Source organism: Salvia miltiorrhiza, chromosome 2, assembly GCF_028751815.1.
Source record: "Salvia miltiorrhiza cultivar Shanhuang (shh) chromosome 2, IMPLAD_Smil_shh, whole genome shotgun sequence".
NCBI classification, from domain to species: domain Eukaryota; kingdom Viridiplantae; phylum Streptophyta; class Magnoliopsida; order Lamiales; family Lamiaceae; genus Salvia; species Salvia miltiorrhiza.
In genome coordinates, this window is record NC_080388.1 from 1,011,427 (window position 1) to 1,155,605 (window position 144,179).

Below are 144,179 nucleotides of genomic sequence, written 5' to 3' on the forward strand. Positions count from 1 at the left end.
TATCCACAGTCTCCATTTTACTCACTATATTACCATAAAAAATAATTATAGATTTATTATTTTATCCTTGTCATGTAGAAATTTTGGATCTGTAATAACCCATCAAGGTTTGCTAATTAAAATACTCGTGTAAATATTCTTAAGAATTTAAATAATTAAATTTATAAAATGTTTTGCAAGTCATGTGTTCGAATTATAAGAAATTCATTTTGTTGGAATTAAAATGAATAAATTTTCTACTACAAAATTTTGTTTCTACTCTCTCCTCTTTTGATAAAAAAAATAAATATCATTGAAACATTATATTTATATGTTGAATTATTTTATTAAGCATAACGGGTTTTAATGAGGCTCGGCCCTTAGTTTGCTCTTTGTGCTCTCAAGGGTTTTCTTTGTTTTTTTGTTTTCTCTTTTTAATAAAATTTTAATTTAATTTTAAATTTTATTAAGCATAACATAAAGATACCTTTAATTCTTTTGCGGAAATATCACATCTCGTTAATACTCCCTCCGTCCCACGAATCTTGACACGTTTTCCTTTTTGGGCCGTCCCACGAATCTTGACACGTTTCCTTTTTTGGTAATAATTATTACCTTCTCTCTCTTACTTTATCACCTTTATTATATTCTCTCTCCTACTTTATCATTTTTATTACCTTCTCTCTCATACTTTATCAATTTTATACTTTATTAATTACACACTTAAAACACTAATCTACAACTCCTTAATTCCCGTGCCGAACCCAAACGTGTCAAGACTCGCGGGACGGAGGGAGTACTAAACAAATGTTTACTTTTTCTCTTTGGTTTACTACTGTATAAATTTAGTGGCCTTTGCACATCAATTTTGAAATATATATTAAAATTATTCAATTATTATATATTTTTTATTTTGCATATTCACTTATTTTTTGGTCAAATTTTGTGCGGAAATACTATATGAAATCCTACGCACCATATTTGTCGATTACTAATACAATATCAATTTGGGCATATTAAAACAATGTCATTTACGTTTAAAATTAGCATCTAACTAAATAAATTAAGAATCGAAGTATTAAATTGAGAGAAAGTGAGATGAATGAAGCTGATAAGAGAAAATGACAAAAAGTAATCCAAGAAATCAAAGTAATAGGTAGAAATTATTTTTGCTGCAACAAATTTGATTATATATAAGGATTAGGAGAAAACAAAAATAGGAATGAAAATAATTTTAGGGTTTTTAATTGTCTAACAGCTTGAAATGACGTTGTTTCCATCTAACTGACGTTATATCTATTTTATGACACGATCATATTTATGTCAAGGTGGGATTATATGAAAAATAAAATTTCATTTTTTTTTTATGATTGTGAATGAAGGTATTTAATTACTATATAATAATAATGTGTGATGTCAATTTCCATTATGAGTAATTTAAATAGTTTACAAATAATTATAATTATACGTTTATATACCATGTTCAAAATTATAATCAATAAAATTTTATAAACTTTGAAACTATACATTTTTAGCAAAAAATTGATGTTATAAATGTATTTAAATAAGTATGTTTGAAGGAGAAAGTTAAAGCAAAATGATATATTTCATTTTTATTGGGATTTACAAATAATTATTCAATTCTTTTGTTTGTATTCTAAAAAAAATTTAATAATATAATTTATTTTCCTACTGACCAATTGAAGCTTTTATAATAAGATGACACAGGTAATGAGCTAAATTAGAAAAAATAATTTTATGCATGATTAGTTCATGTTTTAAAAATATATATTGTGATGTGAATATTTTTTTTATTATTATTTCTTCATTTCTTTTAATTTGAATGATGTGTTTATTCTATAATTTTAGGGAAGAAAACAAAGTTTTCCATCAAACAGGTGGAAATTAAAAATGATAATTTTGAAAATTATAAAATAAAATTAAGGATCTTTACTGAATAATTGATGCATATTATTTTATTTTTTTAAGAAAAAATAATTTACATTTACATATATTCTAACTATATTTAATATTTATTTTTTTATTTATTTGATACATCATTTAATTTTTTTTATAAATTAACGTGATTAAATAAAAAAATTTAAAGGCCGCGTCACAGGGGGCTCGAACCCAAGACCTTCGATTTTAGACATTAATCTGATACGCAGACTACATCGTTTAATTTTGATGCAAAACTATATTCGCCGTGCATCGCAGGGAGTGTAATAGTTATCCTAAAAATAATCCAATTCGATGGTTTGGTCCAATTTCGGACCCAACTGGCCATATAGCTTTTTGTTATCGAATTTTTATCGGCCCAACATAGATTGGTATTTTTATGCATAAAAGTATTTTTGGGTTAGGCCAGGCCTAATCTCTTTGACAATTTTTAATTGAATCTACGTGCGATGTAAGTACAAAAGTATTAATTCAATAATAAATGTATATTTGAAAAATACATAGATTTTTATCATAATTTTTTGATATTTTAGATGTAAGAATGATTCTTATATCATCTCAAAATAAATAAAAGTGTTAATTACGCCAAAAACCATGAACTATGCCCCAATTTCCAACTCTTCCATGAACTCTTTTTTTTTTTTTTTTTATTATCAAAAATTCCCTAAACTTATGTGTTGAACAATTTTCCATACTTTTTTCTCTGGTGAAGCTCCGGGTTGACTTGTCGCCTACGTGGTAATATCGAGCTGGTGTGGCGTCTATTTGGACTAAAAATTGACACTTGGAAAAAAAAAACAAAAACAAAAAATCATTCTCTTTCTCTTCCCCCCCTTCCATGTCCGGCGAACACCACCGCCCCACCAGATCCGTCGCCCCCTCTCTATCCACCGCCCACCGCCTTCCCTCCTCCATGTCCGGCGAACTCCTCCTCCATGTCAGAAACAGTTACACATGTAATCACTTCGTTTGCACGCTGGTGGTCAGGTTGTTGTCCAATCGAAGCACAGAGGAGACGTAAGAAGGTGGGGGATCTGGAGCTCTGCGGCGACAGCCCTATGGTTGTGCAGTCGTCGGACTTCGAGGAGAGGGGGTAGGGTTTACAGCAGGGCAGAGCAGAACAGAGTAGAGCAGAACAGAGTATATCAGAGTAGAGTAAAGTAGAGCAGAGTATAGAAGAGTAGAGCAGAATAGAGCATAGTAGAGCAGAGCAGAGCAAAATAGAGCATAGTAAAGCAGAGCAGAGCATAATAGAGCATAGTAAAGCAGAGCAGAGCAGAATAGAGCGACGTTGAGTAGAGCAGAGCAGAATAGAGCGGCGTTGGCTCTTCGCCGATGGTCGTCCGACCGAGAGAGCGAGAAAGGAGGGAAGAGAGAGGGCGAAAGTAGATCCGGCACCCCAACCTTAATTTCGTCTCCCCCGTTTCCCCCACCCCCAAACCATAATTTCACCTCCTTCCACCCGCCGCCGCACCAGATCCGGCGCCCCTGCCGCCGCCTACCCCCTCAGATCCACCCCTCTATCCAAAATCGAAGAGACATCAATTGTTGCGATAAGGTTAGTGTCCGGCGCCGCACGAGAACGGGCAATAGCAAACCAGCACCGCGCGAGGTCACTGCTGCAAACCAGCACGCTGCTGCACTGCATCTCCGGCACTGATCCTCCGCCTTCGCCTCCGTCGAAATTAGGGCTCAGAAAGGGGGGTTGATGTTGAATGACGTCGTTTACCTCCAATTAAACGACGTCGTTTCAATTCTCTGCCGGCGATGCCATATCATATATCCGGTCACTTAAAACATGCCATGTCAGCTATGAATTTGGGGATTCTTGAAAGTTATGGAAAAATTGTTCAACACATTAAGTTCAGGGAATTTTGATAAAAAAAAAAGTTCATGGAAAAGTTGAAAATTGGGGTATAGTTCATGGTTTTTGGCGATAAATAAAATCATAATATATGTATACACACATTAGCAAGACAAATTTTAAATAGTGGATTTTTAAAATGGCCACTTTCATATTGTAAAATTAAAAATTGTCCACTAAAATAAAAAAAATTAAAAAATAGTCAGTGTTACCAAAATACCCTTCACATTAAAAATAAAAAAAAATGTCCACTTCATTTTATCCTTTAAACATCACCCCTTTAAAAATTCTCGCAATTCACAACCAGTGTTAATTCACAACCAAATTTTTTTGGTTGTGAATTCACAACCAGTCGAATTCACAACCAGAATTTTTTGTTTGTGAATTCACAACCAGTCGAATTCACAATCAAAATTTAACTCACAACCAGATTTTTTTGGTTATGAATTCACAACCAGTCGAATTCACAACCTAAATTTAATTCACAATAAGAATTTTTTGGTTGTGAATTCAAAACCTGTCGAGTTCACAACGAAAATTTAATTCACAACCGTAAACCCTAAACCCTAAACCCACTCTAAACCATAAACCCTAAACCCTGAACCTTAAACAGTCGAATTCACAACAAGAATTTTTTGATTGTGAATTCACAAGCCTAAGCCCACTCTAAACCCTAAACCCTAAAACCTAAACCCTAATGTTCGCTATTTTATTAACACGCCGCAAGTGTACGGGTGCAATTGTGTACAATAGCAAGCAAGGTCGTATTCCACAGAGACTGAATTTACCAATTCATATCCTAAATTATTCTACTCTATCTGGATAACCGGAATTAAGAGTTTTTATTATAAAGAACAAAATAAGTAAACAACAGGAAAGAAAACAAATCAAGCTGTGAAACAGAGAAACAGAAAAGAGAAGATTTCCCAAGGCAAAGGTTTCAACAGATTCTCCTAACTAATATGTTCAATTCAATTATTAAGATGATTCCTAAGACAATCTCTAAGCTAGTTCATACCCACTCCCGTGGCATACAAACTGTTGATTACATGCAAGGCTACCGTCCCCGGATCGCACTTCTAACATGCAACTCCTAAAAGATCATAGGATTAACGCCCTCACAAATATCAATTCCCTTTAGAATTAAATATATGTGTTCTATGTTCTTAGTTCAGGTAATAATTATCATCTCCCGATATCAAATTAAAACCTATGATTATGCTAAATTGGTGGCCAATCAATAAAGCAAACAATTATAACAAGAACATAAAAAGAAAAAATAATCTCAATTAATTGAACCAAACAGTCAGAAATTCAAATCATGTCTACTCCCTAAACCCTGGGAAAAAAGGATTCTAGCCACACATAGACATATGAACTAGAATATAATTCTCAAATAAACCAATGAACATTCAACAATAAAACCGTAGGAAAGTTGAGAATCTTCAATCTTGCTCTGGCTCCGTTCTCCGTCTCTCTCAGCTCTCAGGAAAAGTAAAATATGATAAAAGATGATAAAAGGTCTTTAGAAATAAGTTCTTGGGGAGTATTTATATGCCCTAGGTCAAGTAGGACTCAAAAATACCAAAAAATCGTGTAAAAGGCTGAAAAACGGACTTTTGGGCGAAAACTCGGCGACTCGCGCGGCCGCGCGCTTGGACCGCGCGGTTTTCCAGCAAAATCTGCCCCGTCGCGCGGCCGGGTCGCGCGGCCGCGCGTCTGGACCGCGCGACCTCGAGCGGCATTGCGCAGTGATTTTGTTTTGGCTCGTTCTCCCTCGTCCGAACTCTGATTTACGAACCGTTTGCGCTCTCGAACTCCTATCGAGACGAACTACAACTTGTATTTCAGCCACTTTTTCCAAATTCTGCTTCATTATTTCTGAAAATTCGTTCAAACACAAGCAAGTAACAAGTTCTTGACCATAAACGAATATAAACTCAAATAAATCAAGAAACACACAAAATCCTCATAACTAAACATCAAAAATGACACACCAAGAGGTAAAAATGCATGTTTATCAACCCCCCAAACTTGAACTATTGTCCGTCCTCGGACAAAACAAAGATGAACTAAGAATGAATAAACAAGAGCGTAGAGAAAAGTGGATAACATTGTGGCTTCAGATTTGTCAAGAAAAATACCAACATGCATTTGTATCTCCTATCATCAAGACATTACACTCATGACAAACTCAAATTATGGTCTCAATAAATTGCAATCCTCACCAAAAAGATAAAGAATGTAAGAACTCTCAACTCTCAAGTGTATCAATTAACAAGGACGTGTATACGCTCAGTTCAAGCAAAACAAGTACTCAACCATAAGCTTGTCAATCGTCTCACCTCTCCACCACTACATGTGTGCCCCTATAACCAAGATCAAAAAGGTCTTTATTGAGGGTTGTAATGTAGACTCTTTGGTAGGGTAGGATATATTTGGCTAAGTGACTAAAAGATACAGCTTAATGTAGCACAATCACCGACCTTATAGCATTCTTACTCAATTCTATCCTCCACCTTCCACAAAACCAAATTTTTCACTGTATAATCCACCACAACACAACAAATATTTCTCATGACATTATGACTTTCTAATGCATCCTATGTACCCATTTTTTTTCAATTTTCTCACTTTTCTTTTCTTTTTTCTTTTTTTTTTCTTTCCTCTTTTCTCTTTTTTTTTTCTTTCAACAACTTGTAGGGTACTAGGATTTTCAATTTAAAACCACAAAACATGATCATTTAACTTCACAACCCAATTATCTCCTATCAAATAATCTCCAAGCTCCCACCCATAGCTAAATCAAACAATATGGAAAAATAAGGCTCAAAGTGGGTGAACTAGGATCATATAAAGATATAGGACAAATAAGGGATAAATAGGCTAGCAAAGATGGCCTTCTATCATCTCACAGTTATTAAGCACACTATGTGACCTCGAGGGAGAAACCAAGACAAGTTCTAGTGAGAAACATGCATGCTTGAACAATCACTCAAGAATAAGAAATAAGACTGTAAAATAATGACAGTCAAGGCTCAAATCCTCACAGCTTATTTCATTGATTGCAAACACATAGAGACCACGCTTATCATTCATCACTCATGCTCAATCACAACAATATCAACACAAATGCATGCAATTTCACAATTTTAAAGCAGAAATCATCATAAGCCAATTATCCAACAAAACTCTACACATCTCACATCATCATCAAGGTACATCACAAAGAAACCAACAACGCAAGACTAAACATCTCAATGACAAAACAAACAAGAACAACCAAAGCAAACAGTGCACCCACAAAGACACATCCCCCCAAACTTATTCACCACCAAGGAGAATAAGTTTGAAAAGGATTTGTGGGGCACGAAAACAAACAAACAAACAAACGAAAAGGAACAAACTAACCAGAAATTGGGTTGCCTCCCAATAAGCGCTATTTTTAACGTCGTTAGCTCGACAGAATAACAATCTCTTCAAGGTGGCTGATGCAAGCAGTGTTGCGACCAGCTGCTCCCTGCTTCATGCTTCTCAACCAACACTCCTCCTTTAAACTTCCGATCACCTGGGTCCTGCCAAGAAAAAGGATTCGCATCACATGTATTAAAAACATCAACACTTACCTTGCCCGGATCTTTTGTTTTCTTTGGCGCTTCATCTTTGTGGATGTGGCATGGTTCATAGACATGGAAAGTGTGGCTCTCGTCATGAACTCGTAGTGTGAGCTCTCCTTTTTCCACATCAATCAAAGCTCTTCCCGTTGCAAGGAACGGGTGCCCCAAAATCAGCGGAATTTTGTTCTCATCCTCAATGTCTAGAACCACAAAATCTGCAGGGAAAATAAAATCCCCCACCTTCACGAGTACGTTCTCCACAATCCCACGAGGGTAGGTGACCGACCTGTCCGCCATCTGCAGCCTCATAGATGTCGGCTTTAACTCCCCAATCGCCAGCTGCTTGAAAACAGATAACGGCATGAGATTTATGCTCGCCCCCAGGTCGCAGAGTGACCTTCCAAAATGTTGGCCTCCAATATTGCAGGAAAGTGTGAAGCTTCCCGGATCTTTGACCTTCGCCGGCAGCTTCCTCTGCAAGATTGCGCTGCATTCTTCATTGAGATTCACCGTCTCAAACTCTCCCAACTTCTTCTTTCGTGAGACTATGTCCTTGAGAAATTTGGCATATTGCGGCATCTCTAGTAACATCTCCACCAACGGAATATTGATGTTCACCTTCTTAAAGATCTCTAAAAACTTAGAGAGCCGCTCTTTCATCCTCTCTTTCTTCTGCCGCTGAGGGAATGGTATAGTCACAGTTGCTGGCGAAGTAGCTTTCTACTTTTCCTCCTTCTTTCTGCCAGAAACCTCAACAGTGACCTCCTCAGCTTTTTTCTCAATCAGCCGTGCACTCTCATCTTTTGTCGTCATGGCCCCTTCCTGTGTAGTCCCGGTCGGCAGATCAACCATCTTGAAATGACGCTGGGGAAACGGCAACCACCCAGGAGGACGCAGATGAGGTGGAAGTCGTCGGCCTTCCTCCCAGACTCTCCACGATAGCTCTCCTATCTCCATCTCACGAGATCCATGGTTACCTTCAGAGGTAGCCTCACTCTTCACTCCGATGGCCATGCATTGCTCATTTGCATTCACCTTAGCATTGTTCATGAGATTGCCCGACTGTTGGAGTTTGTTGACGGCGGTGGCTATTTGACCCAATTGGGTCTCGAACATCTTCATTTGAGTCCCCACAGCAACGGCATTGGACTCTAGCTTTTCCATCCTCTCATCTGCCTTGGAGATGAACTTCATCATCAGCTCCTCTATATTTGGCTTCTTCTCTTCATTAATGATTCCATTCGTAACAGAGAAGCCTGGTGGAGATTGGATTGCATTGTTCGGATTCCCATAAGCCAAATTGGGATGTGAACGCCCTCCATGATGAAATTGTTGTCCAGTAATGTATCCACCCTGTGGTCCATGCTGATAGTTCCCATAGTTTCTGCCATTGATGTAGTTGGCGTCTTCTACGCCTGTTGGGATCTCTATAGCTGGCTCAGAATTGCCAACAGTCATAGCATTGATTTTCGAGTTCATCTCTGCCAGCTGAGTCAAAATCAATGCCACGGGATCTAAACTGGAGGTAGCAGCAACTTTCTTCAAGTGAACTCTCTCGGATGGCCATTGATAGCTCGTGGTGGCCATGCTTTCAATGATCTCCATGGCTTCAGAACTCCCCTTCTTGAGCAATGAGCCCCCTGCAACTGTATCCATGAACATCCTGGTGCGCTCTCCACAAGCGTTATAGAACATGACCACCAGAGTCCCCTCATCGAAGCCATGGGATGGGCACTTCCTCAACTTCTCCTGGTATCTCTCCCATGTCTCTGCTAGTGTCTCTCCATCGAACTGTTGGAATTGGAGAATCTCCATCTTTAACTTCAATGTGAGCCCGGGAGGATGGAACTTCCGCAGGAAAAGATCAGCCAAATCCCCCCATACAGGATTAGCTCCCAGCTGCAAAGTATGATACCATGACTTTGCCTTATCCCGGAGTGAGAATGGGAAAAGGCGGAGTCGTATGATGTCATCTGGGACTCCGTTCATCTTGACAGTGCTGCACAACTCCAAGAATTGCGCCAGATGCGCATTTGGGTCCTCCACGGCTTTACCTCCATATTGGTTTTGCTGCACCATGGTAATCAGCCCAGTCCTTAGCTCGAAGTTATTCGCGTTGACTCTGGGCGGCTCTTGGTACTGGTACAGTGGAGTAAATGCCTCATCAATAGGCGGCTGTTTCTGCTCAGCAGCATTTTTCTGAGCATCCAACACCGCCTGCAACTGCTCTCTCAACGCACGGACTTCTTCCGCAGTGGCCATCGTCTTGAGTGTGGCTTTAGTTTTCTGGCGGAGTGAAGCTTCAATCTCAGGATCAAAATCATCAAGAGGAAGATTCTGAGATCGTGTGTTCATTCACTACCTGGAAAGCTCCAAACACAAGAATTAGAGCCACAGGTAAAACAAAGAATAGAAATAAAAAAAATATATATAAATAAAAATCCAAATTAATATCAAACAATTAACAGAATAGTACTAATAAAAATCAGTCCCCGGTAACGGCGCCAAAAACTTGTTCGCTATTTTATTAACACGCCGCAAGTGTACGGGTTGTGTACAGTAGCAAGTAAGGTCGTATTCCACAGAGACTGAATTTATCAATTCCTATCCTAAATTATTCTACTCTATCTGGATAACCGGAATTAAGAGTTTTTATTATAAAGAACAAAATAAGTAAACAACAGGAAAGAAAACAAATCAAGCTGTGAAACAGAGAAACAGAAAAGAGAAGATTTCCCAAGGCAAAGGTTTCAACAGATTCTCCTAACTAATATGTTCAATTCAATTATTAAGATGATTCCTAAGACAATCTCTAAGCTAGTTCATACCCACTCCCGTGGCATACAAACTGTTGATTACATGCAAGGCTACCGTCCCCGGATCGCACTTGTAACATGCAACTCCTAAAAGATCATAGGATTAACGCCCTCACAAATATCAATTCCCTTTAGAATTAAATATATGTGTTCTATGTTCTTAGTTCAGGTAATAATTATCATCTCCCGATATCAAATTAAAACCTATGATTATGCTAAATTGGTGGCCAATCAATAAAGCAAACAATTATAACAAGAACATAAAAAGGAAAAACAATCTCAATTAATTGAACCAAACAGTCAGAAATTCAAATCATGTCTACTCCCTAAACCCTGGGAAAAAAGGATTCTAGCCACACATAGACATATGAACTAGAATATAATTCTCAAATAAACCAATGAACATTCAACAATAAAACCGTAGGAAAGTTGAGAATCTTCAATCTTGCTCTGGCTCCGTTCTCCGTCTCTCTCAGCTCTCAGGAAAAGTAAAATATGATAAAAGATGATAAAAGGTCTTTAGAAATAAGTTCTTGGGGAGTATTTATATGCCCTAGGTCAAGTAGGACTCAAAAATACCCAAAAATCGTGTAAAAGGCTGAAAAACGGACTTTTGGGCGAAAACTCGGCGACTCGCGCGGCCTCTCCCGCGGCCGCGCGCCTGGACCGCGCGGTTTTCCAGCAAAATCTGCCCCGTCGCGCGGCCGGGTCGCGCGGCCGCGCGTCTGGACCGCGCGACCTCGCGCGGCATTGCACAGTGATTTTGTTTTGGCTCGTTCTCCCTCGTCCGAACTCCGATTTACGAACCGTTTGCGCTCACGAACTCCTATCGAGACGAACTACAACTTGTATTTCAGCCACTTCTTCCAAATTCGGCTTCATTATTTCTGAAAATTCGTTCAAATACAAGCAAGTAACAAGTTCTTGACCATAAACGAATATAAACTCAAATAAATCAACAAACACACAAAATCCTCATAACTAAACATCAAAAATGACACACCAAGAGGTAAATATGCATGTTTATCACCTAAACCGTAAACCCACTCTAAACCCTAAACCCTAAATCCTAAATCCACTCTAAAACCTAAACCTTAAACCCTTCCCAGTTGAATTCACAACAAGATTTTTTTGGTTGTGAATTTACAACCAAAATTTAATTCACAGCCAGAATTTTTTGGTTGTGAATTCACAACCAGTCGAATTCACAATCAAAATTTAATTCACAATCAGATTTTTTTGGTTGTGAATTCACAATCAGTCAAATTCACAACCTAAATTTAATTCATAATAAGAATTTTTTTGTTGTGAATTCACAACCAGTCGAATTCACAATCAGAATTTATTTTGGTTGTGAATTTGAGTTTTTAAAGTTTGAATTCACAACTAAAACTAGAATTTATTTTGGTTGTGAATTCGAATTTTAGTTGTAAATTCATAGATTTGATTGTGAATTCAAGAATATATTAAGTTGTGAATTCATCAAGTTTGTTGTGAATTGAAGAACATTAAGTTGTGAATTCATCGAGGTGGTTGTGAATTCAAGAACATTAAATTGTAAATTCATAGATCACACCTCTATTCAAATCCAACATCAAACTCAACTCTGCCATGGCCGACTCCGGCGACGGCGGCGTCGCTATGAGCCCTTGCCCCTAAACTCTCTCATCTTCCATCTCTCTCCTCGGAATTTACAACTCCAGATTATACAAAATCGAGCCCTAATTTTTTCGTTTGAAATCGCCGACACCTCTCAATTCACACGTCATCTTCTTCCACAATTTCCCCAATTTCCAGCCCTTTTCCCCAATTTCCAGTCTTTGCAATTCTCATCAACATTTTCTTTGCTGTCGAGTTTGCAGAAGAGGACGAGGATGATCTAGGCGAGTCGACTTGATACTCCGGAATCGGGGCTAGGGCTCGCACTGTCGAAATATGATTCAGGAAAAGGCGATCGAGTGCCATCGGCGACGCCGTCCTTGGCGAGAATGTCGAAGAGCGCCGCAAGCAAAATGACGTAGTCCATTACTTTGTAGGTCAGCGGATGGATCCAGCCGGCGAGGAGAGGCGCTTTGGACAGGTGATTTTTCTGAATCGACGAAACGAAATCAGCGAGAATCGCCTGAGCCGACTCGCTGAGCTACTAGATTGAGGCTAGCACCTGCGATTTTATCGGCGAGAGCGGTTCGCACTTCGCACGCAAAAATTGACTCGATTTCTGGTCAGAGATCAAAGACGGTCTCGAACAGATTCATGAGGAGAAAAATCTTCTCCAGCGATAACTTGCTCTTTGAGAACGGGCCGAGAAAGAGATGGAGCAGATCTCGTCGGCCGCTGAGCGGAGGAGCTGGTGGTGGCGCGGATTTCCGGCGTGAACAGAGTAGAGAGAGAGAAGATAGATAGAGAGAGAGAGAGATATCGAGAGAGTAGAGAGAAAGAGAGAGAGAAGAGAGAGGGGGAGAGAGAGTATTTTTGACTGGCCATTTTTTAATATTTTAAAGGGAGGGGTATTTTTGACTTTTATTCAAAAACTGGTCACTTTTTATTATTTTTATTTGATAGGCTAGATTTTAATTTTACAATATGAAAGTGGATAGTTTTATATTATTAAAATGCGATTTTATTAAAAAGAAAAAGAAAAAACCTAAAAAAAACCCTTGAAAGCACAAGAAAAGCAGACTAAGGGCCGAGCCTCGTTAAAACCTTTTTACGGAAAACCCAGAGGGAAAAACCGTAGAAAGGAAAAAGAGTACCCGTCTAAAAAACGAAAAGAAGGGGGGAGAGAGCGGATGGGTAAGTTTCCGGAACTCCGGCCTAACCATCGTCCCCAAACCAACCCGGCTCTCACCCCGCAAAAAAGACAGAACAGGAGCAACTGGCCGGTGAGACGCCGTCGCTAAGTAGCCCGGAAAGGAGAGCTATACGGCCGGTTAGACTCCGTCGCTGTTAGCTCGAACAAAGAAGACAAACAAAAGTAAGCAACACAGCCGGTTAGATGCCGTCGCCGTGAGCTTACCACAAAACCAAGATCAGAGCCAAAATGGTAAAACAACGGCCGGTTATACTCCGTCGCCGAGATTACCACCCAAGCAAAAACCGAAGAAATAAAACTAATAGTTTCGGCCGGAGTGATGCCGTCACCGGAAACTAAAACGCCGTGAAAACGCCGATAGTTTTATATATTAGCTCTATACTAAATGGCAATTATTAATTTTGTTTAGTGATAAGATCATAAGAATGACTTAAATAATTTGTTTTACAATCAATAAATTCCATTTATTATTATATGTATTTAATTATTATTATTCAATACTTCTTGATAAGTTGATAATATATTTATTATAAACTATTTTAAATAAAATACTAATACTTATATTAACATAATTTTTTTTTATTATTAATTGATTTAACTCATAAATAATACTCCTTCCGTCCCTGAAATAAGTTCATCTTTCTTTCCATTTTTGAACAACCACCCCACCACTAATAATATACTTATTTATTCTTACTTTTCACTTTTTCACCACTCCCAATACCCTTTCACAACTTCCAATAATAATTATAATACTTTTTCTCCACTATTAATACACTTTACAACATTTTCTTAAAACTCGTGCCGTTTTCAAAGAGGAACTTATTTTAGAGACGGAGGGAGTAATATTTTATCATTTTACAAAATTTAAAATTTTAAAAATAAATAAATATATCGATGTCCGTGCATCGCACGAGAGGGCGTACTAGTTTTGTAGTTATAATAAAGTTGAAGGTATATATGTATCTTTTTTTTTTATTTTCTTATTTATTTTTATTTTATTTCTTTCTAAAATTATGAAATTCGATTAATTATAAAATATTTAATATGTATATTAAATTAAAGATCATGATAAGAACTTTAATTTGATATTATATTTTATGTAAATATTTGATTAAAATATAAAAATTATATTATTAAAGATTAAAATTAAAAAAAATTATCCTCTTTCATTTTTTCTGAATAAATATGTGTTTAAATTTTATTATTATTTTTTTTAATTTGAATTTTTATTATTGTAATTTTTTTTTCAATATACAGTTTAAATACATTCAATTAAAATTTATTTTGTTACGCCGTCTACCAAAAATAGTCTCTTTTTGTCATTTTAGCATGTCCACGAAAATCAATCTCTTTCCATTTTTGCATACAATATATTTTTTTTTTTTTGTCATTTTGGGATGTCCACAAAAATCAGTCTCTTTCCATTTTTGCAAACAATCTATCACATAGTGGGCCCTATTCTCCACTCACAATACAATTAATTATCATTATAAACACTACTTTTTAAATGAATCTCTTTCTCCACTCACAATACAATAACTATTTTTATTAAAACTCGTGTCGTTCCACCTTTGGGACTATTTTTGGTGAACGGGGAGAATATTATATTTATAAATATGATAATTAAATTAGTATCAACTTGTATAAAAGTATAAAAACGTTTTCTTTCATTACACAAGTGCAAATACTACTAGTATGTACGAAGATTTGCATGATCTTGTGGCAGATTTGGAAAGATCGGAATGTGGTGATTTGGCAGAACAAATTCCCGTCTCCTTCTCATTCTATTCAAGCTGCAACTAGTAGCAGACTGGATTGGCTCCTTGCTCGATTCAAAGCTTCCCCTCAACGCAATACTGCTGCTCCGCCGGTGTGTTTAGGCTGGCACCCACTCCCCGCTGGTTTTGTGAAAGTTGGAGTTGACGCTGCCTTTTTCCAGGAGGACCAATCTATGGGAGTAGGCATTGTTATTCGTAATCATGAGGGTGGGTTTATCACCGAAAAATCCATAAAACTGCCGGGACGTTGCAGCGTGGAGGAGGGAGAATTGATTGAAATTGAGGAGGCATTGTCATGGTTGAATGGGGTATGAGCATGGCCATGTGGAGACGGATAGTAAACGAGCGTGTGATGCGATTCATTCAACAGAGAGAAACATTACGGAGTCGGGCATCATCGCTCGTTTTTGCCGTAGTATTTTATCATCAATTCCGAGTTTCCATGTCCGTCATGTTAAGAGAGAGTTTAATATTATTGCTCATTGTCTAGCAAAAATTGCGAAAGGTATTACTACACATCATGTTTGGAATGAACCCCCGTCCTTTGTGGTGGGTCATCTCCACGTCCCATGTTCTTGTGTGCAATAAATTTATCCTCGCCTTCTCAAAAAAAAAAAAAAAAAATTCTACTCTATGACTGACATTTCCAATCTATATAATATATAAAAAATGAGTTTAACGTAAACTTTTTCCCACCAAAATTTCTCTCTCCCCACTTTTCTTTTTTATTTTGATTCTCTTTAAAAATCATCAATTTTGATTCATAAAAAAATATATTCAATATGGATGTTAAATTAAAGATGATGACAAGATCTTTAATTTGATGTAAAAATTATAAAAAATAAATTTAAAATAAATAAGTTGTTATCGTTTAAAGTCACAAAATTATTTTTTTTTCTCTCCCCTGTCTCATCTATCCTCTCCTGTCTCATATCTTCTTTCTTTAGATGCCACGGCTCTTCATTTTTTTTTTCTATATCATTCCTTTTTCTATTTTTATTTTATTGTTAGAAATTATTTTTAATATTTTCTATTTATATTTTTTCTATTATAACAATTTAATGCAACTAAAAATATTAAACTTATATTTGTTCATTTTTATCAATTATAAATAATTAATTGGTATTTCAAAAATTGAAAATTTCAATATTTTCAAATTCATGTGTTTATTGAGAATATGCCGTTCATAACTTCGACTTTTTTTTTATTGAGATTTATGTTTACATTTACTTATAATATCGTTCAATTTCAACATTGGTCGTGCATCGCTTGAGCGGGCATACTAGTGTTAACTCAAAATGTCTTGAGAAATAGAAGGAAGTTCCATTAATTAGATGAGAAATTGAGAAACACTGGCAAAAGCCACAAGGATTCACAACAGCATATTTCGCCTACTGATTTACCAAAAAAAAAATCATATTCACTCCTCCAAACTCAGCTGAATCCAGTCACCTCCAACTCTACTGCAATTGCTTCAAAAATGCATCCAATATAAGAAAGTTTAGAATATAAACTTACAATCCATTTGAATCACCATGGTTCCTTTAGCTAGCTCAAGGCCTTCCCCAACTGCATCAACCCTCCGACGCCGCATCATCACAGTATGCTTTCAAACTCACAGCAGGACAGGGACCAAAACTTTGACCTTCCGATTGCAAAGGCGAAAATCGTTGCTTACAAAGCTTCATCGCTTTCTGTCTTCGACATATATCTTTGTGATGTGTTCTTTGCCAAGCTCATCACAATAAGGCTTAACGAGTCTGTCAAAAAATCTATCCTCCGTTAATATAGCAACAGTTGAAAGTGCTGGCCACTTTTCAATCAGACTCCTACTTTCCAAGAGTCGAAGTATTTGCAGACGCGGCTCAAGCCTCTTCTTCGTACTGCACATGAGTGCTACTGGACAAGTGACAATGCTGGATGCATCGTACTTACCGGTAGCAAGCAGAAGCTCTGTGACATTCTTCATTTTCTTCCCAGATTGCGAGAAAACCAATGGTTGCTTCCAAAATATTGTGAGTATATCATCATCAGAAAGTCCCAAATCGCGGAGCGTTTGCACCTTGACTTCCCACATCCCTTCACTCATATAAGTGAAAAGATTCAAAGCTTGGATAAAAACGCCTGAAGTCCAAGGGACCCCAAATTCTATAGCCCTGACTACAGATTTCCGCATAATATCCGGCTTGACCAAGAAACATCTCGGGCGAAGATGAAGAAAATGAAGGATACGCTCCATTGGTATGCTACAGCTCTTCAAGATTTCCATATTTGGCATTAAGGTTTTCTCCAAATCGACTAACAGAAACCAGCTGCATCGTTTCAAAAGTCTGGCCAGATCATGATCGGATCCCAGCAAGCACTTTAGCGTCGATAATTTGGGAATGATCCTATTCTCATAACTTGAATGTAAAATAACCGGATTTTCGGATACTACCTTGGCAATCTCCTTGGGGGAGAGGCCTAAATTTTGGAATACATTGAATTTGAAATTCATGCTCTCAATAGTAAACCCTAGAATTCGAGAATGATGACATGTGACGACTTTCTGCAGCTGAGTAACCGTAAAGCTATTCTCTTTGAGGAATGACACTACTGAATCAGCTGTTATGGGGCTACAAGATTTAGGTAAACACGATGAAGCTAGTGAAGCTAAATCAGGAGGAAATTGGTGTTTGTTGAGCAATAGATCGTAGATTTCAGGGTTAGGGATTAGTTTTTTCACCGTCCAAGTGGAGAAGAAATGGAATGACGGGAAGAAATGAGCATTGGAGTTGCAGATAAATGAATTAGGGTTTATCCATAAACAGGAGAGATTCCTGCGTGCAATTGCAATCATGTTTGATAGAAATAGAAGTTGTGTTGGGAAATGATAAACGACTTGCCTGGAAATGGACGGATTCAAAGCTTCTGGATTGAGGGTTTCTGAAGCAGCGGCGTCGCCATAGCAGTTTTCTCCCGAAGCTCCACTTTTTATTTTTTATTTTTGTTGACAACTTCAACTAGTTCGTGTATTGGGCCTTTTGGTACCAGAACTAGTCACAAGAGTAAGTATTGGGCCTCACATTTCTGTTTTGGGCTCGATTGAGCTGACCTATTTTTACTCTCTCTATCCTTCATAAATAGTACTCCCTCCGTCCGCCAAAATTATGTAAAATTGATTGGGCACGGGATTTAATAAAATTAGTGATGATTTTGATGTAATGGAGAAAGGGTCCCACCACTTTATGAGATGTGTGGTTGAGATTGAGTTTTGAGTGGGTTTTTTGTAAATAAAGAGTGTTAGTAAGGATAAAATATTAAAGAAGATGGTGGGACCATTGCCATAAAAGAAAAGTGACATAATCTTGGCGGACGCCAAATATAGTAATTTTTACATAATTTTGGCAGACGGAGGGAGTATTTCATTTGGCCAAAAAAAAAAGAGTTTCAAAAATATTTGGTAAATAATGTGTTGAGCAGATAAATAAATCTATTACTTCCTCTGTCTCATTTTTTTGGACACAGTTATTAAGGAGAATTAAATTATTGTTATAAAAGTGTGTCAAAGTGTGGGACCATATTGTTTGTAATGTAAAATCATTGCAAAACAAGATCAATGGGACGGAGAGAGTACTTTTTTAAGTGTAGTGTTTTTAATTGTAATTATTTTAAGACAAAAAGCCTTTAATCTTACACTTATATTATCAATTACTCCCTCCGTCCGCCAAGATTATGTAAAATTCCTTGTGCACAAGATTTAATAAAATTGGTGATGATTTAGATGTAGTGGAGAAAGGGTCCCACCACTTTATGAGATGTGTGGTTGAGATTGAATTTGGGATGAGTTTTTTGTAAATAAAGAGTGTTAGTAACGATAAAATATTAAAGAGAATGGTGGGACCATTGCTTTAAAAGAAAAGTGACATAATCTTACGGACGCCCGATATAGTAATTTTTACATAATTTTGCGAACAGAGGGAGTATATTATATTGTACATGACTGAAAATTATTGTTATTGATAGGGGCACCTTCGACGGACAGCCAATACTAAAGCTTTGATGAAAAAAAAACATACACTGTTAAGACGACGCATGAACTTGCTAGATTTGCAGTTAATAACATACACTGTTAAGACGACGCATGAACTTGCTAGATTTGCAGTTAATTTAATGATCTGGAAGTTCGATTTTTCGATTGACTTTTTCATGTTGTTCAATTAGATTTGAATATATAATGCACTTTTTTTCGCCCCCAAAAAAAAACGAAAGTAAAATTTATAATTTATTTGAAAAATTAGAAACGTGTAAAAGTTCTTACTCTAATGTAAAGTCTGCCATAAAACTGAGTAAGAAAGAAATGTGGAGGTTATGGTCTCCCATCTATATCTATATATTATATAAAAGATGAGTTTTTTTACCTCCAATTTTTCTCTCTTCTCATAATTTTTCCCTCCAAATTTTATATCTTCTTTTTCTTTTTTCTATTTTAATTATTTTTGAAAAATTATTAATTTTGATTTATAAAAAAAATATTCAATATGAATGTTAAATTAAAGATTATGAAATGATTTTTAAGTTGATGTAAAAATTATAAAAAATAAGTAAATAAAAAGTTAGTTATGTATCTTAATATTAAAATTAAAATATGTAACACCCCGCATTTTTCCTCATTATAATTATTGAGAGATTTATTATTAAGAGCACTGAGATATAAACAATAGCATATGACGAGATGAGATATCCCGATAGATTGAGTTATTATATTTTGATGATGGAACTAGTGAATGAAGTACTTTGAGATATTAAGGATTTATAGACATGCTGGTTGAATAAGGATGAAGTTATAGTTTCTTTTCTTTTGTTAGTTTTTAGTAGCTCTGGCAACCGAGCAGTCTCTGCTTTGGCCCTGAGCTGATGGATACTCAGGCCACCGTGCTGAAGCTGCTCTGGTCTCCAGCTGCTCTGCCCTCTGAGTGATTCTGCTCTGACGTCCGAGCTATCTCTGCTCTGGACCCAGAGCTGAATCAGAGTCGAGTCTGCTCTGGCATCATAGTTGTCTCTGCTCTAGTAGCAGAGCTGAAGTCGAGCTGTGCTCTGCTCTGGTAGCAGAGCTGAAACCGAGCTCTGCTCTGGTAGCAGAGCTGAAGTCGAGGTGTGCTCTGCTCTGGTAGCAGAGCTGAAATCCAGCTCTGCTAAGTCGAGTTGTGCTCTGCTCTGGTAGCAGAGCTGAAATCGAGCTCTGCTCTGCTCTGGTAGCAGAGCTGAAGTCGAGTTGTCTCTGCTCTGGACCCAGAGCTGAACCGAGCTAAAGCAGCTCTGTCTGCCGAGCTTTCACAGCTCTAGCCACCCAGATTAGTGTGCAAGACTGACTTTAGAGAAGGGAGTCAAAGCAAGTGGATAAGATATTTTGTGCAAGTGGATGATTTAAGCATGTGAGTTATTGATTAAATAAATATATTCTATACTTGGTGGCTAAGTTAATGAGATTAAATAAAACATATCATTTCTCTTTCATCCCCCATAGTAGCCGTCCCCTCCCTCTCTCTTCTCTGCCAACTTTCTTCATCCACCGCCATTAATGAGTAAGTAAAAAAAACTGCACAAGCTAATTCTACACCTTAATCAACTACCAAATCAAGCTCAAAATCTACATATATATTTTTTATATCAAAAGCGTGATTGAGGTTGAAAGCTTGGTTCAAGAAGGAGGAGCTATACTTTCCTCTTCAAAAATCATAGAGTAAGCTTCTAATCACATGAATCTACTTATAATTAAGCTTGATAAACATGTAGATGGAGTGTTAAAGCATGAAAACATCATCTTTTCTTCTCTTCAAAATTTTCAAAAAAAAATAGGGTTGGAAGTCTTCTAAAATTTTTTCATCTTCTAACCTTAAGTGGAGAGTGTATTCATGCTATTGAGATGTTATTTATTTATCTTTTGCATGAAAAGCATGGATTTATTTTGGTATATGGATTATTGAAGGTGTTAGTTTGTGTGATGTTTGGAAATTTGAAATTCATGAAGTAAGTGAGGATTTGAGTATGAAGGTGTTAATTTACTCCGCTTGATTATTTTCTATGTGATCTCAATTAGTTGGAGATAAAGATCTTATCAAAGAAATGTCTAAACGTTGTATTTGTACAATTCAACTTACATGCATAATTCAGATATCTGCATCGCATATCTACAAACAAAGAACATAATTAAAGAAGGAATCACTAATTTAAGATAATAAACATAATTTTTAGGTCATTAACTCTTATACATGCCATTCAATCTCATGTTTAGTTTCACTAATTAATGTTGGAAGCAAGGATACAAACAATGCCTACTAAATGTAAACAAAAAAGCACAACCTAATCGAATAATCATACAGATTCTAGTCCAAGAATACTATGATCAAATTAAATCAACTAAACTATACAAAACTGCCCTACTAAAAAGAGTTACTTCTAAAACAGCTCAGAAAATCAATCTAACTTCATTTTAATCATTCACTTCTTCTCAAGATTTGCTCTTTTGAGCTCCATGAACTTCGCTGCCAGCTCATCGTAGTCCGGTAGCTTCGGATGGATATGGCGACAAGGCGAGTAGACGTCGTGGGATTGACTAAAAGGACATGAGTTCGATCTATCAATATTCGCCGTCGTATCACTCTCTCTAGGCCTTTCACAAGGCATAGTGATAGCCCTTAGGGCAGTGGGAGGCAGAGCCAGTCTTCCTGCAGAGGAAAACTCCCTTGCCTCCACGGCCCCATTCACTTCTCCTACAGAGAAGTAACGGGGCCCACCTAAGACCGGCCCTCGGCACCTATCTCTGATCAGATGATGCGACTTACGCCTAATCTCGGGCGACGACCCATCCGACTCCCCGTAATACGCGGCAAATTCATTGTAAAGCGCACTTAGGGTTCCTCGAACGAGCGATCTCCTCCTCGACCTCTTCCTCTGCGACCGCCTCGAATTTCTCGACTCTGTTTCGTCGCGGTCACGATCCGTTTTCTCCCCGAACGATTTGAACACGAACAATCTCTGATCTTGGAGGTTCCCATCCTTGATCACCGGTGAAATAAACTCCTCAATATCATCAAGATAGATCACTTCCTCGCCCAATTTGGCTGAATTTTCTGAACTAGTCTCCATTTCATGATTGCCAAAATCGACTTCTTTTCTCAATCCAAAACATGATTTTTTCCAAAATTTCTTCTCCTCATTAATTTTCAACAAATCCTCGTACATGATCTTGCCGTCTCTCTCTCTATCTCCCCTAACGATGTCGTTTTGATCACCCATCTGATGCACACAATCACATAATGTGTGATTAATTAATTTCACTTCAAATTTTTTCCAAAACGAAATTCAAACAAATTTGCAATGAATTTTACCTCATTTTCTTGCAAATGCGGTTTGTATTCAAGAAACAAAGGCCCTGCCTCAATGCAACTTCGAGAAATTTCGTCCAAGAATTTGTACTTCACATTATCGGGCACGCTTTTCATGTCAAGATTTTCTATAATCTGCAATTTTAAATAAAAATAATAATTAATAAGTAAAAAATATTAGTATTAGTACCCTGTCTCGAATTATTTCGAGTGCACCTATAAGTAACAACTGCGAGTAGCTAGAAAAGACGAGCTAACCTGAGTGCTGACGAGGTTCCCGGGGAGTAGTTCAAGGGCGGTTGTGACGAATTTTTGGCCGTAACGGCTATCGAAGAGCTTCCGGAGCGAGAGGAGTTCCGGAAGCTCTCCGAATCTTGCTGATGAGAAAATCAAAGTTGATGCTGCTTCATTGATGTCATTAGGGCAGTCCCTAAAATTGATATTCGAATTGAAAAAGTGGACTTAATTAGTATATTCGTTACGAGAAAATATACAATTCTAGTCTTTTTCATATAGCAAAACAAAATTTTATTCATACAGATAAAAATGTGAAAATAATAACCATTTGTTACTATAATGCCCTTACATAATTTACAAGAATTTTTTGTGTAACCAAAATTAGTGTTACAGTACCTGTTACATGAATTTATATGAAATTTTTCGTGTGAGTATATTAACGTAAAACATGACTACTATTTCCATATTTTTATCTAAATAGTTACAATTTTCTATTAATTAGGTGTCGTTTGTATTCGTTATGTTGTATATATGGTACTCATTTTACAAGTGTCCGTTGATATAATTTTATATTTTAATTAATCAACATACAAATTCATCAAATTGTTGAAAGTATAAAGGACGCATTATATGTTCTACGTGAGTATTATATATGTGACACTGTTACATTATCACAAACATTAATATTTTTATTAGAAGATAAGTAATCGTCACACTAAATAAATATTAATTATATACCAATACAAAAGAAAAATATTGAACATGTTACATGCTTTAAACATTGGCGGATCACAAAAATATCCAAATAAATTTTGATGGATTCAAATTTTAATAGTTTAAATGAAACATGCATAATCCCATAATTTTTTTGTTAAATTTCATAGTTAAAGAAGAAATTAGATACCTGTGCTTGCGAATGTAGGGAAGATTAATGATTATAAATTCACAAAACTGGTACAGCAGATCATATACTTGAACCATATTTTCATCAATCACAACTTGCTCTACCTGAAATAAAATAAAATCAACATCAAAAAAATAATGAAAATAGGTAGAAATATTTCGAAAACTTTAAACATGAGACAGATTAACATAAAATACGAGATTGAAACACTGATGCAAACATATACATATTAAAATAGTACATAACAACTAGCAAGAAAAGGAATGCGAGTACTTCTCTAGTATTTTATTTTATGATCATATGGGACTATCGAAACATAATAAAATACGAGATTTAAACATGAATACAAGCATATATTTAAAGTAGTATATATAGCAAGATTGAAAATGAATGTAACAGTACTTCTACACCAAAGCACCAGCAAGATGTTTTAATCTCGTATTTTATTTTAGAGACGCGTCGAGCAATCGAGATAGAATAAGAAACATGATTGAAACACGACTTATAACAACTACCAAGAAAATGAACGTAATTAATGGTTTCAATCTCGTATTTTATTTTCTTCGAACAGAATAAAACACGAGATTGAAACACGAAACGAAACATTATAAATACCGTACCCTATCAAAAGCGGCTTGATCGTGGCCGTGCTTGAGAAGCTCGGCGACGTCGTTTCTCAGCTGCTTCACAATGCAACTCCTCTTGCTCTTGAGCAGTTTCAGCCGACACTGCACCCTCTTTATCAGTTTCTTACTGTGAAAAGAAACACAAATTAACATCATCAATTCAGACATCGAATTGATGTACACACCAAAAAAAACAGAACTAATTTTGTCAAAATATTATATGTACCATTTCGAAGCCTTTGTCCATCCAAACAGAATATTAAACATTTTTGGAGATGAGTTTGGGCTGATTTAATTTGGGAAAAGAAAAAAAAATTCAGTGTTGGTGAAGTTGGGAGGAAATGAAAATGAGCTCTTTGGCTGCAGAGATAGGGGAGAAAAAAAATAGGAAGAATGTGGGCGTGATGATTGAAGCTGCAGGAGGTGAAGGTGGAGTGAATCCACCAATGGGAGTTGAGGGTTTTACATTTTCCCGGCAGTTATTTTTAGGAGGGGAGTGGGTGGGGTGGGGTGCAGGAGAGAGAGAGATTTTGAATATATAAATAAATATTTAGATAAAAATATTAAAAATTAGATGACAGAGAAAAGAATAGCGTGCTTCACCACTCTATGGAAACTAACTCCACTACTTTTTTTTTTTTCTCTCTCTCTCTAGGTCGAAAACTAAAACTAAAATAAGAAGATAGGAGTCAAAGAATAGTTGAGCAAACTACACAAACTATGTAGATGAAGATATAATGAGTAGGCCAACAACCATGACATTGCACACGATCATGGAAATATAAGAGTGGACGTAATTTCCATTTTTTATGAACCTAAATGCCAAAATTGATTAATTATATATAGGATCGTTACTAAAAAAAAAAATAGCTTTAATTTTGATTTTATGGCCATTTTAAGTTCAAATTTATAAAAAGTATAAAAAAAATCTAAACGTATCTATGTTATTCAGTTTATTGTTTGAACAAAAAATCAGACTAATTGAGGGGTGATGTAGCTCGCCATAAGTTAACTTTACAATTAAATATATATATATATATATTGAATTTTTTTTTTTAATCTCAACATCAGCTTCCAAACGTCATTGTTTTACTCAGAGCTCAAACTTCTTAAAATCTAACGTTTGAGAGCTGATTTTTAATTGTCAAGTCAGTTTTTGGCGAGTCACGTCATCTCTCAATTGGCCGGATTTTTTGCTCATGTTATAAATTGAACAACATACATAATTTTTGTAAATTTTGGTTAAAAATCACGGGATCAAACGTCCGAGCTATTTTTAATAATAATTTTATTATATACTCCACCCGTTCACCAATTCGTGTATTAATTTGTCATTTTGGTCCGTCCACCAATTCGTATCTTACTCATTTTTAGTAATTATTTCCTTAACAAATAAATCATATTTTTCTTAAAAGTCGTGTTCCCTTCTCTACTCAACAAATAAATAAGGGCAAAGGTGCAGATTCCCCCCTGTAGTACACCCCCCTAGAGCTTTTAGCCCCCCAAAGTCGGTCAAAGCGCGTTGACCTCCCCAAAGTCCCGGAAGAAGGGTGCAATTAAGCCCCCATGTAGTACACCCCCCTAAATTTTTTTATTTTTATTTTTATTTTTATTAAGGCCTTCGGACTTAATTGCACCCTTCTTCCGGGACTTTGGGGAGGTCAACGCGCTTTGACCGACTTTGGGGGGCTAAAAGCTCTAGGGGGTGTACTACAGGGGGGAATCTGCACCTTTTCCCAATAAATAATACATTTTTTCTTAAAATTCGTGCCCCCTCTTCCCCTAGGACATGAATTGGTGGCCGAAGGGAGTATAAGATTCAAATGAGAATAGAGTTGTAGACGAATCGAATCAAAGCGAATATCACTGTATTCGATTTGTATTCATGAAATTATTCAAGATTCGAATCAATATTCGAATACCTTTCGAATAATAAATCTGATTCGTATTCGATTCGAATTAATATTCGAACTATTCGTATTTGATTCGAATATTCGATTCAATTCAAAATTTTATTAAAAATATGTAAAATAATATTCTAAACAATGTAAGATTCTATATTCAACCTAGAGACATGAAAGTGAAAGAAAGGCGGGCGCTTGCTCTTTAATTTAGGGCTTAGAAATATTAAAATTTAGTTTTAATCATTTTTGTTTTTTATTTAATTCATTTAATTATAAGTTGTTAGCTTATCTATTTAATAATAAGGTTTAGGTTGGTTGTTGTTATACATTTCTTTCATTAATTATCTCTATACAATTATAATTAGATTAGATAATTATAAATAAAATATTGTATATATATATATATATATTATAAATATTTAATCGAATCGAATACTTACGAATATCGAATCGAATATCAAAATTTTCAATTTGTATTTGGTAATTAATCGAATCAAAAATATTATTTGTATTTGGATTTGATTCGTAAATTTTCGAATACGAATCTCAAAATTCAAACACGAATACCGAATCGAACAAAATTATTTGATTCGTATACAACCCTAAATGAGAACCTTCTTATTCGGAGAACGTAGAATTAATCCTATTCGTATATTGGTGTAATTTGAAAGTGCTAATTAAAGTTCATTTTCACATATTTTAGATATGTTTAATTGCATATAAATTACTGAACATTTTCAATATATTCTCATTTTGTACATAAACTTAAAATCTTTATTAAAATTATTTAACTATTCATTTTTTTTTCCTTCTCATTTTGCATATTTGCTCATTTTTCGACCAAATTTTGGACCTAAAACGGCGTCGTTTCCATCTAACTAGACAATAAGACGTCCGTTCTATTTTTTTCACATAATAATATATGTCACGCAAGCATATTCATACTAAGCGAGTATATTTATGCTATATTACCACAACGAAAAATGAGCGAATATGTCAAATGAAAAAAAATTAATAGTTGAGTAATTTTAATAAAAATTTTAAAATTCGTGTGCAAAATGAGAATTTGTTAAAAGTTCAATAATTTATATGCAGTTAACCTTTTTAGATATAATTAGTTTTAGCTGCTTTAAGGAATTTTTAGTATATTCAGAGTTTTTTGTTCGGAGTTTTTTTTCCTAATTCTCGTTGAGCTTCAATATTATCGTAGTGTATCAACTTATACTTTCAGTGCAATAAATTGTGCGCGCCATACTCCTTCCGTCCCATTGATAATTACTCACTTTTTTTTAGTCTATTTTATTGATAATGGTCTGTGCCATAAAAAGAAACCATCTTCTCTCACAAAAAGTTATAGGTTGCACCACTTTTATCCTTAAATCATTCTTCTTCTTAATAATCATATCCAAAAGTAATGATTCATTATCAATGAGAGTCATGAGACGAAGGGAGTACATCGTAAGTGTATGTCTAAACTTTATAATATTGCCACTAATATTGTTATAGTGCAATAAATTATACTCCCTCCATCCTGTAAAGATTGAGTAATTTTTTTTCGGCACGGATTTTAAGGAGTTACTAGTATTTTGTGTGTTAAATGTGATATGTAAAAAAGTGAAAAGATGAATAAAGGAAAAAAAAATATTTGCTATATAAAGAAAATGCTCAAGCTTCATTGGACAATTCAAAAAGTAATACTGGTAAAGCTTCGTGAGACGGAGAGAGTATATCAAGTCATCAACTTATTAATTTTTATTTTATAGAATAATTTTCAGGCTAACCACACCCTAAAGAAAACATATTTATGTCACGTGGCATTGGCAAAACATGTAAAATGTGGATTGGGGGGGGGGGGGGTGAAACTAATCATGCATCTAATCATAGTGGTCACACGACCCCAACCCCAGCTGCCAACTTCCTTTGCCTATCTCCTTTATTTAAATGAATAATTATTTGTGTTTATTTTGATTTTTTTTTTAATGCTAGTTTGTTAAAAACATACTGTGTTAGAGAAAATTATACTTGTTCATAAAAAATAAAATGAAAATAAAAGAAAAGTTGCAACAATCTTAATAAGGATTAGGCCATATAAGAGCATCCGCAACGCTCCTACTCGAACGCTTACTCGAGTAGAGCGTTGCACTCGAGTAGGGCGTTGCGGGGGGGCCTTACTCGAGGCCTGCTCGATCCTTCGAGTATACACGAGCGAGAGAGAGACTTGGCGCGTGTTTTGCACTCGCCTTAATTAAAAAATAATAATGAATTTTCGAATTTTGAAATTTTTTGGGCTGTTCATTTTCTTGGAATTCGGTCCCTTGACCGTTCAAATTTTTTTTCCCTTCTCCTCTTTAAAAATCCTTCTTTTCCCTTTCTCCCTACCACATTTTCTTCCTCTACAATTTTCTTCCTCTTTCAATTTCTTTCTTCCTCTACAATTTCCATGGATCCACACAACCCCTACTACTATGATCCTAATTGGTGCCCCGATCTCTCCACCGATTATCACCCCGATATGGGGGAAATCAACTTGGAGGAGACCCCAGCAAGTGCTGAGGATGCCCCAGCAAGTGCCAAGGAAAGTGCCTCCAAACCAAAGAAAGGCGGCCGGAGGAAAGAAATCGCCCACAAAATCAAGCACGACAAGCCGGCGGCGGAAAGAAGGCTCTGTCATACTTATCTTCCCGAGCATACTGATCTCATCGTCCAAGTTTGGGCAGAGGAGACGAACGATGTCATCCGTGGGACGGATCAAAAGAGGGGGGCATATTGGGGACGGATCCGCGACCGTGTCAACCCCATCATCGGTGCTGAGCTTAAAATTCGGCAAATTCAAGGCCACTGGGCCCGAGTGAGCGCGGATGTGCGTCTCTGAGAATCTATTTGGGTGGAGACGTGCAATAATTGACCTTCCGGCCATTCTAACGACATGCTCCGGGACAAGGCCCAAATCCTCTTCAAGGCTCGAAGCTCATAAAAGGCCGCATTCAACTATTGGAACGCGTGGAAAGTTCTCTGGAACAATCCAAAGATCAAGTCGATGTACCTCGCCGGAGACGTGCATTCCTCCAAGAGGACAAAGACTACGGAAGAGGGCGGCTTTACCACCTCGGCGTCGGGCGAGGAGATCTCCTCTTCCCAGCCTATTGGCAACAAGGCGGCGAAGGCGGCGGTGAAAGCGGCGAAGGGGAAGGGGAAGGTGTCGGCGTCGCAGATGAGCTCGGAGCCTCCACCCGAAATAGTGGAGAGGTTGGACAGGTCTGACCAACAGATGAGGGCATTCACCGCCCAGTACACCAGGAGGAACGATATCAAGGAGATGGAGCTCGATATACAGCTCCTCAATACGGATATGACGCACATGTCGAACGCACAAAGGGCATTGCACGCGTCCATGGTCGCTGACGTGCTCAAGCGTCGTGGTCTAGACTAGGATTTTAATTATGTAATTTTACTAATGTTTTAGGTGTTTTTTATTTTTATGTAATTTTTAGGATTTTTAATTTAATGGAATTTTTAATTATTAGAAAAATATGTTATTTAAATTTGAGTAAAATTAATTTAAATGAAAAGCATAAAAATCGAAACTAAAAAAAATCAAGTAGGCTATCAAGTAAGCCCAATGCAGCACTATTTACTCAATGTGGTCCCCCACTATCAAGTAGGCTATCAAGTAAGCCCATTGCGGATGGGTGATTCTATTCATAGCCCCCATTTTATTCCTTACAGCCTTTTATCTAAAATAATAATAAAAATTAATTATAAATTTACATTTATACCCTATGCCTCATAGCCTCCTAAACAAAAACTTGCAGAATGCGGACACGAACATGATGGATTTCAACTTTCAATTTTTAGTGCAAGCTTGTGGTGATTCGTCATTGAAGGTTATATATATATACAATGATTTCCGCAAATGATGGATTAGCGGCATCAGCCATGGGCGATCACCAGATTTCCTCTTCACGCCTCTATGATAAATCATAAAAAAATATGCATTGCTCACTCAAATTCCAAAATTTCTTCCCAGAAAAATTGAATACCCAAATTAACAAGAATCACACCCACACAAATTAATTGATAAAACTGAATAAAAAGAAAAATTAAGTAGTAATAACCACATCGACAATTGATCATCGCTCGCAATTCAATGATACAGTTCATAGATAACCATCAATTATATCCAGAAATTTCATAAAAATAGATTAGAAAAAAAATAACAACGAGAGAAAGAGACTATCAAATTCCATCAATTGAACTAGTTTATGAACTTGAATAGTCAGACACAATCTCTTGCCAAAAACGATTCCGTTATCAAACTAGAAAGTAGAAATGCTCATCCCAGACCCACTCGTGTTTTGGCCAAGATTCTTAGTAAAAACAACTTTCCAACAGAGAAGAAAATCAAATCATTGGGATTCTTTATAATATTTCTTCAAAAATTGAAATAAGTTGATATGCGATTTAGGAAATAGGAATTATAGGGTATAATTGTAAATTTACAGTAATTATTTATTATTGATTTAAATAGGAGGCTATGAGGATGGAGGGCTATGAATAGAATCACCCATTTCGGATGCTCTAAGGTCTATTAATTTGTGATTAAGAAGTCCATGCTTTTGTGAATGCATATTGATTTAGTGATAAAGTAATTATTGCTAATTGAGATCAAATATCTCGGGTTCGTCTTTAAAAATTTATGTTTATCTAATTTAAAAAAGGGAAGGCCATGCCTTATGGGCCCAAATAAGAAAGAGCCCAAATAATAATAGCCCTTTGATCAAATGAGACCAATAAGGAGCCCAAATAATAATAGTCCTTTGTGATTAAGAAGTCCATGCTTTTATTTTATGTTTTATTTTTTTAATATAAGATACAAGATCAGAAAGATTTGAAACATACAATCTCATTAAATCAATACAAATTAATTATTTCATCAACAAATAACAATTTCTACCTCGCTTATACAATTGGATTTTCTATTTTTTCTTTCTTTCTCGAAACTATATTAAACAACATCATAAAATTAGTGAAGTTGACTTATCTCTTACATAGCAATATGAATTAATTATGTTTTCCCCTTCACTATAATGCTGATCTTTTTTTCCGTAGCTAACTTTTCAAGAAACATAATGAAACGAGGATTCACACGTTAATTTGTCGAACTTTTTTTTTTGACCAATTAAAGCTCTTATGATAAGAACATGATTCTCTATTCATATCCTAAAATTCATTTTCCCCCACCGCTGAAGTGCCACTAGTCCATTTAATGTAATTGAAGCGTCTCTAAACCACATTAGATTGTGGATTCAATTATTAGTTTCTCATCCCCTATTTCACTTTTTTATTTTTTTATTTAGTTTAATCAATTTTAATTGAGTTAATTGTCTGTAAATTATTGAACTTTCATTAAAGTATAATTTCGTATACAAACTTTAAAATAATTACTGAATTATTGATTTAATCTAATTTTGCTATCAACTGAGATTCGGTCTAAATTTATTACTGATATGATTTACCCAATAATTGACGTGAGATAATCGCTGAGGGAGTAAGATGACGTTTGTGATGGCACATCGCAACCAAGTATACAAAATTATATAATTCAACTAGCCCCGTGAGCAGTAAAGTTAATTGGTTGACGAAATCTCAATATTTGATAGCAAAAAACAGGTTAAATTAATAGTACAATCACCACATTTTAAAGTTTGTATATATATGCAAAACTAAATTTGATAAAAGTTCAATAATTTATAGGCAATTAACCTTTTTAGTTTATTATATTTTGGTATAATTTAACATAATTAATTAACTAGGGTTAAATAATTCAATTAGGATTTATAATTATTTTATTAAAATTAATTAACCCAAACTTAAGCCATACTGTGTTTTTATTTTTAAAATAAATAATTATAAAATAATAAAATTAATAGTTGTACGCGGTGAGATAAAGAATCCCAATTGTCTCTAAAACACCCTAAACCAAATTAATTTCTCGTTTTCACTTTTATATATAATCTCTCTCTCACACACACACATTATTCATCCTCATCTCTCTATCTGCAAAACTGGTTTCTTCTTACAACACGAGCTTTATTATAAAGCCAACAAATTAAAGTTTATTGAACTTGAGACACATATTCTAAAATTGATCCTATTTAGGAAGTCGTGTCATAGATTGGCATCTAACGGTCTAAGACTACATCCACTAATATATAATAATTACATTCCTTTTTATTTTTCACGAATCGATTTGGGAAAAAAATGGGTGATGAGAGAGAAGCTCTTAAAGGAAAGATGAGTAATGAGAGAGAAGCTTTGAGCAACAGAAAACGCTACCATCGTCACTCTCAACAACAGATCCAACAAATGGAAGCGTATGTTTCTTGTCTTAATTAATGTATTTATTTATTTTTATTTTATTTGGAGGGTTTGAACCTAAAATACCTCTTTGTTCACAAAAATCTCTATTATTTTCTTGAACCACCCTAGTTACCTCTTTGTTTAATTACAAAGAAGGTCTTCATCGTCTAGATGTTTTCGAACGGATCGTTTCTTGTCTTAATTATTTTTAAAGATGATCAATATAGTCTCATTTATGTTTGATCTTGTCTTTGATTTTTGTTATCTTATTGAATAATTTTCGGTCATGATATATATCGTCACACTATGTTGCATAGGTACGGGGGTGCGGATGCGGGGGCGATACGATACGAGTATGGGGATACGAGTTTTTAAAAATTATAGGGTGCGATTCGGCAATGATACATCTAATTATTAAAATTTTATGATATATAATGCTTATAAAATATATATAATTTAAATTTTCTTAAATTAATTATATGTAATTTACATTTTATTTTACCCAAAAGTTAAGCATTTTCAATTATATAAGTTAATTGAGCAACAATATAACGATTCAAATATTATTAGTCCAATATATAAGTCATAACTGAAAATAAAATTATCAAAACCTTGTGTAGGCCTTTCGTGTACAAGATACGTGAATTTTGCCTATGAAATTTGCGAATCCGGTTTATTTTTATAAATTGTTTTAAAAGATACGCCACGTGGCGAATCGGGTGCGAATCCGACGAGAATCCGAGAGAATCGCACCCTAAAAGAATCCGATTCGCCGTACATGCTAATTTTTGAAGAATCCGTGCATCATAGTCGTCACATCAATTTAAATAATATACATAACATGCATTGATAGTAATATTAATATGAGATATCACTCGAAAATATTTTCATGTAGGTTTTATAAAGAATGTCCACATCCGGACGAGAAGCAAAGGAAAGAACTGAGTATTCAACTTGGGATAGAACCAATTCAAGTCAAATTTTGGTTCCAAAACAAGAGAACACAAATGAAGGTATCATATATATCTCGGAATATTCTCTTTCGTGTTTCAGTCTCGTACTTTCCGTATTATTTAATTATGTCTTGTTTCGGTCTCATACTTTCTGTATTAATTAATTATGTCGTGTTTCGGTCTCGTACTTTTGTATTATTTAATTATGTCGTGTCTCGGTCTCGTACTTTTCATTTTGAGAATGTAATTGGTTTTTTTTTTTTTAAATATTATTACGTAAAGAGAGGGAAAACACACTATTATCCAAAGAAAGGAAAAACACACTTACACTCTAGCCCTGTAGGTGATTCGAACCTCCGACCTATTGGTTGGAGAAGAAGCATCTTATCAATAGACTGCGCTTCATCCTCTTAGAATGCAATTGGAGTAAACCTTCACTTTAATTTGTTGGTTTGGATGTGATCACCTTCATTGACATTAAGATTAGAGAAACTTATTCTAATATAAATCCAAGATTAAACGACCTAATTTTAGTAAAAATAAGTTATAGCTAGAGAGTCGAATTTTAAACAAGGATCAATTAACTACAACAAAAATGAATTCACTTTTAACAACTAAGAATAAATACCCAATTAAAAAAATACTACATTTTATTCCTCTATTATTTTCCATACTAAGCTTAAGTATCGTCTCACCAGGAAGTGAGTCTAATTAAGACCGGGATCAAAATACATATCCAATGACACATTATTTGCAATTATAAGTTATGCCTTCTAACAAAATATAGGGTTTGAAATATGAATTTTGACCCGTCTCACGATGAGATGATCTCACACAAATTTCCATATATTATATGAAAGTGGATTGATTTATGTACAGACGCAGCACGAGCACAACGAGAACGCCCAGCTCCGAACCGAAAACGAACGACTCCGGGCTGAGAATTTAAGGTTTCGAGAAGCTCTCATCAATATTTCTTGCCCTAATTGTGGTGTTCCAAATTTTCAAGAAAGCCAACTAATGGAAAATTATTCCTTAAATCAGGTTAATTATTTCCACTACATACATCTTCAATTATCATAGTTCATTAATTGCAATAATAAAATAAATAAATAAATAATATTCCGTGTCATGATATATTATTTCCATCGTTAGCACGCGAGCAAACCCTCTTCTTGGGCCCCACATTTAGCCATCGGTCCCATTAATAATGAAGTTGAGAGCGAAGATTATCGGGCGGCTGTGATGGAGGCGGCGAGCTCCGCCATGGAGGAGCTCGTGAGAGTAGCTCAATTGGGTGAACCGTTGTGGGTGGCGAGCGCAGACCGCCACACTTTTGTGTTGAATGAAGAGGAATATTTTCGGGCTTTTCCCAAGGTTTTCGGGCCTAGGAGAGATGGGTTCAAATCCGAGGCGTCGCGGGAAGCCATTGTTGTTCCCGCCACGGCTGCGGATGTCGTTGGGATCCTAATGGATGTGGTAAGTAGAACTTCATGTATGCATGATATATATGTGTAGATTTATATAATATCTTGATTAAGTGCATTGTGTTTTGGTAATATAAGAAAATATTATGTGATTTAAAATTAATCATTTTATCATTTAATTAACAGTACAAAAAATTGAAGTTGAAGAAAATGAATAAAAAATTTAACAAGTGGTTAGAACTTAGAAGTACATAAGTGGGCTTTGGGCCCTAAGCATCAGCAAGTGACACAGAGGTTGTTGTATCGAAAATGAAACTCTTGCAAAATATAGATACTATCTTATCAAATCGGAACATATAAATCTCACATTTTAAAAAATAAAATAAAAAATGTTCATAAATAATAAATTCCAACTAATATATTTATCGTTATAAATTGAAATTAAAAAAATACCCTAGCTTTGAAATAATTAATTAATCCTAACAATCCATTATTTATTCTATATATATATATATATATATAGTTATATATATATATATATATAGTTATAATTTTTAATGTGGAAATAGTTTTAACTACATAATTTTAGAAAAAAATGTTACACTAGGTATCCATTTTAATATTGCTACACTACATACCCAAGAACATTAAAATATTATTCTCATTGTACAAGAATCTAATTTTTGTCTTATTAGTCATAAAAGTACAACAAAATTAATTATTCCCTTCGTCTCACTTTAAATGGCCCAAAATTATTGGACAATCCTATAGTTTTGGGCCATTTGAAGTGGAAGGAGGGAGTACATAAGATATTCACCAACCCCACCACCCTACATAAATTTTGCCTCCCAACAACTTGCATAACTCTCTCTCTCTCTCTCTCTCTCTCTCGTAAAAGAAATCAATCTCTCTCTGAGCGACTAGAAAGTTTAAATAAAGAAAAGTAGAAATTTAAAATGAGTGAGTGAAAAATATAAAACGACAACATAACATAATGTTTAAGGTGGAAACTTCAAATATATATAGGCGGAAACTTCGATTAAGGCAATAAAATGAAAACAATAAAGAAAATCGAAAACTTCAACTTTATATAGGCAGGAATTTAAAAGGCGAAAACATATATAGGCGGAAACATTAACGGCGGAAACTTCAAATTAATTTCATATGCATCCACTATCTAACAAAAGGAAAATGAATCATAGTACCAATCATAACCTCAAACTAAAAAGTAATCGAAATATCAATGATGGTCTTCCATGTCACGGTCAAGTCATCTTTTTCGACAAAGAATTATTACTGAACATCAGAATGGGTATGAGGTATATTAAAATAGAAACAATAATGCTATTTGGACAAAATTTGTCCGGACAAAATATAGTTAAATACTTTATAAAATAAATTTATTTAAAAGTTTTGATTCAAAATAAAATAGGATTTAGTTAGTTTTATTGTTTTCTTTATATTGTAATTTTTTTGTAATTTTTTAATAATCATTTTAATTATTATTATTTTTAAAGTACACAAACTACAAATAAAATAACAAAAAATAAAAAAAATGTTAAAAAATTATGAAAAAATTACAATATAGAAAAAACAATAAAACTAATTAAATCATTTCAAACTTGAATCAAAATTTATAAATAAATTGATTTTTAAAAAAGTTTAACCTTATTTTTGTCCGGACAAATTTTGTCCAAATAGCACTACCCAAATAGAAAAGTAGGTATTTTGAGAACACATTATTGAAAACTTGTGTATTAAAGCAAACCTCTCAATTTTAATTGGATTAGTGAATCCTAATTAATTATCTTAAGATTATACTTAAACATTATTAATTACAATTAAAGAAAAAAATTAGTAAGAACTATAACAAATTGAAAATGAATACGAAATGAGACGCTTTGGATGGATTGTGGGATAGAGAATTGAAAGTGAAATACATAATGGGATACTTCAAGTTAAAAGTGAGACAGAATCCCATGTTATATATATAGGAGTATTTTCATTATTTGTGTTTGGTACACTATATAGGCTAAGATTGTTAAATAATCTTGGCTTATATGGGCGTTTGGTAGCTTATACTATTATTTAACAAGCTGGCTTGTGATAGTTAAAGAGCCCGATCTTATTCTACTATTTCACCTTAAGTAATACCACATCCATGCATCCTCATATTACTTATCTAGGCTAGATAAATAACTAATATCATCTTTTCTATATTATTTATCTTGGTTTTATTAATTACATAGTAATTTCTAACCATGACTACCAAAATGACTACCAAACACATAACACACCTTCTTTGATCTCATAGGAGCAATGGACAAATGTGTTTTCAGGAGTAGTTTCACAAGCAACGAACTTGCAAGTCGTGTCGTCTGGATTGGAGGGAACGTATAATGAAGTTGTGCAAGTGGTACAAATTAATATACATGTATATATATAGGAAAAAAATATATATATGTGATCAAATATTCATACGTATATATATGAATTGTAACAAATTTAATTATTTGTATATGTTGAAGATGACTGCGGAGTTTCACGTCCCATCGCCGGTGGTTCCGACTCGCGAAAGCTACTTTGTGCGACATTGTAGACGACACGTGGATGCCACGTGGGCCGTGGTCGATGTCTCTTTAGATCACTTACATTCTACTCCGTCCAACACATGTCGGAGAAGACCTTCCGGTTGTCTCATTCAAGACATGCCTAACGGTTACTCCAAGGTAAATCACGAAGCTAGCTTTTCAGTTGTGAATTAAGGGTAAAATAATACTTTAAGTCAAAATTGACTATTTTTTAATCTATATAATAGCAACATGAATTTATTGATTCAATGTGTATATTTATGATGTCATCTATAGTATGACAATCAATGTAGTATGTATAGATGATAGTATAATATTAAGGGTTAGTGTTTTATGTCTCGAACTTCCAGCGTTTTCCATAAAATGTCCCGAACTTTCATTTTCTCTCAAAAAATCCTGAACTTTCAATTTTTTCCATAAAATGTCCTGCTATACAAAATTTGATGACGAAAAAATGATATAAAAAATCCCAAACTTTCAGCGTTTTCCAACAATAGTGGTTTCCAATATGATTTTCCAACAATGGCAATCCCCAAAATATTTCTTTCGGCGAGATAATTCATCTTTTTGTTACCAAATTTTGTATAGTGGGACATTTTATAGAAAAACTAAAAGTTTAGAGTTTTTTAGGAGAAAGTGAAAGTTTGGAATATTTTGTGGAAAACGCTCAAAGTTTGGGACATAAAACTAAATTAACCCTAATATTAATATACCTTAGTCATTATAAGGAAAAATTTATCTAAGTTTAGTATATACATATATTTTACCTATAATTATAGTAATAAATATTATAGGTGATATGGGTCGAGCATGTTGAAGTGGAAGGCGGAGGCGTCCACAGCATTTATAAACCACTAATTACGGCCGGTCTAGCTTTTGGGGCACGGCGGTGGATTGCGATTCTCAACGGATATTGCCAACGTGTTGTGATCGGATTGGTTCCTTCGGATATCGATTTTTTAGGTAAATATGAATTTTAGTCGTCGTTATGTTTTTCTGCCTTGTTGATTTTCCGTCACACAACCAAGTTATGTTTTACTATTAGGGGTTTTGGCAAATGAAATCACGAACTATTTTGAAAATAAAATTTTATAGTGATTTTTAAAGTGCGAAGAATTAAATCGCCACACCTTTTTAACTTTTGCAATTCCATCTCCCCAATTATTTTCGATCGTCGGATTATTGAGTTGGAGCTTACGTGGTTTAGTTCGCCACGTAATATTCATGTTACAACGTCATTTACAGTAAAATTGTTAAATATTGAAAATTAAGGTGCAGATACATGATACATTTCCTCTATATAATTTTAGAAAAAATTTAATTGAAAGTGTACGAAATGACGCCGTTTAGACCTCACAAAAACAATGTTGTCTTTACTGATCTGCGTAACTTCCAGCTCCGCACTCCGGCGACTGAAAAAATTTGGGAGGACGAAATTGTAAAAATTTAAAAGGTGGTGATTTAATTTGTCACGCTTCAAAAATCACATTAAAATTACATCAAAATAGTTCGTGATTTTACCTAACTTGATTGTGTGACAGAAAATCAACAAGGTAGGAAAAGCATGCTGAAGCTAGCAGAAAGAATGGTAGCAAGATTTTGCCGCGGAGTAAACACCTCAATTGCAAATATATGGACAACCATATCTGGGTTTGGGAACTCAAGCGACTGTGTCAAAATCATGACTCGGAAAAATGTGGATGATCTGAGCATGCCGTTAGGGTTTCACCTCAACGTCGCCACTTCATTTTGGTTGCCCATCCCGCCCAAGAGGGTCTTCGATTTCCTCCGCGATCACAATAATCGGAAAGAGGTGGTAACCGTCTTGAACACTACATGATTGCACGAATTGAGATACTTCCTCCGTTCACGAAAAGTGAGACAAATTTATTATTTTTTGCGTCCACGAAAAGTGGGGAATTTTCCCTTTTAGTATATATATGGGCTAATATATATATATTTTTAATTTTTTATACTTACAAATATTCAATATTTACAAAAAAAAAATCACTAATAATTCAATCTTAACCACCCATTTCATACAATAGTGAGACTTATTCTCTACTACATAAAAATTTACCAATCATTTTATTAAAATATGTGTCCAAAATTTGCCCTACTTTTTGTGGACGGAGGGAGTATTATACTTGTATTGGACGTCCCCACAAGTGAATGTGTGTGTGTGTGTGTGTTTTTTTTTCTTTATGTTTTTTCCGTTTTTAATTTTGCTAAAATATCAAGTTAATTACTTGCAATATTTTCTCACACTTCAATACTTTATTTACAAATTAATTCTTCCAATTCTAGTGGGACATGCTTTTAAACGGAGGTGATGTTGAAGAAATGGCCCACATTGCGAGTGGCAAAGAAGATGGAAACCGTGTTACAATGTACCAAGTAAAGGTTACTCACTTTCTTCCATCAATCACTTATTCAAATTTCTAATCGAAAATTATGTAAACATTATTGAATTAATTTTTTTTTTACAATTATTAATAATAAGAGACAACATCATATTCTAGTCAAAATTATATTGATTTTTTTTTTTATTTATAAGGATAAAATTGTGAAAATAATAGCCTTTGTGATCAAAATACCCTTATATCGTATAATAATGCAAAATACATTGTTAAACATATTTTTCAATTTACACGATATTGCATCGCGAAAAATGTATAATAGTGTATTTTACATTGTTACACACTTTTTTAATATTGTTACGCACTTTTGTGAAAATCATGTAACAATATATTTTACACTGCTGCACACACTATTTTCGCAAAAGTGTGTAACAATCGCGATCTTTTGAATTTTTTTGAATTTTTAAAAAATCATTAAGGCTATATTGATATATTTTCATTAAAAAGATCTAGTATTTCCAAAAAATAATGATCTTAATAGGTAAAAATAGTAATTCTAATCTCTTTTTTACTTAGGATTTGTTCTCTTTGGTTGTAAATTTATCATGAGAAAATGAAGGATAAACAAAATTTCACCATTTAAATCCATCCTTTCTTTTCCCACATATTCTACTTGACCCTTACTCATTCCTCATTTACACTACAAAGAAGAGATAATATTATCCCTCCAAAAATGATGTAATAATATTATCCCTCCTTTGTAGTGTAAATGAGAAATGAGTAAGGGCCAAGTAAGAAATGTAGAAAAAGAAAGGAATGATTTAAAGGGTGAAATTTTGTTTATCCTTCTTATTCTCATGATAAATTTACAACCAAAGAGAACGCACCCTTAGATGAATATCTCAATGCCCTTGACTATTTCAATTCTTTGAGCTAATTTTACTTGATTTTTTATCCCATTAAAATAGTGGGATTGGATAAATCATTCTCTCGAGGATAAAAATATTTTATCTTACATCTTATCAATCATGCAAAGTAAACGTCCCCTAAATAAAAATGGATAGATTGGCCTATATTAAGCGTTTACTTTAGAGGATTATCATTGATAGATTAAAATAAGTAAGACTAAACTCTTGTTTACTTTAATGGATTGAAACTTTTGGATATTTTAAGGCTCTTGATTAATTCTATCATTTGAGCTCGTTTTAATTGACTCATATATATCCCATTGAAAGAGTGAGATTAGAAAAATCATATTTTTACAAATAAAAATATTTAATCATGTATCTTATCAATTACGCAAAGTAAACGCTCTTCAACGTACATCAATATATCCTTTCTCTTTTGTTAGGCTATGGGTGGAAGCTCGAGTGAAACGATAATGCTGCAAGAAAGTCGCAAAGACCCCACGGCCTCCTACGTCGTTTACGCCCCAATCGACATGATCTGTGCAGAGACGATTTTAGGTGGCGGCGATCCCATTTCCGTACCCTTACTTCCGTCGGGATTCGCCATTCTCCCCGATGGCCCGACTCGCGGCGGCCGAACCACGGCGGAAGGGGAAACCGGAGGATCGCTTTTGACGGTGGCCCTTCAGGTGACTAAAATTACATGATCATGCAATTCTAATTTTATAATTAGAGCTCAAACTAAAAAATTTCGATGTATTTATTAATTATAGGTTTTGGTAGATTCAACTCCTGATGCAAACCTTAATTCGGGATCGCTTGCAGTAGCTAACAAAATAATTTGTGGCATTATGGATAAAATTAAACAAGCTCTCATCACCTGATCTTCATTATAAGGTAAGGTGCATTGTTTCTTATACTATATTTAAATATTAGCTCGAATTTTAATTTCCACCGTTCTTCTTCTTCTTCTTCTTCTTCTTCTTCTTCTATTCTAGGGGTTTTGGCAAATAAAATCATGAATTATTTCGAATTTACAAATTTAACGTGATTTTTGAAGTGCGGCGAATTAAGCCACCATCTTTTCAATTTTTGCAATTCAATCTCCCCAGGTTTTTGCGGTCGTCGGATTGTTGAATTAGAGTTTACGGCGACTAGTTCTTCATGTAATATTTATGTTACGACATCATTTGTAATAAAATTGTTGAATATTAGAAATTATGGTGCAAATACAGGGTACAATTCAATCATTTAATTTGGAGAAATTTTTAATTGAAACTGTATGAAACAACATCGTTTAAGCCTTACAAAAACAATATTGTCTTTACTAATATCCACATAAGCTCCAATTCAACACTTCGGCGACGAAAAAAAAATTGGGGGAACAAAATTACAAAAATTAAAAAGATGGTGATTTAATTTGCCTCACTTCAAAAGTCACGTTAAAATTACAATATCGAAATAGTTCATGAATTTATTTGCCAAAACTCCTTTATTTTTAAAATATTAGCTTGAATTAGGTCTATTAATTGGCATTAACTAATGCTACTTTACGATTTTTTGTATTGAGACTTATTAATCTTTCTTCTTATTCTTTTTTTGAGAACGGGCTTAATTTTTCTTTGGGCCCATTAGTAATGAAATCATAATTGTATTTATTGCGAAACTCAACTATACAAAATTCTCTCTAGTCCACATATTATGACATAAGTATATTTTTTGGCAAAATTAACCGGTTAATTGTTACTAATAATTAGTGCATGTAAGCAGTTTGCGTGTTAATAAATTAAATACTTCCATTATAATTATCTCGCATTAATGTTAGATGTTGGTCAAGATCGGCGGCATACATGGAGTGGTCTGTATATAATCTATTTTGACCACTGGGGGCCATATAACTTTGAGTCTTTGACCAAGATATAACAATATTCCAAAATATTATTTATACTACTATTTAAATCATAGAATTTCTAACAAACGTACGTGACTTAATTTTGTTGACATATATATATATATAGGGTGCGGTTATAGTGAGAACACACTTATCGTGAGAACATAAGAACCATTAAAATCAATGCATCTACTATATAAATTAATGCATTCGCTATTAAATTTAATGCATCCGAAAATAATAAATTTTTTGCTCCCTTCAGGATTCGAACCCAGGATCTGCATTCATCCACCAAGATGATGCATCCACCGTAGATCTTGATGATCGAATGGTTTAAAATGGTTCTATGTTCTAATTTTATTTAGTGGTTCTTATTTGAACCTCTCCCTCTCTCTCTCTCTATATATATATATATATATATATATATATAGGATAAAATAAAAGATTAGTTAACATAAAATTATGAATCTTGCAATTTATTTATAAAATAATTATATTTAACTTATAAAGGTAAGTGATTTTATTAGTGATCATGAGTTCGAATCAGTTACTTTATAAGTTAAGACCAATTTACTTTATAGGTTAAGTAAATATTTGATAGATCTTATAAGCTTGGATAGCTAAATTGTCTCAAGAGGGCCCAAGATAAAACTAAGACCCTATCTTATTTCACTGTTTTTCTTATAAAAAAAAATATTACTTCACCTTTGAGATAAATTAATCTTACCAATATAGTAACTATTCACTATTTTTGAGTAATCGATTTACACTATACTAAATAGTAGTATACTATAAGTCTACATATTTTACACTATAATTTTACTCGATTTCAAGTGAAGTGAGACAGAGTGAGTACTGTTCAATTAACATTAATAAAATAAATATTCTGAATAAAATTCATAATTACATACACTCTTTGAAGTTTACCTAGAGCGCGCCCTTATTTAATATATTTCGTCATTGAAAAAAAACATCTACTATTCTAAAAAAAATATATCTATATATATATATATATATATATATATAATAAAATAAAATAAAATAAAATACAAGTATTTGATCAACAAAACTTAGCTACTCGCGCAGGAGACGCCGCCGGGATGGCCGATCGGGAATTGCACGTTCTCAACGCGCCGCCGCGCATGAAGGCCAAAGCCGAGACCGCCGCCGACTTCACCCTCGCCGCCATCTTCTTCAGCTTCCGACTCCTCAGCAGCTTGTCGCCGTCGGAGTTAACAAACCCCAACTTGTAAGTCTGCAGAAAAATCTGCCTCTTTCTCGCCCTATCGCGGCGGTAGCTCCACGAACTCATCAGATTCTGGCCGCTCCGCCGCGTCGAGAAAATCCTCCAGCCGCCACCGCCGCTTCTTGCTCCGCCGCTGTAGCTGTAGTCCTCGTTCATTCTGCTGAAACGAACTGTGGGGTTTCTCGAAACTGCGTTCATGGCTGCTTCTTCCGATTAAATTTTAGATGAAAAATGTTTAGTTATTTATATAAATTGGAAGACTTTTTGACTCTATTATTTATGGTTTTTCTAAGTTGGCGGGCGGAATGAAAAAATTACTATTAAACTAGAGGTTCAAAAGTATTTTAATTATTGATGATGTGATCATATTTCGTATTTTACTAAAATTGGTCAAAAAATTGAACATTCCGAGAAGAAGCATTTGGATAGATTAGTAGAGAAGTCTTGATTTCTTGACTATTGTGGATTAATTGTACTAGATTTGGCCTTTATTTGATGCACACAAAATATTTGAAAGGGAAATTATGTAATACGGTCATATATTTTGATATAACTAACATGATAAAAATATTTAAGATATAAAAAATTAAATTATATTTTGATTGAGGCAATAGAAAAAATTATAATAAATAAATATTTGTATGGTCTGGAGGAGATAAAATGAAGTACAATTAAAAAAATGTAATAGACTGAAATCATGACACACATTTAGGAAAAAATAAATAAAGGATATTGTACTTTCATTATGATTCATTGATTTTGAAGATGACGAAATGTGGTGAAATTGAAAAAATTATAATAAATAAATATTTGTATGATCTGGAGTAGATGAAATGAGATGAAATATATTGAAATCATGGCACACATTTAGGAAAAGATAAATAAAGGATATCGTACTTTTATTATGATTCATTGATTTGAAGATGATGAATGGTGAAATTAATATATATATATATATATATATATATATATATATATATATATATATATAATAAACAAATATTTGTATGATCTAGAGTGGATGAAATGAAGAACAATTAAAAAAATGCAATAGATCTGAAATCATGGCTCACATTTAGTAAAAAAAAAAGAATTAAAGGATACTGTACTTTCATTATGATTCATTGATTTGAAGATGGCGAAATGTGGTGAAATTAAAAAAATTGTGATTTTTATTTATTTATTTGTAAATTATTTCCAGAAATGGAAAAGTAATTTGAATAGGTAAACACACGTTATTAAATCTAGCAAGTATTCCCCGTTTTTTTTTTTTTTTGATTTGGGGGAGTTGGGGAGGGGGAGCAGTGGGGTTTGAACCCGAGACCTCACTGTTCACACACAGGAGGTCGCACCGCTTGGTGTTCCCTTGGGGATATAGTAAAAAAAATCATATTATGATGGTCGTCTAATCATAAATTCATATATTATGTTGGTCTAATCATGTGTGTAATTAATGTTGATATTTATATAATGTATAGTATTAATATTAGTATAAAATAGGGGGTGAGTTTATTTTCTTAAAGAAGCTATTTGTGGACCCTTAGCAGCAATGGTTAAATATCAAGTTGGTCAATTTTGTCATGGTATTAATATTTAATACAAATGGTAATTTAGCCATGTTGAGTATTAAAAACTTAAAAACAAAACTATTTTTATATCCTTTTTGGGGGGACGAAGAAACGTGACGATAAGCAATATTTTCGAATATTAAACCCATATATTGTCATTAAAGAACGATTAACCATATAGTTATATAACTTTAGTTACCATTTCAGAAATGACGAAGCTGAGTAAAATTAATGGACTAATTGTCTATAAATTCACGAATTTCCGTCATTTTCTTACTTTTCCTATGATATTTAAATTTGACAAATTAAACCATCAATTGAAAATTTATTCTTAATAGGGTTAAGGTACAGATACCCCCTGAACATGACCCCCCTAGAACGTATACCCCCCATTCTCCAACTTGGTACAAATTGCCCCCCAAAATCGACGGAAAGTGTACAACTACCCACGGCACAAACGGCCGTTAGACACCGTCCAAATTTTTTTTTTATTTAGTATTACATTCGGGGCCCACCAAGCAACGACAATCAACGGCTTTCAAATTACAAATTAGGGTTCCCTCATTTACTATCTCATTTCAGATTCTTGGAGAGAAATTGAAGGAAATTTCTCGAATTAGCTTAGGGTTTAGCTTGGTTTATTGAAATCGAGCAAGTACACATGAGTGTTAACTCTGGATTCGGGTGTAGCTCGTCGCGAGCTCGACGACAGATGCGAACTGAGAATGGAGTGATTACGTTTGTTGTCTTTGCCAATTTGAAGGCAAGCGACTTAAACAACACAGGGAGAAGGTTCTATGGGTGTATAAATTGGAAGGTATTTCACTAAATTTTGAACTTTGTATTGGCGGCACTATTTTTTAGATTTATGTACATTTTTTACCCCCTCGTAGACAAAGAACTGTGGTTTCTTCGATTGGTACGACGAGCCAATGTGCGAGAGGGCAAGAGATGTTATAAACATGTTGAAGAATGAAAATATGAAGCTCTTGAAGATCCATCAAAGTTCGGCCCCATCCATGGACGTGAAAACTGAAATTGATGATCTTTGGAGTGTATTGGAAGTGTTGAAGGAAGAATGCAGAAGGGTTAGAAGGAAAAATACACTTGTGATTTTGATTTTGATTTTCTCTTGGTTGTTGCTAGTGTATGTAGTTGTAGCATGAAGAAAAAGCTTTTTGTGTTGCTCTTTTTTATGCTCATTGATGTTGGAACTATCCATGAAGCAATGAAGGAAATTAGCAACCCTCAAGTTCTTGTATCTGTGTTTGTTACAATGATTTGATGGAATGAATTTGCAAATTTTAGTGCTATCTCCATTTGTGCATAGTGGCAGAGCAGATCGGCAGTGCTGAGCTCTGCGAATGGGGGCAAAGCAGAGCTGGGCTGCCGATCACAACTTCACAAGTTTATACAAATTACAACTAAAATATAACTTCAAATGTAAAAGATAACTTAGAATGTAAATCACAACTGAAATTCATACAAATTCATAACTGCCTTCAAGAGTTGAGATGTAAATTCATACAAATTCATAACTGAAGTTCATAACAATTGAGGCTCCCAAAAAACATCAGAAATTGTTTTCAAATTCACAAGTTTGTACCAACAGAAATCATAACACCTTGTTCAATCACAAAAACAAAAGAAGTATATCATGTCAACTCGTAGTGGTGGATCCAAGAGTTGAGATGACATTCTTCCCCCTAGGTGATCTCCTTAGTATCTGTGCTTGCTTATCATCTGCCTTCTTCCCTCTGGGTGGCTTGAATGGCTTGATTTTTTCCTTCTTCACTTGTGCTGGGCCAGGTTCTTCAGTGCATTGTCTCTGCCTCTTTTATTTCCTTATCTCAGATTCATTTGGTATAGGGAATCTGGTCTGTGGATCAGTTCCTCTTGGGGTCCCTTCATCTATGATAATAGATGAGGATCTTCCACTCTGTGTTAAGATGCAATTGCTTTACAGTTAAGTCAATCGAACTATTATTTTTGATAGACAATAAATAGAGCCAACTTACAAATAGAACTTGTTTTCCAGTCTTCTCATTCACATACAAACCTACTCCTGAGTTTGACCTTTTTCTTCCACTCTTCTTTGTTGGCTTGGATGATGTTGAAGCTTGTGATTCATTGATCAACTGCAAAAGAATCACAGAATGTTAGTTAATGCACAAATAAATAATGTTAAGCAGTTTAGATTGATACATGTGAAGGCTTTTGAGGGCAGCTATCTTTCTTGTGTAGGTTACTTCTACAAAGACTGCAGTGCTGCACTTTACCCTTTCTTGAGAGCTTGTGCTTCAGTTTAGGCTCATTTGTAGCTCTAACCCTGTTTTTCTTGGGCCTTCCAACCTTCTTCTCCACAGGTGGAGGCTCAATTGCATCATCCTCATTCACATTCCAGAATTTAACTCCAGGTATAGGTTGTATGGTATGTTCATAACACTTCAAATAGGTGTCCCTACTATACCAGTGGCTCAGGACAGACAGTGGGTCCATGGAGCTTGAATAGAAGGCTGCAATTGCATGAGGGCATGGAATACCTGTTAATTCCCATGCCCTGCATGTACACATCCTCCTATCAACAAACACAATGTGCTTGTCCTCTCCATCACTAACCTCATACCCACTGTCTCCATTCCAAAGCACATTGCATTCAATTGAAAGTTGTTTGTTTTCTTCATATTGCTTCATTGCATTTGGACACCAATTCTTTTTCCAACCATTAACAGCTGACCTTCTATCTCTAATCCTAGACATAACCATCACTCTAATATCTTCAAGCATAGAGATTATGGGTTTGTGCCTAGCTTCAGATATGCTTGCATTAAAGGATTCTGAAATATTGTTATCAACCATAAAAGTAGAGCACCTGGGGGATTGGAAGGCTCTGCACCAGTTTTCAGCAGGATACTGCATGAGATCAGTTGCTGCTTTTTTGTTGATAGCACTGATTTTAGCAAGGTTCAGTTTGAACTCTTCATGGTAAGAGCTCCACACAGCTATCCAGAATCTCTTCTTGAGCTCTTCCCCCCCTTCACTTCTTGCTCCAGTTTGCATAAATATGGCGAGCACACCATCGATGCTCAGCTTGTGGAGTAATTTCTTTGACAGCTTCCATCAGCCCCTGTGAGAAAGTATGAAGTTAAATTACACACAATCAATGAATCACCAAAATGATACTATAAAGAATGCATCATACCTTCTGCATGTCAGACATGATTGTCACCTCATCTCCCTCACCTAATTCCAGCCCTTGCTTCAACCAATTCATGAACCATCTCCAATTATTTTTGTTTTCCTTGTTCACCACAGCCCATGCAATGGGAACAATTCCCTCGTTGCCATCCTTTCCAACTGCTGTTAAAAGACAGCCAAAGGTGACTCCTTTCAAATGGCAACCATCCAATGATATCAATTTTCTACAACCTCCCAACCAGTTCAATCTACACGGCTCAAGCATGACAAAGAGTCTTTTAAAAACTCTCTTTCCAGCTTGCAAATGCTCTGTAGATAACTGGAGCTCTAACCTACTTCCTGGCATACACTCATTCACCTTCTCAATGTAGCCACAAAGCCTACTGAACTCTTCCTTGTAGCTCCCCTCCAGTTTGCATATGATTTCCTTCTTTGCCCTCTTGCATTTGGCCAAACTAACATGCAATTTCAGATGGTCTTTCACATGACCTTGCATGTCCTTCGAGGTGTATTTTGGGTTCCTATAAACTGCTTGCTTGAAATACTTAGCCAAGTATCCCTGAGTAGCACTAGGTACCTCCCTCTGTTTGCAACATGTATGCTCTAGAATAAGAGTCTTAATCACCAAACCATCAGCATCACCATCCTTGGACACATGCATGACAAAGGGACACTCTTTCTCATTCATACATATGACCCTTACCCTAGTTTTCTCATTTTTTACAAATTTTATTTTGTAACCAAACTTCACACCATATGAATTGATGGCCTCTCTAGCTTCCTTTGCCCCAGCAAAGGTCTGCCCCAACTGAAATCTACCCTCCTCCCCATCCTCTACAGTAGCCATCACTTGCTCTACTTCTTGCTCATCAACCTCACTCTCACTTAAATGAGCACTGTAAACACTAGAGTCATCATCACTAATCACACCCTCATCTATGTCATTATCCCTGCCCTCTTCTATTTCACTGTCACTCTCATCCACCTCTGCTTCCATGTCAACTGCCTCATCTCTTACTTCATCACTAATCACCCTCTCATCTCTGTCATTATCCCTGCCCTCATCTCTGCACTCATCTCTATCATTATCCCTGCCCTCATTGTCAATTACTAAGCTATCAAGAACCCTATCCCCTACTGTAGTATCAGTACCAGATGCCCCAAGATCTACCCCATCCTTTGTCTGTTTTAAACCCTCTGGCCCAGTCCCATATAGAGTATCGAGCTCTTCTTCTGTAAACAAGCTCAATGGAGTGAAACTAGGCATAGGAATCTTTTCAAAGTCAGCAAAAAATTGAATTTCACCTTGGCCTAATATCTCTAGATAATCTAACACCTTCGCACAATGCCTTTGATCCCTAATGAGAATTAGGCCTTTATCTAATCTGTAATCATCATCATACGCATAAACTGCCCTAGGTTTAGACATGAAGCAAGACTCAGATGACTCAAACTCAGACATTATTCGCTCAAAAGTCATATTGCCTAAGTTGTCTTGTATTTCAGAGGAATCGTAACAATCATATTTGATTTCACCACTATTTTCAACTTTAGACCAAACACCAAAAAGATTGAGCACAAAGGTGACCATAGGATTTTCCATTCTGCACAACGAAACAACACATTCTTGTATTAACACCACAGTTCAATCCTAGTTCAATCTATTAACATTCATTGATTAGGGATTAACTGCATGCAATCAAAAACCATCCCCCACGATTCGAGTTTAAGCAAAACTTACCTGTTTTTTGGAAGTAGCAATCTGTGGTCGCCGGTGGAGACTTATTGCCTGAGAAATCGCGCGCTGCTTCCAACTTCGTCGTCTTGAAAATCTTCGGCGACTCTTGAGTTTTGAATGTGGGAGACTCTTCGTATGCATCAGTTGTTAGAGAAACCCGCGTAAACATTCTTGGTGGGCCCCGCATGTAATACTAAATAAAAAAAAAATCTGGACGGTGTCTAACGGCCGTTTATGCCGTGGGGTTAGTTGTACACTTTCCGTCAATTTTGGGGGGCAATTTGTACCAAGTTGGAGGATTTGGGGGGGGGGGGTATACGTTCTAGGGGGGTCATGTTCAGGGGGGTATCTGTACCTTAACCCTTCTTAATATTGTTCCCACTAAAGAACAATTATCTTCAAATCAAAGATCACTTGGACATCGAAATTGCCAGTATGACACTATTGTATTAGACTATGGTCGTTTCATTCTTCAGACTATTGTGCCACGTTTATTTCGATGTCCAGCACAACTTTAATTTGGGGATAATTATACCCCCTAGAAACATTAAGAATGAATTTTTAATTAGAGAATAAATTTGTTAATTTTAAATAACGAAAGTTCGTTAATTCATAGGCAAAATTAACCCAAAATTAAAAAGTCAAAATGTGCAATAAAACGTACATCTCTTTGATTTCACTAAAAAAAAAGGAGTAACTATTTTACTTTCTACAATCATCAAATTAAAATCATAATAAAAATAAGGGTTAATTGCCATAAAATCAACGACCTTTTGCTAAAATCGGTTATTTCACATGACTCTTAAAATTGGAATCAAAATACAATGTTGAGATGCATAATACATGGCAAACTTACATTGACTAGGATACGGCGTCGTTCTATTATTATAGGAGAGAAACGGCTCCGTCTAATGATAAAACAATGTCGTTTTATCCTTAACCCGCACATTCGATGATGATATGACGATTGGGAGTTTGGGGACTTTCGGTGCTGCAAATAGGGATAGAGATTTCTAGAGAAAGAGGTTGCGGCTCCTCCATTAGGCGTGTCCCATTTCTTTTGGGCATGGTTATTAAGGAAGGTATAATTAGTGTAGTAAAAATGTGTAAAGGAGTGAGACCATATTATTTGTAGTGTAAAATCATTACCAAATAAGGAAACATGACAAGATCAATGGGACAACCCACAAAAAAAAGCAAGACAAGATCAATGGGACAGAGGGAGTAAAATTGAATGTTCATGTATTTTGATTCCAATTTTATAAATCATGGGAAATAGCCAATTTTAGTGAAAATCGTAGATTTTACGACAATCAGCCCTAAAAAATAATAATATATGTATAATTTTATCCATATAACCTCCAATTTAAAATGTTAATAGCAAAAATACTTTTATTGCTTATTTGCCACAACAACAATATCTCCATCTTCTTCCAACTAGGGATGGTAATGGATCCGAGACCCGATCCAAATCCGCGAATCCACACCCTTTTTTTTTTTTCGAATTTGGACCTTGTGAAAATTGGACCTGACGGATTTGGACCTCTCTTTAAATTTCCAGATCCAGATATGGAGTAATAGATTTAAAACCCAGAGCCGGTCTAGATCTGACCCCCGGTCTAAATCCCAATGTGTAATGTCATTCCTAAACTACTAAAATTTCCTTTTCCGCCACACCACGTCGTCGCTTCCTCCAGATTCCAGACTTCCAGTGCAGACCATCACCGCTGACTGACCCACTCCCCGACCCGGTATCCCGTCGGTGAAACCCATAGTCGCCCGCAGGCCGCAGTGTGAAGCTCTACGACGCGGCAACCCCGACCACCGTGTCCTAAAGCCGCGCAGCATGAAGGTCTTCCTTTCCAGCACATCTATTGCAACTTTAGTACTAATTCTCTATGAGGCCGTTTCCATCTTGGACATTTACTGTGATAGTATGTATAGTGATAAAGATAAACAAATACTCCTATATTATAATTCATGGTTGGTACATTTGGCTGAGTTGTTCTCCAATCCACTCATATTTTAGAATCGTTGATGAAACTTTAGACAATTATTATGACTCTTATTTTGATGTTTAATCAATTTAGAATTTATTTTTGAAAAAAAAAGATAAGAATTCGGGTCTGGACCCGAGACCATGCGGATATGGATCTGGACCTGGATTCCATTTTTTGGATCCAATGGATCTGGACCGAATCCGAATCTAAGTGAAAAATTATGGATCCGGATTTGGACCAAGCAGGATCTGGTCCAGATCAGGCCCATTGTCATCCTTACTTCCAACACTACAAGAAATAGTAATATTTGTGTCAAAATCAAACTTTGTTATATTTATATATTTTAAATTTCAATAAAAGCTGCCTGTTGGGATTCGAAATTTATGAAGCTAAGCTTGGGAGAATGGCAGCGAAGCTGAATAGCCAAGTCGGGAACTATCCGTTCAAGTACTTAGGTGTTAAAGTTGGTGGCAGTGATAGGAGTGTGGTGGAGTGGAATTATCTCGTTGAAAAAGTTAGAAAGAGGATCGACGGCTGGAAGAAACGGAAACTATCCTTGGCAGGTCGCATCACCTTGGTGAAAGCGGTATTGCAGGCTATTCCAACCTATCAACTCTCCTATTCTCTTATTCCAAAAGCAACTGTGAGATCTCTAGACTCTTTATTCTGCAAATTTCTTTGGGGTGGGCGTGCGGATTCTGGATCAATATCTTGGGTGAAATGGAGTGATCTGTGCTCTAATAAAAAAAGAAGGGGGGCTAGGTCTTAGGAACGTTGAGTGGTTCAATGAGGCGTTGGTGTCCAAATGGGTTTGGAGTTACCTTAATGGTGGAGGGAAGCTGTGGGTAAGAGTTGTTAACTCTATCTACGGGGAGGCTGAATGGGGGGATGGGGGGCTGTGCTTGTCGGGGGTCAATAGAACTAGGGCTGGGTGGTGGTCTAAAATTTTATGTCTAGGAGGAGGTCAGCTGGGAAAGTGGTTTTGGGACAACATCTGTCGTAAGGTTGGGAACGGTAATGGCACGAAATTTTGGGCACACCGGTGGGTAGGCTCCAACCCCTTAAATTAGTTTTCCCCAGATTATTTCACCTTAGTGTGAACAAAGAGGCCTGTATTGGTGACTTTGGTAGATGGGAGGACGGTGGATGGGTCTGGGAGCTTAAGTGGAAGCGGCAGCCCCGAGAGTGGGAAATTGAGTCTATTAACGAGCTTTTATCTACTATTTCTGGTGTTGTGTTAAATGCAGGAAGTGTTGACGGGTGGTCGTGGTGTGCGGCAAAGGACAGTCAGTTCTCAACAAAATTCGCTTATAAGACCCTCAACAAAGAGCTGATCGCCGAAGTGTGGGACGCACCTGCTCCTCCAGAAAGCAAAGGTGACGGCATGGAGAATTCTTAGGAACAGATTACCAACTTGTGATAACTTGTGCAAAAGGAATATTAATCTGGCTATTAAGGAGTTCTCATGCAATGCGTGTTGCCATAATCTCGAAACGGCTAACCACACTTTTCTTCTTTGCCCAAAAGTGGGGATGGTTTGGGACGGAATCCAAAGATGGATCGGAGTGTTTGCAGCGCAGCTGAACTGTACCGTATCTCATGTGCAATCTTTCATTCACCAAGGCCGAGGGAGAAAGAGCCAGCAACTGTTGACGGCGATCTGGATTTGCACTATGTGGCTCCTATGGTAGAGGCGCAATGATAGTAGGTTCGAAGGCAAAGTTTGGGACGTCAAGAAACTGATTGGTAAGGTGAAGACAAGAGTTTGGAGTTGGAATAAGACTTTTAGAGTGGTAGACATTGATGTTAGCTTCAAATCTTGGTTCTCTTCGAATATTGTTGCTTTCATTATGTAAAGCTCCTGTTTGTAAATGTTCGGTACCTCTGGTACCTAAGTTTGGCTATAAAATTTTATTTTTCTGATAAAAAAAAAGTATCATTACATTAAGTCCACGTTTGGTTGAGTGTCTTTAGAGATTGAAAATGAATTCAATTAATTGAATCCATTACTTGTTATTTGGTTTGGGTAATGACTTAACCATTACCCTTACTTGAGGGTAACCCAATCAACCCACCCAATTTGTTACCCCTCAAAATAAAGGGGAAACAAATGAAAGGGAATCCCTTATTAATGATTCATTTCCATTGTTAAACTAACACTCAATAAAAGTAATAATTATTGTTACCATTCCACTCCTTTATTTGATTCCATTCCATTTTCATTCCTTTACTTGAACCAAACGAGCACTAAATTCTCACATTTCAAAACAAAAGTAAAAAATGGGGTCATTTTTGCAATTATCTTAAAATTTTATCCTCGTAAACAAAAATTGAAACTCATTCTTTTCTTCTAATCCCATTCTACTTTATCAATGTTTCTGTCTCGATCATCTCTGAAAATCCAATCATCTCTTGATCACAATTATTCGAAATACTACCATCAGCTCTCAATCCTCTTCTATCTCAAACATTTTTTCGACTGATTTGCTTAATTCTTCAAAATTTCCTATGGATTTTTGATTTGGTTGGTGATGCCCAGAATATTTGAAATTTTGTTGTTAATCATAGCATGGTATTAGCTATTTTTAATAACTATTCTCATCTAAGTTTTACTAAGGGTGGCTAAAACTAAATTTGCATCTAGTATTGTCATATAACTAAAAGACTTATGAAAGTCAAGAGTGCATTAGAAAAAATAATTATGGATTCAGATTGGAGAATTTATAGGGAAGGGAGTAATGAAGGTAAAGCACAAGAGGTTACACAATGCATTTGAATGATAATTGGTGGCATAACTTGGATTATTTTTTGAAATTTACTGAGCATATTGTTGATATGCTAAGAAAAGCTTATACGGATACTCCAATCTTGCATTTGATATATAATATTTGGGATACAATGATTGAAAATGTGAAGAAGGATATTTTTGAACATGAACAAAATAATGTAATTTCTACTTCATCGATTATTTTTGATGTCGTCCATCGAGTGTTGGAGAGTAGATGGAATAAAAGCAATACGTCATTGCATTGCATGACGCATTATTTGGTTCCTAAATATTACCATGAATTGTGGTCTCAAAGTGGAAATAATGAAATTCTACGGATTGCGCCTCATGAGGGCAACAAGGTATCATTGAATAGAAGTAAGTCTTTCAAAAAGTTATTTCCAAATGCAAGTGATTTGCGAAAAGTTTATTCTGAATTTGGGGCATTTTCTACTGGGTTCGACTATTCCAATGAGCCACATGTGATTGATGCATGATTCCATGAAGAACCAGTGTCGTGGTGGGCAAATCATGGTGCATCGACACCTCTTGCAAAATTTAACTTTTAAGTTACTAGTGCAACCAACCTCTTCGTCATGTTGTGAACGAAATTGGAGCACATACTCTTACATTCAAAATATTAAAATGAACAAATTGGCACCAAGTAGGGCCGACGATCATGTGTTCGTGCACGATTGTTGTCACAAAAGGAAAATGATTATAAAGAACAACAAACAAAATACTGGGATTTGGGTATATAATTTTTAATATTTAATTGTTGGTATTTTATGTTATTACTCCATCCGTCCACAAAAATGTGCATCACTTTTGGTAGCACGAGTTTTAATAAAATTGTAGATGAGTGTATTGGAAGTTGAAAAAGTGATTCACTTTATTATAGAATAAGAGTAAGAAATAAGGAGTTAGTGGTGGGATAATGTCCAAAAATGGCAAATGTTAACTCTTATAAGATGTCCCAAAATAAAAATAAAGGCACACTCTTGTGGGATGGAGGGAGTATTATTTAGGTTAATTTCTAATATTTGATCTTGAATTTTACAGGTGCAGTGCAGATAAAGCTAAGTTGGAAGAACTATCACTTGATGATCCAGAATTAAAGAGTTATTTTGTAGCTTGATGTATTTTAATGTACTTTTTGCAAATTATTATTTATAAATTGTTTTTCTATTGTCTATTAAAGAATTATCTTTTTATATATCAAGCGTATCCCCGCACCAGTGTCCTAATATCGGATCCTTTTTAGCCGTGTCCACGTATCCTAAATTTAGAAAGCTTAAGAGTCGGACACATCCCCGCACCTATGTCCGACACCCACACCCGACTCTGAGCAACATAGACTATAAGAACATATCTGAACCATCCAATCTAACTAAAGATGAGCAGTATAGATTGATTTGCTAACCTCAACCATGGATCGACTCCTGCTGATGACGAAATGTAGCTGCCTGCCTCGCATCCCTTGCATGCTCCTTTACATACATATACAGATATACTAGACAGGGAAAATCGTTATAAATTGAGAATTTAGCTCCCTTTTATTTTAAATAGCCATATTCATTTTCTCATGTAGTCAAACTCCATCAACAATCAAGTTTAGAAAGCCATGGAAACAAATGAAAGTGCAATACATTATATCAAAGAACCAAGAGTAGTCATTTCAATTATCGAAATATCATTCATCTGCTAAACATCACTTTGCACTTTGCAGTAATTTCTAATCTAATCGCCAATTTCATAAAGATGTACCTCTTGCAACAGATAGAGCAAGAGCACATTCCAAATCCCTTGCAAACTTCATCTAAGATGCAGCGATAACAATAGGAAGCTTTTGCTCATGCACTAACCTTCTGATACCTTTGGCTGGAATTCATCTCTTGGAAGAAGCAACAAATTGGCTTGTGATAACAATAGCGTCGCCATAAAGTGCACAACAGATAATACTTCATACCAAGCACAATATATATGTATTGATAATGAGATAAGATCAATCTTCAAAATTCAAAGAAAAGATTGTATGATTTAAAGGTACAAATGGACCTCCTCTTGATTAACCCAGGAAAATTGTACTGTGTTGCAACGGACTGCCTGCACAGTTCAACAAACTACGCTAAGAAATACTACAAGTTTGCCAAGAGGAGATCGATAACAGATGCATGTGATTACCAACTTTAACCAACCCCAAAAGGACCGACAGATATTCTGCAAGAGCCTTACGAAGATCGCGTAATATGGATGTCCCTGCAAGCAACATTAACTTAGGGAATAGTAAACAAGAAATTAAATATGACAAAAAATCGAACAAGACCAACCGTGCTGGCTGGCCGTTCTTCTAGTTCGTGTAATAGATCATGCCCCAACATAACTACTATTCTGTTTCTAAGAGCTGAAAGGCGTTCCATGGAACTTTTAGTTACATTATTTCCCAGTGACTGAGCAAAATTGACCGGTTTAGGGATCCATAGGCATGGAACAAACACAAAAACCTCCCCAATGTTTGCTGGCCGCCTCCTGTTCTCGCCTGTGTCTTTTGGAGTTGATACAAAGCATCCCATTTCCTAAATCTACAGATTATAATTGCAAAGCTGGGATAGTGACCGCAAGAAATTATATCACAAGATCGTGATTTATAATAGTGAGAATGAATAGTTGAGCAGATTCCCCTAAAGTTTATTGCATAAAATGATAAAATACAGCAAACACATCATGTATGGCTCAAAAATAGTCACATGGGAAACATCAAAATGCAAGCAGAGGTCAAAAAGAGAGCCTAACTCAATAAATGAATACAACAAAGCAAAGCAAAGCAGTTGGAAATTCACGTGTATGTAGCTAGATAATGCCAACGGTAAAATTAATTGAAGAGAGATAAACGCGATTAATGATCATACAATACACACCCAAATAGCTTAGTCAACTACATTCTACATCATTATGAAATTTGAACCTTTGACACAAATAATTGAGGCTAAATTACAAAGCAGGAAAAAAGTACTGACAGGAAAAGCATGAACTCTTGTACTTACTTTTTGATTATCTTCAATGCATTAGTCATTTGCTTACAACATTAGCTCTTATACAGCATGATTCTTACCCCCCCCCCCCCCCCCCCTTTTTTGCAATTTTCTTCATCAGAGAAGCTTTATGATACAAGTTAACAATAATTTGAAGTGGAAAACGAAAATCTGATGTTACCTGGGAGCAAAATAGAGCTGAAACATTCATCAATGAGCACAGCAGAATTTTAATCATAGATAGGAAGAGAAAGCCACTGGATAGCTCAGATAATTAAGAAACGACAAAATGGAATGAGACTGAGAGAGCTTATTTTTGTTTTGTGTTTCTTACTGCTTATCTGAAATATTACATTCAAGCTTCAAACCATTTTGTAATGTTTTTGCGCAGAATACTATAAATCCAAAAAACAAAAGTTTTGATCTTGAATTTATACATAAAATGAGGAATTACTTAAGCTTAATTAATTTTATATGTGTGTCAGTGTTGCAGCTCAGCCCATGGACAGAATCTGCAAGATACCAATGATGTAAGAGTTTGGATTCCTATTCCATACATTAAATTTAAATCCCACCATTCAGTCATGTACAGTAAACGCCCCCTTAAAGTACTATTTTATCCTTAATTCATGTGAATTAGCATTATTTCACGGTTAAAAAAGTTTTGTGATTATAAATAGTAGGCAAAACATGCTACAATCCTCGATTATGAAGAGTCGTAGATCATCCTAGAGAGAAGATGGTAGCCAGTCGAGTACTTGACCGGCAAACATGGGAACAATCTCACCCCACTTGAAAGAAAAGGATGGTGGTACTGTCCACGGGGTCTTGCTCAATGTTAGCTTCGAGTTGTTTCTGGGTAGACCATAGAAGTCTGGTCCGTTGAAGCTCATAAAGGCTTCCAACTTGTCCAGCGCACCGGCCTGTAGTATGTATTCACTCTCAAGGATCATTCGTTATGGGAAGACAAAGATAGTAGGAGGTCGTTTACTTTGAGTGATATGATAAAATGATAAGAATAATCCATCATTTACTTTGATGGATTGATTAATTTTGAACTTACTAGACCATCTTATCCTTCAAATACTCAATCCTATGTTTTATCAATCTATCACATCACTCAAAGTAAACAACCTCTAAAAAAATACTAAATTTACCTCTTCAAAAACCTTTGCATACACTGACAAGGCCACAGGAGAATTGTAGATTCCAGCACACCCACAAGGACACTCCTTGTTCCTTCTATCATGAGGAGCACTATCAGTTCCAAGGAAAAACCTTTTGCTTCCACTTGTAACAGCTGATGCTATTGCCTGCCCTGACAATGTCAAATTTATTCACTACTATTGTTTTGTTTTGGCTTAGACAACAGGTCACATCAGTAGAAATATATAACATCTGCTAATCAAGCACGATAATAGAGAACGATGGATAGCTACAACAGTTTATTGTATCAATACATGACTTGCGACATACGTACTATGTATCTCTCTCTTTAGTACTGGAAGACAATAGTTGTGAGGCTGCAGTCCTCCTTGGAAAAGGGAATTCCTGTTAAGGACAATATGTTGCGGAGTGACTGTTGCTGCTACAAATCCTAGAAAGTATAAAAGAAATTAGAGAATGACAAAGAAATGAGGATAGCATGTCATCTTGCTTGATCAAACATAATGGAACTTCTGCATTTAAAGTGTGACGCAAAAAGGGCTTACTTTCATCACTAGACAAAACAAAATCTACAGCATCCTTAGTGGTAATGTGTTCCATGACAACCTTCAATCGGGGGAGCTTCTGAATTAAGGGGATGAGAACTGTATCGATGAAGACCTTTTCACGGTCAAAAACATCAACATCTGCACTTGTTACCTCCCCATGGACCTGCAGAGATTTCATTTGCACGAGATGTTGCTAATTATTTATGCACCAATTCATATTAAATCTTGTTTTTATTTTTCAATTGGCTTACACAGGTCAAGCTAACACCCTGTCTTTAATATTATTTATAATATGTATATAGTTCAATTTCAAATAATCCATCAGTAGACCGATTTCTCAAGTTAGATGGTGAAATAACTCTTAAAAGATTCTGCAAAATTCTCTTATGAGAACTATTAGAGCACATGTACCTATTTATTTTTATCGAAAGTGTGATTAGGCTTCACGAACGAAATATATTCACACTTGAGCAAAAATCGTTATGAAGAAACAAAGATAAGCTCACCAACAAAGGCATATTTTGCTGAACCATTTCCTCGAGTACAGGCAAACACTTCCCGAATAGATCGGTCACACCATCTTGAGAATTTGTAGTAGCACCAGCAGGATACAATTTCACGGCATATACAACTCCACTCTCTCCTGCGATAGCAACTATTTATATCAAACACCGGAGCCATTAACTTCTACAACAGCATCTTTCATGTGAAACAATACATGAACTTGAATTAGCCAATGCATTCCCTATTTCCATGAAGCAGGTCAAGCACAATAATAATAAAACATGAGGTTGTCAAAGATAACATCATATGAGCTCCCTCTAGTTACTTTTTGCCACATAAATATGGAGTTCAACTCACTTGCTAACTTAATCTCATCAGGGCTCGTAGTGTCTGTCAAATAAAGTGTCATCAAAGGAGTGAAGTCACTGTCTTTCGGCAGAGCATTCAAAATTGATTGTCGGTAGGCTATAGCTGCAGCAGTGGTGGTGACTGGAGGTCTCAGATTCGGCATGACTATGGCTCTCCCAAAGTGTTGTGAACTGTATGCAAATAGTTCTTAAGACATATTTAGCACATAAATAAGAGAAAAATAAATAAATTCAGCAAGAGAATAAATTATAATCTACGTAAAATTGAGTTTATAATGAATGAATGTGTAGTTATTCAACCTGTGGGGGGCAACTGCTTCAAGAAGCTCCCCATCACGAAGATGGAGATGCCAGTCATCAGGTTGTGTGATCAAAAGCTCCATTCTTACCCCGAATGCTTTCAGATGGATTGGTCTTGTAGCTCTCACAAGTGCAGATGACAACTGTGTTGTGGAAAAAAGTCTTTAAAATTAAAACAAACTAATCTAATCAGCTAGAAAAAGATATCGAGTCATTGACTATCATGCCAAGAGATGAATAACAAAGATATTCCTTCTGGTGGAATGTATACATGCATTGATTCCATAACTAAGGATGATTGGATTGCAATAGGAACCAGCTTATGAAGATTCTACAAACATTGGTTTCTGAAAATGCACCTTGACAGAGAACTCTGAAGGCACAGCAAGAGCACTTCCCTATAACAAAAAAGAGAACATCAACCATCAAATACATAAGGCGCATTGGGATAGATTGTTCTCTAAGATAGCCAAAAAAAGGATGAATAATACGTATAATGAAAAGGTATGGCATACTCTGTAAGGACCCAGAGATGTCTTCAACATCCTACAAACAAGATAACAGCTCTAAATGCCTTTTTCTAGTATCTGCCAACATTAATATATGAAATTATCAAGTTATAAGATTAATTAATTTAAGACAGATAGAAATTTCAATCACTGTTTCATACTAATAATAAACTATTCGGAGCATATACTTTTCATAATTGGTAAGATACTTGATTGAGCATTTTTATCCACATTATTAGGAATTCTCCAATCCAACCCTTGCAAGGGGATGTGAATCAAGCTAGTAAACAATGAATTAGCCTATATTATTTTTAGCTATCTAAGTCAATGTTGTGAAAAATGCAGACGCACCTCAATGGGAGGCGATGCTGAACTGCCCAATATGTGCGCCTCTTAAGATTGAATATTCAAATAAATGTGGTTTCGGCAACAATTTCAAAATTTCAGACGTAATTTCAGCAACAATTTTACACATAGAACATGGATTTCAACAATCACACCAACAAAATTCATTCAGTATCTTCAACATAAAAAATAAATGTCAGTCGAAATTATCTTCCATACGTAACATCTCTCGAATCTGCTTCTCTCTCTCTCTCTCTCTCTCTCTCCTTAATTGATGAAAAAATGAATATTTGAATAGAATAGAATGTAATGTGACGCACCAATTTCAGAAGAAACAACTTGAATTGAAGAAAAGGGAGAGGAGTGGCTACCTGCGACTATAATGAGATGGAGGATTAGAGCAAGAGTCAGACGCAGAGAGGGAGATGAGAATGGGAGGGTGAGTGATCTACTACTCCCTTCGTTCGTCCTATTTAACATAGTTATTTTTTTTCATTTTTGGCTATTTCATTTGTAATGGTCAATTTCATAAAAAAAAATCTCTTTCTCTAAAAAAAAATTATTCTCGACCTCCACTATTCTCAATCACTTTTATCCTTTAATTACTTTTCTTCTTAATAATTAGGGAAAATTATCAAATAAGCCCCCGTCGTGGTGGCCCTTTTCACGTCTGGCCCCCTATAGTCGAAGGGGTATCAACTAAACCCCTAAACTAATTAAAATCGAATAATTTCCCCCCTCTGACCTAACGCCGTTAAGTGTCCGTTAACGTTTGAGTTTAATTGCACCCACTACTTCAGGGGTGGATTTGTACCTTATTTTATTTTTTTATTTTTTTTATAATTTCAGCAATCTACCCCCGGCATCAACTTAACCGCCCCCCGTACTCATCGGCTCCAACTTACACTTTGTCAGCTCGCACGAGCTCAATCTCCTGATCGTCGAGTGCTTACCGCCGGCATGCAGCAGCATCACCAACACCAGATGTGGACCTGGATCGAATCCTGCTTGATCCAAATCCATATCCGTATTTTTTTACTTAGGTCAGGATCCGGTTCAAATCCATTAGGTCCAAAAAAATGAGATTCATGTCCAAATCCATTAGATTCACAGGTTCTCGAGTCCTGACCCGAATCCATTCTTTTTTCTCTTTTTCGGGTCAGGACTCGAGAACCTGTGAATCTAATGGATCTGGACATGAATCTCGTTTTTTTGGACCTAATGGATTTGGGTCGGATCCTGACCTAAGTAAAAAAATACGGATATGGATTTGGACCAAGCAGGATTCGATCCAGGTCCACATCTGGAGTTGGTGATGCTGCTGCATGTCGGCGGTAAGCAGTCGACGATCAAGAGATTGAGCGCGTGCGAGCTGACAAAGTGTAAGTTGGAGCCGATGAGTACGGGGGGCGGTTAAGTTGATGTCGGAGGTGGGTTGCTGAAATTATTAAAAAAAAAACAAAAAAACAAAAAAAAAGGTGCAGATCCACCCCTGAAGTAGAGAGTGCAATTAAACCCAAACGTTAACGGACACTTAACGGTGTTAGGTCAGAGGGGGGAAATTATTCGATTTTAATTAGTTCAGGGGTTTAGTTGATACCCCTTCAACTATAAGGGGGCCAGACGTGAAAAGGGCTACCACAACAGGGGCTTATTTGATACTTTTCCCTAATAATTATGCCAAAAAATACATGATCATATTAAATAGGACGAAAGGAGGGCCGTAACTACATATAAGCTTCTTTTTTTTTGAGGGATAACTACATATAAGCTAAACATGCATATGCCTAGGGCCGCAAATTTTAAGCAGCCCATTTTTGACCCCAAGTATACATGCTCCCTCCATTCCATTTCAAATGACTCAATTTCTATTTTTGATTGTTCCATTTTAAATTATTTAATCTAAATTTAGAAATAAAATTGGATATTTAACACTATTTTTTGGGTTGTCCCACCACTATTTTACACCTTTATTATATATTTTTTAATCTTTGTGATCAATTTTTTTAGGTTATTTGAAGCGGGACGAAAGGTGTATATTATTATATATACTAATATACCTATGTATTCAAGTACTAAAACACAAATACGCCACAGAAGTACGGCTCATAAAGATGAGTTTCTTCTAAGCTTTCTTGTTTTAATTTATTTAATAGAATATTATATTAGTTAATTTTGATTATATTTGTTTTACTTTTATACTTTTAACGTCTTTTTCTTCTTCTTTTCTTGTTTAGCAGCTTAGCATCTAAAATATTGTAGTGTTTTTTGTGTATAGTTATATTTTTTTGCTATATTAATTTATTTGATCGCTGATTACAAATTTTGTCAATGAATATTTATTCAATTTTTTATTCGTTTAATTATTTTTATTTGTTACTGTATGGTATCTGACTAGATTATTGTATGGTATTACTTAATACAAGATGTCTCCTAAATATATGTCTGGTGAAGAGAAAAAATAAATAAATAAAAGAAGACAATTTTTGCCTTTAAAATTGCAAGACATATTGCATTTTTGTAAAAGTAAGAAGCTTTCGTCTATTTTGGAGTAGTTCTTATGAATATCATATATTATATATGTTAGGTCCGGGGGGTCTCGAATAGGTGTATGGGGGGGGGGGGGGAATACACCTATAGGCTATTTTTACAACAATCTACTGACCTCAATCAGAGGGATCTCAGTCAGAGATTGAAACGAAACATTGCACGCAAACAAGGACTCCTGTTTTTACTGAAAACAGTTTTGACCAACAGGGTTGACGACTGATACTGAAAGCTCTTCAGTAATGAGTTATCAGTTAAGTTGCTGGAACTTAACTGATCCAAGTAAGGGCTTCAGTCGTGTTTGCTAAGATAGAGATGATATCACTCTTCCTTACTATCAGAGGATAGTTCAGTCAGATTGATATCATACGCAGCGAAAATTAAACTTAGTTTCGCAATAGCCTCGGTGGAGCAGGTTGTTGGATTAAGGTTTCTCTTTGCTGTTAGTCAGTGTTCAGTTTTATCAATTGAAATAGCACAAGTAAGAATATAAAACTGAAAGCTGTAAATAACACAGAGACTTTTACGTGGTTCGGAAAAACCCTTTCCTACATCCACGTCTGGTTGATCAGACCAACAATCCACTCCGCAAGTGCTTCACTGGTGCACTGCAAACCGTACCCGTGTGCTTGCCTGGTGCACACAACCGTAAACTGAAGATAACCCCTCTTCAGCACCCACACACTCGCGTAGGATTTCCCTGCTAAGCACACCTCGTGCTCAGACTTTTCACTCAGAGTTCAGAGTACCTTCCTGAACTCCGAATCACTCAAACACTCTTATGGGGGAGAGGTTTAAACGAGTGCCAACTATACTTACAAAGAACAAGTTCTTTGAAGGAAGTTTGACCTTTGGCTTCTGGGTAAACAGATATATGCCTAGGGTCTAAGAGAATGTATGTAATCAGCAGTGACTGATTTTGGCTTTGGAATTCTCTTCTTCGATTCAAGCTTTGGGCGGTTAAGCTTTAGGCTGAGTAGCAATTTCGGCAGAGCTTCAGCTTATGTCGTTGAATCGGTGAAGATTGAAGTGATCCTCGAGCGCTATTTGTAGGAGAACTCTTGAATAGATCCGTTGGCGTAAATCGTCCTCAAGATTTCTTCCGTTGGAGAGCAATTCGAATTTGGGCTGAGACTTCAATCTTCGAGGTTCCTTGTCTGTGTGGAAACGACTCTCTTTGATGGACAGGAGATGTGACATCTCTGAAAAGTAACCACCAGATAGGAATGACCTCTGCAGAGATAAGATATTCTGAGATCTCTGCATTTAATGCGGCTGTACTTGTGCGTACGTGGATTCCTCTGAACGTTGGAAGATCAGTCCTAGGAGGAATGTTCAAATTATACTTGACTTTAGTATCAGTCCTTTGCGCGCATTAAATAATCAGTCTTCAACTGATTCTTCAACTGATACTTCAGTTGGTAACTGCAGTCTTCAGTCTTCAGTCTTCGACACCGCAACTAAACTAGAAACGAACTCTAACACTTGAGTTCAAAACGATTCTAGTCTATTACATATAAGTCCTATGAATTTTGGTATCATCAAAACAAGGGTTAGGATATTCCACAAGGTTCCCAACAATATAGAAAAAAATTATATTATAAGGGTCTATCTTTAAATTTTTGTTTAGGGCCCCGTGAAACACATGTACGGCCATGAAGGTAATATAATATATTGAGAATAATAATTTTAATTTAAAATTAATTTTATAATTTAGTTGTAATATATTCCGGCTCCTATTCTTATATTCTAACTACATGCGTACATTCAGAATTTTTTTTCCACGACTAATAATAATAAAACAATTAATCAATTTCATAAACACATAAATAGAAAGGGACAACAAGGGTTTTAATGAAAATGATTTAATTTTTTATAAAATGATCACACATATTCAATAAATATAAATAAAATATTTGAATTTTATAGGTATTAGAGATTTAACAAAGGGTGGTGATAATGATAGTTATGCATCTATCAATCTCCTTTAGTATAGTATATATTGCTTAAATCATATGAAGTTCGAATAAGAGACAACATTTCAAACACTTACTTATTCTATTCTAACAACATCCATCATAATTTTTTTTGAAAGATAGAGCATATAAGTATCGCACGTGAGTAAAACTATTTTAATTAAAATTCGCTGAATATAAAATACTCACTTTTAATTAAAAAATTACTACTCCCTCCGTCCCTGAAATAAGTTTCTCTTTGGGGAAGGCACGAGTTTTAAGAAAAATTGGTAAAGTGTATTGATAGTAGAGAAAAATGTGTTATAATTAGTATTGAGAGTTGTGAAAATGTGAAAAAGTGTTATAATTAGTATTGAGAGTGGTGAAAAAGTGAAAAGTAAGAATAAATAAAGTATTATTAGTGGTGGGGTAGTTGTCCAAAAATGAAAAGAAAAAAAGGGGAACTTATTTGGGGGACGTTCCAAAAAGGAAAAAAATGAACTTATTTAAGGGACAGAGGGAGTAATTTATTAAATTCCTATGTTGTTGAGCCTCCGCTTTCTTATTTCTTCACAAAAATGAGCTTCCCATCCCAACGGAGTGAAAGAACCTAATTCCTAAATCTCAATAATCGGTATTTCGCTGATGCTCCGACGCAATTTGCTTTCCTCTTCTCACTCTTCAGCTCAGGTATGTCTCTCTCCGGCATCTCTATCTTTCTAAGATAATGAGATTGATTCAATTCATTTCGATTTAAGATTGTCAATCTTTGGCATTTTGAGATGCCCTAATTCCTCAATTTACCTTGCTAATTATAGCCCAGATCTCTAAAGTTACTAATCAATTACAAAATTCCTTTTTAGGATTTTTCTCATTCTATGCGTTTCAGACATCTCCACCCCACCATCTTGTGCTCGTCGCAGAACAGAACAAGAACTAATGGGCAGCCTCAAAATACTAACCACCTCTTCGAACCACCCACCAATAAGCCTCCGGCGAGGCCTAGAAGAAACAATTTTACAGACTCCGACATAGTGAAAGGCACAATAGCTATCAGAAACCACATGCGCAATGGGCAATGCGACACCGCAATGCGTTTATTCAACTCCATGCCCCGCAAAGATTAGGTCACCTACACCACTATGATATCCGGCTACTTTTCCAATGGCAAATATAAACTGTTCGATGAAATGCCTGTGAAGGATTTGGTCACTCGGACTATAATGATCAAAGGCAATATCAAGAACAACAATCTCGAAGCTGCACGGCGGCTGTTTGATGATATGCCTGTGAAAGATGTTTATTCGTGGAACACAATTTTGTCTGGGTACGTGCAAAATGGCTTAATGGATGAGGCCAAGAGAGTTTTTCATGAAATGCCCATGAAGAATGTTGTATCGTGGACCACAATTTTGTCCGGATATGTGCAAAATGGGTTAATGGACGAGGCCAAGAGAATTTTTGATGAAATCCCAAATAGAAATTCGATCTCATGGGCGATAATTATTGTTGGGTACAATCAAAATGGTGATAGCGAGGAGTCATTACGGGTTTTTATTAAGGCGACAAGGGATTGACAAAGGTTAGCAATCATGCGTTTGCTAGTGTTTTAAGTACATGTGCGGATATTATTGCTTTTGAGCTTGGCAAGCAAATACATGGGTTTGTTGTTAAAGGAGGATTCGAGTTTAACTGCCACGTCGGAACTGCTCTTATTTTATTGTATTGTAGGTGTGGATACATCAACGAGGCATATGATGTTTTCGAGAGAATTGAGGATAAAAATGTGATATCATGGAGTGTTACGCAAAACATGGCTTTGGCCAAGAAACTGGGTTTAAAAAAGCGCGCCCAGGCGCCTTAAGCAAGGCGCATAGGTAGGGGGCTTTTTGGTGGGAGGCGCGGCTGCCTACAAGAGGCGCAGCAGAGGCACAAAAAGGCGCTAGGCGCGCTTTTACTAGGGCGCACGCCTATTGTAGATTAGGTTTAGGGTTTTAAGTTACACTTTTTTTTTAAATTAAAACATAACACAACAGCCTCCCTTTCTCCTCTCTTCTCTCCTCTGCGTCCTTCCCCCCCTTTGCTCACCTACCGGCGCTGCCAGCCAGCCGTCACCGCCGCCAGCCTCCAGGTCAGTTTTGTTAATTTCTTTAGTTTGGTTTGGTAGGCTTTAAGTTTGTTTAGTTTCTTTAATTTCAGTTTCAATATTATAGTTAAATAAATTCAGTTTTTTTAAGTTCTTTTTTATAATTTCAGTTTTGATTGATATTATAAATTTTATTTTTTTTAATTTCAGTTTTACTCTCAATCTCAATGTCTTTGGGTAAGTCCCGTGTATCATCATCAACGGGGGATGATGATGAGCGGGATCCGGCTAGAAAATATGGGACACCGAATCCAAACAATTACACGTGGACTTGTCAATTTTTTCTAAAAGTGACAAATGGAGGAGCATTTCGCATGAAACAACATTTAGTGGTTGGTTATAGGAATGCAAAGAAATGTCCTAAGGCTCCGGAACATGTTCGAGTAGAAGTGAATTCTTATATGATGAAGAAAGCAACTAGCAAAGTGATGAAGCATTTTGCTAAAAATCCACCTCAATGTGTTGAAGATGTTGATGATTAAGAAGAGGATGAAGAGATGGAAATTGGAGGTAGCTCACGCACCATGACGAGTAAGAAGGCCCCGGCTCCAAAGAGGATAAAAGGTCCTTTAGATGTTTATCTTGCTTGTAGCCAACCTAGTTCTCAAAGTCATGAAGTATTGAAGGGAAGAAAAGAAAGAAAAGGAGTCTTTGGTGTTAGTGACAAGTTATGTAGGGAAAGAGCTTGTAAAGCAATTGCAAGGTTCTTTTATGACAATGTTATTCCCTTCCATCCGGCCACTAGTGATAGCTTCAAGAACATGGTTGAAGAAATTGGACAATATGGTCCCAGATTGGAACCACCGAGCATGTATGAGCTAAGAGTTCATTTTCTTCAAAAGGAAGTGGAAGAAACGGACACCAAAGTGTTGGAGTTCAAGAAAGAATGGGCCACAAAGGGTTGTTCTATTTTATCTGATGGATGGCGTGATTCGATGGTGCAAAAGGATATTGTGAACTTCCTTGTCAATTCTCCAAAAGGGTCCGTGTTCATCAAATCGGTGGAAGTATCCGAAGTTGTGAAAGATGCAATCACTTTGTTTCAAATACTTGATTATATTGTTGACGAAGTTGGAGAGGCAAATGTGTGCAAGTGGTGACGGATAATGCATCTAACTATGTCAAAGCGGGTAAGAAATTTAAATCATCTTCAATTTTATACAATCACTTTATTATTTTCTTAAGTATTAAAGCTTTTAATATTTTATGATAGGGAAATTGCTTATGACAAAAAGACCACATCTTTATTGGACTCCATGTGCCGCACATTGCGTGGACTTGATGTTGGAGGATATTGAAAAGCTTCCAAAGATCAAGAATGCCATCAAGAAGGCGATCTTCATGAATGGTTATATATATAACCACGTCGTCGTTGTCAACATAATGAGAAGATTCACAAATCAAAGGAATTTGCATCGACCGGCGGTCACAAGGTTTGCAACTTCCTTTATCACTCTTGCACAATATCATAAGCAAAAGAACAATTTGAGGAAGATGGTGACTTCGGAAGAGTGGAATGCTTCAAAGTGGCCAAAGGAAGTGGGGGGAAAGAAGGTGACAACTTATATTTTGCTAGACACATTTTGGAGGAATGTGTTGTATGCTCTTAAGTTGGGAGGTCCTCTTGTGACGGTACTTCGGATGGTTGATGGGGATAAAAACCCGACTATGGGGTACATTTATGAAGCTATGGATAGAGCTAAAGAGGCTATTGCTAAGAGTTTTGGTCACAAGGAGGAGCATTACAAAGAAGCGTTTGAGATCATTGATAAAAGATGGGATTGCCAACTTCACCGTCCTTTACATGCGGCCGGATACTTTCTTAATCCGGAAATCTATTATGATAATCCGGATCAAGTGAGTGAGAAAGGTTTGTATGAATGCATTCAAAGGTTTATTCCCGATGAAGCAACTCAAGACAAGCTCATGGTTGAGTTGGATGCCTACAAAAATGAAGAGGGTCTATTTGGCAATGCAATGGCAATTAGACATAGAAAGGTCAAATCACCAGGTAACATTTTATATTTGAAAATCTAATTAAGTGTTGAATTAATTAATGTTTCATATTCTAACAAACCGTCATTTTTAAAATGTCTATAGCGGATTGGTGGTCTTGTTATGGATCTTCAAGTCCCAACCTCAAATCATTTGCAATAAAAGTTCTTAGCCTCACTTGTAGTGTTACCGGATGTGAGAGAAATTGGAGTGTCTTTGATCATGTAAGTTATTATTTTATTTTACTTTGACTATAATACATAAATATGATTTTAACCTATTATCTTTTATATTTTTATAGCTTCATACCAAGAAGAGAAATCGATTGGCACAAGATCGGCTCAATAAATTGGTTTATGTGAAGTATAATCGTACTTTGGAAAGGCGATACAAGAGGAAAGACACAATAGATCCTTTTCTATTAGAAGAGATTGATGATAGCAATGAATGGTTGGTTGGACATATGGATGGGGAATCTTCTAATGAAGATGATCTTGTGTTTGAGGATGGTGATTTGACATGGAATGTCGTTAGTAAGGCTTCGGGAGCTAATGATCCTATTTATAGCACTAGACGTTCATCTAGAGTTGATAAAGGAAAGAGTGTAGTTGCTTCGAGTTCGAGAAGGCTTTTAGATGAGGATGAAGATGCGGATGAGGAGAGGGAGGTGAATGAGATGGAAGAGAACATTGGTGAAGACAAAGATGATGAAGATGGGGATGACGCACTTGAGGATGATGGACTTGTGGATGATGATTATTGGTTACTTGTTTGATATTTGATCGTACTTTTAGACTTGCGTATTTTAAAACTTAAGTATTTGTGTGTTTTTGATTAAGTATATGTGTGTTTAAGTACTATTTGTGGTTTTAAGTTGTGTTTTTGGTATAAAATATAATGTAGGTAAATATATTAGAATTTTTTAGGCTTTACTGCGCCTCACCTACGAAAAGCCCGCGCCTGCGCTTAAAGCCCTGCGCCTAGGCTTCGAGGCATGTTTGCGCCTCGTGCGCCTCGGGCTTTTTAAAACCCAGCCAAGAAACTCTCCAACTTTTCGAGTCAATGAAAGAAGCGTCTATCCAATCTAACGAAATTACATTGGTAAATTTTAATTGTATTTATAACTCTTTCTTCCTATTTTGGTTGCCAATGATACAAATTCTAATTTGAGAATGAACAATTGTCATTGATTAATCGTTGTTGATGTGAAATATTATTCTCCATATGTTGATCAAACGTATTCACTTGTTCTGATTTAGGTTGGTGTTCTAACTGCATGTAGTCACACTGGCTTGGTAGACAAGGGAAAACATTATTTCAATTCCATGAACAAAGATCATGGCATAGTGCCAAATATATATCACTATAGCTGCATGATTGATCTTCTAGGCCGAGCTGGGCACCTCAAAGAAGCTCATAACCTAATGAAAAGCATGCCTTCTGAGCCAAATGCTGCAACATGGCGAACTCTACTTGGTGCTAGCAAGATTCATGGAAATATAGAATTGGGAGTAAAGGCTGCCGAAATGATCTTTGCTTTGGAATCGTGGAACTCTGGTACGTATGTTATTCTTTGCAACATATATGCAGCTTCGGGCACATGAGAAGATGTTAAGAAGACGAGATTAAGAATGAGAGGTCTGGGTCTTAGCAATAGACCGGGATATAGCTGGGTTGAAGTGCTAAACAAGATTCACACGTTTTCTATTGGAAACTTCACTCATCCTGATAGTGAAAGCATTTGTGCTTTCTTGGAAGAGTTGGAATTGAAGATGAAAGAGGATGGATATGTTCCCGCTACAAAATATGTGCTGCATGATATGGAGGAAGAAGAAAAGCAGCATATGCTAAAGTACCATAGTGAAAGGTTAACTGTTGCATATGGGATAATGAAGATACCAAGTGGGAGACCTGTTCGGGTTTTTAAGAACTTGCGTGTCTGTGAGGATTGCCACACGACGATCAAACATATAGCGAAGATCACGGGGAGATTGATCATCTTACGTGGCGTTAAACGTTTTCACCACTTTGAGGGAGGTGTATGTAATTGTGGAGATTATTGGTGAATTCTCATACGCTTTCTTCCAAGTAAGTTGCTGATTGTATTCTGTATTGGCATGACATATGGAGTCTTTTTTTTTTTTTGAAGATATTAATTTATGCCTATTTTTACTTACTCTCTTCTACAATGTTGGGGTAATATTGGAATATTACATTGCTCTAATTTCTGAGGATTTTTCTTGAATAAAGTTGTTTATGGTATGAGTGTAACTTCTTGTTGAATAATTCATTGGTATATTATGCCTCAAGATTTAAAAAATGCTATGATGATACATATTATACAATTTTGTTTATGATTGTACAATACAATAGAAGCAATAGGTTTTATGGCTGGACCTATTGATAGGTCGAAAACTAGATTGCTGCTCAACAAGGTGCATATTTGCAGCTGCATTTACAGAGTGAAGGGATGTGATGGTGTGTATGGTCTTGGAGATTGCACCACAGTAGATCAGAAAAAAAATCATGGTAGACGTCTGAAAAAGTCTCCTAGTTTCTCCGATCTACTGTGTACTTATGTCTCGTCTGTTTTTAGTCCAGGAGGATATTTCGGCCATATTTGCAGCTGCGGATAAAAGATGCAGATGGAAATGAGAGAGAAGAAGTAGATATTGAAGAGTCAAAGTTAGCACTATCAAACGTAGATAAGCAAACAAAGAGCCTTCCTGCTACTGCTCAAGTAAGGCAGTGTTTAGATGGATCTTCGCTAGTTTGATCCTCGACTAATACGTTTAGATTTGATCTTTTTAACATACGTGCTAGGTTGTTGCTCAACAAGGTGCACACCTTGCTAGGTGCTTCAACACGCGAGAGAAATGTCAAGTTGAACCCGAGGGTCCTCGGAAGTTCAGAAGTGGTGGCCGCCATGAATTCCTTCCTTTCAGGTAGATATGCCACAGAATCAAACCCTCAATCTCTCATCGCCTTTTCTCACTACTTAATCTGATTAAAATAGCATATTTTATAATTTTATTGTTAGATTATGACCCGACATTTGACTCTATGATGACTTTTTAGCCCGAACTTAAAAATATTACAAATATAGCTTGTATGTACCTTCGTTGCTGACTTAAGTCACAATTTCTGCGAAACTTAAGTGAATTTTTGTAGGTTTTTTCAGCATTTGAAATAGTATTTCAAGTTATTTGTAGGTTGGAAATTTTGACTTGGGCTATTAATTGAAGGACGGAGATAAGTACAAGCTATATTTGCAATAGTTTAAAGTTAGGGTTAAAAAGTCACCATGGGATATGGTGACCAATATTCAGGCTATAATTGAAGAAGGACGTTAATTTACTTGTAAGGCTAATCCATTATTTACTAAGATGAAACGGAACTTTAGGATATCTCAAGACCCTTGATAATTTCTATTATTTGGCCCAATTTTGCTTGATTCGTATCCCACTGTGAGGGTATGATTGAAGAAATCCAATTATATATCTTATTAATCATGAAAAGTAAACGTCTCCTTAGTAATATAAAGTGTGGTGTGAAGTTGAATTAAGGCCTACTAAATTTTCCTATAAATATGTTTTCAGCCTCGTTTTTTTAATGGCCTGTCTTCTCTCATTTGTTGGCTCTCAATAATATTACTTGGCTTTACTGTGACATAGCTTGATTCTTGCATATCTGGCAATCAATTATAACCTAAGAACCTCAGAAAACGAACTGCAATGTGAAGACATGTCCAAGCGGCTAAGGATCATCTAATGCTTCAAATTCTGATATTGTCTACTAATCTACAAAGCTCGAGAGTTACTGATTTCTCTATATGAACATTTAAAGTTTTACTCTCTCTCTCTCTCTCTCTCTCTCTCTCTCTCTCTCTCTCTCTCTCTCTCTCGGGTGCCTTGGACACTAGGTATCTCCATCTAGGGCAGTTTGCACCTCTCGGAGGCGAGCATGCAGCAGAGGAGCTGCCTGGCGACTGGGTTTCAGTCGGCCATAGTATGCAAGATCATTTTATAGTAAATTTGATATCTCAATGTTGGATTCTGTGAATTTCCATCTCAATTTGGATCCATGTGTTGTTTATTGGGAAGAAGAATGAAAACAAGAAATATGATCTGAACTTGTCGCTTCTTCTTTCTTCTGTAGTGTGAATAGTGGCATTCTTTGTTTATTATCATTAGTCTTAATTAAAGAAAATATGATCTGAGTTTTCAATTTTTAAATTACATATTTATATTATATGTATAATATGCATAGCTAATTCCTCAAAACATAAATATATATAGGTAATTAAAAAAAAAAAAATTGATCGGGCAACGCCCGAGGCTGGCTGGCCTCTAGATCCGTCTCCGCCTGAGGCGATGGTTACTCCGTAGCTTCATGGTCGTCCTCCTGGCAGCTTGGGGTGGGTGATGGTTAGTCCGGAGTTCATCACGGGCTGTCATGGCGCTTGCTTGGGTACCTTTGCTTTGCTTTGGTTTTTAGACGGACACTCTTTTTTCTTGCTACAGTTTTCCCCACGTGGTTTTAACGAAGTTTCTTTTTCTTTTTATATTAAATCACATTTTCATCATATTTGGCCAATTATTAATTGGCCAAATTATATTTAAAGTGACTATAACATGATCAAGATTGATTTCCTTGTTAAATGATAATATAAATACCCATATTATAATTATTTTTATTTGATGAAGTTTTGAAAAAATAAATATAGGTGCAAGATAAATAAGAATGAATAAATATGAAAATGCCAAGAGAATTAAGATAAATAGAAAAGTTAAAATTCGGTGATGCCACATACGATTAGCCATTTTCTTATTATACATAAGATTACTCTTCAAGAACACCAAACGAAAACTACTCGGTGTGAAAAGCTAGAAATGAAATTCACTTTAATTTAAAGGGTTAATTGCCTGTAAATTCAAAAGGTTTTGGAATTTTCGCGACTTTCCCACGACCTTTCAATTTGACGTTGCAATCCATAAACGGTAAATTTTTCTTAATGTTCTCAAAATTAAAAAATCCGACCACATTATATGGAAAACAATGATGTCAATTACAGGGCAATAAGCTATGACATGTCATTGTTTTATTTTTTTAATAATCTTATTTTAAATAAAATGTAATAATTTATTAATAAATTAATTTACAAAAAAATTAAAAAAAACCTACCCACCCTTTCCCAAACACCCCCAAAGCCCAAACACACCCCCTTTCCCAAACACCCGCCGCCGCCTTTGAAGGCCGGCGAGGCCGTAGACGTAGCTCCCTTTTCAGTTCTCTCTCTTTTCCCCCCCTCTCAAGAATTTGGCCCTTAGTTCCTCTTCAATTCCCACCTCGATTTCGTTTAATCTTGAGAAAATCTTGATAAAGAAATACTTATAATATGTATTTCAGATAAAAAATAGTTTACCACATTTTTTTAATAGTTGCAATAGTATTTCATATTAAATTCTAGAGCTAGATTCAAGATTTAAACTCAAGAATTGGAAATGACAATTGTGTTGCATGTTTTTGAAGATCTTGCCAATTGACCTATTAGTGTGTTGTGTAGTTGGTCATTTTGAGTATCTTTACTTTTAGTTTTCTTAAGTAAATTATGGCACGAGTTAGATTTTTTTTTCATTTTAGTTATGTTCGTTTTTAAATGTCAGTTGATGCAGGTATGTTGCATAGCATTATATTTTATATGTTGTACATACCACTAACAATTGTACTATCAATTATCGTTCCCAGAATTTGTCAAAGATATCAAAGTGATGTCTCCACTAAAAATTGAACAACTGATAAAATCAAATAAAATAAATAATATATTTATCAAGACGATAATAATTGACAAAAAATTTTATTATAAATTATATTATAAAATAATATCCCGTCGAGATTAAGTTAACTATAGTAAAATAACGTTGTATCACTTGGAGTTAAAATACCGAGTTTTATTATTTTAATAGCATCGTCAATTATATTTAAAATAATAACATTGGAAAGACGACGTTTATGATCTTTAGACTTTAAATACTAATATCAAACAATTGAATTATTTTTTCGAGTGAAATAACAGGTCATCCGGGATAGTACCTTTTATCAGCATTTTAAAAGAAACTAGTATTACTCCCGTGCGATGCACGGTGATACCTACTTAATTAAAATAGTAAAAAAAAATTTTTTTTTAAAATATTATGTTTAGATTATAAAATTCTATTGTATTATTTTATAAAATAGCTCTAATAACGATAATAACATTAAATGAAGATGAAACCATCTTATAGTTGAAGGCTAATCAAATGAATGATGAGGATTTTGACAAAAACTTTTTATCTAATGATTATTATTATTTATTTAAAATTTTCATCAACATTTCTAGATATTTTTCTTTCAAATTTTCTATTAGTCTTGAAAGAGTTTTTGGAACTTTTAATTACTTTTTACTAATTTGCATTTAACAACATGTTTTTTTAGGCATTAATTGACTGTAAATCCACAATGTAATTAGTGAATTTTGGTATTTTTTCAACTATATACAGTTGTAATATAAATACATAAACTTTAGCCCATTTCAAAATTTGCCCTGAATAATTTCGTTCAAATTAAAAAATATATGACAAAATTAAAGATGATATAATATATACACATTGTATTAAAATAACTTACACAAAATCTCCTGTACACCCGGGTGTACGGTACACCCAGAGTATTAGTATCATTTCGATAATATGATAGTGTCATTTCAATATAGTGTTAGTGTCATATAACATGATAGTGCCATTTGTAAAACAAATAATGTTAGTGTTAGTGTCATTTACATCCCGGTGTACATACCACCCGGGTGTACAAGTGACCACCTCAATAACTTATACAAAATTTCTACTGAAATATATACAGTACTAAAATATATACATATGTAGTTTGGCTCCCGTGCGAGAAATATTATTTTTTTATAATAAAATATTATTTTAAAGTATTATGTAGATTTAAAATTTTAATTTTTTATTAATGTTAAAATTTTATGTTGTACAATATATGAGTAGGAACATTTATTGCTCGTTCTTTCAAATAAAAATTATATATTGTTGATGTTTGTGAAATAAGGGTGAATGTATAAGTGCATTTAAGGTGAGAGGCTGAAGTGTTATTTCTCATAAGTTGAAGGATTCAAAGTGCAAAGAAGAGAGCTGGCAGTTATAACCGAAAATAAGGCAGCTCAATTCTGTTGCGAGGAGGCCTTCTTCTGATCTATCTCTACAGCTCATTTCTTCACCAAATGATGTGTATAAATATGTTCTGAAATCCTCTTTCTGCAGTTTAGAAGCTTTGTAGAATTTTGAGAGAAAAGATTGTAAGGAGATCTGTATACAGCAGCCTTGAAGTTGGCTTGTTGAGCTGTGATCTCAGTTGTTCTTTTCTTGTTGTAATTCGTGTAGCTTTGCTCTTGGTGATAGTGAATATTCTTCTTTGATCTTCCGTGGATGTAGGCTTCGGCTGAACCACGTTAAATCCTGTGTTGTTTCTTTTGTGTTCTTGTTTTACTTTTACTTCAAATTCGTGAGTGAAACACTTAAGTGAGTTTGAGGGAGTGTTGCTGCGTTTCTTGATTGGAGTTGGTGTGCTGCACTCAGCAGCTGGTTCAATTCTTTAACAAAGTGGCGCCGTCTGTGGGAAACAAAGAGAAGACGCAGTGAAGGTTCTTGCAAGATTCAGAGAAGGCAGATCGAAGGAGTTTTGTGTGTGGATTCTTTAAAAGGGATTCATTCAGAGATTACTGAAAGCTGTTTGTTGAAATGTCAACTGCAAAGTTTGAGACGGAGAAATTCACGGGCAAGAACGATTTTGCTCTGTGGAGACTGAAGATGAAAGCCATTCTCACACAGCAGGGACTTCTTGGTGCTCTAACAACCAAGAAACTCCCTAAGGGTGAAGAAGATGGAGGAAAGCATCTTGAAATGATGCAAAAGGCTCACAGTGCTATCATACTGTGTTTGGGAGATAAAGTCTTGCGTGAGGTTGCCAAAGAGGAGACAACAGCAGGAGTTTGGGAGAAATTGGAGAGCCTGTATATGACCAAATCTTTGGCAAATAGGCTCTACATGAAGAGGAGACTGTATTCCTATAGGATTACAGAGGATAAATCTATCTTGGATCAGCTAGATGAGTTCAACAAAGCTGTTGATGATCTTGCAGACATCGAAGTCAGTCTGGAAGATGAAGACAAGGCAATCTTACTATTGAATGCCTTGCCAAAATCATATGACAATCTGAGAGATGCAATGTTGTATGGGAGAGAGGCTTCTATCACTCTGGAAGAAGTGGTGAATGCTCTCAAATCCAAAGAACTCCAGAAGGCTGCTGATTCGAAATCAGAGGCACCAAATGAAAGCCTCAATGTCAAAGGAAAATTCACAAAGAACAAGTCCAAGAAGCTTTGGAAAGACAAGCAGAAGGCAGGGCAAACTACCAAGGGGAAGGAAGATGACACTAAAGAGACAAGGAAGTGTCATTATTGTCAAAAGCCAGGCCACATTAGGAAAGACTGCTACAGCTGGAAAAGAAAGCAAGCTCAGAAGAGCCCCACCACTGATACTGCTGATATAGCAGAACAGTGCCAAGAAGCTGAAGCTCTCAACATAAATTCTTCTAAACTTGGCTCTGATTGGATTCTTACTCAGGCTGTACTTTCCATATGTGTCCAACTAAATCTTGGTTTTGTGATTTGCAGGAAGAAAACTTGGAATCAGTGATACTAGGAAATGATGAAGTATGCACTGTTAAGGGAATCGGCTCAGTAAAACTCAAGCTCCATGATGGCTCCATCAGAAAGTTAACTGAGGTCAGGTATATTCCCAGTCTCAAGAGAAATTTAGTTTCCCTTGGTTCTCTGCAAGCAAAAGGTTATGAGTTTAAATCTGATAAAGATAGTTTGCTTGTGATTAAGGGTTCTAGAACTATTATGAAAGGTATTAGAAAGCATAGCTTATATCATTTAGTAGCTTCCACAATAACTGGTGAAACTGAAAGTGTTGCTAATAATGATATTATGCTGTGGCATGAGAGATTAGGCCATGTTAGTGAAAAAGGCATGACTGAACTGAAAAGGCAAGGAACTCTTAAACTACAACATGAAATCAAATTGAATAATTGTGAATCATGTATGTTAAGTAAGAGTAAGAAACTGAAATATCCCATAGGCAAACATACTTCATCTGCACCTCTCCAGTATGTTCATGCTGATCTGTGGGGGCCTTCTAGAACTACCACTATAGGTGGAGGGAGTTATTTTCTATCTCTAATTGATGATTATTCCAGGAAAGTTTGGGTTTATGTGATTAAACATAAAACAGATGTGTTTGATAAGTTTGTTGAGTGGTGCAGCTTAGTTGAAAATGAGAAGAATTCTAAACTAAAATGTCTAAGAACAGACAATGGTTTAGAATTTGTGTCTGAAAAGTTTCAAGACTACTGTAAAGCAAAGGGAATCAAGAGACACAAGTCTGTTCCTGGAAATCCACAGCAAAATGGGGTGGTAGAAAGGATGAACAGGACTCTCTTGGAGAGAGTCAGGTGCTTGCTCACAAGTTCTGGATTAGCAGCAAGGTTTTGGGGAGAAGCTGTAAACACAGCTGCATATCTTATTAACAGGTGCCCATCATCTGCTATTGAGTTTAAAACTCCAGAAGAGAAATGGACTGGAAGACCTGCAGATTACTCAAACCTAAGGAAGTTTGGATGTCTTGCTTATATGCACATCAAGCAAGATAAACTTGAACCAAGGGCTCTGAGGTGTGTCATGATAGGATATCCTGCAGGTGTTAAAGGATACAAGGTGTGGTGTATTGAGCCTGGGAAAGGAAAAGCTTTGATCAGCAGGGATATTGTTTTCAGAGAAGAGGTTATGCCATATAAGAAGGATGATACTGGTACTGATTTTAAGGTGGAGCCATTAATAACAGGAGATAAAGCAACACCTACTGCAGAACTAGATGTAAAAGAAGAAGTTGATGCTGAATCAGAGGATGAAGTTTTGGATCAACCTGAAAATGACTTGAGCAGTTATCAGCTGGCAAGGGATAGGGCTAGAAGAAGCATCAAACCTCCATCTAGGTTTGCAGAGGCAGATCAGATATCTTTTGCTTTAACTGTTGCTGAGAAGATCAGTTATCAAGAACCAAGAAGTTATAAAGAAGCTATCACCCGTAAAGAGTCAAAGTTTTGGATTGAGGCAATGAATGAAGAGTTCAATTCTTTGCTCAAGAACAATACTTGGAAGTTAGTTCCCAGGCCAAAGACACAGAGATGTGTGAGCTGTAAGTGGCTGTTCAAAAGAAAGGTTGAAGTGATAGATGGGAAAGAAACCATCAGATATAAGGCAAGATTGGTGGCCAGGGGTTTTACTCAACAAGAAGGGATAGACTTCAATGAAATCTATTCTCCAGTTGTAAGGTACAGCTCAATCAGATTACTATTGTCTATAGTTGCTCAGTTCAACCTTGAATTACATCAGCTGGATGTAAAGACTGCATTCCTCAATGGTGAACTGATGGAAACTATCTATATGGATCAGGCTGAAGGCTTTAGTGTTCCAGGGAAGGAGTCACAAGTTTGCTTGCTACAGAAATCTTTGTATGGACTTAAACAAAGTCCAAGATAATGGAACAAGCGGTTTGATGAGTTTATGCTGAGCATAAATTTCAGGAGGTCTTCTTATGATAGGTGTGTATATCTTAAGGAAGCAAAGGATGGTAGTTTTGTTTATCTACTTTTATATGTAGATGATATGCTAGTGGCTAGCAAATCAATGAAGGAAGTGAATGCAGTCAAGAGAGCTTTAAATTCTGAATTTGACATGAAGGATTTGGGGGAAGCAAGGAGGATCTTAGGAATGGATATCAAGAGGAATAGAGAAAAGTCAGAACTCATGCTCATTCAGTCTGACTACATTGGTAAAGTTCTTAAGAAGTTCAGAATGCATGAAGCCAAAGCTATTGGTGTTCCACTTCCACAGCATGTCAAATTGGAGGAAAAGCAGAAGCCACAAACTGACAGAGAGAATGTGGAGATGGAAAATGTTCCTTATTCAAGTTTAGTTGGGAGTATTATGTATACTATGGTCTGTACTAGACCTGATTTAGCTCACTCAATCAGTGTGACCAGTAGGTACATGTCTAATCCAGGAAAAGCTCACTAGGAGGCTCTAAAGTATATTCTGAGATACTTAAAGGGAACTCTGGATGTTGGAATTCTGTATAAGCAACAGAATGATAAAAATGGAGAGGCCTTGCATGGATTTGTTGATTCAGATTATGCTGAGAGCATTGATACCAGGAAGTCTCAAACTGGATATGTCTTTACTTTGTTCAACTCAGCTGTCAGTTGGAAGTCTATGCTTCAGTCTGTGGTTGCTCTTTCCACAACTGAGGCAGAGTACATGGCTGTCACAGAGGCAGTTAAAGAAGGGATGTGGCTCAAAGGTATGGTGCAAGAGATGGGAATAATTCAAGACTCTGTTACTATATTTTGTGATAGTCAAAGTGCAGTGCATCTTGTTAAACATCAGGTATTTCATGAACGCTCTAAGCATATTGATGTAAGATTGCATTTTGTTAGAGATATAGTTGAGAAGGGTGATGTTAAGATAGTAAAGATAGGAACTGAGGATAATGCAGCAGACATGCTTACTAAAGCTTTGCCTAAAGGTAAGTTCAAGTACTGTTGTGATATTGTTCAACTTAGCTCTCTGCGAGAGAGTTCAGTGCCTCAGTGAAGTTCAGTTATGGTGTTTGTGAAGATCAATGGAGAATGTCACTGATACATTCAAGGTGGAGAATTGTGAAATAAGGGTGAATGTATAAGTGCATTTAAGGTGAGGGGCTGAAGTGTTATTTCTCATAAGTTGAAGGATTCAAAGTGCAAAGAAGAGAGCTGGCAGTTATAACCGAAAATAAGGCAGCTCAATTTTGTTGCGAGGAGGCCTTCTTCTGATCTATCTCTACAGCTCATTTCTTCACCAAATGATGTGCATAAATATGTTCTGAAATCCTCTTTCTGCAGTTTAGAAGCTTTGTAGAATTTTGAGAGAAAAGATTGTAAGGAGATCTGTATACAGCAGCCTTGAAGTTGGCTTGTTGAGCTGTGATCTCAGTTGTTCTTTTCTTGTTGTAATTCGTGTAGCTTTGCTCTTGGTGATAGTGAATATTCTTCTTTGATCTTCCGTGGATGTAGGCTTCGGCTGAACCACGTTAAATCCTGTGTTGTTTCTTTTGTGTTCTTGTTTTACTTTTACTTCAAATTCGTGAGTGAAACACTTAAGTGAGTTTGAGGGAGTGTTGCTGCGTTTCTTGATTGGAGTTGGTGTGCTGCACTCAGCAGCTGGTTCAATTCTTTAACAATGTTGTTAGAGTAGGACGAGTAAGTGTTTAAAATGATGTCTTGTATTGGAACATCAAATGCTTTAAGTAATATATCCTCAAGGAGATGGGTAGATGCATAATCATCATTATCACCACTACTTGTTACATCTCTAATTCCTACATTTACTAAATTTTTTATTTACATTTACTGAACATGCGTGACCATTTTATGACCATTTTATACAAAAATATGTACTATATATATTCCATTTTAAAAAATTATATATAATATAACTATTACCTATATCATATTTAAGAGATTAAAAATAACTAATCCAATAAATTATAGAACTATGATTATGTTATAATTATTTTTTTAAAATTATAATTGATACACAATCATAATGTTTGATTAATCTTAAATTTTAAATATTTTACATATGTTGATTAAATATTTAAGAAATAATAAATAAATATCTTAAAGTACAGTTTTAATCATAAATCTTATCAATATAAATATTTTAATAATAGTATAATTATTTATTGAACTGTTTGTTTACATTTTATTCGTAAATATAAAATATTTAAAAGATAAAAAATGAACTAATACTTTAATTGGGGCAACATGAAAAATTACAATAAAAAATTTCATATAATCTGAAGTAGACGAAATTAAAATTAAATAAAAAAAAGATTATTTCTAAAAATAGTAAAGTGATTTTGGCGGAAAAACATAACTTACTATTTATATAAGTGGTTGAGCTTTTATATATATATATATATATATAGATATAGATAGATATATAGATAGATATGTTTATTTTCTTAAATATTTTTGTTTCTCCCAAAATTTCTTCGCTCAGTCGCTGAAGGGTTTTAGGCTTTTTTAGTTGTAAGAAGCAGAACTGAAGAAAAAAAGTGCAAAATGGGAAGAAGAATTCTGAATGATGCGTTGCGAACCATTGTCAATGCTGAAAAGAGGGGGTTTGCTTCCACTGAGCTTAAGCCCATCTCTAATGTCGTCGCCTCTTTCCTCCAAATCATGAAATATAGAGGTATCGCATCTACATATTTCTGCTCGTGTATGTATGCTTGCGTTGTTTTATGCTTTTCTGACGGGTGCCCGATTCGAAATTTTTGGATTTTTGAAAGTTTGGTGGAATACATTAGTCTAATTGCACATATGCATATGTATATGTGTGTGCTTGTGTGTAAATTGATGGTAAATACTGCATCTGATTGTGTGTAAATTTTGGATTTTACTAACTACACTAGGGTTATTTTATAGTTTTTTTTTAGTTTGATGAAGAGCTTTGAGAATGTGGGTATTTGTAGTTGTGGAATTTGGTTCAATGTATTTCTGAATTTGATTCGATTTTTCTGGGGTAAGGCTTGTTTTAGAAATGTGAAATTGTGAATAAGCTTAGAATGATGGTGAAATGACAGGGTACATTAAGGATTTTCAAGTTCATGATCCACATAGGGTGGGGAGGATAACTGTGCAGTTGCAGGGGAGGGTGAACGATTGTCGGGCTCTTACTTATAGACAAGACATTAAGGCTCAGTACATGGAGAATTACAAAACTCGCATGCTTCCAACGCGCCAGGTTTGATTGTTTCCTGCACAATCTTGTTTGTTGGTGATTTGAGTCCCATTTTATATGCTGTTGCATCTACGCTTCGGTGGTTGAATAATGTGATTTTGTCCTGTTTAATTCGATTGCATATCTTGTTCAAAAGTTGGAGGCTTCCAAAACATCATTTGGCATGTGAGGGCTCTGGTCTCGTCTATGATCTAATTAATGAATCAATGGTTCTCCTTAGCTCATTACTTTTTATATGAAATTGGAGACCCAATAATTTGGTAAACTCGAGTCAGAGACTTTTTTTGGGAAATGTTTGGTTAGGGAAACTGAATTCATGGTTTTGGTTTTCACGGATGATACTGAATAAACACCGCTTGTTAAGACATTGATCTGGGCCATACATGTAATTGATTTTGACATCCTAAAGAATCGCTTTGAAGAAGTTTACCATCTGGTTTTGTATCTATTCAACAACTTCATATGCTGCATTTTATCTTTTCATGCTGATATATGTTTATGTAGTGAAGGATAATGTCACATTTTCTACGATAACTTTTCAACTTTTATGGATATGATCGCTATTCTGATTTGACTCGTTTAAAAAAATTATTGTAATTTCCCTCAAGGCTCTTAAGCTACATGTAAACAGCCTCATGGTTATAATCCGTATTCTATATTCCATATGCAGTGGGGATATGTAGTGGTCACGACACCAAATGGAGTTTTGGATCATGAGGAGGCTATCCGGCAAAATGTTGGTGGCCAAGTGGTCGGATACTTTTACTGAAGTTCTCATGTACTGTTATACTGCGAGGATGAAGTCAGACGAGCTACTGCCATTTTCTTCTTTCAATCTTGTATACTTCTCGTCTAGAGCTAAGAAAGTGTAGGAAGAACTTAAAAACTGTGTGAAGCTTCCATTGTAATAACTTAGGGATGATTTCTTGACACAACCAGTTGCTTGGCATATTCTCAATTTTGTGTATCTTTAACAATGTCTTGTTGCTGCTAGTTCCGTGTTTCCCAGCTGCGGATCTCTGTACGAGATACTTGAAAAACGAAACTAGAAACCCGTAGAAGTTTCTTCGATTTGGGAATGTCTTAATATCTTTTGATTTCTGGTTGCAAATATGTGGCTGTTTCAGTTCTATCATCAACTGCCATGGCTGCTATGTGGTTTATTTCAGTTCTTACTTCTTACCTTGGCTTATTACTATGTCTCTGTAGTCAGCATGACATGAAATTTAATGCATTGTGTTTTATGAATTTGTGTTGAGGTGGCAAACTATCGGCCCGGCCCGAAATCTATCGCCTAGGATCTTTTTGGAGTATGTTTTATCATTTAAATCAAATGCATTCCATGTGACTTTATTTAAATTTTGAAAGAATATTGAATCGGACGATACCTATACTTTTTTGATATTACAAATGTGATTCTATGTGTTTATTCTCAACTAATTTTACCAACGCCAAAATGTGACATCCTCTTTTTTGGATCGAGATCATTTTAGTATATGCTCACTCACCATCTTTCTTTTTCTTCCAAAAATATTCAACTATTTAAGCTAATCATGAAAAATAGATGCATGATACAAAAAAGCCCTCGCCTTTTTCGAAATATTCAATTACAATTGTTTGTCAAATGAGAAAAATAGCTCGATAAATATTTCCCAAGATTTGTAATAAATAATTGATGCAATAACTATCATTTAATATCCATTCATAGAATAGTACTCCTATACTTGGTAATAATTATAGAAGTTGGTGCATTCGTTGTTTTTATTTATTTATTTTCTTCGCTAGGAAGCAAAAAATAATCTCACAATAATCTAGATAAAACACTTAATCTCCATTCATATATTAGCCTTTCATCGTTTGAATTTTGGTTGAGACGGATGATCAACTAAGGTAACAAATTATATTTAATTATCTATATATTTCAATAACTTAAATAAGTATGAGTAGTGGTGGGTATTACTATAAATTGGTCCTCAATCAAAATGTATAGTAAATAATTCTTTATTAATTTTCAAACGAATACTGGTGTGGATTTATAAATTCAAAATGAGTTTAATCAATTGTATAATATCCAAATATTTACCTTAAATTTGATTTTTTATATTTTGTTATTTATTTATGTACTATATCAATTATCTACATATTGAGAGGTCTCCACTATTCTTTATCCTATGTGGCACTCACACAATTTATATTTGTTTCACTCTCAATTCTACACCATATGACATTTATACATTTGTTTTCATATATCTAACATTGATGAGAATAAGGCTTGTATTAATGGAAAAGTAAAAGAGTACAAAACATCCAAGAAAGCGCAAAAGAGAGCAAACAAAAGACCGAGCCTCATTAAAACCTTCTAAGAAGAAGAGACCTTAGAAGGAAAAAGAGTACTCGTGAAAGACTCACATTCGGTTCAGGAGCGGGAAGAGACAACTTCAGGAGTTCCGGCCTAACCATCACCCCTAAGAAGCTCGGCTCAAGAAAACCGGAAGAAGAAGAACCAAGAAAAGAAAACAGGAGACCAACAACAAAAGAAAACAACCCAACCAAAGCCTAAGGGAACCAACGAACCTGTTTATATAACCATACGGATATGACTATGCGTCGACATATCCCTTGCAACCGCAATCCTAATCTCCTCAATCGCAAAAGGCCACCAGCCTTCCTGCCGATCATCATTGGCCATAATATCTGCCGGTTGATTACCCTCACGGTAAATATGCGAGACCATCAAAGAAAAATCCCGAAGCAGGCGAAGAGTATGCTGCCAAAACGCCCTAAATCTCCAAGGAACATCACTCGAGCGAGAGTACAAAAGGTGAACCACATACATAGAGTCAGCCTCAACCCACAGATGCCGCCAGCCTCGGGTATGAGCAATGTGAATAGCATAGATCACAGCCAACAATTTCGCCTCGAAAGCAAAGCCGTTGCCGCCTTTAAAATGAAAACAACCTCGGACATGAGACCACTTGTCTCGAAAAACCCCACCCTCAGCAATAACTCCAGGAGCTCCCGCCGCCGAGCCATCTGTATTAACTTTAATCCATTGACCAACGGGAGGCCACCAGTGAACCTCCACCATACAGGGGGGAGGAGCAGCACGGCTCCTCACCCCAATCGCACGAGTGATCGAATAGTCAGCCCAAGAATTAGAAATATTACCCAACTTCCGGAAAACCCCATCAATCTCCATAAAGTAAGCCTTGACAAAGGCCAAAACCGCACGTCTATCAAAGCACAAATCCTCAAAAATAAGCGCATTGCGTCCCGACCAGATACGCCACATCAGAGTGATAATTCCCGCCTTCCAAAAAGAACCAATTTGGGAACTCCAAGAGAGATTCCAAGCCAGAACTAAGAAGGAATGAATATCCATGCACCCCAAGAGATTCTCTTTACCAAACCAACCTAAAAAATCAGTCCAAATAGGGCGAACACACGAGCACTCCCAAAGCACATGCGAAATCGTCTCACTATCTTGGAGACACAAAGAACAAGCATTGGGCGCAATTAACCCTTGCCGGATCAGAACATCAATAGTAGGCAAGCGCCCATGGAGGACACGCCAACAGATAATAGATCGCCTCATCGGAATAAAGTCCTCCCAGATCCATTTGCCCCAGCTAACAGCAGGAAAACGATGGCAAATATTAGAAAAAGCCAAAGAGGCCGAAACCTCACCCTTAACCAACTGTTTCCAATATCTCGTATCCCTCTGGCCGCCCATCGGAATACGCAGAATATCATCCACAATATCAGGAAAACGAGAAACAAAGGATGTCGTGAAATGCCAAACACCATCATAAAAATAATCACTAACCGAGAAGCTCAGAAAATCATGCATATATATCGGAATTTTAAGTTTATCCACAAGCTTGTACCCAAGCCAATCATCCCGCCAAAAGTAAGTATGCTCACCACGGTCAATACAAACATAAGAATCATCCACCAACTGATTGACTTCTTCTTTCATCCCAATCCAAACAGAAGAGTTCGACACCGAATCCTTTGCAACCCCAAAATTATTTAGATATCTCGATCTCAGAATGGAATGCGCCCAAACAGTTCCCTGAATTAACTTCCAAGCCAGCTTCATCAAATAAGATTTGTTCATTAACGTAAAAGATCTAATGCCGAGGCCGCCTTCTTTCAAGGGGGAGCAGACTCTACCCCAACTAACAGCACAGCTGGGCCGTTTATCAATATTTCCCGACCAAACGAAATTACGACATTTCCTGTCAAGGGAGTGCAGTAACGATTTTGGCCATTTGTAAACCATCATGGAGTGAACAATCGAACTCTGAATAACCGACTTGACTAAACAAAGCCTCCCAGCCATAGAAAGATGACGACCTTTCCATCGAGCAAACTTCTGGACAATCCTATCATGAATTGCCTGAAAGAAAGAAGCTCTCGGACGCCCAACGAAAATCGGAACTCCCAAGTAATTGAAAGGAAGGTTCCCGGTAGTGAAACTGAGCTCACGATGAATAGCACTTTTCCTGTCATTGAGAACTCCCGAACCAAAGTAAATGCAAGACTTCTCCAGACTACACTGCTGACCCGAAAGAGAGTCATAGTACGAAAAGATCTGATGAATTTTTCTAGCATTCCGAACCGTAGCTTTACAAAAGATCATAACGTCATCCGCATAGAACAAGTGAGTAGGGAACTGAAAAGTTCGACTATAGCGCATAGGTTCTAGATGCCCAGAATCAACGCAGCTGCTAAAAAGCCGACTCAAGATATCCTCCGCAATTCCAAAGAGAATCGGAGAAAGGGGATCTCCCTGACGCACTCCGCGAGAACAAGCAAAATATCCCCGCAGCTGACCATTATAGAGAATAGAGAGCCTCGCCGAGCTGAAAATAATAGGAATCCAGTAAATGAATTTCTCATGATAGTGATTAGCTCGCAAAACTTGCAAGATAAAATCCCATCGAATAGTATCAAAGGCTTTTCGGATGTCAACTTTACAAGCCATATTACGTCCCCTGTCCGTGCGTTTCATACAGTTGAAACCTTCCGAGCTGAGCATGATGCAATCATGAATATTACGCCCGCTAATAAAGCCGAATTGATTGTCAGAAACATGAGACGCAGCCACCACGCCAAGACGAGAGGCAAGAATCTTCGAGATAATCTTGAATAAGAAATTCGAAAGGACAATCGGGCGAAGATCAGCAACAGTGTCGACTGAATCCTTCTTGGGAATCAAAATCATCGTACTGGAATTACACCCAGAAGGTAAATAAGAATGGCGAAAGAAATTCTGAACAGCTGCAATGACATCCGCTTTAATCACATCCCAGCAACTTTGAAAGAAGTTACCAGAGAAACCATCAGGGCCAGGAGCACTTGAAGCATCCATATTAAAAACCGCCGCCGCAATTTCACTCTCATCGGGTATACTCACCAACCGCGCATTCTGATCATCAGACACCCCCGACTCAAAAAGCGCATCAATCTCTAACTGATCTCCAGAAGGTCGACCATCATCAGCGAAAAGAGACGTAAAGTGGTCAATAATATGATTCTCAATAATAGTGGCATCATAAGTCTCTCTACCATCAATCTTGAGGCGAGTGAAAGGCGCATTCCGTTTCTTGAACTTGGTCAAACGGTGAAAAAACTCAGTATTCCTGTCTCCATCCCGAAGCCAGTTCGCACGGCTTTTTTGCTGAAGCAAACAGTTCTTATGTGTCAACGATACATTTAGCTTTGCTTGAAGACTAACCTCCTCATCAAAGAGATCGTTCGTATATCCAGAAGCAGAAATCTTCCCCTGAGTAGTCTCAAGCTGTTTCATGAGAGAAGAAATGGAGGAATCCACATTGCCAAAAACCTCTTTATTCCAAACCCCAATCTCCTTACGAAGCCTTTTCAATTTCAACATAACACATAAAATCGGGCAGCGTGTGCTGACAGTCTCCCTCCAAGATGTCGCCACCATCTCCTGAAAGGTCGGATGAAAGGTCCACATATTAAGAAAACGGAAAGGCCTCCGACCAGAAGGGTTTGTCAATTTGCATTGCAACACCAACGGAGAGTGATCCGAAGTGAGGCGAGGCAGGACAGCAGTAACCAACGACGACCAGAGATCAGCAAAACCCTGCGAAAACAAAGCACGATCTAAAACAGATTCCACATGGTGTGGTAAAAATCTACGTCCCGACCAAGTGAATCGAAGCCCCTCCGTAGGGGATTCAATAAAGCCAGAGTTATCAATAAAATCACAAAACTCCTCACAAGAACCTCTATGTGGCGAAGCTAAACTCAGACGCTCATGAGCACCTTTCACCGCATTAAAATCGCCCATGAAAACCATTTTTCCATAAACGAAACGAAGAAGATCATGCCAGAGATCACGGCGGTCATTTTGGTCATTCGAACCATGAACAAAAGCAATACGAAAATCATAACTATGCCACAGGCAGTCCACCACAACCACCTGATCAGAAGAGAACAAAACATTAGTAACAACAGAAGAGTGAACAAAAACCCAAATATTCGAACAGCGAGGAGACCGGCAGTTTTGATGCACCGGGACAAGATTCAACGAATGCCAGTAACTCTGTCTAACTTTCCGAAACGCCCGTTTCGGTTCAAGAATGCCCAACACCACCGGGCTAAAAGAATTACAATGCTCCTTCAGCAGACGTTTGGATTCATCCGTTAAACCACGGACATTCCATGCAATAATATTCATCAGAATTAATTTATGTTAGCGGAGGCAGCTCCGCTTCTTTCAACCTCTTCCGCCCAGCTCTCTTTGGCGACGCTCTCCATGGCTAGAGCGCTGTCTCTATTACTTGTATCAATCACAAAAGTACGCGACGTATCCCCCGTGTTACGAAGTCTACTTTTAATGCTTGTGTCCGCTGGCCTGTTTGCTGTGTTCTCCGCTGCCCTAGCAGCTTGGTCCTGTTTGGATGGTCTTCCTCGTCGCTTAGCAGGAGCAACTGTTTCTGGCATGGGCGCTTTAGCTATCGCCAAAATCTGCTCAAGTCTTTGAGCTTTCAAGGCATTATTAACAGCAATATCATCCGTTGTGGAAACGTACTTCCCACTGCTGTCATAGTTCACTTCTTCATCCTCATCCGAAACCTCCTCCGAGATATGTCCATCATTGATCTCAGAAATGTTGACTGGCTGATCAAACACCGAGTTTATACAAGGTTTTAGACACTCGGCCAACCTATCAGGGCCGTAGTGTTCAGCAGAATTGGAATCATCCAAAGATTTACCCCTAGAAAGAGGTACCCGCCGCTGCTGCTCCGGTTCTTCAAACAATTCAGTGCCTTCGTTATCCAACAGGGCAAAACTGTTGTTCGACGCCGAAACCGGCAAGCTTAACTGTTTATGGTGATCATTTTTATGAAGTGAGTAACATCCCGGGTCCGAACGAGCTGGGGAAACCTGTATGTCGCTTCTCGAACCCACCTCAACAGGCCTATCTCCCTTGGCTGTCTCCTGCTCATGTTCTCTCTCGTCTCTAGCATCACCAGAGATAGGTTGCCACTGTTTCCCATTTTTAACCAAAGGCATTTGACTTCTATCTTGAACATCCTCTTCCACAACCGTCTTCTTAACGGATATTTTCCGACACTTTTCGGTGGGATGTCCTGTAAGTTTACATTTTGAGCAATAGAAAGGTAAATTCTCATACGTGAATTCAACATAGAACGAAAAAGAATCGTTATCAATTAAGAGAGTAGTAGGAAAGGATTTGGACATATCTAACTCAATAAGAAGGCGCGCGAACTGCCCAAAATCACGACGGGCCGAGGCTCCGTCAATTTTAATAGGATGACCAATGTACCGCCCAATCCCGGCTAGAATCTCAGGATGCCAATACTCAATTGGCAAATAATGTATCCTCACCCATACATTCGCCATGGAAGAATTCTCTTTAAATGGATCAAAGTGTTTGGACCATTCTCGAAGACGTACATGACCACAAGATAATTCCCAGACCGGCTTGGCTTTAGCACGAGTTTTGTCTTCAGGAGTCCGGAAAACCAGCGTATAATACCCTTTCCCAAGAGGAATAAGTTGCCACTCAGATTCTAATTTCCAAATTTTGTGAAGTTCTGCTTTGAGAAGCAATGCAGGTTGAGGTTTGTCTCCTTTACGAAGGAAAAGACGACCAATAATAGCATGAGAGAATTCCTTACTGACTTCTTGCGCATATAGGTGCTGTGGAATTTTTAAGGAGAACTGCTCTCCCTCTTTGGTGGGACGTAATGAGTGAAACCGATGAGCAGCTAGGTCGGGACGTTTCGGTGGCCTGTTCATCGTGATATCAGCATACGATTTGGATTTGGGCATGTTATCAGCCCCCACATCCGAATCATTAGGGTGTGAGATAGCTGTGGCGTTGGGTATAGCAACTTCTCGTTCAAAAGCAGAATCTGCTCCGTTACCGCCAGCCAAGCCCGCACCAGTCTTTGTGTAGTCATTCATCGGGGAATTATTGCAGGCAAAATTGTTCGAAACTATTGGGAGATTCAGACCTCCCGGAGAAGTCATGTGGTACCAAAAAACTCCTTATTTGTGGAGGTTGGAGACGCACTAGCCACCAGATCGGTCCTCCACGCTGTCGGATCCGGCCACCAGCTGCCGATGACGCCGGTCGCCGGTACGGTGGGGAGAGGCAGCGCCGCGCAGACGAGCTGGGAGCCGCGGTGCAGTCGCGCAGCTGAGATCGGCGAGATACAGTCGCGCAGCGAGCTCCGAGATCTGGGGCAGGCGGCAGCGCGTCTCAGCGGCTGTCGCTGCTCCTCCGGCGCGATCAACGACCGGTGCAGATCTCTCCTTCTGCTCTGCTGCAACGGGCCGTAGGTGGAGACGACGCCGACTGCTGCTGCTGCTCAACGGAGATCTGCTCACGGAACGCCGGCTGCTGCAACTCCTTTGCTGGTCACGGCGGCTGCTGCTCACGGAACGCCTGCTGCTGCTCACGGAGGAGGTCGGAAACTGCTGCACCGGAGGCTGGTCGAAGCCACCGAGAACGTCGGCAACGGAGGTGTGCCGGTCAACGTGAGTTAATTCGCAGGTTTGAAACCCATCTAGTTGATTCCACCGAGAGAGAAAAGTCTCTCTTTCATATATCTAACATTGAATTTATACTAAACTGCATCAATTCATAACCTAAATAAAAGGATCAGTCTCCATGAATATATTAGATCATCTATCTTTCCCACATTGATATTCTATAAAATTTAATTATGGGAAAACCTTGATAAATAAATACTTATGATATGTATTTCAAATAAATATTATTCCATATTTTTTTTATAGTTGCAATAGTTTTTCATATTAGATTTATACTAAACTTCATAATTCGAGTCTAAGAAAATTATAATTAGATTTCAATATTTGAAAATCTAAATAAAAGTATATATATTTTCGAAATAAATAGGTTATTCAAATGAATTCGGTTGTCCATGTCAGCTTAAATTTAGGGGAAATTTCTCATTTTGGGAGCATTAAGAAAATAAAATTCGTTTATGTATTCCTATGTCAAATTGAAGGGTCATGAGAAAGTCTCGAAAAATTTGAAACCTTTTGAATTTATAGGCAATTAACCATAATTTAAATATCAACAAAAGCCAAACAACAATAAGTTTATATTTTACTAAGTTATCCTAGTTATGTTTGTAATTTTAAGATAATATTAATTTATAACGTTGATGTGACCGTAGATTTATATAAGGGTCTTTTGAAAAATAATTATCTTATAGTTTTATTAAAATTATTATTTTATAGGGTTAATAGCCGAAAAATTCATGAGAAATTTTCATTTTTTGGTTTATATCATGACCCTTTAATTTGACTTTTAAATACATCAATTTGTAATGGATTTGTAATTTTTCCACGATGAGAACCTCCGGCCAAATTAAAGCTGATGTGTCTCCTACGTGGCAAAATTAAAACTGACGTGTCACTTTCTTAGACGAAACGACGTCGTTTTATTAAGAATTAAAAACAGGTTATATTTAATTAAGAATTTAAAAAAAAACTACACGTCACCTTTCCCCTTCCCCCCTTCCCCTATTCCTCCACCCACCCCCACCGATCGTCCCCTTCCCCTTCGGCCACCCCGCCGCCGCCACTTCCCACACCCCCGTTGTCGGCACTTCTCCAGCACAACGGACCTTCCTCCTTCCTCCACCCCTGCCTTCACCCAAAGTCGAGCCCTAGTCCCCTCTCGATCTCTGCCACCACCATGGTCAATTGTCGCCATCAGAAACCTCCCAAACACACGAGCTGGACAATTCCCCAATCGTTTTCCCTCCCATCGACCATGAAAATCTTCACGCTTCTCCCGAACCACCTCCTTCTCCATACCAAATCTACAACATTCACGCCGGAAATCGCCAGATTTCGTTTACGGATTCTGATTCGGACTTCGATTTAAACTCGCCGTCCACAATTTCACTGTCAGATTCGAGTTCGCCGCTGCGCTTCCCGATTTCTTCGGCGAGGCCTGCGAATACGGCCGAATGGTTCGGTTTGTGGCCGCTCCTCGATTTCTTCGGCGACGATTTTGAAAGTTATGAGAATTTGCAGATCTTGTTGAGTGCTAAATTCTTCCAATTTTTGTTGTCATTATGCAATTTTCCAGCAGCTCTATAATTGAGCATAGTGGATTCGAGTTTAGGTTTTGGGTTTTGGGATTTGAGTTCTGGAAAATCAATTTGGTGAATTCAAATTTTGGTTTTGGTCGAAGGAGAGAGACCGGAGGAGGAAATGGCTCTGTTGGTGGGGCTGTTGTCGAGGTGCCGACGAAGGAGGGTCTGCTGGTGGGGGAGGGCAGGGGAGGGGGGCTCTACTGATGGGGGAGAGGCGGAAGAGATGGTGACGTGTGAGAGACAGAGAGAGTGGATTGTGTGTGTTTGTGATGTGGTTATTCCGGCCGCCACATTGACATTCCGACTGCCACGTTGACGTTGCGGTCGCCAAATCAGATTTGATTTTGGGCAAATTTATAATTTGTGGGAAAATTACGAATCCATTACAAATTGATGTATTTAAAAGTCAAATTAAAGGGGTCATGATATAAACCAGAAAATGGAAATTTCTCATGGATTTTCTGACTATTACCCCTATTTTATACAGTAGGCCTAAGTCGGGACTAGAGATTTTATTTATTTATTTATTTTAGAGTAATTATTATAATTTATATATGAAATATTAATTTATGAAGATTCTCGTGATAGTAGGAGGAGGTCCAAATCATTTTTATATGGTTCTACATTATTTTCGTTGATGGATGAAGTATTATCTTAAATTATAAAGATAATTTAAGAAATCTTGAGAAAATCTTGAGAAAATCTTGAGAAAATCTTGATAAAGAAATACTTATAATATGTATTTCAGATAAAAAATAGTTTACCACATTTTTTTAATAGTTGCAATAGTATTTCACATTAAATTCTAGAGCTAGATTCAAGATTTAAACCCAAGAATTGGAAATGACAATTGTGTTGCATGTTTTTGAAGATCTTGCCAATTGACCTATTAGTGTGTTGTGTAGTTGGTCATTTTGAGTATCTTTACTTTTAGTTTTCTTAAGTAAATTATGGCACGAGTTAGATTTTTTTTTTTTCATTTTAGTTATGTTCGTTTTTAAATGTCAGTTGATGCAGGTATGTTGCATAGCATTATATTTTATATGTTGTACATACCACTAACAATTGTACTATCAATTATCGTTCCGAGAATTTGTCAAAGATATCAAAGTGATGGCTCCACTAAAAATTGAACAACTGATAAAATCAAATAAAATAAATAATATATTTATCAAGACGATAATAATTGACAAAAAAAATTATTATAAATTATATTATAAAATAATATCCCGTCGAGATTAAGTTAACTATAGTAAAATAACGTTGTATCACTTGGAGTTAATTTAAAATACCGAGTTTTATTATTTTAATAGCATCGTCAATAATATTTAAAATAATAACATTGGAAAGACGACGTTTATGATCTTTAGACTTTAAATACTAATATCAAATAATTGAATTATTTTTTGGAGTGAAATAACAGGTCATCCGGGATAGATTTCATAATTACTCCCTCCGTCCCTAAAATAACTTCCTCTTTTTCCATTTTGGGACGTCCCCCAAATAACTTCCTCTTTCTTTCTTTCCATTTTTGGAAACCTACCCCACCACTAATAATACTTTATTTATTCTTACTTTTCACTTTTCACCACTCCCAATACTAATTATAACATTTTTCACAACTTCCAATAATAATTATATCACTTTTTCTCCACTATCAATACACTTTACAACTTTTTATTAAAACTCGTGCCGTCCCCAAAGAGGAAGCCATTTCAGGGACGGAGGGAGTACCTTTTATCAGCATTTTAAAAGAAATATGTTTATTTTCTTAAATATTTTTGTTTCTCCCAAAATTTCTTCGCTCAGTCGCTGAAGGGTTTTAGGCTTTTTTAGTTGTACGAAGCAGAACTGAAGAAAAAAAGTGCAAAATGGGAAGAAGAATTCTGAACGATGCGTTGCGAACCATTGTCAATGCTGAAAAGAGGGGGTTTGCTTCCGCTGAGCTTAAGCCCATCTCTAATGTCGTCGCCTCTTTCCTCCAAATCATGAAATATAGAGGTATCGCATCTACATATTTCTGCTCGTGTATGTATGCTTGCGTTGTTTTATGCTTTTCTGACGGGTGCCCGATTCGAAATTTTTGGATTTTTGAAAGTTTGGTGGAATACATTAGTCTAATTGCACATATGCATATGTATATGTGTGTGCTTGTGTGTAAATTGATGGTAAATACTGCATCTGATTGTGTGTAAATTTTGGATTTTACTAACTACACTAGGGTTATTTTATAGTTTTTTTAGTTTGATGAATAGCTTTGAGAATGTGGGTATTTGTAGTTGTGGAATTTGGTTCAATGTATTTCTGAATTTGATTCGTTTCTTCTGGGGTAAGGCTTGTTTTAGAAATGTGAAATTGTGAATAAGCTTAGAATGATGGTGAAATGACAGGGTACATTAAGTTTTTTTAGTTTGATGAAGAGCTTTGAGAATGTGGGTATTTGTAGTTGTGGAATTTGGTTCAATGTATTTCTGAATTTGATTCGTTTTTTCTGGGGTAAGGCTTGTTTTAGAAATGTGAAATTGTGAATAAGCTTAGAATGATGGTGAAATGACAGGGTACATTAAGGATTTTCAAGTTCATGATCCACATAGGGTGGGGAGGATAACTGTGCAGTTGCAGGGGAGGGTGAACGATTGTCGGGCTCTTACTTATAGACAAGACATTAAGGCTCAGTACATGGAGAATTACAAAACTCGCATGCTTCCAACGCGCCAGGTTTGATTGTTTCCTGCACAATCTTGTTTGTTGGTGATTTGGGTCCCATTTTATATGCTGTTGCATCTACGCTTCGGTGGTTGAATAATGTGATTTTGTCCTGTTTAATTCGATTGCATATCTTGTTCAAAAGTTGGAGGCTTCCAAAACATCTTTTGGCATGTGAGGGCTCTGGTCTCGTCTATGATCTAATTAATGAATCAATGGTTCTCCTTAGCTCATTACTTTTTATATGAAATTGGAGACCCAATAATTTGGTAAACTCGAGTCAGAGACTTTTTTGGGAAATGTTTGGTTAGGGAAACTGAATTCATGGTTTTGGTTTTCACGGATGATACTGAATAAACACCGCTTGTTAAGACATTGATCTGGGCCATACATGTAATTGATTTTGACATACTAAAGAATCGCTTTGAAGAAGTTTACCATCTGGTTTTGTATCTATTCAACAACTTCATATGCTGCATTTTATCTTTTCATGCTGATATATGTTTATGTTGTGAAGGATAATGTCACATTTTCTACGATAACTTTTCAACTTTTATGGATATGATCGCTATTCTGATTTGACTCGTTTAAAAAAATTATTGTAATTTCCCTCAAGGCTCTTAAGCTACATGTAAACAGCCTCATGGTTATAATCCGTATTCTTTATTCCATATGCAGTGGGGATATGTAGTGGTCACGACACCAAATGGAGTTTTGGATCATGAGGAGGCTATCCGGCAAAATGTTGGTGGCCAAGTGGTCGGATACTTTTACTGAAGTTCTCATGTACTGTTATACTGTGAGGATGAAGTCAGACGAGCTACTGCCATTTTCTTCTTTCAATCTTGTATACTTCTCGTCTAGAGCTAAGAAAGTGTAGGAAGAACTTAAAAACTGTGTGAAGCTTCCATTGTAATAACTTGGGGATGATTTCTTGACACAACCAGTTGCTTGGCATATTCTCAATTTTGTGTATCTTTAACAATGTCTTGTTGCTGCTAGTTCCGTGTTTCCCAGCTGCGGATCTTTGTACGAGATACTTGAAAAACGAAACTAGAAACCCCTAGAAGTTTCTTCGCTTTGGGAATGTCTTAATATCTTTTGATTTCTGTGGCTGTTTCAGTTCTATCATCAACTGTCATGGCTGCTATGTGGTTTATTTCAGTTCTTACTTCTTACCTTGGCTTATTACTATGTCTCTGCAGTCAGCATGACATGAAATTTAATGCATTGTGTTTTATGAATTTGTGTTGAGGTGGCGAACTATCGGCCCGGCCCGAAATCTATCGCCTAGGATCTTTTTGGAGTATGTTTTATCATTTAAATCAAATGCATTCCATGTGACTTTATTTAAATTTTGAAAGAATATTGAATCGGACGATACCTATACTTTTTTGATATTACAAATGTGATTCTATGTGTTTATTCTCAACTAATTTTACCAACGCCAAAATTTGACATCCTCTTTTTTGGATCGAGATCATTTTTGTATATGCTCACTCACCATCTTTCTTTTTCTTCCAAAAATATTCAACTATTTAAGCTAATCATGAAAAATAGATGCATGATACAAAAAAGCCCTCGCCTTTTTCGAAATATTCAATTACAATTGTTTGTCAAATGAGAAAAATAGCTCGATAAATATTTCCCAAAATTTGTAATAAATAATTGATGCAATAACTATCATTTAATATCCATTCATAGAATAGTACTCCTATACTTGGTAATAATTATAGAAGTTGGTGCATTCGTTGTTTTTATTTATTTATTTTCTTCGCTAGGAAGCAAAAAATAATCTCACAATAATCTAGATAAAACACTTAATCTCCATTCATATATTAGCCTTTCATCGTTTGAATTTTGGTTGAGACGGATGATCAATTAAGGTAACAAATTATATTTAATTATCTATATATTTCAATAACTTAAATAAGTATGAGTAGTGGTGGGTATTACTATAAATTGGTCCTCAATCAAAATGTATAGTAAATAATTCTTTATTAATTTTCAAACGAATACTGGTGTGGATTTATAAATTCAAAATGAGTTTAATCAATTGTATAATATCCAAATATTTACCTTAAATTTGATTTTTTATATTTTGTTATTTATTTATGTACTATATCAATTATCTACATACTGAGAGGTCTCCACTATTCTTTATCCTATGTGGCAGTCACACAATTTATATTTGTTTCACTCTCAATTCTACACCATATGACATTTATACATTTGTTTTCATATATCTAACATTGAATTTATACTAAACTGCATCAATTCATAACCTAAATAAAAGGATCAGTCTCCATGAATATATTAGATCATCTATCTTTCCCACATTGATATTCTATAAAATTTAATTATGGGAAAACCTTGATAAATAAATACTTATGATATGTATTTCAAATAAATATTATTCCATATTTTTTTTATAGTTGCAATAGTTTTTCATATTAGATTTATACTAAACTTCATAATTCGAGTCTAAGAAAATTATAATTAGATTTCAATATTTGAAAATCTAAATAAAAGTATAGATATTTTCGAAATAAATAGGTTATTCAAATGAATTCGGTTGTCCATGTCAGCTTAAATTTAGGGGAAATTTCTCATTTTGGGAGCATTAAGAAAATAAAATTCGTTTATGTATTCCTATGTCAAATTGAAGGGTCATGAGAAAGTCTGGAAAAATTCGAAACCTTTTGAATTTACAGGCAATTAACCATAATTTAAATATCAACAAAAACCAAACAACAATAAGTTTATATTTTACTAAGTTATCCTAGTTATCTTTGTAATTTTAAGATAATATTAATTTATAACGTTGATGTGACCGTAGATTTATATAAGGGTCTTTTGAAAAATAATTATCTTATAGTTTTATTAAAATTATTATTTTATTGGGTTAATAACCGAAAAATCCATGAGAAATTTTCATTTTCTGGTTTATATCATGACCCTTTAATTTGACTTTTAAATACATCAATTTGTAATGGATTCGTAATTTTTCCACGATGAGAACCTCCGGCCAAATTAAAGCTGATGTGTCTCCTACGTGGCAAAATTAAAACTGACGTGTCACTTTCTTAGACGAAACAACGTCGTTTTATTAAGAATTAAAAACAGGTTATATTTAATTAAGAATTAAAAAAAAACTACACGTCACCTTTCCCCTTCCCCCCTTCCCCTATTCCTCCACCCATCCCCACCGATCGTCCCCTTCCCCTTCGGCCACCCCGCCGCCGCCACTTCCCACACCCCCGTTGTCGGCACTTCTCCAGCACAACGGACCTTCCTCCTTCCTCCACCCCTGCCTTCACCCAAAGTCGAGCCCTAGTCCCCTCTCGATCTCTGCCACCACCATGGTCAATTGTCGCCATCAGAAACCTCCCAAACTCACGAGCTGGACAATTCCCCAATCGTTTTCCCTCCCATCGACCATGAAAATCTTCACGCTTCTCCCGAACCACCTCCTTCTCCATACCAAATCTACAACATTCACGCCGGAAATCGCCAGATTTCGTTTACGGATTCTGATTCGGACTTCGATTTAAACTCGCCGTCCACAATTTCACTGTCAGATTCGAGTTCGCCGCTGCGCTTCCCGATTTCTTCGGCGAGGCCTGCGAATACGGCCGAATGGTTCGGTTTGTGGCCGCTCCCCGATTTCTTCGGCGACGATTTTGAGAGTTATGAGAATTTGCAGATCTTGTTGAGTGCTAAATTCTTCCAATTTTTGTTGTCATTATGCAATTTTCCAGCAGCTCTATAATTGAGCATAGTGGATTCGAGTTTAGGTTTTGGGTTTTGGGATTTGAGTTCTGGAAAATCAATTTGGTGAATTCAAGTTTTGGTTTTGGTCGAAGGAGAGAGACCGGAGGAGGAAATGGCTCTATTGGTGGGGCTGTTGTCGAGGCGCCGACGAAGGAGGGTCTGCTGGTGGGGGAGGGCAGGGGAGGGGGGCTCTGCTGATGGGGGAGAGGCGGAAGAGATGGTGACGTGTGAGAGACAGAGAGAGTGGAGTGTGTGTGTGTGATTTGGTTATTCCGGCCGCCACATTGACATTCCGACTGCCACGTTGACGTTCCCGTCGCCAAATCAGATTTGATTTTGGGCGAATTTATAATTTGTGGGAAAATTACGAATCCATTACAAATTGATGTATTTAAAAGTCAAATTAAATGGGTCATGATATAAACCAGAAAATGGAAATTTCTCATGGATTTTCTGGCTATTACCCCTATTTTATACAGTAGACCTAAGTCGGGACTAGAGATTTTATTTATTTATTTATTTTAGAGTAATTATTATAGTTTATACTATATGAAATATTAATTTATGAAGATTCTCGTGATAGTAGGAGGAGGTCCAAATCATTTTTATATGGTTCTACATTATTTTCGTGGATGGATGAAGTATTATTTTAAATTATAAAGATAACTAGGACAACTTATTACAGATATTAATTTTTTACTAAAATTTAAAGGGTTAAGGTGCAGATCCACCCCTAAACTAGACCCCCTTAGAGCTTTGACCCCACCATACTCAACCTTATTGCAAAAACCTCCCCATAGTCCGGAAAAAGGGTGCATTGAAACCCATAAGTTAAACGACTATTTAACGCCGTGTTCTTTAAAAAAAAATATTTTGAAGTGGGCCCCACCTTAACAAAATTGCAACGGTACTCTAATTAGAATTTAGGGTTCAAATAGGTTAGCGTTTCTTGAGGATATTAGGATTCGAGCTAATATCATGAGTTCGAACTCAGGATTCAGGTCTTCCTCATCGCGCGGTCGACGACAGATGGAGAACGATTATGAGGTTAGGTATTGTCGCTACGAATTTGAAAGCAAGTGGTTGAAAACAAAATTGTGGTTTTTTTTTTATTGGTGTGATGAACCAATACTACCCTCTAACTCCTCATCACCATTCCCTTCTACAATACTAGGCATAGGATCACGCTCATGATCTGCATAAAACTCAATCTCTTCGTGGACAACTAATTCCAGATAATCTAAAACCTTTCGACATTGGATTGGATCTCTAAGGGGAACTAGGCCTTTATGTATACTATAGTCCTCATTAAACGCAAATACTGCTTTAGGTTTAGAATAATAACATACCTCGAATTCAACCATAATTCGATCTAAAGTCATGTTTTCTATATTGTCTTTTATTTCAATATGATTAAAACCATCATACTTCCATTCACCATTTTCTTCCATTTTTTTTCCAACTACCCTGCCAATTGAAAATAAATGTAACCACAGGGTTCGACATGCTGCACAATAACACAATGCATTCGTGCTTCATCTCAAAAAAAAAAAAAAAGCAAAAAAAATCGTGAATCCCACTGTTCTATTTCCTTGCATGCTCTATAAAAAAGGCACTCAAACATTCAAGTTTGGCCTTGACTTACCTATTTTCGAGGGTTTCTTTCGAGTTTATGGTATTCGAACAATCGATTGCCGTCAAGAATTTCGCCAAGAAACACCTTCGTCTTCTTCGATTTTGTCTCCCAGATTCTGAGTTTTCGAATGGAATGAGAAGAAAACTCTTTGTCTACTGTATTTGCTAAGAAACCCCGCGCATTTCGTTAATGTGGGGCCCACTTAAAAAAAATTAAAGAACACGGCGTTAAACCGCCATTTAACTTATGGGTTTAAATGCACCATTTTTTCGGACTATAGGGGAGGTTTTTGCAACAAGGTCAAGTATGGTGGGGTCAAAGCTCTAGGGGGTCTAGTACAGGGGTGGATCCGCACCTTTAAAATTGTCTTTTCATGATAATGCAAAAAAAGTTACCCTAAAATTAGTGGCAGTCTCTTCATTTGCACAGATACTTTTACTTTTACGATAAGTTTTATCTTCTTCTTTCCTTCAATCCTCCCTCTCCATCTTCTGGTTTAACCTTCGCCGCCTCTCATATCTCTCTTTTTCGATTCAGTCTACCGCTTTTATCGTCGCTGCAGAAGGAAATAGCACCGTAGGTGAAGATTTCTCCTTCTCGGTGAAAAAATAGAAACTGCAATGGCGATTCCCCCCTCTTCGGGGAATATCAAAACTCAGAAAAATTGCTCCGGGAAGCGCTCCGGCAAACCCTTCTACATTTTGATTCGTGTACCCTTACTTAATAAAGGCGATGTCTTCACCACCAACCTGAGGGATGAGCTGAGATGGTTTCATCAGTTGAGATATTGCAGTTCCTATCGCTGGTTGCAATAAAGTTCCGATATCAATATATTTATTTTTGGTGGTGGTGTTGATTTTTTATTTTTATTTTATTTTACTAGTTCAAAAGCAAAGGCGTTTCTTAACATAGGATTTATCATTTTCATATTTAATGGATTTATCATTTTCATTTAACATAGATTCATTTTTCATCGCATAAAAAGTTATTTTATTGTAATATAATACCTAGCAGTTTCATTTTAATCTAACACAGGTTCATTTTCAACAAATAATTGTTGCACATACTGATATGATTTTGGGGGTTGTTTATTAATTCCTTGACATGAAGGTGGATTTATAAGACCTTTTTATTTGTTTACATATGGAGTCAGAACAATTATACTTTTTTCCAATGATAGACATGTACGTATGTCCATTATGAGCTCTATGATGATTGGGGCAAGCCACAAGTCAGAACAAATATTGCCTCCTTTATTGTATCACCCTGAGTGTCATCATCAATTGAGTTTTGGTACCAATAATTTCTTATAAAGATCTCTCAGCATGCTTCATTTCTATAACGATAATCCAATATTTGGTTGGCACCTATTTTATCATGGTAATCAAGATTATTAATTATTATGCTGAGTTCGTGAATGCGTTCAATATGTACGTCATTTAAATTATTCGAAACTCCTTCGTCCCTTCAACGAATTTGACAATGTAAAACATCGGCTATTGTCTCTTGCTGAACATCTTTTTTTTTTATCAGTAAAGTAAAAATTTTATTAAAAGAAAAGGGATCAAGGCATCAGGAATGTCAATCAAAACAACAAAACCAGTTTGAAGTCTTTGGAACACCAAGAAGTAAAAGTAATTCCTAACTCCACGATTTTATAGGCCTCGTTCCAACTCCAAAGTCTCCCCTTAATCTGTAAAACAAGTCTATCAATATCTCAAGCCTTGTCCTGAAAACGACTACCATTCCTGCTTTCCCAGAGCAACCACACTGTTCCCACCCACAAAGCTTTAAGCAGTCTTCTTTCTCTCTTCTTTTTTCCAGCCGCAATGAAAGAAATGAAGTGTTGAAAAATACCTCTCGGATTTGCCGTTTTGATGTCAAGCCATTGAAAGATCTGGTCCCACACCGCCGCTGCTTTCGGACAATAGAGGAACAGGTGTTCCGTCGTTTCCTCACTAGAAACACAGGCATTGCACCATCTCTCCTCCACGCTGATCTGGACATTTCTTCTACTCAGATTATCACATGTTGCCAATCTGTTTCTAAGACATCTCCATGCCGTCACCTTGGCTTTATTTGGTGTTGGGGCCTTCCAAACCTTTGCCATCTCCAAAGGTAAAACTTGTTGCTCCTCTCTTGTTTTTGCCACAATTTCATATGCCGACTTGATTGTGAAGCATCCATCTGGTGTCGCCTTCCAGTTCCATCCGTCTATTACATCTACACAAGGAACAAAATCAGCTATAACCAACTGGAGATCCTCCGCAAACCCTTTCTCCCTCTCCCTTAACTCCCTCCTCCACTCCACCATCCACACCCACGACCCTCCCTCCCAAAATCCGCTTTCACCAACCAGCCTTTTCTTGTTCAGGCTCAAATTATACAATCTCGGAAACACAAACTTAAGGGGTTTGTCAACCGCCCACACATCCTCCCAAAAGCTGGTCTCAAGCCCATCCCCAATTCTTCGCCTCAAATTATTGATGAACCACCGATCTCTCCTTCCTCCTTCCTTATCCACAATTTTCTGCCACCACCCTTTCTGTCCACCTCTTCCCGCCACCGAACATTCACCCCCTTCCCCCCACACTAGCTCCCCATAAATCGATTTGATCACCCTTACCCACAGAGCTTTCCCCTCCCCTAAAAATCTCCAGAGCCACTTACTTAACAGGACCTGATTAAACCAATCGATATTCCGAAACCCCAGACCTCCTGAATCCTTGTTTAGGCACAAGGCATTCCACTTAAACCAAGTGATACCCCCCGTCTGTGTGCCTCCTCCCCACAAAAATTTGGAGAACAGTGAATTAAGTTCCTTAATCACCGCTTTAGGTATGAAAGTGAGGGATAATTGATATACCGGGATGGATTGCAACACCGACTTGACTAGAGTAATTCGCCCTGCCAGCGAAAGGTGTCTCTTCTTCCAGCTTGCCACTTTGTTTGAAACTTTTTCAATCGAAAACTTCCAATCTCCAACACCATTGCTGCGCCCCCCCACTTTAGTACCCAAGTAGTTGCACGGAAAGGAACCGATCTTGCACATGAGGAGCGATGCCCATCTCCTCTCAACTGCCTCATCCACTCCCACTGTCAGAAGACAACTTTTGTCGAAATTTACAGCTAAACCCGAGGCGAACTGGAATAGAATCAGGAGTTTTTTTACGCTCTCCATATTCCTGTCATCTGCCTCCAACAAGAAGATAGTATCGTCCGCGTACTGTAGATGTGAAATGGGCACTTTATCCTTGCCAATCTTCGCCGGAACCAGGAACTGCCTCTCCGTTGCTCTTTCAATGAACTCGTTGAGGCCTTCCGCCACAATAAGGAACAGGAAAGGTGACAACGGGTCACCCTGTCTCAAACCTCTCTCCATTTTGAATTCTCCCGTCGATGATCCGTTCACCAATACACTTGCCATTCCAGATTCCAGACACCCTTTAATCCACTTCCTCCAAACTCCGTCAAAGTTAAGTCGATCGAGAAGCATATCCAAGAAATCCCATTGCACAGAGTCGTATGCTTTTGCGAAGTCAATCTTGAAGAAAATACGGCCCACTCTCTTCTTTTTTGCCTCAAAAATAGCTTCATTCAGGATAACCACCCCATCTAGGATGAAGCGACCCTTGACAAACGCACTTTGATTATCGGAAATGATCGACCCCATAACCCTCTTCAATCTCTCAGCCAGGATTTTAGCCACAATTTTGAACAAGCTAGTGATAAGAGAAATTGGGCGAAAATCATCGAGCGACTCAGCCCCTTCTTTCTTCGGAATCAAAACAATAAAAGAGGCATTACCACCTTTCGGTATTTTGCCGCTTTCGTGAAATTCCTTCAAAACCTGGAGTAAGTCCTCTTTAACCACGTGCCACGCCGCTCTCCAGAATGTGAAGTTAAATCCATCGGGTCCCGGACTCTTGTCTCCACAACAGCTCCAAACTGCTTCTTTAATCTCGTCCAGATCAAAATCCCTGATCATCCACTGCCTCTCGTCATTTGAAATTTTCCTCCTCGTGAAGTCCAGGGGGAAATCGGGCATCAGTCGTTCTTTCCTTTTGAAAAAAGCTTCAAAATGATTTCTCACTCTTGCTTTAACCTCTTCCGGTTTAGATATCCACGAGTTATCAAAGAGCATTCCGCCAATCTCGTTTTTAACACGTCTCCCACGAATTACCCTATGGAAAAAACCCGAATTAGTGTCTCCCTCTTTGAGCCATTTGATTTTGGCTTTCTGTTGCAGCATCATCTGTTTATTCTTGAGTTGAAGGGAGAGCAGGGCTTGAATCTCATTTCTCCTAATCACCTCTGATTCTTCAAGACCTCTCTGTTCGTCCACCTTATCCTTCTCTTGAAGTTCCTTCTGAAGTTCTTTAATTTTGTGATCAATCTCACCGAAAGATGTCCGATTCCACACCTTCAAGGCCTCTTTGAGTTTCTTCAGTTTCTCCTTAACCTCAAAAAAGCTCCATCCCCCCACCTTAGTCCCTGTCCAAACCTGCTTGACCATCTCCTCGAACTCCGAATGATTCACCCATGCATTGAGGAACCGAAAAGGTCTTGGTCCCCAATCCTCCGATCTTGTAGTGAGAATAATCGGACAGTGATCCGAAATTGAACGTTGAAGTCTTCGTGCCGACGTCCCTTCCCAAGCAGCCAGCCAATTCTCATTAACGAGGAAGCGATCAATCTTACTCTTGCACTTTCCATTTGGTTTGTGCCAAGTAAACTTCCGGCCTTGAGTTTTAATTTCCTCCAAATCGTTCTCCTGGATAAATTCTTCAAAACTTCTTGCATCAGCCGCGCCAAACGTCTCCCCACTGCCCACACGTTCATCCCTCCTCCTAACTGAGTTAAAGTCGCCCAAGATACAGACACTCCTATCCGTATTTTGTTCCACAATTGAGCTTAAGACATCCCACAAGATCCGCTTATCCCCTGTGCCGACTGGTGCGTACACGTTGATAATGCAACATAAAATATCACCCTCCTTGTACCTACCATTCACCACCACCGCCCCCGGTAAATCCCACGTACTAGAAGCTTCGAAAACCTCCCTATTCCACAAGCATACAATTCCTCCTGCCCTTCCCTCCGAATTCCTAATCGCTCTGTCTGTATAATTAGACCCCCACCAAGATTTACAGAACAAATCCCTGAACACCTCCATCTTTGTCTCCTGTAAGCAACAAAAATTGATCTTCTGCCCTTTCACCAAATCAGTAACATCTCTCTGCTTCGCAACACTCCCCAAGCCCCGAATGTTATAAGATAACAAATTCATTAAACATTCATCAAAAAACTCCTAGCATTTACGCAAGAAAGAAAATTACCTTGCGCCTCAATCTGTCGAGCAACATCTTCGTCTGGAATTTTACTTGAAAGCCCAATCTTCTTTCCAAAATCCCAGATCTGCTGACCTGAAATTTGCTCCCCAACTGTCGTCTCCTGCCCTTCTTCATTCTCCCCCTCTCTTTCCTGCTCTGCCACTTCCTCCCCCCTTCCATCAATTGGCTCTAAATCTGAAATGAAGTGTTCCCATTTCTCTTTCTCCCTGGCTCTATTCTTTTTCTTTTCTCTCCCTTTTTTTCCTTTTGAATTTTGGTCACCAAACCTTTTGCTTTGCTTTGAATACCTTTTGCTTTGCTTTGAACGACTTTCTTCCTCAGAGCTTAATATCTGAAGCTCGTTGACTTCGATCCTTTGCCCTTCCTCATTCCACGCCTTGTCCTCCACCACATTTTTGGCACCTTGACAATCACTGTACACAACTGAATCGGCTTCTTCCCTTTCCGGAATAACGCTTCTATTCTCTCCTTGCGCTTGGGTCGACATTAAAGTATGACCTCCCTCATAAACGCTTCTTCCTGGCCCATCAAGAGAAACACCAGTAAAGCCACCAGTTGGACTTTTTTCCTGTACATTCTGAAAGTCGGTCCAATTCTGTTCCTCCAAAATCTGATTTGGACTTTGAAAAGCGTGGCAGTCCATCTGCCCATCCTTAACGAATGGCTGAGTCTCACCTTCGACCTCAACCAAATTCAAAAGCATTTTCGATCCTCCCTTCACCGCCCCCTCATAATTAGTTTCCTCAACAAACGTGTCTTCAACGGTTTGGATCAAAGGAGACGAAACGATGATTTCTTGGAGAACCGAAACGTCACCATCCCTTTCACCGCTCTCGTTCCGATCTCCGAAGGTTGCAGATGCCGGATCCATGGAGTCCTCCCCGCTCGTTCCTCTCTTGCTGAACATCTATATTCTATATATAATATAAAGAGCAGTTTAACGGTAAAATTTTACCACTAATTTTTCTCTCTCCTATAAAAAAAACTATATTCTCTCTCCCACAATCTATCCCACTATTTACTAATTAAATATCTATTAGTTAATCTATATATATAAAACACAGCCGGTCTCCTGTACGACGGTCGCACACCCGTGCGACAGGTCCGGCCCGACCCACGCCCGATTCGACCCGGAACCCTGACCCGGAGTTTAAATAGGTATTAGGGTTACTGTTCACATTTTTTCGCCCCCTTTCTCCTAAAATTCATCCGCCTCCTCTGAACACTCGTCCGCCTCATTTCCGAGTGTTTCTGGAATCTCCGCCACTTTCAAGCCAAGGCGGCGCAACCAACGCCGTCGTTCTGCAACCTCCAGCACTCTCAAGCCAAGGCGAAGAAACCAACGCCGTTTTCATACAACATCGGCTGTCCGATTTTCTTCGCAATTTCAACATCCGCGCCGAATAAATGGCGGCGCGGAGATTTGCTGTTCTATTGAGCACGACCTCCGATTTCCAACCTCCAATTTTACCGATCTCGGACCTCAACGGTCGAGTTTTCTTCAATTCTCGCCGTCACCTCAATCGCCGACGATTTCAGCCCTCTTGACGGCGGCGCAAAGCATAGATTTCTTTGAAGTTTATTAAAGTTCCGAAACAGATTTCATAATTTAGGTATAGATATTTTAATGTATACATTGTTTCACTGTAAAGATTACTTTTGTTTACAATAAATTATATTCTGTCTGAACAAATTATATTTTATCATAATTGAAGTTTTAGTAATATGTTATAGTTGCAATGTTTACATTGTATCAACATAAAGTTTACTCTTGTATATAAAATATTGTACATTTACTGACTGTAAGATATTAATTATGTTGTTATTGAAGATTTATTGTTTTGTTATTGTCTTTTCTTTTAGAAGAATGATGACTGATAATGCCGAGGAAACAAATGATGATACAAACACGGGGGGATCTAATTCACATACTCAAAATGATGATTCATCAAGTGTGAATGTGGAACAACGGAGTGAAAATACTTTACAAATCATGTCAAGTGCTCAAGGTAATTTACTAAATTAATAACTATTCCACATGTTTGATTTACTTTGTTTGAACCATTTAAATTACAAAAGTAATAATTCGACTGAACAAAAGTAAATATGATTATATATAAAGTATAAGTTTCTGTCAATAATTGCTGTCAATAAGTTTCCTAGTTACATATATCATTATCAAGAGTATAAATTTGTGGGATAGATGTAATCAATTTCTTAAGGATCTTCTCCCTTTGGGATAGAAATTGATTACTTCTTAAGGATCTTCTCCCAATAATTTATGTGAATAAATTTTATGATTATATATGTATTCATCAAGAGTATAATTTATGTTCAACAAATGTAATCATTCATACAAAGCAAAGTACATGTTTCTGTAAGCAACTTATGTTAATAAAAATGATGATATTTTTTTAGGTGATCTTGATAATATTTGTGGATCTTTGGTTGGTGAAAAAGACGAGGATATTGAAAAACTCATGAAATTGTACTCAGATCATGCTAAAAAGGTTGGATTTAGTGTGAGAAAATCAACTACGAGATATAATAGTAATGGAATGTTAGTCTCTAGGGTTATGGTTTGTTCATGTCAAGGATTAAGAAAAAATGCTAGCAATGTGAATGAAGTTAGAAAGAAAACTGTACTTACAACAAGGACAGATTGCAAAGCTTTTTTGAGGATTAAACTGAGTACTAGTGATGAAGGTTTGTATGAGGTCAAAGAACATGTGTTGGAGCATAATCATCCACTGACTAGAGAAGAGTTAAGTTATGCATCGTTCTAATAGAACAATTAGCGATGAAAATGCTGTCATTATTGAAGATATGTTATCATCTGGGATAGGAGCCACTGATGCTTATAGATATATGGCGCAAGAAGCAGGGGGTGAGGACATGATTCGCTATACAAAGAGAGATTGTATAAACTATGTGAATAGGCTGAAAATCTTAACAATAGAAGGAGGTGATGCTCAAACACTTTTGAACATTTTAGAAGATCAATCTGCTGAAAATGATGACTTCTTTTATAGAGTGCGATTAGATGAAGATGGTAGATTAAATCATGTGTTTTGGAGGGACTCCATGATGAAGGATGACTTCACAATCTTTGGAGATGTTATGGTGTTTGATACTACCTATAGAACCAACAAATACAACCTAATTTGTGCGCCATTTGTTGGATTGAATAATTACAAGAAGAATGTAATGTTTGGCTGTGCATTTTTGTCAAATGAAAAGATTGAAACATTTGTGTGTTTGTTTGAGACTTTCAAGAAGAGCATGGGGGGTCGAAGTCCTATATCATTGTTTACAGATCAGGACTTGGCAATGAGTAAAGCAATTGAGAAGGTGTTTCCACAGACAAGGCACAGATTGTGCATTTGGCATCTACATCAAAATGCACAATCTCATTTGGGAAAACTAAAAAGTGATAAGACTTTTTATGATGCATTTCAAAGATGTATAACTGGCTGCATTGATTCATATGATTTTGAGGAATGTTGGAAAGCAATGGTTGAAAATCATAACTTGCAAAACAACTCGTGGATTCAGAGATTATATGAGTTAAGAGAAAAGTGGTCTAATGCTTTCAACAAAGAATACTTCTCTGCAGGAATTCTTTCATCTCAACGAAGTGAAAGCACTAACCATGCATTAGGATTCAAAGCAAAAAAGACTACAAATTTGACTGAATTTTATGGACTCTTCAAGCAGACCATAGAACGTTGGAGATCCAATGAATTGAGTGATGAATTTCAGTGTATAAGAGGTCAACCAACGACGACATTACCTATGACTGGAATTATAGAGCAAGCTTCCAAGGTATACACTCTTACAGTTTTTAAGGATTTTGAAAAGCAATTTATGAGATGTCTTGCTGGTAGTTTTTCTCTTCTAAGTGAAGCATATGATTTTAAGCTTTATCAAGTGAAAGATGGACAACATACATACCAAGTCAGTTTTTATAATGTGATGAGTACTTTAGTGACTTGCACTTGCAACTTGTTTGAAGAATGCGGGATGTTATGTAGTCATTGTTTGAGGATACTACTCACTCACTCAATAGACAAAATACCAGACTGCTACATAAACAAGAGGTGGACAAAGCTTGCAAAGCAAGCACTATGAGATAAAAATGTTGAGCAACAAAGTAAAAGTACTCAACCTTGGAGGCATCAATTTGTGAAAAACTGCTTGAATCTAGCTCTACAAGTCCAAGACAATGAGAATGCAAGAAGACTTGTTGAAGATGGGTTAGAATCTATAAGATTAGCAGCACTTCAAGAGATGAAGAATACAATGTCAGAAACAAATGAAGCTCAAGATTTAGAGACATGCTCTGAATCTAGTATAAGTGTTAAAGATCCTAAAAAATCAGTGACAAAGGGGCGGAAGCAAAGGATCAAAGGACACTTGGAGAAAAATACAAAGAAGAAAAGAAAGAGTGTTGATGAATCAAACTTACAAAAACCAAATGAGTTTGGCTCAAAAACACCAAATCAACATTTATTTTAGGTAAAAGTTTTGATATTTAATTATACATTCACTTTAGATGTTTTTTTTTGTTCTCTAAGTATATTTTGTTCTAATATGCAGGGTATATTGGATATAACATTCTGGACAAGTATTAAAATTGTTGCTTTACAGTAAAAGTAATAATTGTTCTTAGGTAAAGTATCAGTTCGAATGATATGATGTATAGTTTAATAAACGTTAATTTTATTCATTACAATATATATATATATATATATATATATATATATATATTTGTTAATTAACAATATATTGTCACTTTGTTTTTTAGGAACCTGAGTTTGAAGGGAGTTACATTTCAAGCAAGTGGAACTACTATTTCATTGATCATATTATTGTCTTGAGTTCAAACAAGACCATCATTTATTGAAACTTTTGAAGTTTATTGTTTATTATTGTTGAGACTTTGAAACACACATACATTTCAAAATTATTTGTTGTGAATTAATGTATTACTATGAAAGTAATACAATTATTTTTATCTTACTTTTGATACAGGAATATGTACTGTAAGTTAGTTTAACATTTTCATTTCTTATGAACAATGTATACATTTGTTTACTATAACTATTACATTTGAAAATACTAAACCCTAAACCCTGAATATTGAACCCTAACCGGATTATTTACATTTCTGAAGCCTAATATTTACTTTTCTTGACCAAGATGTATACTTTAATATAGATATTTGGCTTATGTCAATATAAATATCACCTTTGCTTAAATATTTTCTACAACCTAACCATTGACTACTGAACCCTAGGCCTAGAATACTAAACTCTAAACACTGAATACTAAACCCTAGATCGGGAATAATAAACCTAACCCATGAATACTGAACCCTAAACACTGAATACTAAACCCTAAACCCCGACTATTAAACCCAAACCAGATTATTTACATTTGTGAAGCCTAATATTTACTTTTCATGCCCAAGATGTATACTTTATCATAGGTATTTGGCTTATGTTAATATAAATATTTCCTTTGATTAAATATTTTCTACAACCTAACTACTGACTACTAAACTCTAGACCTGGAATACTGAACCCTAAACACTGAATACTAAACCCTAAACCCCGAATATTGAACCCTAAGCAGATTATTTATATTTGTGAAGCCTAATATTTAGTTTTCTTGCTCAAGATGTATACTTTAATATAGGTATTTGGCTTATGTCAATATAAATATCTCCTTTGATTAAATATTTTCTACAACCTAACCATTGACTACTGAACCCTAGACCTAAAATACTGAACTCTAAACACTGAATACTAAACCCTAAACCCTGAATATTAAATCCTAACCAGATTATTTACATTTGTCAAGCCTAATATGTACTTTTCTTGCCCAAGATGTATACTTACTCTAATATACGTATTTGTCTTATGTCAATATAATTATTTCCTTTAATTAAATATTTTCTACAACCTAACCACTGACTACTAAACTCTAGATCTGGAATACTGAACCCTAAACATTGAATATTAAACCCTAAACGTCGAATACTGAACCGTATTAATTACTTTTTTTGCCCAAAATGTGTAATTAATTACTCTAATATAGGTATTTGGCTTATGTCAATATAAATACGTTCTTTAATTAAATATGTTCTACAATTTAACCACTGAATACTAAACCCGAGACGTAGAATATTTACTTTTGTAAGGCCTAACATTTACTTCTAGCCACATAAGTATACTTACGTTAATATATATATATATATTTTGTGTATGTTAATATAGGTATTTTGTTTAAAGATTCAAACACTTAATTGATTGAGTTCAGATTTGTAATTAAATAATTATTTTCAATTAGTATATGAAGAGGTATTTAATATACGTATTTAATTATCAAACAGTATTACTTTTTCTAGAAGTAATGTTTACTTTTATCAAATATAAGAATTACTTTTGCAAATATTTTTTGAACAAATATTAAAGCGATAATTAAAAGTGTTACTTTTTTTAGAACAAACATTTACTTTTTCTGAACAAAAGTATTACTTGAACAAATATTAAAGCAAAAACTAAAAGTGGTACTAATCATCACAGCTGCATATTAAAAAATATTTCATAAGAACCGCAATTTAGTACTCCCTCCGTCCCAAAGGAAATGTCCTCCTTCTTTTGGGCACAGTTATTAAGGATGCATAATCTGCATAATCTAGTAGAAACTGAAATGATGCATAATCTGTCATTGAATCTTATTTTTTATTAAATTGAGATTTATTAAAAAGTGAAAAAGAAAAAACATCCCTTGAAAGCACAAAGATGCAGACTAAGGGCACCAACCAAAAAAAAGCAAAGGAGAACAACTCAAAAAGGAAAATCAGGATCATTATCCATCTCATCCGACCAACGCCTATGGACGACATTATTCATTGCAATCATACTAGGCCTATTGGTGACGTCAACCACAAACTCCATCGGCTTGTGACCCACTTCTTCCGCATTCCTGAGACGACTTTTAATACAACCTTCCGGAATTGCATGAACAGGCTCTCGTCCCTTTACCGAGCCCTTTGGACGACCACGTCCGCGCTTCTGCTCCGAGAGCAACTGCATCCCCTGATTAACTTGTTCCTCTAACCTAATAATACGACTCGCCATGTCATCCGGAGAATGAATGGATTTCTTATCAAAATCAACTTCATTAATCGGCGAATTAACACGCTGGCTCGCTGAATCTTCTGCCCCAACTACCGGTTGTTGCTCTACCACAGCTCCACTATTCGTTCCAGGATCCAACTCCAAAGTTCCCTCAACATTCGAGCCCTCCTTATCACTATCCTTTTCTGTGTGAGGCGACCTATCATTTTCTTCCTCATTTAAAGCCTCTGCTTCATAATTGGAGTCCGCAATGATAGTCTCCTCCACTTCCTCTTCCTCATCCTCATCAAGCGCTTGGTATCGGTTAGCATCCCCCGCCAGAGGGAGATCATTTTTCCTAACCGGCACTGAAGACGCGTCTAGAAGAGCAGGACCTGATAGAGGTTTAAGAAAATCAACTTTGGGCTGCCATGCAGGAGTCGGACCCTTTCCCTTATCAAGATTCTTCACAACCACAGCAGGAGGCTCAGTGATCTTTTGCTTGCTCGTTGCCCTATCAGTTCTCCGGCATTTATCTGTTGAATGACCTGTAATTTTACAACGCGAGCAAAAAAGGGGCATAGATTCAAAACCAAACTCAATGTAGAACGATCTATCGCCGTCATCAATGTACATCGAATTGAGAATAGGCAAAGCCATGTCAAGTTCCACCAAAACCCGCGCAAAGTGTCCCACATGATCAGTTGCGGAGGCGTTATCAATTCGCAGAGGATGACCAAGCACACGACCTATACCAGCAATAATAACCGGAGTCCATAACTCCACATGGAGATAATATATTCGAACCCATACCTGAGCCAGAGACGACACTTCCTTATACGGATCGAAATACCTAGTCCATTGACGGAAGCGTACGTGGCCGATTGACAGTTGGAGAAAAGAATTTCCCTTAGCTTTCTTTTTCGCTTCCATCGTCAAAAATTTAACAACGAAGAATCCCTTAGCCATGGGCACCAGTTGACAGTCGGCGCACTGCCATATGGTTCGAAGTTCATGAGAGAGGTCGGCGAACGTGCGTGGCTTGTCCCCTTTACGTTGGATAAGTCTACCGATTAGTGCAAATTGAAACTCTTCCAACTTTGTTTGATATTCCGATTTGGGCACTGAGAGGGTGACAACCTCTCCTTCTCTCTGTATTGGAAGGCCTCGGAGGCCATACGCTGCAACATCCGGCTTCTTATATGCTGCCTAATCTAGTAGAAACTGAAATTTCCTTAATATTCTACTAGATTAGGCAGATTATGCATCCTTAATAACCGTGCCCAAAAGAAGGAGGACATTTCCTTTGGGACGGAGGGAGTACCAATTCATACCAACATCTAGTTAACCAAATCAACATAAGAACACCAAATTCTGCAGATAAATATGCAAAATGATACCTAATCGCATAAAATCAATACTACGAATCCATACTCACATCAGACTCTACAGATTCATATTCAGACTCCCAAGTTGTACAGATTAATATTTACCAAAACACAAAAAACAATATTCAGACTCCCAAGTTTCAGAACTCCAAGTTTCATAATCACTTTTTCCTTTTTGCAAATTTGAAAATCTCACTAAGAATCTCATCTCTGCATTGGTTCAGATCAGAGAGAATGATTCTTGAACAATATTCTGCCCTTAGTTTTCTTCTTTGAGGTCCCTTGAAACAAAAAAAAACTATATAAGTATTCTTGTGACAGATTGGGTCTTTAAATAGCACAGCAAACATGAAAGATATATAAATATTTACCTGTAAAAGATTAGGAGATATATATGGATACCCATTGAAGAATTCCATATGATGCATAAGGAAGACACCACAATCGATGTTTGTCTTCGCACTTTTCCAATCAAAAGGTACATCTTCAATTGGAAAATATTCCATATCCAGAGCTTTGGGATGTTCCATATCTAACAGAGATATAGAGAATTGATTTTTCTGCATAAAAGATGCAATCTGTAAGTAATAAGAATGATAAATTAACATAAAATATGATTAAAATGACATACCACAATATCCAACAGCTTCCAAACATCAGAATCTTCTTCACAATTGCCAAGAATATTGTCGAGGTACTGAATTTTCCGATGTTCAAAATTAACGACAACCGCTATGAAGTGGTTATTGACACAGATTGGGATAAAAAACTGTAAAAACAAAGAGAAAATTATATTATTAGTAACAAAAAATTCCAAATTTAAATACTACAAAAAACTTATACTTTTATTCATAGTATGATTTACTTAAAGTGAACAGAAAGATTACTTTACATTTAAATAATTATATAATAAATCCAAACTGAAATAAATTTTCTTACGAATTGAATATTCTTCAAGTCATTAAGCTGAAGCATTTGCTTCATTGAAAAATGCCAACAACTTCTTGCATTGTATCCCATTCTATCAATAACGGCAGGATCAGTGGCACGCAACATACCTTGAAGGTAAGACTGAAAATAAAAAAACATCGATGAGTGAAGAAAATAAAAGATAAGTTAATTTACGAAATCATAAAATACTAATAAAGAGACAAAATTTGGAACATACTGAATGTTGAGTGTTGAAATAGAATTTTCGAGTCAAATATGAATTCTGTGCATTATGATACTGAACAGACTTGTTCAAGATCAAAGCCCAAGCATCAATGACAATAGTGTCAATGAATACACCCTCATTCAATGACCTAATGCCATTGAAGTCCACAACAAACCTCCAACAGTGAAGATCATGTTTGAATACGTTGCTCCTGCAAATTATGAATACATATGAAAGAACTAAATTAATGCTAACATCTGCATAAAATAATACTAAGAAATTACATACGTGTTCATAGGTCGATGCTCATGAAAGCAAAAATCAGCAATGTCTTTCTGTCGCCTAGACATGTCCTTCCAATACTTTGCATTGTTCATTATGATTCTGCTCTTGAATGATGGTTTTTCAATGATCCAATCAGAATCAGAGTTCCATTTCATAGGATCAATAATGGCGACATTCTCAACTACAAGCACAAAATAAACAAGGAAAATTACTTTTCTTAAAGGCAATGATTACTTCTATTGTATGTAAATATTATACTAGGCAATTAACTATTATAAAAACTGATAATAAATTAATTCAATGCTGCAGAAAAATTTCATACCTGCATTGACCTTATCAAACCTGTAATGAACTATCACATCTTCAGAGATTTGAACTCCAGGACTTTTAAATTGATCCTCACTACACTTTTCAATGCTTTTCACTTTTTCTTATTTCTTTGGATCTTCAACTTCAGTCTGCTTCTCAAGACAATCCCCTGAAAAATAAGTTCAATAATATTTACTCTACAGCACAACAAGTAATACATTTCTTGATATAAATATTTACTCTAATATACTAATAAGTACTTCAGCCACACCTTTCTCCTTTTCGGCTTCATCATCTCCCAATGAAGATGTTTGACTCCAAAGCTTAAAAGAAGGAATCTCATAAATTTCCTTCATTGGCCTCTCAAGCTTTTGCAGTATCTTGTCAACATTGATATTTACCTCAGCATCTTGCTTTCCAATAACTTCCACATTTTCAATCCCACTATCATCCTGTCGCAGCCCGATTCCCGACACTAGTGATAGTGGGGTACGAGTATCGATACGACTATTTTTAAAAGAATAAAAGATAAGAAGAATAGGTCGAACATCAAGCGGAAGCTCGCATCAAAAGGTGTTAAAGAAATCATTATAAATGAACCCAAGGGTAAAATCGTCAATGTCGTTATAACTTTTTAATTATCAGGAATTTCACGAACAAAAACAAAACGGGTATCGCTCATTTTTCGTAAGGAATCATAATATGCAGAGTATCGCAGCAAAAAGGCGAACCGATTATATGTATGAAGACATATAACCGTGAGTACATTGCTTAACTTCAAAAGAAAATTAAAGTATATCAATCATCAAGACTTTATCGTCAAAATGGAAATACGATAAAGTAAATACATCCTCCAACATTTCCCCGCCAGCACCAGACCAATCTCGCTCCTCGCTTAGTCTGCACATTTAGAAATATATGCAGGGCGTGAGTATATAATACTCAGTGGGCAAACGCCGAAAAACAAGAAAGGTGCTCTTAGAGCTATAAATTGATCTTGCCACAGTTTTAAGCAAATCACAGGGATTTTAGTATAAATAAACCTGTGAAAGCTAAATCTCAAACATATGCATCATAAATATTCAAATGAACGATTGCGCAATCAAAATACTCAACATGTAAGTACCACATCTACAATTTATCACCAAAGGTACCGAGAAGTAGGCCTCCCTCTCGAGTACCGTGACCGGCCGACCCGAAGACGGCTCACAGTCACCTCTGTGCACAAAATCCCGCTTGTGGCAGGACCGAATTCGTCTCATCAGTAGAGGGTAACATACAAGCTCAACATCAAAAAAATTGGCAAGTCAAACAGTTCTCAAATATCATTTATCTCAAATAATTTGATAAACTCATAACATCATCAAATCATTTTAGAAAGCTCATACGTTATATGTATACTCAAAATATTGCCCACCTGAAGACCTTACTCAAAAACTCCCGTCAAAGCGGAGTTACTTACTTCCTTGCTCTGCTCGTGTCTTCAGGGATCATCGTCATCATTGAAGGTTCATGTCATAAAATGAATCTCGATTAGAACTCAACGACAAAAACTCATGCCTTAACTCATGCTCTATCTTATATTCTATCTCTTAATCGACTCTACATAAACTTCTTCACTCATTTCAAATCCTTAAGTCCAAGGATAGGTTTCAAGAAAATCATGGTTCTAAGTCTCGATTTATCTCTCATATAAGACTCGTCTAATCTCATTAGAACACTTAGGCAACATAAACACATAAGGCACATAAGAAAATACAATCAAACATCAACAAATCAGGTCCTGTTTTCCCACTGACTCAACTTCAAAATTTAACACGTTCTGACTCCGACATCTCCTGGACTCCAGACTCATACCAAAAGAAAGGTATTTGAGTCTCGTTTCATTTAAAAAAAAGTAGAGTCAGAAACTCCAAGTGGTTTGGGAGATATGGCGTTTTTACCACGGTCTACCATATTCGGCAGTTTTGAGCAATCGGAAACATTGATTTTTTACAAATAGTACACGTTGTCAAACTGAGCTCAAATTTGGTGGATATCTAGCCCATACAGTAAGGTTGATACCATAAAAATTTGGAAAGCTAGATCATACAGGAAGCTACTGAAATGAATGACTTTGTCCCCTGTTCTCTGAAATTCCCGGTAGAAATGTGCAGATTTGGTTTTGCATTTTATAAAAATAGTAAATCAAATCCAAATGACTTGAAATTTTACCGGTATGCTTAGGACTCATGTAGGGACATTCTGTAAAATGTTCAAAGCCATTAGACATCGACAACCCGTCGATCACAGTAGGTCAGTAGCCTACGAAAAATCACCAAAAACTCATCTCAAACTCTTAAATGCTCAATTCAACATTCCTTCAAAGAAAACCAATCAAAGCTCATTTTAAACACATATAACACTCAAAAACATTCAAAAACATTTAAAATACTCATCATACTCAAATTAACTCTCCTCTTTTACATCTTAACTCAAATCTCAAGGAAAACGTTTCTACAACGTATCAAGTAAATCCTCTTCTCAATTTCATGCTTAAAAACACTCAATCATTCAAAATGACCTCATACTTCATATAACTCATTTTATACACATCAATCCCCTATAATCATACCAACCAAACTTTAATAAAAACTCATATATTCACATAAACTCTCAACAAAAACATGGCAACTTCACAAAATGATCATAAATCAATTTGACCTCATTTTATCATTCGTTAACCCCACATCATATGAGAACTCAAAAACTCCTTCAAACTAAACTAAGTCCAAATTTTACTTAGCTTACATTAGACTTAATCAAACATATTAAAACACTAATATCATGCTCAAAAACATATATCTTAAGCTAAATCACTTAATAGACACATAGACAAGAAAGTCCTAATTTTTACCAAACTAAACTCTTTGAAATTTTATAAACTCACATGGATCTTTAATCTCATCATATATCTATCAATTTTAGTCATTTAAACTCACATATACTCCATCCATTTACAAATTAGAGCATAGATACACATAGCCCTAATTTTAGTAAACTAACTCATATCAAAATCATCATTTGACATCATATACTCAATTTACTCCATCAATCATCATCATATACATCATCAATCCATCACCTTGATCATCAACTCAAAAATTCCCAAATTGGGGTAAACTAACTCAACCAAATTTTTACATCACAAGGCATAGCTTTTCAAAACACACACAAATCATTACCAAACATCACATAGATCATTTTTCTCACTTCAATTCAAGGAGAGAAGAAGAAAATTTTTTTGAAGGGTAGAACACCCAAATTTTCGAAAATCTTGAAGAATAAAAGAGGGGGTGATTTTCTTGCTTCAATCCTTCAAATATACTCATATATATCATCATACAAGTTTAATCTATGAATATAGAGATCACTTACTCAAGTTTTTCACCAACAAACAAACTTTCTCTCACTAGTCTTGAAGCCAATCTTCAAGGATTTCCTTGGATTCAAGTTGATAGGAGGTGTTTAGGTGGAATTTTGTTGGTGATTTATGTGTTTGGCATATTTTGGTGAAGCTTCGGAGGTCTCTCCAATGGTTGACAATGGAGGAATTATGAGAGAGAAAGGAGAGAGAGAGGTGGCCGATTGGTGAGGATGAAGGAGAGAGAGAGTTGCTTGAGAGATATGAATGGATTTGCAAGATTTAGATGATCTTATAGAGATTTTGCAAATCTTAAAGAATATTGGCAATTAATGCCTTTGATCTCTATCTAATCTCTACACTATCAATCCTTACTCTCTCCACAATATACTCTCAACTCTCTACTCTCTCAATTCTATACTTAGCAAAATTTAGGCATATAACATATGGTAGAGAGAATTAAAATAAAGTGTGGGAAGGGTGATTAAATAATAATCACAAAAACTATGGAAATATTACTCATTAATAAAGTACCATAGTATAATTATTCATGTGACCCAAAATAAAATAATTATAGCACTAATATTAGTGCACTCACTCAATTATAATATTCCTCTTCGTAGGAAAAATCATTTAAAAATATTATGCTTGGAAAAATTTCCATAAACCGGCATCATTCGATTTCTCGGTAAAAATAAACTGTACTCGCTTTGCAAACTTAATAAAAATTCCAAGTGCTAAGGTCTCAAATAAAAATCATAATAATATGGTCATATTGACACACGTCACAAAATCACATAATCATTCTGTCACGTAAATTCACATAACATCACATCAAAATAGTCGGCAGGCTCAAATAAGCTAGACGTCTCTCTGACCGACTCTATATATCAAGGTTTCTCACTCTTTCTTCCTCGACTCTATTTCCAACTCATTATTCCTATTTTCTTAATAGGACAGTCAATCTCTGATATCTCAGTATCCGGTATCTCTATTCCCGGTAGTTGGAAATAAAATAAAATCTCAGCTCAATTCAATCAGCATCTCTATCTCAACTCATTTCTCAAATCTCATCACTCTAATTCCATCGTCGGTTTATTCACTCGTATTTCTATTTAAAAGACAATCAGTCTTATTTGGTCATAAAAAAAAGTAGTCTCGTAATTCGACATCTCAGTACTCTCAATAGTGTTAAGACACTATCTCACAACATAGGAAAAGTACGGGGTGTTACACATCCTCATCTGCATTTACAAATAAATAAAATTATCAATTATAAACATATAATTAAAATTAAATACTATTTTAACTTACTCATCCTATTAGATAGACCAAGATAAATAGGGGAACCATCCAAACTGCTGTCAACTTGCAAATTTTTATTCTCTTCCTCCACATTTTGCTTGCCTTCTACATTTAAAAATCAATAAAATAAGAAGTTAGTTATACAAATAATGTTAAACTAATTTATAAAGAAAAAATTAAAAAGAAATAATATTTACACTTACTCATGATATCAGTCGATAGAATGACAGTATCACAAACATGCAAATTCTCTTATTATTAAATTGAGGTTTATTATAAAAGAAAAAAAAGAAAAATCTCTTGAAAGCACAAAGACGCAGACTAAGGGCACAAATCTCAAAAAGAGAATGAAAAACTACGGAGCAAACAAAATAGAAGGAATCGAAACAACTTAATACATGAAATCATGAAAATCATCCATTTCATCCGACCAACGTCCCTGAACGACCTTATTCATTGCATTCATACTGGGCCTATTGGTAAGGTCGACTACAAACTCCCTTGGCTTGTATCCCATTTCCTCCGCATTTCTAAGTCTACTTTTAATGCAGCCTTCCGGAATTGTATGTACAGACTCTCTGCCCTTTCCTGATCCCTTTGGACGGCCACGTCCGCGCTTCTGCTCTGAGAGTAACTGCATTCCTTGATTAACCTTCTCCTCTAACCTATTTATACGATTCGCAATCTCCTCGGGATCGGACTGCTTATCCCCATTCACCTCCTTCATTGGAGAATTAACATGCTGGCCCTTGAGACCTTCTGCCCCAACTACCTGAGATTCTCCAATCTCGCCTGAAACTGAGGACTTATTAGCGTCACCCACATCCACATCGCTTACAACATCTGCAATGATCGTCTCCTCCTCTTCAGAGCTACACTCATGGAGAGGCTTGTCATAAACCGAATTCTGGACCGGTTTCGCGATGGCCTCCAATAAATCTGGTCCTGTCATCGTAGCCGTATCTGTCCCATGACTTGAATCCTCAATAGCAAGAACGTTAAAACTATTGCCTTTAGTAGGAGAAGTTGCCCTCAAAGCCGGAGAACCCACAATCTACACCGGTCCCCTCGGCGTGAACTGTTGTTGCACCGTCAAAGGAGCAGCCTGCTGCTGCTCGGTCTCTGGCTGAGATTGTGAGCCATCTGCAGCCTCCTCTGAGAGTAGCACAAACCGATTTTTATCCTGAGTTCGCGGGGAAAGTTGCTGCTTCTCCTGCTGAGTATGTCCCGAAGCCGGAACCACCTGCCACTCCGGCACCGGTCTTTTGAGAACCTCTGCTGAAACCTTAATGCCTGCTTCCCCAACCTGTTTCTTGCGACATCCATCCGGCGAGTGCCCCGTAACCTTACAACGACAACAAAACAAAGGCAAGTTTTCATAAACAAATTCAACATGGAATGAAACATCCTCTCCATCAATGAGGAGATTTTCAGGAAGAAAATGGGACATATCTAATTCGACCAATATGCGTGCATATTGTCCAAAAACACGGTCAGCCGAGGCTCCATCAATTTTCAAGGGATGGCCTAAAAATCTTTCGATACCAGCAAGTATCTCCGGTTTCCAGTATTCAATCGGCAAATAATGGATTCGAACCCAGACATTAGCCAAAGATGAATTTTCCTTAAATGGATCAAAGTGTTTCGTCCATTCCCGAATTCGCAGAAAACCCTTCGTCAGATCCCAAATAGGCTTTCCCTTAGCTATGGCTTTATCTTCCGCATTCATAAAACGTAACGTAAAGTACCCCTTTCCCAACGGAATCAATTGCCAATCTGCAGAGGTTTGCCATAAACGCTGAAGTTCCCCTTTTAGTTCCATAGCAGTTCGCGGTTGATCCCCTTTCTGCAATAGTAATCGTCCGATGAGAGCATGTTTGAAGTCTTGCACACCCTGAAGATACATCTCTCGAGGGACTTTCAAAGAAAACTGTTCCCCATCCTTCGTGGGACGCAAGGCATGGTAACGGTGAGCGGGGAGGTCCTGGCGTTTCGTCGGCCTATTCAGAGCAATATTAGCATAAGTCTTTGCCCCATGTGCCAGCGAGCGAGCCTCGCCGGACTGGTTTGCCGATGATAGCCCAGCAACTGATTTAGAAGAAGCCCCAAGACAAGGGTTATCGATCGTTTGTCCAAGAGTTCCGATTCGTGGACGACCCTCGTCGAACTTACTTGAAATCTGCCCAGCGACAGCACTGGAAGGGACGAGCGGGTGCCCTAGAGTTCCTCGTTGTGAGACAACATCGAAGTTGGATGACACAACAGGGAGATTGAGCGCTCCCTTATCGTCGGTCCGCGGCGAACGGGCGGCTGACTCCATGGCAACCAAGGCTGGCGGCGCTAGGGTTCAGGTGTGGACATCTCTGCGGCGCTCTAAGACATTCATATAGCCAACTAAAAGTTAATTCTTGCAAATGCAAATTCTCTTATTATTAACTTAAATTTTATTAAAAGAGAAAAAGAGAAAACAAAGAAACCAAAACCCTTGAAAGCACAGAAAAAGCAGACTAAGGGCTGAGCCTCGTTAAAACCTTGATAAGAAAACCCGAGAGGGGAAACCTTATCAAGGAAAAAAGAGTACTCGTACAAAAAAGATGCAAGGGAGCTGAGATGGAGTTATTTCCGAAGCTCCGGCCGAACCATTGCCCCTAAATAACCCCGGCTCCCAAGCACCGAAACAAAAGGAACGAAAGCAAAGAAAACCAATAACAGGAGACAGGAGCCCAACCCCAAGCTATACGAGGAGCTGGAAAACAAGAAACAAAACTCCCCCACCATGCACGCCACCATGCACACCCAAACCCACGCAGCTCCCAACCGAGCCTCCAACACCCCACATGCACATCAAACCACGCAGAAAATTGACGCACGTGGCCCAGCATCCGCCCCCGACCCAAAACCAAACGCCGCAGACGTCCAAGACACAGCAACGCCAAAAGCTAAAAGTGAGAGACCATACGCACGTGGCTATGACAAGACATATCCTGTCGAACAGCTGCTTGGATCACCTCAATTTCATGAGGCCACCACCCTTCCTGCCGATCATTATTAGCGAGGATATCTGCCACTTTATTCCCTTCCCGGAAGATGTGAGTCACGTGAAGCTCGAAGCTCTTGAGAAGTAATAACACTCTCTTCCATTGAGCTGCAAACTGCCAAGGAACAGCACTTGAACGGGATTGCAGCAGTTGAACAATATAAGTTGAATCCGATTCGATCCATAAATGATTCCAGCTGCGTGAGTGAGCAATTTTAATCGCCGTGATAGCAGCAAGGAGTTCCGCTTCGAAAGCGAAACCGATACCTCCTTTGATATGGAAGCAACCCCGAACCCAGCTAAATTTATCTCTGAACACTCCACCAGCTGAAATCTTACCCGGAGCTCCTAACGCCGAACCATCAGTATTAACTTTAATCCAGTTCTGTGAAGGAGGACACCAATAAACGTTTACAAACTCAGAAGGCATAGCCGCCCTCGCTTTAATGTCAATTTTCCGAAGAATCATTAACTCCTCACAAGAATTCCACATGTGCCCCACTTTCCTGAAATTACATTGTCACGACCGGCCTTAATTAAAGATAATTAATCCGGGAAAACCATGACTGGGGAAGGGAAATTAAGAAGCGGGTTTAGAAAGGGGCGCATAAAAGAATACTCAAAGAGCTTGAATATGCGTGAAATATTCCTTAAAAAGGAAAAAGGCATCGTTAGGGGCTTGGCTAAAACATTATCAGAGTTTGCAACGGAAGGCGTAACTGAAATAATCAGTGTTTACAGCGGAATGCATAACTGAGATACATGTATGAAGACATGTATCCTTTCTGAGCCTACTTTAAGTTCGACAAAAACTCCACTCAGCAACAACACTTCATCGCCCATCACAGCTCAACCTGCACAAACATAAACATCGAAGGGCTAAGTACAAGAGTACTTAGTGGGCAGTTGCCAAGCATATAACATAACATCATTTACAATTTCACAATATCGCATAAGAGGCATGAGTTTCTTTCATATTCTTTGCTCATTAAACATTTCCAAATTCTTAAATAGCATAAGGGCATTCTTCATCATCAATCTTCATTAACAAACATCGTGTCGTGGAGAAGGCCTTCCCCAACGAACACGGGCATCGCGCCGTGAAGGGGAGCCTCCCTCAGCGGTCACGGCATCGTACTATTGAGGGAGGCCTCCCCCAATAGACGCTGTAACACTGGCATACTGGCATCGCGCCGCGAGAGAGGCCTCTCTCAGCGGACACGGGCATCGCGCCGTGAGGAAGGCCCTCCTCAGCGGACACGGCATCGTACTGTTGAGGGAGGCCTCTCTCGCGGCGCGATGCCAGTATGCCAGTGTTACAGCGTCTATTGGGGGAGGCCTCCCTCAATAGTACGATGCCGTGACCGCTGAGGGAGGCCTTCGATGTTTATGTTTGTGTAGGTTGAGCTGTGATGGGCGATGAAGTGTTGTTGCTGAGTGGAGTTTTTGTCGAACTTAAAGTAGGCTCAGAAAGGATACATGTCTTCATACATGTATCTCAGTTATGCATTCCGCTGTAAACACTGATTATTTCAGTTACGCCTTCCGTTGCAAACTCTGATAATGTTTTAGCCAAGCCCCTAACGATGCCTTTTTCCTTTTTAAGGAATATTTCACGCGTATCCAAGCTCTTTGAGTATTCTTTTATGCTCCCCTTTCTAAACCCGCTTCTTAATTTCCCTTCCCCAGTCATGGTTTTCCCGGATTAATTATCCTTAATTAAGGCCGGTCGTGACATACATTCAGTCTCCAAATAAGCAACCCTTATCGATTTTAAAACACACCTCTCACTGAATTTTTCCTCCTCAAAGATGCAAGAGTTCCTGTGGCTCCAAATACTCCATAAACAAGTGATGATGCCAACTTTCCAATAGCACGCCAACTGCGTACTCATATCTTGCTGATTCCAGGCAGCAATAAGGAAGCTGTGGATGTCAACGCAGCAGAGCAGATGAGTTCGGTTAAACCAGTCCAGAAAATTGCTCCACACCATTTGAACCTTAGAACAACTCCAGAAAACATGATCCATGGATTCCCCTCCTTCCATACAGAGCGCGCAATGATTTGGCATAATGAGCCCATATTTAATGAGCCGATCCAAAGTCGGCATACGCCCATGAAGGATACGCCAGCAAATAAGAGATCTCCTGATAGGAATATGCTTTTCCCAGATCCAGCTTCCCCATTTAACCTTCGGAAAACGATGGCAATTTTGTTCAAAAGCAAGAGCAGCTGTTACATTACCATTAAGAGATGGCTTCCAAAATCTCGTGTCTTCATCATCACCGATAGGAAGAAGGAGAATATCACAAACAATCTCTGGGAAGGAATCCACAAAAGATTGTAAAATGCCAAATCCCATCGTGAAAATAATCCGCCACCGAATGGGAGAGAAACTCATGCACTTAGCGGGGCACTCCATATTTATCCGCGACACGATATCCTAACCAATCATCTGTCCAAAAATTAATGTGAGTTCCAGTACCAATATAACAATAAGAGTCGTGAAGTAACTGACTAATCTCATTACGAAGACCATTCCACACCGAAGAAGGAGCCATCATAACTCTCAACTGCCCAAAAGGCTTGAGATATCTTTCTTTCATCAAATTATAACCAAAACCCTTCCCACATAAAACATTCCAAGCTCTTTTCATAAGAAAGAAGCGATTCATAGTCGTGAAAGAACGGATGCCCAGCCCTCCTTCCTCCTTGATAGCGCAAACCCCCGCCCAAGCCACCGTGCAAACTGGGGTTTTATCAGCATCCCCGGTCCATATGAAATTGCGACACTTCGCATCTAACTCCTTGAGCAACGCACGGGGCCATCTATAAATCATCATAGAATTAGTTAAAGAGCTTTGGATCACCGATTTAACCAAGCAAACTCTACCCGCCATCGAGAGTTGCTTACCGCGCCATCTAGAGAACTTATTCACAATCTTATCATGAATATTCCGGAGATAGGAAGAACGAACACGCCCCACAAAGAGAGGAACGCCAAGATAAATGCAAGGCAACGAACCAATCTTAAAATCCACTGTGATCCCAATCGCCCGCCTAAGATGAGAAGGCACTTTATCCGAATAGAAGATGCTCGACTTTGCCGGGCTATAAATTTGACCAGAAAGCGAGCCATAAAAGTCGAGGATCTTCTTAATAGTAGACGCATTATCAATAGTTGCCTTGCAGAAGATCAAGCTATCATCCGCGTAGAAAAGATGTGTGGGAAAATGCGAAGAGCGAGTCATCTTCATAGGGACCAGGTGACCCGACGCCATACAATTAGCAAAAAGAGAGCTCAAAACATCCTCCGCAATACCAAATAAGAGAGGAGAAAGCGGGTCCCCTTGCCTAACCCCACGAGAACAGGCAAAATAACCATGGGTTTTACCATTGTAAAAAATGGAGAGCCTGGCTGACTTAAGAAGAATCTCAATCCAGCGAATAAACTGAGCATCATAACCAGCCACACGCAACACCTTGAAAATGAAGTCCCACCGCAGCGTATCAAAGGCTTTGGTTATATCAATTTTACAAGCCATATTCCGACCGCCACCAGTTCGCCTCATACAATTAACACCCTCCGATCCGAGCATGATGCAGTCATGGATAGAGCAACCGCTAATAAACCCAAACTGATTCATCGTCACACATTTAGCAGCCACCAAACTAAGACGATTCGCTAAAATCTTGGGGATGATTTTATAGAAAAAGTTGGAAAGAACGATAGGCCTAAGATCCGTGACCGAATTAACCACATCCTTTTTCGGCAACAACACCATGAAGCTGGAATTACAGCCATTCGGAAGATAAGCATTCTGGAAAAAAGCTCTAACCGCTCTCCAGATGTCAACCTTGATAATCCCCCAACACGATTGGAAAAATTTTCCCGAAAAACCATCGGGGCCAGGCGGACTAGAACTATCCATAGCAAAGACAGCAGCAGTAATCTCTTCCTCCTTAGGAATTCTAGTTAGGAGTCTATTATGATGATCATCCACCACATGGTCGATAGACGCCTCTATAACAGCAATGTCAACCTCATGAGTATTGTTCTCCTGAAACAAAGAAGAGAAATAATCAACAATATGTTGGCTAATTACACTCTGATCATACACCACTTCATCCGCAATCGTGAGGTGCGAAATAGCATGCGGCTTTTTCTTGTATCTAAGCATCGTGTGAAAGAAGGCAGAATTCCGGTCCCCATCATTCAACCATTTAACCCGGGCTTTCTGCTGCAGTAAACTATTTTTCCTGGACAGAGTCGTGTTGATTTTAGCTTGCATCGAGACCTCTCTCTCAAACAGATAGTCATTGTAGCCCACCGAAGCAATTTGATTCTGGACCTCTAGAAGGTCCTCATTCAGATCCTTAAGCCGACAGTCCACCTGCCCAAACACATTCCTGTTCCAACTCTTCAACGTCCCACGAAGCCTCTTAAGCTTCATCATCACCGAGAAAAAGGGACATCTGATGTCCACTTCTTTAACCCACGACTCCGCCACCATATCTTGGAAGCCCTCATGCATCGTCCACATATTCAAGAATTTGAAAAACCGAGGCCCATTATTCATAGTTGTCTCACACTTAAGTAAGACCGGAGAATGATCCGAAGTGACTCTAGGCAGAACCTGAGAATGACAAGAATTCCAAGAGGCCGCAAACACCTCCGAAATTAGAGCTCTATCAATGGTCGACTCCACATGCGAAGGCATAAAGCGCCTTCCAGACCAAGTATACTTAAGACCAACTTTAGGCGGCTCAATAAAATCGGTGGTATCAATAAACTTACGAAATTCCCTGCAAGAACTGGAATTAGGAAGACAAGCACTACTTCTTTTATGGGCACCTTTAACAGCGTTGAAATCCCCAATGAAAACCACCGAGCCCGAAATATGATCCAGCAAATCCAGCCAGAGCCGACGCCGGAGGGTATACGTATTCGCACCGTGAACAACAGCAGCCTTAAACTTCAAATTGTTCCAAACACACTCAATTATGATCGTCTGCTCAGAGGAAAAGATCACCTGAGCCACAACATCAGGATGAACAAAGCACCAAATATTAGAACGTTTGTTAGTCCTTGTATTTTGATGACAGGGAATAAGATTAAGCGACTTCCAAAACGAAGAAGGAATCTTAGAGAACTTAACTTTGGGCTCAATGATACCCAAAATAATAGGATAAAACGAGCGACAATGCTCGTTAAGAATCAGTTTAGATTCATCCGTGAGCCCCCGGACGTTCCAAACCATCACATTCATGAGAAAAATTAATTCGATGTGGATCGGGCATCCTCCATCTCCACTTCCTTAGCCCACCTCTTTGCAGAGATATTATCCATAGTTTGAGCACTCGAGTTTTTCTCTTGCCTGATAACAAAGTCCCTTGGACTATGTCCCGCCGCGACAGCCTCAGATAATTTTTAAACATGCAAATTCTCTAATCCTTCTCCAACTTGTTCCTGCTCCTCTCCTGTAATAAAAATTAAAATGATAAATTGTATAAATAATAATGAAGTAAATAATAAAGATTAATCAAAATAAACATTAATTTAAACTTACTTGGCTGTGAACATGAAGGAATTTCATTAAATCTTGGATAGTCATTCTTTAAGATTTTCTTCTTGTTCACTGCCGTAAAATTGGAAACAATATCTTCGACTTCCCTAAGAATTTCATCAGTCCAGAAGTCCATACTAAACATATCAAATTCAGATGGAGCTTGAGATGGAGATGGAGATGGAGGTGGAGGTGGAGGTGGAGATGGAGATGGTGCATTCTCTGGTTCTCCAGTTTCATGACTAGATGGTTCAGGTGCAATCTCTGGTTCATTTGCTTTAGGACTAGATGGTTCAGGTGCAATATCTGCTTCAACAGTTTTAGGACTACTCTTTTTGATTTCTTGAACTCTATCAATGTGTTTAGCTACTATCACATTGAAGTCCCTTTTCAAAATCAAAAATTATTTTTACAAATCCTACAAAAAATAACAAAGTAAGATATATGAATGAGAATAACAAAATTAAAAATTTGAATTGTTATAAAAATAGAACTTACATTTTTTGAAATAGCATCAATGCACATGTCAGATTTTTCGCCTTCAGGAAGAATGTAAGTGATCAATTGACGGCTCCCTGAAACATCTTCATCACGTGGCCATACCTCTGCTTCATTTCTTCTGTCACTCTCTGTCTGTTGCTCATTTCTATTCCTAGCCTGCCTATCTTGGTCATTCCTATTCCGACACTCCCTATCTTGCTCATTTTCCCCCACATGAGCAGCAGCTTCTTCATCATTTTGTTCACTTATAGGGAATATGCCTACAACCTACTCTCTTCTTCCAAAAACTGTCTCCCCTAGAGATTCTTCGTTAAATCTAGTATTGAACTTCTTAGAAGTCCAATGCCTTATAAGTGGCAAGGTAAATGGCAGACGTTTACCTTGCCACTTGAAATGGTGACAGTACAGCAGAGGAAGAATAAGCAAACAACCATTAAGCACATTGTAATGACCACTTTTATATGATTCCAATGCTTTGCATAGCTTTTTCAGAACAAACAAACACCAATCGAACTTATGAATATCTCTAACATCCTTAAGTGTTCTAAGAAGATTTAGTTCCAGGGTTGTATTGGAGGTAGGAGCCAGGCAAGTAGAAAGAGCATAGAGAATGAAAAGTATAACAAAATCTTCACCACCATTGTTAAATCTAACATCATTCGCATTAGTGATAAGACGAAACACTGATTTGTGGGTAGGAACAGCCCCCAAACCCAACCTATTCTTGAATTCTTCAACAAATTGAAACCCAACGGTGTCATTCCTATGATAGGATAAAACATCACACCTTCTTCCCTAGGTCTAGGTAATAAAAACAAATCTTCTACATCAGCAGCTGTCAGAACCAAATTGTGTCCATTTTCAAAACTTAAGACACGAGAACAAGGATTAAACTTTTCTATAAACCACATTATCTTTTTCCAACCAACATACTTCCACTCTTTCATATACAGCAAACCACCAAAACCTTTATTTCTAATACTCTGTTTTTGGCCATCATTCAACAATGAAATCAAGTTACACAACTTGACAGGTTTACATTTTATTATAAACCTACATAAAAACAAACAATACCATATTTATATTTACTTTCATTTCATAAAACTTATGTTTACATTTCAAACGAATAAGTATTATATTACAAATTGAAATACCAGAAACAATCTTAGTTATTCAAGTAATACAATTCAAATTAAATACCAGAATAAGATATACATTTGTGATAAATAATATTTACAACTATGAATTATAACTATTGCATTTGTTTCATATAATGTATACCAAATTTAAATAGAAGATATCACAAATATATACTAATTATAATATACATTCATCAATAGTAATATTTACAATTATAAATTATAACTATTACATATGTTTGACGTAAGTAAAACTTTTAATATAACACTAGATATATATAAAAAGAATACCTTTGACGTTTTACAACAACCTTCACTTCTTTCTTTGACTTTATTAGCACATCTTCATCTTTCTTGCTTCGTTGCACTATCACACTAAATATATTATGAAATAAGAAATATCAGCAAATTTATTATGAAATAAGCCTATAAATAATTAATACATAATACATTGATTAAAAAATGAAATTAAATACCTTTTTCCATCAGCAACTTTTGGATCAGATTTCTTTGTTTTTCTCTTCTTCACTAATCTACATATTTTAAATATAAAAAGCAATGCATTAATATTTACTTTAATACAGAATAAGTAATACATTTGTGATAGAAAATCTATACTTATTATTGTATTACCTATCTGCTTCACTAGTTTCAGCAGATGATCGAGTTGTCCTTTTCGACATCCTAAAAATCAAATTAAAAATAGAATTATTAAAAATTTTGGAAATAAAATATAAAGCATAAATTAAATGTGCAATACAGTATTACTAAATTTTATACAAATTAAGTAATATAGTATATTATATCAATCTTATGTTTACTTTAACTAAAAATAAGTATTACCTTTGCTGCTCACCGGCTTCGGCAGACGATGTTTTTGTCGTTTTCACAGGTTTCTTCTTTTTCATACTAAAAGTAAGTAGTGTCAGAAAAATATGTTTACTTATCATAATATAGGTGTTGGGAAATATACACAAATACTTCCGCCCATTATCAAATCGAAAGCAATATCAAAGATATAAATTATCTAAGACGGAAAAAATAATGACACCGATATTTAACGTGGTTCGGCCAAACTGCCTACGTCCACGGACCCACCCCAATATATTAGAGAATCTCACAAAAGGAGGAGTACAACAATACCACACTGTATTTTGTATCTGCCTACGCAGAGGCTATCTCTCAACTCACTTTTATCACTCGTGTATAACTTCCACACTGAAGTTTTCTCTCACAAGATTTTCTCTCTATCTCTCTATCTCTCTAGCTATCTGCTTTGATAGTTGTGTTTGGTGTATATTGGGATGTTGCTGCGAGGATCATTTATAGGCAAATGGTGGAGATGGTAAGTGGCAAATGGTGGTAGGTGGCAAATAGTGGAGGTGGTAGGTGGCTACCTACCTCTTTATTTTTGACTAACAATCTCCCACTTGAAGACTGATTTCAATCTGTCTTCACACCTCGATCAACGCAGCAGCCTTTTTTGTCTTTGTTATTCTAGCAAACCAATTGAAGCTGAGCACAACTTCAATTTATCAATGGTTACTGCCTTTGTAAACATATCGGCTGAGTTCTTGCTTCCCTGGATCTTCTCAAGTTGTAAGATCTTCATCTCCAGCAGGTGACGGATGTAGTGATACTTCAACTCAATGTGCTTAGTCCTTGAGTGAAACGCTGGATTCTTAGCCAAGAAAATAGCACTTTGACTGTCACTAAAGAGTGTACTATTCTCATGCTTCTTCCCAAGTTCTCCCAAGAAATTCTGCAACCATACCATCTCCTTGCTTGCTTCCGTCACGGCTACATACTCAGCTTCCGTAGTAGACAACGTGACAATCTTCTGCAACTTAGAAGACCAAGAAATAGCAGTACCACCAAAAGTAAATACATACCCGGTTGTACTCTTCCGACCTTCCAGGTCATTTGATGCCAAATCTGCATCAACATAGCCAACCAACTTGGCACTCTTGCCATCAAAACATAAAGCCTTGTCTGTGGTACCTCTTAAGTAACGAAGAATCCACTTGACTGCTTCCCAATGTTGCTTGCCTGGATCACCCATGAACCGGCTCACTACTCCCACTGCATGCGCAATATCTGGCCTTGTACACACCATGGCGTACATAATGCTGCCTATTGCCGATGCATAAGGAACTTTTATCATCTCGGCACGTTCCTCCTTTGTACATGGCGACTCCTTCTTCGACAGCTTGAAGTGACAACCCAACGGGATGTTCACCGGCTTCGAATTCTGCATGTTAAATCTTTCCAATACCTTCTCAATGTAGTTGGCTTGTGAAAGATACAACTTTCCTGCCGCCTTGTCTCTTTTGATCCTCATGCCAAGAATCTGATTGGCCTCTCCAAGATCTTTCATGGAGAATCGTTCAGACAATTGCTTCTTCAACTTATCCATTTCCTTTGCATCAGCTCCTGCGATCAACATATCGTCAACGTATAGCAAAAGGATAAGATAACTTTTGTCGAACCTCTTGTAGTAGCAACAATGATCAGCGTGGCATCTCGCGTAGCCAATCTCCAACATAAAACTGTCAAACTTCTTATACCACTGCTTCGGAGCTTGCTTCAGGCCATACAAGCTCTTTTTCAACTTGCACACAAGATTTTCTTTTCCTTTCACCATGAATCCTTCGGGCTGTGTCATGTACAGGTTTTCCTCCAAATCACCATGAAGGAACGCTGTCTTTACATCCATCTGATGTAACAACAAGTTTTCTGCAACTACCATGCTCAACACTAAACGAATAGTGGTTAGTTTCACAACAGGAGTAAAAATATCGGTATAATCAATACCGTATCGTTGCTCAAACCCTTTGACAACCAGCCTTGCCTTGTAGCGTTTGCTACCATCAGCTTCAATCTTGATTCGATAGATCCACTTGCAATGCAATGCCTTCTTCCCCTTCGGGAGCTCTACAAGTTCCCAAGTGCCGTTTAGGATAAGAGATTCAATCTCATCATCCATAGCAACTCTCCACATCCGCTTATTACTACCAGTATCTGCCTCTGCATAGCATTCAGGCTCACCACCATCAGAAAGTAGTAAATAAAAGTTAGAGGGCGAGTACCTATCAGGTGCACGTCGCTCTCTAACCGATCTTGGCAGCGGATTGTTTGGTGGTGGGGTTCTTGGCTCCTCATCTGGAACCTCTTCAAAATTCTGGCTCTCCTTGCTCCCACTCGAGTTTGAGATGTCTAACTCGACTACTTGGGAATCAGAATTGCCAGGGCTAGATGCTTTCACTCTTTCCTTGTACAACACCTGTTCATTGAAAACCACATCTCTAGTTCGAATAACCTTTCGGTTCTGCTCATCCCAGAGCCTATAACCGAACTCGTCTCCACCATAACCAATGAACGTACACTTAAGAGATTTAGCATCTAACTTGCTTCTATTAACATGATCAATATGAGCATAAGCAACACATCCAAAGATGCGTAGAAAAGATAGGTTTACCTCTTTTCCTGTCCATTCTTCCTCAGGTATCCGAAACTCCAATGGAACTGATGGACCTCTATTGATTAGGTATGCAGCTGTGTTAACTGCATCTGCCCAAAACATCTTAGGCAACCCACTTTTCAGCCTCATGCATCTTGCTCGCTCATTTAGTGTTCTGTTCATCCGTTCTGCTACACCATTCTGCTGGGGAGTTCCTCTCACGGTTTTCTCCATGCGAATCCCATTCTCAGCACAGTAGTCTTTGAACTCCTTAAGTTCATATTCTCCTCCATTGTCGGATCGTAGACACTTTACTTTCAGCCCTGTTTCAGTTTCTACAAGGGCTTTCCACTTCCTGAAAGTATCAAATGCATCGGATTTATTTTTAAGAAAATAAACCCATACCTTTCGAGTGGAATCATCAATGAAGGTTATGTAGTATTCCGAGCCACCAAGGGATTTTACAGGCGCCGGTCCCCATAGATCACTATGGACCAGCTCCAGTTTCTGCGTCTTCAAGGTTCTGCCGCCTCTCGAGAAGCTTACCCTTTTCTGCTTTCCGAACACGCAATCCTCGCACAGGCCAACTTCAACAGTTTCCAGGCCAGGCAGCCTACCCTTCGAACACATTATCTTCATCCCCTTTTCGCTCATGTGGCCAAGCCGACAATGCCACAAATCTGCATTGTTCACTCCTCCTGCAAGATCAATGCAATCTTTGGAGTTAGTTGTCATATACAACGTGCCCTCCTTCTTTCCACGAGCTATAATCATAGCTCCCTTGATTATCTTCCAATTACTGCAGCCAAATGTCACTGTGTAGCCCTCTACATCAAGCTGCCCAATTGAAAGTAAGTTCCTTTTCAGTCCAGGAATATGTCTGACTTGATTCAGCTTCAACTCGGATCCGTTGGATGTCACAACTCGCACGTCTCCCTTTCCCACGATTTTCAGGGGCTCATCATCAGCAAGATACACCTGTCCAAAATCGCCAGAGACATAATTTTCAATTATATCTTTATTACTGCATGAATGGAAAGACGCTCCAGAATCCAGCACCCACGACTCCATCGGACTGGTCACGCTCAGGACCAACGCCTCGCCTACATCTTCTGTTGTGGCTGCGTTCGCTGTCTTTTTGTGATCCTTTTTCTTCGGTGGCGCTTTACACTGATTCTTAAAGTGCCCGAACTCTTCACAGTTCCAGCACTGGATTGAACCCTTATCCGTCCTGGATTGGCTCTTTCCTCTGGACTTTGACCTTCCCCTGTTCTGCCTTCCTTTTGATCTTCCTCGATATTCCGTGTTCAGTGCAGTCCCTGACCCTGAAGTAGATGGAGATTCTTTCCTGCGAATCTCCTCGCTGATCATCAGATCTCTTACTTCGTCAAAGCGCAACTTTGCCTTTGCCGATGAAGCGCTAACTGCTGTCACTGTTCCCGCCCAACTTTCTGGCAAAGAAGATAGCAATATTAGGGCACGAACTTCATCATCAAACTCGATCTCCACCGAGCTCAGCTGTGTGGTGATCATATTGAACTCGTTCAAATGATTCTGCACTGGTGTGCTCTCGGACATTTTTAGATTGAACAATCGTCTCATCAAATGTACTTTGTTTGCAGTTGATGGTTTCTGGTACATCTCCGCCAGAATCGCCAACATCTCCTTTGTTGACTTTGCTCCAGTCGTGTGGTAGGCAACGTTCCTGGACAGCGATAAACGTATTGCACTCATCGCCTTTCTGTCCAGCAGTTCCCACTCGTCCGGATCCATCTTATCTGGTTTTTCTTTGAGGGGCTGATGTAGATCTTTTCCATAAAGGTAATCCTCGATCTGCATCTTCCAGAAACCGAAATCCGTACCATCGAACTTCTCAATCGTAATCTTTCCGTCGCCCATCGTAACTGCTCCCAATTGATAAACAAGATAATTTTCTCAAAGTAATTCTTTTCTGATGTGGAGGTTCAGTAATTACTGCAACCACAGAGCATACTAAGAATTACAAAAGAACAATCACTGTTCACAACGAAATCACTATTCACGATGAATAGTAACAGCACAAGAAAATTATCAGACCGCCACAAACGTGGCTCTGATACCAGTTGTTGGGAAATATACACAAATACTTCCGCCCATTATCAAATCGAAAGCAATATCAAAGATATAAATTATCTAAGACGGAAAAAATAATGACACCGATATTTAACGTGGTTCGGCCAAACTGCCTACGTCCACGGACCCACCCCAATATATTAGAGAATCTCACAAAAGGAGGAGTACAACAATACCACACTGTATTTTGTATCTGCCTACGCAGAGGCTATCTCTCAACTCACTTTTATCACTCGTGTATAACTTCCACACTGAAGTTTTCTCTCACAAGATTTTCTCTCTATCTCTCTATCTCTCTAGCTATCTGCTTTGATAGTTGTGTTTGGTGTATATTGGGATGTTGCTGCGAGGATCATTTATAGGCAAATGGTGGAGATGGTAAGTGGCAAATGGTGGTAGGTGGCAAATAGTGGAGGTGGTAGGTGGCTACCTACCTCTTTATTTTTGACTAACAATAGGCATATACTTTTGCTGAGCAGAAGTAATACATTTAGCAAGTAATCATTCAGAAGTTTGCAAATTAAAACAATGAAAGGTACGTGGCGTTGTTAAGTCCAGACCCAGCTCACCAAGTAGGTGATCTATCGGGCACGAGGAATGTTTCCAGCCAATATACCATTTCAAAGAATTCATTCATAAGAAATACATTTATGGGAAGACATACATACTTTATTTAACCAGAAAGTATACTTTTAAAAGTAAGTAGTGTCAGAAAAACATGTTTACTTATCATAATATAGGCATATACTTTTGCTGAGCAGAAGTAATACATTTAGCAAGTAATCATTCAGAAGTTTGCAAATTAAAACAATGAAAGGTACGTGGCGTTGTTAAGTCCAGACCCAGCTCACCAAGTAGGTGATCTATCGGGCACGAGGAATGTTTCCAGCCAATATACCATTTCAAAGAATTCATTCATAAGTAATACATTTATGGGAAGACATACATACTTTATTTAACCAGAAAGTATACTTTTAAAAGTAAGTAGTGTCAGAAAAACATGTTTACTTATCATAATATAGACATATACTTTTGCTGAGCAGAAGTAATACATTTAGCAAGTAATCATTCAGAAGTTTGCAAATTAAAACAATGAAAGGTACGTGGCGTTGTTAAGTCCAGACCCAGCTCACCTAGTAGGTGATCTATCGGGCACGATGAATGTTTCCAGCCAATATACCATTTCAAAGAATTCATTCATAAGTAATACATTTTATGGGAAGACATACATACTTTATTCAACCAGAAAGTATACTTTTAATTTTATACTTGTATTACCTTTCCTGCTCACCAGCTTCGGCAGAAGATGTTGTTATCCCCTTCACATGTTTCTTCTTTGTCATTCTAAAAATAAGTAGTGGCAGAAAACATAAATACTTATCATAATATAGGCATTTACTTTTGCTAAGCATAAGTAATACATTTAGCAAGTAATCATGCACAAGTAATATTCAAATGTACATATATAATGAAGTATACATTTACTTACATGAATAATTTTTTTTTTCAGTGTAACAGTTACATTTTTCGCACAAAAATATATAAACAAAAACAACAGATCTAAGGAAAAATAGATCTAAACAATACAAGATCTAAAAAACTACAGATCTAAACAACACCATAACTAATGAACAACAGATCTAAGAAAACACAAACACATCACATATAACAACAACACAAGTATTTCGTTCAAAAAAAAAAGCGAAGAAAACAGCAGTAGTTTAAATATAGACGAAAACCCTAATAACTTGAAGCTGAGGTTCCAAATCAACGACGACCACAACAACAGACTGTGAAATCCGAAGAATCACTTCACAAAATAAATAGAAAACAACATCAAAACGAAGAAAAAACGCAAAAGAGGAAGGGGGAAAAAAGCAAAAACCCACATACCTCGTACACCACAAAATCGGTTCAGAATCAGTAACAAGAACCGATGAACACAAGATTGCTCCGTAAATCAGTGAGTATAAACGAGAAGAACACCGAAAATAAGTCGAAAATGAAGAGGAATCGAAAGAGAGAGAAAAGAGTCGGGGGCGGAATGAACAAAGAGAGAGAAGAGAGAAAACCCTAACCCAAAGAGAGAGAAACGCAGGCCGAAAATGAGGGGAAAATGAAAAAAACTCTTTTATACTTTTGAAAACCGGGTCGGGGCAGGTCTCTAAACGGGGCGGGCAAACCCGTCGTACACGCGTGCGACGATCGCATAGAATAATTTGCGTATAAAACATGCACGAATTTTTTCTACAAAAATTTCTCTCTTTACTTTGCATATTTTGTTTTGATTCTTTTTTAAAATTCATCAACTTTTACTTATAAAAAAATATTTTATATGGATGTTAAATTAAAGATAATGATAAGATCTTTAATTTGATGTAAAAATTATAAAAAATATATTTAAAATAAATAAATTATTATCATTTAAAGTCACAATTTTTTTCTCTCTCTCATCTTTCATCTATCCTCTTCTCTCTCCTAACTCCTTTCTTTGAATAACACGTTCAATTTTTTTTTTCTATTTCATTCCATTTTTAATATTTATTTTACTTTATTTTTTATATTTTTGTTAGACATCATTTTTAATATTTTCTATTTTTTTTTCTATAACAATTTAATGTAACTAAAAAGATTAGTCTTATATTTGTTCATTTTAGAACTCTTTAGCTTAAAAATAAATTTTAAAGGTTGAAATTTATATTAATATAAATTTATAGATAATTAATTAATTAAATCTTAAAAAATTAATTTCAAATATGATTTAGATTTATTAAATTTTTGTATGAATTTTTATATTTCTTTATATTAACATATTTGTTATTATTATGTCTTAATTAAATTTAATATTAGATTGAGAATTGACAATCTATATAGTATATAAAAGAGAAGTTTTTCCCCTCCATGTTTTCCCTCTCTTTTTTCTCTCTTCTTCCACCAATTTTCACTTTTTTTTTGGCTTTTTTATGTTATTATATTTTATTTATTTTCTAAACGTCATCAAATTTGATTCGTGAAAAAATAATCATATGTATCTTAAATTCAATATAGTATAAAAATAATCAAAAACGAATTTAAAACGAATAAGTTATGAAAAGTATAAAATATTTTATTTTCTGTCTCTTCATTAAAAAATTACAACTTTTTATTTATGTTTGTGTATGAAAATATTTATTATGATGTATAATACTATATAATAATATGCATAATGCAAATTTTCATTACACTTTGTATAAATTGAAAATTTATAATTTTATATTCAAGATTTTATTGAGTAATTGATCTTAATTATTATATTATATTTTTAAAACATATGTTGTATTTGTTTATATTTTATTTTTATTATTATTTATATTTATTTATTTAAATTTATCGTTTGATTTCGATGTCCGTCGTGCATCGCACGAATGGTGTATACTAGTAATATATAAAAGATGAGTTTTCATGAAATGCTTGTGAAGAATATTGTATCGTGGAACACGCTTTTATCTGGGTACGTGCATAATGGGTTAATAGACGAGGCCAAGAGAGTTTTTGATGAAATGCCTGTGAAGGATGTTGTTTCGTGGACCACAATTTTGTCCAGGTATGTGCAAAATGGATTAATGGACGAGACCAAGAGGGTGGTTTTGGATGAAATGCCTGTGAAGGATATTGTATCATGGAATACGATTTTGTTTGGGTACGTGCAGAATGGGTTAATGGAAGAGGCCAACAGAGTTTTTCATGAAATGCCAATGAAGGATGTTTTCTTATGGAATACGATTCTGCTTGGGTATGGACATCATGAGTTAATGGACGAGGCCAAGAGAGTTTTTCATGAAATGCCTACAAAGGATGTTATATCGTGGAACACAATTTTGTCTGGGTACGTGCAGAATGGGTTATTGGATGAGGCCAAGAGAGTTTTTCATGAAATGCCTGTGAAAGATGTTTACTCGTGGAACACGATTTTGTCTGTGTATGTACAAAATGGGTCAAGGGACGAGGCCAAGAGAATTTTTCATGAAATGCTTGTATCGTGGACAATAATTTTGTCTAGGTACGTGCAGAATAGGTTAATGAACGAAGCCAAGAGAGTTTTTCATGAAATACCACTTAAAAATTCGATCTCATGGACGATAATAATAGCCGGGTACAACAAGAATGGTGATAACGATGAGGCATTACAGTTTTTTGTTGAGGCGACAAGGGATTGGGAAAGGCTAAGCACATTTGTTTTTGCTTGTGTTTTAAGTACGTGTGTGGACACTGCTGTTTTTTAGCTTGGCAGGCAAATACATGGGTGTGTTGTTAAAGGAGGACTCGAGTTTAGCTGCAATGTGGGAAATGTTCTTGTTTCAATGTACTGTAGGTGTGGAAACATCAACGAGGCATATGACGTTTTAAGGAGAATTGAGGATAAAAATGTGATATCGTGGAATACAATCATTAATGGTTATGCAAGACATGGCTTTGGCCAAGAAGCTCTCCAACATTTCGAGTCAATGAAACAAGCGTCTATCCAACCAGATGAAGTTACAATGGTAAATTCTAATTGTATTTAGGACTATTTTTCTTCATGTGATGTCTACTTGCTTTTGGTTGCTAATAATACAAATTCTAACTTGAGAATGAAATTGTCATTGATTAATCGTTATTTATAAAGTATTCACTTGTTTTGATTTAGGTTGGTGTTCTAACTGCATGTAGTCACTCGGGCTTGGTAGATAAGGGAAAATATTATTTCTATTCCATGAGCAAAGATCACGACATAGTTTCAAATATAATGCACTATAGCTGCCTGATTGATCTTCTAGGCCGAGCTGGTCACCTCGACGAAGCTCAAAATCTAATGAAAAGCATGCCTTTTGAGCCAAATGTAGCAACATGGGGAACTCTACTTAATTGGTGCTAGCAGGATTCATGGAAATATAGAATTGAGAGAAAAGGAAGCAGAAATGTGGTTATCTTTGGAACCATCGAACTCTTCCACGTATGTTCATCTTTCCAACTTATATGCAGCTTCGGGCAAATGGGAAGATGTTGTTC

At 36.8% G+C, this 144,179-nt stretch overlaps 10 protein-coding genes, 1 long non-coding RNA gene and 1 pseudogene across 19 annotated transcripts; 6 read left to right on the plus strand and 6 right to left on the minus strand.

The window, feature by feature from the left end:
• Nucleotides 1-16,512: 16,512 nt before the first annotated feature.
• Nucleotides 16,513-17,667, minus strand: LOC131013697 (uncharacterized). Its single transcript, XM_057941821.1, has one exon. The coding sequence runs from the start codon at nucleotides 17,665-17,667 to the stop codon at nucleotides 16,513-16,515; it is 1,155 nt and encodes a 384-aa protein (XP_057797804.1).
• A 3,388-nt stretch (nucleotides 17,668-21,055) lies between these two features.
• Nucleotides 21,056-24,668, minus strand: LOC131012480 (uncharacterized). The gene is made up of 6 exons (XM_057940447.1): nucleotides 24,189-24,668; nucleotides 23,957-24,089; nucleotides 23,337-23,440; nucleotides 22,454-22,625; nucleotides 22,199-22,330; nucleotides 21,056-22,106 (listed from the first exon to the last, which is right to left on the minus strand). Exons 1-6 carry the CDS (start codon nucleotides 24,227-24,229, stop codon nucleotides 21,309-21,311), a joined length of 1,380 nt encoding a protein of 459 aa, XP_057796430.1. The 5' UTR covers nucleotides 24,230-24,668; the 3' UTR covers nucleotides 21,056-21,308.
• Nucleotides 24,669-31,913: 7,245 nt separating this feature from the next.
• Nucleotides 31,914-41,720, plus strand: LOC131012468 (homeobox-leucine zipper protein PROTODERMAL FACTOR 2-like). Its single transcript, XM_057940425.1, has 11 exons — nucleotides 31,914-32,240; nucleotides 33,122-33,239; nucleotides 34,059-34,223; nucleotides 34,335-34,658; nucleotides 36,921-37,022; nucleotides 37,135-37,335; nucleotides 37,992-38,160; nucleotides 38,739-39,010; nucleotides 39,505-39,600; nucleotides 40,909-41,154; nucleotides 41,239-41,720. The coding sequence occupies exons 1-11, from the start codon at nucleotides 32,128-32,130 to the stop codon at nucleotides 41,347-41,349; spliced, it is 1,917 nt and encodes a 638-aa protein (XP_057796408.1). The 5' UTR covers nucleotides 31,914-32,127; the 3' UTR covers nucleotides 41,350-41,720.
• Nucleotides 41,721-46,612: 4,892 nt separating this feature from the next.
• Nucleotides 46,613-62,166, minus strand: LOC131012472 (dihydroorotase, mitochondrial-like). 8 transcript variants are annotated; one of them, XM_057940433.1, is made up of 12 exons: nucleotides 62,018-62,166; nucleotides 61,308-61,379; nucleotides 61,152-61,190; nucleotides 60,793-60,935; nucleotides 60,482-60,663; nucleotides 60,127-60,263; nucleotides 59,618-59,783; nucleotides 59,386-59,502; nucleotides 59,063-59,223; nucleotides 57,204-58,828; nucleotides 57,062-57,132; nucleotides 56,836-56,979 (listed from the first exon to the last, which is right to left on the minus strand). In XM_057940433.1, the coding sequence occupies exons 2-10, from the start codon at nucleotides 61,335-61,337 to the stop codon at nucleotides 58,634-58,636; spliced, it is 1,170 nt and encodes a 389-aa protein (XP_057796416.1). In that variant the 5' UTR covers nucleotides 61,338-61,379; nucleotides 62,018-62,166; the 3' UTR covers nucleotides 56,836-56,979; nucleotides 57,062-57,132; nucleotides 57,204-58,633. The 8 variants fall into 8 exon arrangements, with proteins under 8 accessions (XP_057796414.1, XP_057796413.1, XP_057796416.1 ...); XM_057940432.1 differs by having other exon boundaries at nucleotides 57,058-57,132; XM_057940435.1 differs by having other exon boundaries at nucleotides 61,308-61,338; nucleotides 62,018-62,121.
• A 7,347-nt stretch (nucleotides 62,167-69,513) lies between these two features.
• On the plus strand, nucleotides 69,514-71,318 carry LOC131012515 (uncharacterized). Its single transcript, XM_057940514.1, has 3 exons — nucleotides 69,514-70,305; nucleotides 70,395-70,513; nucleotides 70,591-71,318. Exons 1-3 carry the CDS (start codon nucleotides 69,519-69,521, stop codon nucleotides 71,062-71,064), a joined length of 1,380 nt encoding a protein of 459 aa, XP_057796497.1. The 5' UTR covers nucleotides 69,514-69,518; the 3' UTR covers nucleotides 71,065-71,318.
• A 12,120-nt stretch (nucleotides 71,319-83,438) lies between these two features.
• On the plus strand, nucleotides 83,439-85,360 carry LOC131012509 (40S ribosomal protein S15a-5-like). The gene is made up of 3 exons (XM_057940507.1): nucleotides 83,439-83,700; nucleotides 84,092-84,252; nucleotides 84,920-85,360. The coding sequence occupies exons 1-3, from the start codon at nucleotides 83,571-83,573 to the stop codon at nucleotides 85,016-85,018; spliced, it is 390 nt and encodes a 129-aa protein (XP_057796490.1). The 5' UTR covers nucleotides 83,439-83,570; the 3' UTR covers nucleotides 85,019-85,360.
• An 11,290-nt stretch (nucleotides 85,361-96,650) lies between these two features.
• On the plus strand, nucleotides 96,651-98,703 carry LOC131012508 (40S ribosomal protein S15a-5-like). Its single transcript, XM_057940506.1, has 3 exons — nucleotides 96,651-96,893; nucleotides 97,450-97,610; nucleotides 98,277-98,703. The coding sequence occupies exons 1-3, from the start codon at nucleotides 96,764-96,766 to the stop codon at nucleotides 98,373-98,375; spliced, it is 390 nt and encodes a 129-aa protein (XP_057796489.1). The 5' UTR covers nucleotides 96,651-96,763; the 3' UTR covers nucleotides 98,376-98,703.
• A 12,431-nt stretch (nucleotides 98,704-111,134) lies between these two features.
• LOC131007559 (protein FAR1-RELATED SEQUENCE 5-like) lies at nucleotides 111,135-112,493 on the plus strand. The gene has a single exon (XM_057934469.1). The coding sequence runs from the start codon at nucleotides 111,135-111,137 to the stop codon at nucleotides 112,491-112,493; it is 1,359 nt and encodes a 452-aa protein (XP_057790452.1).
• A 4,355-nt stretch (nucleotides 112,494-116,848) lies between these two features.
• Nucleotides 116,849-119,075, minus strand: LOC131012493 (uncharacterized). 2 transcript variants are annotated; one of them, XM_057940479.1, is made up of 8 exons: nucleotides 118,899-119,075; nucleotides 118,641-118,796; nucleotides 118,322-118,499; nucleotides 118,046-118,244; nucleotides 117,817-117,948; nucleotides 117,509-117,646; nucleotides 117,249-117,437; nucleotides 116,849-117,158 (listed from the first exon to the last, which is right to left on the minus strand). In XM_057940479.1, exons 3-8 carry the CDS (start codon nucleotides 118,471-118,473, stop codon nucleotides 117,039-117,041), a joined length of 930 nt encoding a protein of 309 aa, XP_057796462.1. In that variant the 5' UTR covers nucleotides 118,474-118,499; nucleotides 118,641-118,796; nucleotides 118,899-119,075; the 3' UTR covers nucleotides 116,849-117,038. The 2 variants fall into 2 exon arrangements, with proteins under 2 accessions (XP_057796462.1, XP_057796463.1); XM_057940480.1 differs by lacking the exon at nucleotides 118,899-119,075 and having other exon boundaries at nucleotides 118,322-118,651.
• A 211-nt stretch (nucleotides 119,076-119,286) lies between these two features.
• LOC131012523 (uncharacterized) lies at nucleotides 119,287-122,371 on the minus strand. Its single transcript, XR_009097356.1, has 3 exons — nucleotides 122,045-122,371; nucleotides 120,045-120,108; nucleotides 119,287-119,527 (listed from the first exon to the last, which is right to left on the minus strand). It is a non-coding gene; the product is annotated as an uncharacterized LOC131012523 (long non-coding RNA).
• A 9,432-nt stretch (nucleotides 122,372-131,803) lies between these two features.
• On the minus strand, nucleotides 131,804-132,714 carry LOC131007561 (uncharacterized). Its single transcript, XM_057934472.1, has 3 exons — nucleotides 132,438-132,714; nucleotides 131,943-132,325; nucleotides 131,804-131,853 (listed from the first exon to the last, which is right to left on the minus strand). Exons 1-3 carry the CDS (start codon nucleotides 132,452-132,454, stop codon nucleotides 131,804-131,806), a joined length of 450 nt encoding a protein of 149 aa, XP_057790455.1. The 5' UTR covers nucleotides 132,455-132,714.
• Nucleotides 132,715-142,582: 9,868 nt separating this feature from the next.
• LOC131007562 (pentatricopeptide repeat-containing protein At4g02750-like) overlaps nucleotides 142,583-144,179 on the plus strand; it is a 1,614-nt pseudogene continuing 17 nt past the window's right edge.

What these genes read in the sequence shown, in the direction of transcription:
- LOC131007561 (XM_057934472.1), bottom strand. An exon ending in TCCTTCATGTTCACAGCCAA is followed by an intron (nt 131,854 to 131,942) that starts GTAAGTTTAAAT and finishes TTTTTATTACAG; the next exon opens with GAGAGGAGCAGGAACAAGTT.
- LOC131012508 (XM_057940506.1), top strand. Translation starts at nt 96,764, where the DNA reads ATGGGAAGAAGAATTCTGAACGATGCGTTGCGAACCATTGTCAATGCT. An exon ending in CCAAATCATGAAATATAGAG is followed by an intron (nt 96,894 to 97,449) that starts GTATCGCATCTA and finishes GTGAAATGACAG; the next exon opens with GGTACATTAAGGATTTTCAA. An exon ending in GCATGCTTCCAACGCGCCAG is followed by an intron (nt 97,611 to 98,276) that starts GTTTGATTGTTT and finishes TTCCATATGCAG; the next exon opens with TGGGGATATGTAGTGGTCAC.
- LOC131012480 (XM_057940447.1), bottom strand. Translation starts at nt 24,229, where the DNA reads ATGTTTAATATTCTGTTTGGATGGACAAAGGCTTCGAAATG. An exon ending in TGGACAAAGGCTTCGAAATG is followed by an intron (nt 24,090 to 24,188) that starts GTACATATAATA and finishes TTCTTTTCACAG; the next exon opens with TAAGAAACTGATAAAGAGGG. An exon ending in ATCAAGCCGCTTTTGATAGG is followed by an intron (nt 23,441 to 23,956) that starts GTACGGTATTTA and finishes ATTTTATTTCAG; the next exon opens with GTAGAGCAAGTTGTGATTGA.
- LOC131013697 (XM_057941821.1), bottom strand. Translation starts at nt 17,667, where the DNA reads ATGATTGCAATTGCACGCAGGAATCTCTCCTGTTTATGGATAAACCCT.
- LOC131007559 (XM_057934469.1), top strand. Translation starts at nt 111,135, where the DNA reads ATGCATCGTTCTAATAGAACAATTAGCGATGAAAATGCTGTCATTATT.
- LOC131012509 (XM_057940507.1), top strand. Translation starts at nt 83,571, where the DNA reads ATGGGAAGAAGAATTCTGAATGATGCGTTGCGAACCATTGTCAATGCT. An exon ending in CCAAATCATGAAATATAGAG is followed by an intron (nt 83,701 to 84,091) that starts GTATCGCATCTA and finishes GTGAAATGACAG; the next exon opens with GGTACATTAAGGATTTTCAA. An exon ending in GCATGCTTCCAACGCGCCAG is followed by an intron (nt 84,253 to 84,919) that starts GTTTGATTGTTT and finishes TTCCATATGCAG; the next exon opens with TGGGGATATGTAGTGGTCAC.
- LOC131012472 (XM_057940431.1), bottom strand. Translation starts at nt 49,971, where the DNA reads ATGGAAAATCCTATGGTCACCTTTGTGCTCAATCTTTTTGGTGTTTGG. An exon ending in TCATGTCTGACATGCAGAAG is followed by an intron (nt 48,298 to 48,372) that starts GTATGATGCATT and finishes ACTTTCTCACAG; the next exon opens with GGGCTGATGGAAGCTGTCAA.
- LOC131012468 (XM_057940425.1), top strand. Translation starts at nt 32,128, where the DNA reads ATGGGTGATGAGAGAGAAGCTCTTAAAGGAAAGATGAGTAATGAGAGA. An exon ending in CAGATCCAACAAATGGAAGC is followed by an intron (nt 32,241 to 33,121) that starts GTATGTTTCTTG and finishes ATTTTCATGTAG; the next exon opens with GTTTTATAAAGAATGTCCAC. An exon ending in ATAATGAAGTTGTGCAAGTG is followed by an intron (nt 37,023 to 37,134) that starts GTACAAATTAAT and finishes TATATGTTGAAG; the next exon opens with ATGACTGCGGAGTTTCACGT.
- LOC131012493 (XM_057940479.1), bottom strand. Translation starts at nt 118,473, where the DNA reads ATGAAATGGAACTCTGATTCTGATTGGATCATTGAAAAACCATCATTC. An exon ending in GAGCATCGACCTATGAACAC is followed by an intron (nt 118,245 to 118,321) that starts GTATGTAATTTC and finishes CATAATTTGCAG; the next exon opens with GAGCAACGTATTCAAACATG. An exon ending in ATTTCAACACTCAACATTCA is followed by an intron (nt 117,949 to 118,045) that starts GTATGTTCCAAA and finishes TTTTATTTTCAG; the next exon opens with TCTTACCTTCAAGGTATGTT.
- LOC131012515 (XM_057940514.1), top strand. Translation starts at nt 69,519, where the DNA reads ATGACAAAAAGACCACATCTTTATTGGACTCCATGTGCCGCACATTGC. An exon ending in TAGAAAGGTCAAATCACCAG is followed by an intron (nt 70,306 to 70,394) that starts GTAACATTTTAT and finishes AAATGTCTATAG; the next exon opens with CGGATTGGTGGTCTTGTTAT. An exon ending in ATTGGAGTGTCTTTGATCAT is followed by an intron (nt 70,514 to 70,590) that starts GTAAGTTATTAT and finishes ATATTTTTATAG; the next exon opens with CTTCATACCAAGAAGAGAAA.